Consider the following 144,179-nt stretch of genomic DNA (forward strand, 5'->3'; position numbering starts at 1 on the left):
AGAGGAGAGGTAACGATTGACTGACCACAGTTGCATATCATGTTTGTTATGTGGGTAGCACCCGTAGCTAGAGACCAGTAATCGAAATACGAGGTTGGAGAATTCGTTTTGGGTTTTTAATCCGCTGTTAGATGCAGCAGTCGACAAGAGCACAGTGCAATAGCAATTAAAGCTTCCAAACCTTTTTTTGAACGACGCACGATTTAGTATCTCCGCCTGCAGCAGCCGCTTTGCCAGCGCGTAGTAGCAGTAGTAAACAACTTTATTGAGGTCCTGAGGAGCTAGGCAGGGGACCTAATAGGTAGGTCCCTACCCAGCCGTTGGCTATAGTACCATCAGAACAGAGAGGCCACGCCTCTCCGCTCGTTCACGGGCCCTCTGGACAGCCAGGGGCTGGACGTCTTGTCTTGGGTCTGTGATGGCCTTCGTCCAGTTCTCTTCTTGGTAAAGATCTTGTAACACAGGGCACTACCAGCGCGTCAGCAATTTATTTACCTTAAGCTTTGACGTATGTTAGAAAATTCGCGATCCTTGTTAAGAATTATAGTTTTAATTGATTGGATTGCTGGGTTTATACACTCTTCTTTTGTATTCTCATGCGCATTGAAAGGCTGCCAAAATTCAGAGAAAGGCGTCCTTATTTCCTCCAGTATTAATCAACCTTTTCTTATTCGCTTTCAGAATGAAAATAGAGTTTCGAAAGAGCACCTTTCTAGCCTAGATAGATTGCGAGTTACTATTTAATTAGTTCTCCTTTAATGATGATGAGGGTTTCACTACACGCGCCATAAAAGCTTGGGCAGAAGTTAACGGTGTTTGGGAGGACCAGTTGTACTTGTGAAGACAATATACATCCTCGATACAAAGTTTTCACGTTCAATATGTTCTTATATGTATTCCTTCTGGTTGAGAAAAACTCGCTTGGGCAAACAGAAAGAACGGAATGGTTTACAGACGCTATCTTCTTGTGAATACGTACAGTGAACGCCCACTGCGCGCAGTCGCCGCGGTGGAGTTCCCCGAAAGGGCCTTGCATGAAAGGCAGGCAATCGCTGAAAGCAAACTATGTGAAATGTGTGCTTATAGTAAGCTGTCTCTGCAACCTAATGGAGCATAAAAGAAAGAAGCCTCAATGCAGTGATCCCACGGGTTCGCAGCGGCCGGCTGCGCTTCTGCATGCACGTCCGCGCACAATGGGCGCTATAACGTAAGACTATTCCAAGCTTTTCTATTCCAATTCTGCTATCAATCGTCTGCGATTGGTCAAAAACTTTATTGGACCACCCCCACTTCACCTGTCTGTCACGTGACGTCACGAAAACCGCAACACCTCCCCATCTGATATGGCGTGTACTGATTGATTATGCATGATTTGACCGAAAAAAGAAAAATAGTTATTTCTGATTCGACGTCTTTTCGCGATTAGCCCCACGCTATTGGTCAAAAGTTGTCGGGCTGCCCCCACTTTACCTGCCTTTTACGCGAAGTCACAAAACCGCGATAATCCACCGCTTCAAAGTGACGTGTACGCATTAAAGATACATTAATATGCCGAACAAAACTGAATTTTCTTCTGAATAACCGCAGGGTGCCCCGTTTCGAAAGGAATAAAAGATGGCTGCCGCCGATCCCTCAGGTGCTGGCTACTCGCACCTGCCGGAAAGCGTGGGTTTATTTCGGTATAATAAAACTTCTTGCGTAGTCGTGTAACGTTTCCGAGCACTTTTGATACGTCTACGACCTAATTCTGCCAACTCTTTTTTGCTGTGGATCCGTTTTAGCGTCATTCATAAGCTTCCGTTACATGCCGCCGCGATTTTCGACCAGCCACCGCAAGCTAGGTAAGGGCAAGCGAACCAATCGCAGACGCCGGCACCACCCTCTTCATTCGGTTATCGATTTTTAGTGCACTGGCTCTGCCCCATCGAATCCCTCTCCCCTTAAGCGCGCTCCTCGCCTCTTGTCAGCCAATTAGATAAGACAAGCCGCTCAGTGTAGGCAATGTTATTGTTTTTCAAGCAAACAAAAGTGACCTCCTATGAACGAGAAGAGCGTTTGATTGGCCTGTTCAGACAACCCTGCGAGTGACCGCACTGCGCTTGCGTTGGCGGTTACGCAAATTTGACATAAGGAGAATGGAATAAACACATATTGCAATAGTTTTACGGTATAGGGCCCAATGTTTCGCTTTCGCTGCGAGCCCATTTTCGCACTGTACCGTGAATTTAGGCCGAGGTATATGAGCATTTGACAGTACAGAAGCAACCATTGTTGCATGGACGCTATCAGCGCTGTTAAAAAATAATGTCATTATATCTATAGGGAGTTCGACACCTACGCCGACTTGTGTTGTGCCGTCGCAACGATTAAACCTTTTCTTTTTTTATATATTCTTGGACGTTTCAATATCATTATTTCTCATGTTGCGTTGCACTGTATGTTTATCGGTCTTTTGAGCGAACAATTTCCGCGCTGCTTCTTTTTCTCAATCCAGTACAATCATTGTTTGGTGCCAACAAAACCATGAACATATGCCGTGCCTTTTTGAATGTTATCCTGACCGTTCCCTTTCTATGCCAGTGAACTTGCCAGTATCCAGCATCAACAAGCCCACAGACCAGAGATTCATGACATTGGCCGGGCAGTGCGCACTTTCTGCTACTCAATGCGAGCATCGCAGCCCCGACACCGCAGCAGAAATCTTCCTCGCGGAAGTGCTTGCTGTACACCCGAGCTTGTAGCACCAGCGGCGACTTTGAATTTTCAGCATATGTATGTGATATTCGTGATAGAAAAGTTATCGGTGTGCTTTAGAAGGCTTGCAGAGTTTTAAAGGCGAAGATATTTCTTGATTGGTCTTCCAAAGGGCGCTGCAGATCGGCCGAGAAATCTGTCGACAGAGAAATCACAGACAAATGAGTCGTAGTTAACGAAAGCAAGAAAATAAAACGATGGAAGAGCGCAGTTTTTCTTCAAACATTTGTTTCCCGCTCGCTCCCGGACCGACCCGGAGCGACCGCGGCGGAGGTGAAGCAGGCGTTAAGCACGTGCGCCGATACCGAAGATAGTGCAATGCCGGGCCAACCCGCGGCGGAGGTGCAATTCGCCATTAAGGGGCCCACATGCACAGCTTCGCTGGTCATCCTTCTTCACAGAGTGGAAGGGCACTGAGATGTTTTTTTTATTGCATAGGTAAATTTTTTTTTCAATTACATGTATTTTCACGGCCAGACAAGCTGCCGTCAGGCTTTGGACTTTCTCCACGTGAATGTACAACAAATGCCCTTCCGCTAGTTTCTACACGTTCTTCAGTGTCGCCAGTCATGATGCGTGAAACCTCGCTCGAGCTACCCGCAGAGTCTGCCACGTGCGTACGATGCGAAGCGCAAATGCTTGGCCAAGATCCTGCGTCTGTCCCATACACGTGGACTGGCCGCGTACCAATTACCTCAACAATAAGCTCCCATGCAACCTTCGTCAAGACAAGCAGCAACCAAGCCAAACGTCAGCAGTCTCCCCCCTTCTCGCCGTCACGTGGCAGATGAACGCGCTAACTGCATATTTTCGTTCTAGCTGCGGATCGTTTAAGACGCTGCAACAATAACATCTTGAGCCAAGCGTCAGCTCCCCGTGGCGTACGCGTAGCGTGTTACCAACGCCACGTGCAAAACAGCGCAGACGTCGAGTACACACGTGACTCCGTAAGATGGGCCTTTCATGTATTTGCGTCCTTTCCATGCGCAATAACCTCACACAATAACCTCGCAATAACCTCTTGAGACCAATGGAAACTAATGACGCTTTTCAGTGGACGAACAGAACCGACTCAGAAGCGTTCAAGAAACTACTCTCGCCCATTCGAGGCATCTATACCTTAGTGCCACCATAATGCTTCTTCGAGAGGGTCTGAGTGCACCGATTCACCCGATGAAAATTGTCGTAAAAATATCTGTGCCCTCACGCAGATTTTAGAAAAACCGGAATCAGCGTAAAGCAACGCTGTAAGTTACCCCACAGTATCCGATCAGTTGAACAAGCATATGTCCATCTGCGCCTGAAAGCGTACCTCAATGTCGACATGGACGACGCGAGAGGATGAATGTGCGCCTTCGGCTCTTGCAACGCACGGCACGCAACTGTCTGTAAGTGATGTGATATGTGCTATGTTCTGCATCTGTCAAACTTCCCCCAAACAGTTGGAAGCTCATGTTCCGGACAGTTTGACCATTTACACCATGCAACCGGAATATATCATTGGAACCAAACAAACGGCCCATATTTTCTTTCTTTAGTTTTGCTGTTGGACAGTTATAAAAGCTTCACCGTATACACCATCAACCACCGACATTCATGACCACAGAGAGGTCCAATACATTTAAATAAAAACGCATTGGACAGTGGAATAAAATAAAAATTTAAAAAAATTGCCAAAAATAGCTTTTCGCTTCAAAGGCGCGGGACAAATTTAAGATGAATCGCGCTAGTGACAAAGAAGGCAGAGGAAGTGTTGCAAGACATTTAAAAAAAAGCGATTCCTCGTCTTCGGCACAGACGCTTCGTTCTCATTCCAGAGGCACAGACAGCCCAGAGAAGGCTGACAGCCGAGTAACCGGTTTCGTCTTACTGCCTCGCTGCTCTTACAATTTCTGCAACAGTCAACTCATCGATGCCTAGCTAACAGGCATACTCACGCTTATGCAGCTCTGACGAGTTGTCACCGTTGTAAACGGCCCTATCGCGTATCAGTTCGTTGACTCTTGCGGTTATATAGCGTGTCCCTGTGGCGTGGAGGTAACGTGGCCTGCATCCTTTCAGGTGGATGCCGAAGCCGTTTCTATGCACGAGGGTGGCAATTCAGGATATCGAACCAAAACTGAATAAAAAAAATGAAAAAAATTATGCAGAAACTTCACTGGAGTTCTCCAATTATGCGTAAGCATTGTATTCATCTCAACGCATACGACGCGACGCGTGTTGCCTAGCGCTATTGACGAAGAAGTAGACGGTTCATTAAATGTATACTTTATTGGTCTTGTTTATTTGCTTATTTATTTTGGTTTATTTATTTCACATACCCTCAAGCGCCAAGGTATTGTAGAAGAGAGTGGGGTACATGAGAAAAACAGTAACAACGATTACTACAAGTTCATATAATGCAAGCGGCATGGACAGACAGACAGACAGACAGACAGACAGACAGACAGACAGACAGACAGACAGACAGACAGACAGACAGACAGACAGACAGACAGACAGACAGACAGACAGACAGACAGACAGACAGACAGACAGACAGACAGACAGACAGACAGACAGACAGACAGACAGACAGGCGGACGGACGGACGGACGGACGGACAGACAGTGCCCTAAAGTTGGCAAAGAATGCTTCACATCAAAAGCCTAAATCACGGATATTATGCTTCGCGAGAATTATTTGCAGAATTCGAAGATCGTTTTACTGTACTTAGAGGCACCAAACGTGCGTCGGACCATGGCACGCTAAATCACATTTCCTGTTCCGTTTACAGCCGTTGTTAATGCGCAAAGAGAAGGTGACAGCATTTATTAGCGATCGCAGTGTTATTCTTACAAGAAGCCGTACTGATGAATTGGACTGTTTCGAAGTTTTCCCTTCTCGAGGACACCGTAACTCTTGCGCTCCGCATGTCCTGGCGTGTGCGTTTTTCGGTGTGTCTAATAATAGTAGCGAGCTCGCTTAACGACAGAAATGGGAGTTTGAATAGAAACAGTTATTCTGCGGTGACCTTGAAACAACTTTTCGGCGGTGGAGCACAGTTGGCACGGCCGAATTCATAAGTGCAAGCATCTCGGCTGAGGTGCCGTCTAGATATAAGCACATACGTATCGCCTTTTCCTTTTCTCCAAATAACTCAACGTGTGAGTCGTAACTAAGGAGGTTTTACAAAAATTTCTGGAGTGGCAACTCCCGCAGGTTCTTACCAGCAGAGGTGAAGCCAGCGCTTTCCCTGACTTCATCGTTAAAAGCGTGCTGAACTAGGCGGAGAATAGTGGCAGTGCAGCGGCTCTTGCTCTGTGATATTAAATTCTGGATTGATTGAAAAATAAAAGCTTGTTGTTTCGGGCTAGAATATTGCCATTGGCTTGGTAATATCGCGATCTCCCATAACAAGCTGTCAAGACGTTCAATTTTGATCCTAAAACGAGTGACACAGACAGACACATCAAGAATCATCGGCATGGCGAAATTGGCCGTTTCGAAACCGCTGAAACCGAAACGAAAACGCTTTCTCTCCTTCGCCACATCCTAAGGCTAATCGATTCCCTGAGTTAGATGGCGGCGGCCGGCTTCAATTTCAGGGCACCCATCTCCAATCCAGATATATTTTTTAAACCTCCTTGCGTAACGATGCTGTAGTGGGGGGGGGGGGGGGGCGCCGATTGAAAAGTAATTAATTCGGAGAGTCGTTCATGTATGAGAACCCGTCTGCATCCTAACTGCTGAACTGTTTTGTGCCGAACCGGTAACCGTTATTAGGCTATTTTAGTATAGGAACCCCAAAGACAGGGGACACTTAACGATAAGCGCCTCGCCACAGCGCATGCGGTATCGTTGGGTTTGGGTTTTCGCAGGCCCTTAAAGCAACATTTAAAAAAAATTTAGAGCACTTCCACTACGTGAAGATGGAAGACTAGCGAAGCTGTTTAGCGCACAACACAAGGGGACAGAATATTGAGCAAAAGTACGAACATATTTATTGTCCTAATCTATAGTCATCGTGGAGATATAGGCACGCACACACATTCGCGTATATCACCTCTGTTATTAAATGTGTCCGTCACGTAAAACAATGAATGGCTCATAGCCACTTAAGCAATGGCTCATACCCCCGTAAACGCGGCCTCCCCATTACGACGACAGAATAGGAATGAAATTCTGCGCTGTAATGATGAGCGGCAACAGAAACAGCCATGCAAGACGACGACGCTGGAGCCACTGCTGATGATGACAGTTTTTGCACAACAGAGCCATCTGTGGAAGAAGACGACGACGACGAACGCACGAGCAGTGGCACTAGCGGGTTTCCGCGGTTGGCGGCGATAATTTTTTAACCGTCCTTTTTGAAAAAGTTTTACAAAACATTTTTTTCAAAAACATCTGTTCTTATCCTTGTGCTTGGTACCTCTTTAAGTCTCACATGTGACAAGGGTAGTTCAAGGGCGCGTTCTCTTTTCTATATACTAAGAGCCAGCTCTTTGTACGTGTCACTTCAGCTTAGTACAGAATGCCTTGAACATTGCAATGCAAAATGTTCGCGTGTGCTCGAAAGCCCGACTTAGGCCCTTTAATGAGCGGATCCGAGTCCGACACGGGCCCGTGCCTTCAAGCCTGAGCCCGCGGCCTTATATCCGAGCGTGTCGAAAAACGCTTCAAAAGGCCTGGCCCTATCCGCGGGCCGGGCTGGGCCGGGGATTTCGGGTAGGCCAGGGCCCATGCAGTGCTCTACTCCGGGTGGCATAGATCATCACTACGATACACTACCGTGTACGCATATTCCTTCGGTTGTCCTCAAGGAATCCGTCCGGCACTGTTCGTGCGTGAATGGTACGACATAAGACAATGACACATGAATGCAGTATTCAATACGTGATTCTTCTTTATGTGTCTTACGTCACCGATTGCGCGCAGTAATTGGTTAATCACTCATTCCTCCGCTTGGTTCGTGCCGAATCGGCGGCTTGTCTCGCCGTGAGGCAGTGACCTGACCTCCGCGATCCGCTGGCCACTTGGAGACTTGGATGACAGCTGCGTAGCAGCAGAACATCCGTGATACGTTATATATTGGCTACTGAACGCATCCAGAGTACTCCGGAAAATAGAGCAGCACTGAACAGATTTTAGAGCGGAGCTCTCTGGCGCCTGTTCCTGCGGCGAGCGGCGGCGGCCGAGCGAACAAGAAAAGCGAAAGATGAAAGAGCGAACGCGGAGCGGGAGGTCAAAGACGTGAGCCGCGAACGGCGGAGACCAATGAGAGCGGTCCCTTCAGTGTTGTGCGCGCGGGAAATAGGTGTCATGCGGGCCCGCCCGACCGCTCGTTTCGTACTATCTTCTGCTCGCGTCAGCTCTCGCTCGCGCTTAATTGTTTGCTTTGCTTGGTTTGATATCGTTCGCGCTTGTTTCGCTTGTCATAGTTTCAGATTTTTGTAATCTGATTGTACACACGAAGCGAATTATTTAGTACTTTCTGGAAGCCACGCGGGCCCCCACGATTGCACTTGAATATTCAACGAGTCGTATAAAAGCCCACGCGCTTGAAATCGCCGTGGTTGCTCAGTGGCTATGGTGTTCGGCTGCTCAGCACGAGGTCGCAGGATCGAATCCCGGCCACAGCGGCCGCATTTCGATGGGGGCGAAAACACCCGTGTACTTAGATTTAGGTGCACGTTAAATAAACTCAGGTGGTCAAAATTTCCGCAGTCCTCCACTACGGCGTGCCTCATAATCAGAAAGTCGTTTTGGCACGTTAAACCTCATAATTTTTTTTTATTTTGACGGGCTTGACCCGCAGATCAGATTTCCGACGACCGCCGACTGTTCTCGCCGCTATGGTTGTGCTTGAGTGCTACTTGTTTTGCTGGGCACAAGTTCGCCAAATAAAGAGTCAGATTTGTAACTCACAGTTTTGACAATGTGTCGGTCTTCAATGTCACTACCACGTGACAATATACTCATATTACAAAATGGTGTCAGCCAGTTCTTTCTGAACAATGAGCAACACCGGTAGAAGTGCTTTGTCTGCCGCAGCTGCTGAACTATAGCTGCCCGACTAGAGGGTCAGCGTCACCGCCGAGAGGACCCTTCCGTTGTGTGGACAAATTCTTTGACACAATATACCGCGAATTCAAAACACTTAAACAGCTGCGCCAAGAACTCTCATCAGTGAGTATCGTAATCGTCGGTGAATTTTTTCGCCGTCTGTAGCATTCTCAAAAATTTGTAGGAAGCTTAAGCTTCGCCTTTAAGAGTGGAACGCGATAGCATTCAAAGATCCCTGACTGCTTCTCACGCTTCCCGGCAACTGGAGCGTATGTAACCTTAATGTTTACCGGGAAACGCTGACCGGAAAACGCTGACCGCGACAGCGCCAATAAACCGGGCGCGCCACTCCGTGGCCCCCGAGACACCCACCCGCCGGCGCGCGCGAACGGCAGACGCTGCGGTCGGTCTGTGAATTGTAGAAACGCTGGAAAATGGGATTCTTTGAGTTTTCGCGCAACATAATTTTTTCTCGTAGTCAAATTACAATTCGAGAGCTATCATGTTTGTAGGTTGTGTGCAAGTCATTTGCAATTTTTTCATGTATTTTAGCTGGATAAATTCAATTAGTTCGGTAAATTCTTTGCGTCACATGGAGGGCCTGGGTATGCATGGTTTGAAGATATTTTTGGCGTAAGGACGTCCGACACCAAACGCGGGACGCCGGATTTTCTGCGATACGGGCTCCTGAACGCCATCTTTTTAAAACAAATCACGCATTCTTAGTGTATGCATAAAGCAACAAGCTGATGCATCGGAGCCCTCGACCGGCATGGCTCCATTAATGACCCGCGCCGCATCAACCCGTGTAATATACCGAGTGCACCAGCTAATAAACACTTTAACATAGCCTTCTGGGCTGATGAAAAAAGCTATTGTAAGCAGCCACCTAAAGAAGCCTTTATTATCTTTGTTTTCGTTAATTAACTAGCTGTGATTACTGAACTGTAGCGCCTCATTATTAACTTTGTAGCCAATATGTAATTATGAGGTTTACAGAGCACATTTGAAAGTGCAGTTCTAGTTTGTGGCACATTATACTTAGAACGTAGGTATTTTTTTTTTTCGCTGTTGAAAGAAAGCCCGCGAAGCTTTCAAAAACCGATGTGAGCTTCCGCTTTCGCGCGACATAAGTGCTGCTCTAAAACACGCCGTGGACGAGCTAATGCCGCCCGCACGAAGGCCAGTTTCACTCGTAAATATGGCATGCAGGTTACTGCTACTGAGGGAATCGATGTTATGCGAAGCATTTCGCAGGTGTGCCTGGCTATCCAGCATCGTTTTGGAGTTCTTAAAAGAGTCACCAGATGGACCAAAGTGTTATAGAAAGCAAACAATTGTGTGCGTGACGTAACTGTGTGTGTGGTGACAGCGGTAAGATGACGGTGACGGTATGACGGCGAAGGCGAGAAGACAGTTTTTTCTTTTTTCTTACCACGATGAAGAAACGTTATAACCTGTTCCGCCACGACCTGGGCGGGACGGTTTTGAGTTTTGCATTGCAATGAAAAGTACAGGAGCCCGTTCACTTGATTCAGATACTTCGGGGCTTTGCAGACTCTAATTAACCTATATTAGTGGCTTGAATTAGGAGCTCGAAGCTCTTCCCACTGGCAGCAACAGCCACGTTGATACGCAGTGTGTGACGTAACGAGTGGCGGCGCACTGGGGCGTCGCCTGCGATGCATAGATCATCCGGTTACAGTGAGCTGCCAACTCACCACATTAACGTTCATCTCGCTTCAGTATTCCCTCCCCAGCAGCTCCCGAGTATGCCCGCACTCACGCTAAGCGAGAGCGACATTCGACAATGAAGACGCTGACGCCAGGCCGAGTGGTCGGTAGACAGAGCTGCTGATATATCAAGCCGCCTTACTAAGCCCATGACGACGGCACGATCAGTGCCAGGAGGCGCTGGCACGATCCACTAGTCGTAACAGGAGTTTAGCCGGCTTTCTTGCAAACCGTGCCAGCACAAACTGTCCTGATCGTCGTCGGACCATTCGCCCAGCTACCGCCATCGGGGAGATCGTTTGACAGGCGTACACTCCGCCAAAATAAAAACAGAACTTGTGTCTTCTTGTGCTAAGGATATGTCAACACAAGTGTCATGGAGCTCAAACGCACAAACTTTTGGACTTATAATTGCGATTTTCTATTCTTGACATACAAAAAACCACAACGTGAATCCTTTTTATTCAACATTCAATGCTTGGCTGACTACACACGCATCTCTGACTAGACAAGACAAACGGCCAAAACATGTACAAGTGTTTAAAGTATTACAGTTGACCTGATCGACAATTCGAAACAGACTAGCAGAAAACGAAACACTTGCTTGCTCACTTAATAACTGAACACTAAGTTTGACTAATTGCTTTTGCCTATTTTGACTCGATAGATTCCAGCCTGGAGTCTATAGATCACTTTGACGCGCTAAGCATCGCCGGCGGTTTGGAGTTCCCATCAACAAGCAGCAGATTTCCGTTCTCGACCGTGTGCATGTGCTTTGATCCTACACCTGTGCTGATAAGTTTCTGAAGGCACTGGACAGTACAGTGGGGGATCCAGCCACTCATTTTATGGGGGAGGGGGGGGGCGGTGGCTCGAAGTGAGACCAGGGTGGAGGGCGGGGGGTATCGTCTCTTTATTTTTTGTTTTATGAAGTTGATCACAAGACTCCACTCCCACCATAATATACTGTTAACTTTTTGTATTTGTCATACTCGGTTTTCCAGCTAAGTAAGGAATTCTGGGAATTAAAGCTTTACGGGCGACCACGCATCAGGTATCTCCATCATTTACTGCGGTAAGTCTCCAAATCACGAAGATTGGTTCTCGACGTATTATGGGGAAAACAAACACAATGACATTGTTATAATTAGTGAGTACTCATCTTGGTGGCTTAATAGATGCGATTTTAAGCTGATAATTGCGCTGGGTGGAGTACGAAATTATTACATAACAGACATAGAGTATTGCAATTATGAACATTATCTTATTTTAACATTATTTTATTTTTGCACAATAAATGAAGTTCCTAAAATTACATTCAAAGAATCACTATTCTACATTTACTGTAAAACATAATAATGACACCCAAAGTTATTCGTACATAGGTGAATAACAGTCTAAAACCTTAAGACGAAACAAAGCACGGCAACATCGTTATCGCTTGTAAAATTATACGGTGACAAAATAACATTAATCAAATCATGCCTGTCGAACGAAGACTACTGCATTAAAAAAAAAAAAACATGGTAACATTTTGATGCAAGAAAGTTGCAATTGCAAGATCGGTTCAAAGTCTCAAATTCGAAGTACGGCATGTAGCAGCCACATACTTATTGAAGATTTTTTTTTTCTGAACAGACGATCTTAGAGTGCCGGCTGATGCAGTCTTCATGGCGACGAAGGCGCTGCTGAAGTTCCTCCGGTCAAGCCACCTGTTTGAACGGTTGTGATACTCCTGAGCTCCTGTGTGTTTTTTTAAACTCCTCTCTCTTTCTATGTAAGTGCATATATTTTTTTTATGTTTCTGTCTCCCCTTACTCCTTCACCACTGCATGGCAGCAAACTGGATATCTATCTTTCGGTTAACCTCCTTGCCTTTCGCATCTCATTTATATATATCTCTCTCTCTTTTATAGAACATTCATCCCACTTTAGTACTTGATATAAATGCTAAAGATTCAACATGACGGCAGCGAGAAGAGAAAATCCCCCTAAAATCGACAACAGAACTAGAATAGTGATCATACATCTCTCTAACTGCAGCTCGGGGAACGAAACGCACGTGTAATTATAGCTACGCCATCCCACTCTGTAGCAGCAATTCGATATATATATTGAATTTGATAGAAATTTACGAAGAGTACACGAAGATGACGAAAATAATGCAAATCATCGTTGGCGCACGCTCAAAAAATATATTGATGCCCTTCCTCAAGATTGACAATCAGAGAGGGCATGCGAAAGTGCTTAGACAATGAAGCTTTATTGCAAATAAAAATAGAAAATTCTCAGTTCCTATACTAGATTGTGTAGAAACAATACTGAAACAAAATCACGACCAGACAACTAGAATGTCAGCTCGGTAGATTTAGGCAGTTCTACTAAACAGTCCGTTTTAAGAGGCGAACAGCAAGCTAGCGTTACACCACAAATTCCGACCTCCGTCGTCCACGATTTCCGCTCGGGAAGCTATTGATAACATTTTCACAGTCAACAGGATGTGTCTGTGCGTACGTAGCAAGGTCAGGCCGGTCAGGCGGGTTTCACTTATCTGTGGTCGCAGTCATGTATTTAAGCGACGGAGTGTGGAGAAAGACCTTTCGGCGCTGGCAACAGTGACATGGAGAGTGGCCAGTAGTTGCGGAATTGTCGTGGTCGAAGGGAAGGTGACACCGTCGCACATGTAGAGCATTCAACAGCAGTCGAAGGGATGTCCGCTCCTTAATTCTTCGCTTTCGCGCTTCTACTTTTCCATCCATAGCTGCAGTTCGGCTTCGATAACACTTGCAGTTATCGGGACATGACTTCCAATGAGTGAGCCATACCGCTGGGCAATCTCCATTACTACTTTTGCTTCGTATTCTGTTGTGATGGCATACAGCTAGCTGAGACGGCATGAAGACGAAGAGCCCGCAGACTCCAAAGATCTCTTTGTTAAACCTTGATTTGAGGTCTGACAACACATTATCCAGTAGTGGGATGTATACCGACACCTGGTAGAAGCTATCTGGATCGAACGCTGGAGTAGTAGACTTGTGGATTTGTCTTTTCGTGATGCTAGGAAGCCGCAGCTCTGTTTCAAGCTCATCCGCCAGCGCGACGACTTGCTCGTGAGACGTGAACAACTCGTCACAGCTTATTTTCTCCGAGCAGTTGGGACAGCTACGGTGTCTGTCAACGTATTCCTTGCTGTGTGCACACCAACGCGCTCTTTCTGCATGGTATAGACGCCACTCAATGGGAGCATGTGCGCCACTAGGTCCGAGAGGCAAACACCATCGCCAACTGCGACACGGAGCGTCCACGCTTTTGCAGCGCTTATCAGTTCTCTTCAGTCGGAGGCAGCGTCGAGAGCTTTAGCCACGCAGCCAAGTGAGTCTCGAAAGTTGATGACACTGTCGTGTCGTTCGACACCCTTCATCTCGCAAAGGCCTTTAAGTTGGTGGCCAAGTGTGCTTTTCAATACAATATTTCGTTTTGTGACGCGGTGAAGAAGGAAATTATTTCCTTCATAATCCCCATTGCGTTCCTGACGGCTTGAAGGCGCCATGACTTGGATAAAGACAAGTTGAGTGCGTGGTTAAAGCACGAGGAGTGAACTGCGCTTGGGGCACGCCGCTTCATTTCGGACATGGCACCACATAGCGCCAACACCATGACGCGGCAGCCATCTGTCGCTATGCCAACACACCTGCCGAGGTCGAGTTCTAGAACCTTCAGCCTTTTTTTAACTCGTTCACAGACTACTTCCCCTGTCAGGATGGGCTCAGTTACGTTTTGTTACGTATCAACACGGCGAACGCCAATAATTAGACGTTTACCACGAGGCTGCAGTCATCACGTAATCACAGTCACGGGGATACATTTTTCATTTCATTTCATTTTATTTCAGCATTATTTTTTTACAGCAGTCATCACATCACAGTCATCACATACAGTCATCCCATTCCCTGGTCTAGTCGTCTAGGGAAGAGGACGGTATTAAAAGCGGAGACTGCAAAGCAAAGCAAACAAGCGCAAACGAACTGCATTAACGGTTGCTAAGCATAAATTTTTGTCTACCCCTCTTCCATCAATGCTAACAAATAACGTTAAAAAATTTTTGAGAACTATCAATCTCCCATCTAGTGACCACGTCGCCTTGGACGACTCTTCGGGTTCCCGTCTTCCACGCGAGCAATGCATTCTTCAACGATACCTTCGTCAAAAACTTTTCCATCAAATGTAAAAGTGTTCTGCCTGCCACGCGTGAATATGACTATATAAAAATGCCACCAATTATTGTTGAAACGTCTGGTGTCCTAAAACTAATTAATTCTCTCGATATTAACTCTTCTCCCGGCTGTGACTCAATTAACACAAAGAGACAGACAGAGGGAAAAATTCCTAAAGAAGTACTAATGCTGTTAGTTCTCTTACAAAGCTTTTTCAGCAGTCCCTAGATACGACCACACTACCTAAAGAATGGACGATCGGGATGGTGGTTCCCCTATATAAGTCAGGTAACAAAAATTGACCAAATAACTACCGTCCCATTTCGTTGACTAGCACGTGTTGCAATCTACTTGAACATATATTTTTTTCTCCCCTTGTTAAATTCTTCGAGTATAGTCCATTTTTCCCCCCAGCTCAGCACGGCTTTCAAAAGACTTTCTCATGTGAAACACAACTGGCTTCATTTACTCACGAGCTACCTCAAATTCTGTATTGTTCTTTTTTTTGCCGAATGTATTAGATTTCTCTAGAGCGTTTGACAAGCTTTGCCACAGACTTCCCTTGTACAAATTAAATAAACTAAATCTAGATTCTAACTTTCTAGCATGGATTAAGCTCCTTATAACAAACCGCACTAGGTTTGTTAGAGTTAATGGTTTTAATCCTTTTTTCAACGATGTACATTCTGGGGTACCCGAAGGTTCAGTTCTGGGACCTCTCCTTTGTCTCCTTTATATTAACGACCTTCCTGCTGCACTGTCTTCTACCGTACACTTATTCGCTGGTGACTGTGTTATTTTTCGCGGAATAACCAATGAAACTGACGCTAACAGGTTGCAGCTCGACCTTGACGCAATATCTAACTGGTATAACTCGTGGTTAATGGAACTAAATATTAACAAATGTGAAGTACTACATGTATGCCGTGTTTTTCGCCAACAGGCCACTTACCACTTAAATAGCGTTCCTTTAGAAACAGTTAAATCTGACAAGTACTTAAGTGTCCATGTAACTACAAGCCTGGCATGATCAATTCACACCGAATACGTTATTAACAACGCTAACCGTATGTTAGGCTACTTGCGCCGTAACTTCGCTAGCTCACCTTCCAACCTAAAACACCTACTCTATAAAACCCTAATACGTCTTAAATTATAACACTCTACTTCTTTATGGGATCCTGGCCACGATAACCTGAAAACGGCCTTATAATTTCTCCAAGATAACTCAGTTCGATTTACTTTTTCTAATTATAATAGAACCGCGAGCATTTCTTCCGTGAAACATAATCTTAGTCTTCCTTTGCTGTCTGCTCGATGTAGAATTGCACGCCTAGCACTCTTTCATAGGATTTATCCTCATCCTACACTGCACACGCAGTTCTTTACAAAACCCCAATATGCATCACAACATGTTGGTCACTGCCATAAAGTTGGGACCGATATATGCCACACAAAGCATTTTTCCCAGTATTTTTCCCTCGAGCATGTAAAGATTGGAACCACCTCCCCGTTGATATCGTAAATACTATTGATAACAGCTTTTTGCCCGAAACCTTAGCTAACATTGTATAACCAGGAATTTCTTTTTTGTGACACAACAGCTAACATTATATAGAAAGAAACCTCTTGTATTCTAGCATTGTGTTTTGCTCGTATTAATCGCTGCGTTTTGTTTACTTCCTGTGTACCACATTTTCTTTTGTACAGCTCCCCTCTATAATGATAAATAAATAAATAAATAAATAAATAAATAAATAAATAAATAAATAAATTTCCGCCCTCTAGTTTCAAGCAACGAAGCACAATTTTATCTCATAGCTTGCTTCAGCATGCAATTTGTTCTGTAGCTAACGGTTAATTATTTTTATTTCGTTTTGAAATACCACATTAACAAGCGCAGCACGCAACTCCCAATTGAGCAAATCACCCAGAAAGCGCATATTTACGTATTTATTTTGCAATGCCCAGCAAAAAAAAAAAAAAAAAAAGAGAGGGTGCCATTTTTTCGTTATTTCTAACGTCACCGCTATAACAATAAACAGAGTAAATAGTTTTCATGAGATGAATATTAACACCAAAATTATGAAAATAAACCTGCACCTAACCACAGTAAATGCAAACTTTGAGCATGCAGAAATGCCCGTAGCTATACGTGTATGCACAGTGTATGCGAAGCTCTGTGCGTTGCACATTGCATACGTATATATGCAAGTATATACGCGCATGTATATACACGAATATATTATCCACATTTTAAAGTGAAGTTGCAAGAAGCACCACGGAAGAAAATTTGAAACGAGAGGAAAATGAAGACGAGCCAGAAACACCTCCTAATCCCTCGGCACAAAAAAGCCTTTCACACCAGAAAAGCTGAAGTAATTTTTACCCGATTACGTTGCCAGGGGACCTGTTGGAAGAAACTCATCTCGGTGTGATTGGTTGTTATTCACTTCTCGCGTTTCACATAGGGTTTGAGAATTTCTGCGGGCGGTAGGTGTCTGCTGTGTTCGCAAGCCCGAGCCCTACATCGAACACTGCGTACTGTAAACATGAACTGTAAGGAAGAAGTCCGACACGGACTTCTTTACCATAGAACAAGCACCAGTCATCGGACGCCGACGACCTCATCACACGTATCAGCTAACGATAAAAAGAAAGGCGGGGACCCGACTCACAAACGGAACTCTCATTTGTTTTTATCCGAAGACACAATGACCAAGTAAAGTAACAGTTTTTAGCCTCACTGCAGAATAACCGTATTTAGCGTCTGAAAGCAAGACAAACTTTACTGCCCATATATAGCGAGGTGCTATATGTGATATACTATAACACGAGTCGCAGTGCGGAGTTACCTATGAAGGTCGAAACCAGCCGAGTATCGTACCTGTACCAGTGGAGCAACGCCGCAAACAAGTGCTTCAACACTTCAACACAAGTGCTTCAACACTTCAACACAAGTGCTTCAAGTGCTTCAAACAAAGCTAGTCGGGCCCCAGCTCTCCTCACCCCCCCCCCCCCCCCGCTTGGAAAAATCAAAACTCTATGGCGGCGCCACTTTTTTAGTTGCCTGTGGCAGCTAGCTCAATTCCAACCTTGATCTTAATTACTCGATGACGCAGCCATCACTTCTACGAGAGATCTAGCTGCTTAATCGAATAAGTAACACGATTACGCAAATTATTTTAAAGCTTACTTTACGGCGCATAATTCGATCTACGAATTGTAGCTGGCGAGTTCGCAAGGCATATTGACACGTGTACTTGTCTTTATCGGGGGACACGTTTCGCCGCCTAACAAATGTTAACGCACAGCGCCGAACACGCCTGCATGTATCCGAAGTTTCTGGAAAGTTATCGATGCTTCTATCCACTGCCTGTTGTCGGCGAACCTTGTGTTATCTGATTTCATCGCGTGACGCGAATGGTGTAGAACTTTGTGGAAGACACGCGTGTCCAAGCGATTAGTCTGAAACGTTCGACGACTGCTGTATAAAAGCCGACGCGCTCGACCCGCTGATCAGATTTTCGACGATCGCCGACCGCGTTCCCCGCTATCGTTGTGCTATAAGTGTAGCCTGTTTTGTGGGCACAGGTTCGCCCAATAAAAGTTATTTTTGTCGTTCCCAGTATTGCTGCTGTGTTATTCAACGTCACCACCACGTGACAATATCAACTTGGAAGGAACTTTCAAAGTGTTTGACAAAATTCACTGACGTTCCATTTACTTTCATGCTTCAATGCATAAAACATCGTCTACTGTAAAAAGTAAGTAGAACAACAGTGCATTTTCCCTGCAACTTTTGCGGCGCATATCTCGAAACCAGTGCCATCCCCAGAACTCGTTCCAAGTCAATATGCCTTGCAAACTCACTAGCTACAATTCGTGGATTGAAACATGTGCGGTAAAGTAACTAATTAAAAGTTTAAAAAGACATGGGGTTTAACGTGCCAAAACCACTTACTGATTATGAGGCACGCCGTAGTGGAGGATTCCGGAAACTTCGACCACCTGGGGTTCTTTAACGTGCACCTAAATGTAAGCACACAGGTGTTTTCGCATTTCGCCGCCCTTGAAATGCGGCCGCCGCGGCCAGGATTCGATCCCGCGACCTCGTGTTCAGCAGCCCAACACCATAGCCACTGAGCAACCACGGCGGGTAAAGTTAATTCTTGTACTTATGTTAATTATTCAATTAAACATTTTGATTTCTCGTAGAAGTAATGGCCATCTCATTGAATAATTTAGATCAAGGGTTAGAATTGTGGTATTTGCCATACCCACTTTTTAAAAATTTGGTGCAGCAGAAAAAAAAAATTGCCCTATACGTTGTTCACCAGTTGAAGAATCCCGCTCATGGAACTTTCCCTCATTACAGGTACCCACAAGGAATATTATTGGCTTTGTTTACTAAATAGGTGTTACCTTTCCTATTAGCGGAGAGTACACACCCCTCAGTCGCTAATCCCCCCCCCCTTCTTTTTTATGTGAGAGCCTTTGTTTGCATTGATAAACAAGTTTACTACACCAACTTGACACAGAGACCATCTGCTACCACTGCCAGGTCTCAACAAAAAAAGTGTGCCAGAAGTGTGTTCAATGACCAACACCCATTGCTTCCGATAAAGATATCCACAGGGTGTCTACCAAGTTGACATATTCAAATTCACTGAGTTTTCCAGCTTTTCCATGAGTGACAATGAACTTTGTTTCATGTCAAGGCGGGCTGACAGAATGTCGTCCGATGCTGCCACTCCCTAGTAAGCATGTTAAAAAAACTACTTTATCCAGTTGGAATGGTAAGGAGTAATGTTTATTTTATTCAAAACAGAAAACTGAAGGGAGGGGTTAGTAAAAATGCACAGCGAACAAATTATCTTCGAAAAAAAGAATGGTAAATCCCATTGCAAATCGAGTCAAACATTTTGAAATATGAATGAAAAGATGCATACACAAGAAAATATTTTCGAAAATGAGCTATTTCTATCAACTGATAGCAAGCTCATCGCTATTAGACCCGAACTTTGTCACAAATGAGATTCTATCAACAACTGGAAAGTCAACTTCAACTGTCCTGACATACTCTCAACCCACGCACAACGCCCCAGTATTGCGTTTCACTGCTTTAAAGAGTTTATGTTGGTTTGGATGACGGACACCTGCATCTCGGCGTCAGCCAACACTGTATTTTGAGCTTAAGCTCCTTCGAAGAAGAGGTGGCACAGTGCCTTTTCCGACCATTCCTCAGTGCGACGGTCTTTTCTGTTCTCGTCCTCGTTCCCCACACGATTGCTCCACAGACCATTTGAAGCATCTTCTTGGTCAGTTGTACAGACAATGTCCGATTTCTCGGACTTCCTAGGGGCCGCGAAAATGTCCCAAAAAAATGAATGCATGTCTTTTACAGCCCATAAAGGCTCAAATCGCCACAGGCACGTCCGAAAAAGCTCTGAAGGCCTGCCAGTACACTTATCAGGCATATTGGTGCTCGTACTGTGACAAGACGGCGGGTGCACGCGTGTATATTTAGGGAATACGTAATGTGTCGCGTGACAATTGCCCCTTATCACGATTGTTAAGCTTCACTGCAATACTTAACGTATGCTTCACCGCGTAACATTTCTTATTTGAGGCGAAGCTCCCTTTCGAAAATTGGCATTATGCAACGCGCGGTGCTTCGTAAGCTTCGAAGCCAATCGCGAGGATTACAGAGGCGGAGTCGGTGCCATTGCTGACAGCGGCGAATTCTTTCAATGAAAAACACGGCACTGAACGGCAGGAAGCTTAATAGCGAACGTCGAAGCAGCTAGGGCTCGAGTTGCCACGGTGGTCGCTATAGCTGCCAGTGGACCTGCGTGCAAGAACGCCGGTTCGAGGCGGCAAGATAATCAAAACGGCGGTGTTGGCTTTGATTGCCGTTTCGGACCTGCGGTCGCGGCAAAACGTCCGGAAAATCGGACGGCGAAGAGCTTTTGTGTCCGAAATTTCAGACGTTCTCATACATTCACTCTGTGGGACACGTGGTGGTGCCGCGGAGCCGTCGGCATTATCGGGCATGTCCCAAAAATCGGGCGTCCGGAAAATCGGTCGCTGACTTTACACTGGCACTTCCTCCAGCCGACGACACGGCGTCAAAGACAATTCGTTACGATTCCTCTCTTTTATTCGAGCCAGCATTACCGCGACTTTCTTTCCCTTTCAATAAAATTACAGCAAATTTTCCCTGATCAATGCACAAATTCCCTGAATTTTCCCTGAGTATTTCCACACTATATTCAGAATCCTTGAGAATTCCGGGTTTTCCCGGTTGGTAGACACCCTGCATCCATTACTACTGCACGAGTACACTTTATAACTTCTCAGTGGCCATGATCGAAGCCGCATCTTTCATAAAATGTGAACCATCAGCATGGGAGCATGGAATGCGCAATTTGCTTTTCAGGAATGAACAGATCATAGCGATAGATTTATTATCAGTGTTGTAATCGCACCGCTGGTACGAGTTGTTGGAAACTCGGCGCTGACGCCCGTTGTTGCACCTGGGTCGCAAGCCCCAAGGGTAGCGTTGGCCTGGCGGCCTGGGGTACAACTGGAAGCATCCGAAGGTCCCGGCAAAGCATGAGTCGACTGGTAACAACAAAACAACTTGTTTATTCTAACATCGCAAAGAGTTGGCGGTCAGGTTGACCGAAGTAGAGAGACGGGAGTGCACTTTACTCAACAGAAGAAATCGGAGCCCTCTTTTTGCGTCCGGGGGCAGCTGCTTTTATACTCTCGCAGTTGAGGGCAAGAAGGAACCCCTCTATAGACGAGCACGTGACGGTGCCGCTCGGGAACAATGGGATAAGGTGGCGCAGCGTCGTGTCGGCGCCACTCGGACCCCCCTTGCTTCACAGTTGTTGGGAGCTCCTCTCCCCGGCTGCCGCGCTTCGACAAGCGTGGGCACAATGGGAAGAGAAGGAGGAGCAGCCGTCGTGTCGGCGCCGCTCGGACCCCCTTGCTTCACAGTTGTTGGGAGCTCCTCTCCCCGGCTGCCGCGCTTCGACAAGCGTGGGCACAATGGGAAGAGAAGGAGGAGCAGCCGTCGTGTCGGCGCCGCTCGGACCCCCTTGCTTCACAGTTGTTGGGAGCTCCTCTCCCCGGCTGCCGCGCTTCGACAAGCGTGGGCACCAATATGCACATACACTCACACACGCACATGAAGACACGTGGCATCGGAACATGCCTGGGCGCGCTTGGCAGGGAGGCGTAGCGGCGGTGCCGAACGGGCCAAAATGTCTGCCGCTTTGAACGAAGCCCTGGCGTCTGTTGTATCCTCGCCGGCTTTACCGCGCGTCGTAGGCGAAACGTAACATCAGTAGATGCAGCTCCGCTTTCGAATTTTCTACATTGCTACAGCACCTACATATCCCTAAAACCATTCAATACTCTACAAAATAAACGCTTAAGAATGGGAGTTTACTGTGCTTTATATCCATTCAACTAAGTCGAAACCGGATATATCAAACTAGGGTATATCGAATTGCTGTCTATATCCTCTAAAATCCTCTTGGAAATACCATGCAAAAGGGTAGAGCTGTACATTTATCGAACTCCCATTCACCGCCGCTGAGCCACACCCTTGCAAGGACGCTTCCCTTAACGGGAACGAAATTAAGCCGGAACCATAGATGGCTCATGGCACGAAAATTTGACCGTCCGGCGTTATGACGCCAAAATTCAATGGCACCGAAATTGGGGGTCGCACCCTCGACCTTCGGTGAGAGTAAAACCCACTTTTTTGTGTTAATTACGGCAAAGTTATTAAGGCACAGTTGATTAAGATATAGTTAATTAAGGTACTCTAACCCCTGACCTTTTGTGGGAGTCACACCCTCGACCTTTGGTGTTAATTAAGGCGAAGTTAATTTATGCACAGTTAATTAATACAGCAAATTAAGGCACTGGAACCCACGACATATGGTGGGAGAAAACAAGTAATAGGAAGAAACAACGCATTCGAAAGAGAATGCCAATGTCAAGTAATTTAATTAATGTCTCGTGAGCGCGCAGGCTTTCGCCTATATCCTCTTAGCGTATGCTAAAGTGGCAGTGAACTTTTTTTCTTGTGCAGTCCGAAATAATGTCACCCAGCTAGTACGGAATGAGGCCAGCAAAGATTTCCTCTTTGACGCCGCGCATTACGTGGCGCACCTTCTTTGTTTCAGTCACAGAAGGGTCCCCACGTCTGAAGAGCCGACTCATGTCTTCTACGCATACGCCGTCACTCGCTCATTCGGGCCTTGATTTCTCGGCTACATTGCTAACTCCGCCCTCTCCTTCCTGTCCGCCCTGGCGAGCCCCTGGAGCCCCTGGAGACGACGGCTAGCACGTACGTGCACGGGAGTAAGCTCGGCCAAACTACTCGCCGGGTTTAGGCCTAGGGTATGCTCCGGAGATCTTAACATCTACCGTACCCGCACCTCCACCAGAAATGTCGCCCAGCTAGTACAAGCTAAAATAGTTCACCAGCGACAGATTGGAGAGAGAGATTGAAAACTTTATTTGAAGCAGTGGCTTGTCAGTCGAGGTGGGAAGGTCCCTTATTCCAGGAACCCTCTGGCTTGGATCGCCCTCCGAGCCCGGGTGACGAGTTCGCGCTGGTCGACCAGGTCCGGCTTGGAGATCGCAGCCTCCCACGTTTTTGCGAGGAGGTTTGGGTCTGCGTCTGCTGCTACTAGTTGTGCCGCTGTGATGGTTTCTCGGGTTTTCTTGCATTGCAGTAGGAGGTGCACCAGGCTGTCTGGCACGTTGCAGTGTGGACAGGTGTAGATGTATAGCGTCGGGTGGAAATGATGCAGTAAGCTTCCATGGGTAAAGGTATTGCTCTGTCGTCGCCTGTAGTCGGTGCCTTCGTTTCTCGTTAGTTTTGGATGTGGTGGAGGGTATACCCTGCGTCCAAGCCGATAGTGCTGCAGTAGTGCTTGATAAGTTAGTGGTATTGTTTCCGTTTCCTCCGCTGATTTGGGTGGGTGGGACATGCCTAGAATCTCGTGCGGGGAGGCCCGGTTGACGCTTGCGCGGGCCGCGGTGTGTGCCGCTTCATTCCCCTCGAGTCCCTCGTGTCCCGGAACCCACAGGATGCAGGTGTAGGGGGGAGGAGTGTCGCCACGTTTCAGTATGTTGATCGCTTTTATGGAGATCCTGCCCTTCATGTAGTGACGTGGCGCTGTTTGAGAGTCGGTGAAGACCACTATGGCATCCTCGCTTGTATGGGTGGCGAGCGCTACAGCGGCCTCCTCAGCTGTGTCGGTGCGTTTGGCGAGAATTGTCGCCAACGTCAGTGTCGTACCCTTGTAGTCTGTGACGCTGATGGCGAAGGCATTTCGGCCCGGATACTTGGCTGCGTCCATCCACGTAGCGCGCCTGCGGGTCGTTACAGTGCTTGTGCCTGATGGCGTTTACCCTGGCGAACCGTCTGCCTCGATGGTGTTCTGGATGCATGTTTCGAGGTATCTGAAGAACTTGTAGACATTCTCGGAGCTTCAACGTGATCTTTTCCTTACGTTCGCCATCGTGTTCTAGGTTGGTTACGTATCCTGTGCGTCGGAGGACTGCTCGGCCTGTGGTTGTGAGCTTAAGTCTCTTGATCTGATTGATGAGGTGCGCTTCCGCTAGTTCTTCCCAGGAGTTGTGAACTCTCATGCGAAGCAATCGGTCAGTGGAGGCGGTTGTCGGCAGTCCTAAGGCGAGCTTCGTGGCCTTTCGTATTAGGAGGTTTAGCTTTTGTTTCTCGGCTGTCTTCAGGTTGAGGTAAGGAGTTCCGTATATAATGCGGCTGTAAAGGAAGGCTTGTACCATTTGCAGGGTGTCGTGCTCTTTGAGGCCATTGCGGCGATTGGCCACCCGTCGTATCAGATGAGTAAGCTGTGCCACGGTGTTGTGTAGCCTGGGGAGTGTGGCGGAGCCGGACCCGTCCTTGTGTATATGGACTCCGAGAATTCGAAGTGAGTCGACCTTCGGTATCGGGACTCCCTGAAAAAGGACTTGTGGGTCCGGTGCGTCGTGGCTTGGGGGCCAGCCCCGGGTGCGTGCCCCGGGTGCGTGCCCCGGGTGCGTGCCCCGAGTACTAACAGCCCGGATTTATCCGGGGGACAGTGGAGACCGCAGGTGTTGAGGTACCGTTCGATGATGTTGACCGCCTCCTGAAGACGGATCTCCTGTTCGCCCGTGCTCGCGCCTCTTGTCCACAGCGTGATATCATCTGCATATACAGCATGGAATATCCCTGGGACGGTGTCTAGGAGGCGGGATAAGTTTGAGGAGGGCCACGTTGAAGAGGAGTGGCGAGACTACCGAACCTTGTGGCGTACCCCTGTTAGGTAGGTGAAATGTCTTGCTCCGGAGGTTGGCAATCCCCACCGTGGCCGTACGGTTGGTGAGGAAAGCGCTCATGTAGGCGAATGTTTTGGCACCGCAGCCGATATCTTCTAGGTTACAGAGAATGGCTTCATGGCTCACGTTATCAAAGGCGCCCTTTACGTCTAGAGCTAGAGCATGGAAGACTTGCTGTGTTTGCTCAAATGGTCAAGAATATCTTCCTTTAGCTGGAAGACGTCCTGCGTGGAGAGCATCTGGCGGAAGTCGAACATGATGTGCGGATAGCGATCGTTTTCCTCGAGATGTGTGGTGAGCCGCTCGTTGGCCATGTGTTCAAGCAGTTTCCCGGCGCAGGATGTAAGTGACATGGGGCGGAGATTTGCGATGGAAATGGGTTTGTTTGGCTTGGGTACCATGGTTACCTTCGAGTGTTTTCAGCCTGTTGGTAGCTCGCCCTTAATCCAGCAGTCGTTATAGTACTGAAGGAGAGCCGTCAGCGCCCGAGGAGGTAGCTGTCGAAGGTGCTTGTTGGTGACTGTCTTTCCCCGGGCTCGTATTGCGTGTTAGCCTAGAGAGGGCCGCTTGTGTGAAAGGCCGATCTAGTTCTTCGTTCAGCGCTCATTGGAACTCCCTGGGGGTGGAAAGGTTGGTGGCAGTGGTTTGTGGGTTAGCTGAGCCGTGTAGCTTCGTCTGAAGTTCTTAGAATAGCTGATCCTCTGTGCCGTCATAGTTGTGGATTAGTCGGTGAATTTTATGTCTTTGTTGGGTTTTAGTGTGGGTGTCGTCGACCAGGGCTCGAAGTATATGCCAAGTCTTCTTTGTGCTGAGGGTCCCTTGAAGTTGGTCGCAGAAGGATCGCCAGTTCTGACTCGCTAGCTGTTCAGCGTACTCCTGTGTCTGCATGCTTAATAGGGCAATTCGGCGCTGTAGCTTGCGGTTGAGCTTTTGGCGTCGCCATCGTTTGAGGAGCGATCGCCGAGCCTCCCATAAGTGCAGTAGGTGATTATCAACCGCCGGATTGTCCTCGTCTAGTTGAATCGTCCTGGTGTGGCCGTCAGCGGCCCCTACGATACCGTTCAGCCAAGCTTCAATGTCTTTGTTGTCCGAATCGTTGTCAAGCTCATTCCCATACGCGTTCCAGTGAGCGAGTCGTGCCTTTCCTGTCTTGGGCGCGCGGTGAGATTGTTCAACCTTTATTTGAATTATGTGGTGATCGCACCCTAGCGTGTCCGGGAGTCGGGTCCACGTGGCCTTTCGCACGTCTCGAGAGAACGTGAGATCAGGATTGGTGTCCCTCGACACGCTGTTGCCCACTCGGGTGGGTTGGAGCAGGTCATTCCATAAAGTAAAACCGTGCTGCTGTGCGGCGTCGTGAACCCGTGCCCTTTTCTTGGTGGTATTGGGGTAGCCCCAGGCCGCGTGTGGGGCGTTAAAGTCCCCTACCACAACAAGCCGGTTGCCGTTAGCGCTCTTGCGAAGGTCCCGGACGAAGTGGTCGTAGTGGAGTAGCTGCTCCCGCGGCGGGCTGTAGAGATTGGCCAGGTATAGGCTCTGTTGATTCTTGCGAGTCGGCAACACCTCCACTATGGTGTGTTCGCCAGAATTCTTTGGGTTATTCTAACATGACAGAGTGCCGGAAAAAAGTGGTTTCTTGCAGCCTGCATTTTTTCCTGAAAAGTTTGTACCAGACGTTGAAGCTCTTTTTTGTCACCACGTTTACGAAAGCGTTTATTCTTGCGTTTTAGATCAATCAAATCACGATTCAGCCATGGGTAGTACCTGTTGATACGTTTCTCTTTAGAGGCACATAACTGCGTTGACAATGACATATCATTTCTTTAAAACATGACCGCAACTTATTGACGTCTTTTATTTCATTAAAATATGGGAACATGTATTCTATATAGGCGAGCACTGTATCTTCATCCGCATGCATGTTCGCCGCCCCCTACCGCTCTGTAGTGTACGCGGTTTCGTCGTGCTCGTCCCTATTTCTTTTTATCTCCCCCTTCCGCTCTATCTCTTTTTATCCCCCCTCCCCCTTTCCCCCGTGCAGGGTAGCCAACCGGAACTGCCTCTGGTTAACCTCCCTGCCTTTCAATGCATCCTTTTCTCTCGTCGCGATGTGTTGATCACATCGCAATCTTTGTGATATACCAAACAATATGAACGAGGTGGCGTGAATACCACTCAGCAGCACAAAATTATTAGCAAGCACTCATTATCGCGTCATACAACTTATATTATGATAACTGCACCATGATAATTGCGATAATTGCGTAACTCCAGCTTAGTGGTACGTCCCACGGCGTTCTGAGGTGTTTTTTATTGTGGTTCTGATACGAGGGCGAGTTTATTTAGCCTCGCAAGTAAATTGTGCGCTTCTGTGTTCTGACTCGCTGATATAAAAGGAAAACTAAAATAAGGTATTAGTGAGGATCATGTGTGACAGCAGTGTCTAGACGTAGGACGTCATGACACTGAGTAGAACGGCAGTTACTATAATTTCCTTTCACTCTTCAATGTGGAGTTAGCTGGGTGGAAAACAGTGGCCATTATAAGATGAAATAAATCAACCTAATCATGTTAGCTTCTCAAATAATTATAATTTTGCGCGTGACCTTGCAAGGACATCTTTGTGCCTGTTTTTAGTGTTACAGCAATAAAAAGGAATATCTTTGGCTGAAGCAACCTCACAGTCCTGCTAAAGTTCTGTCACTCACAGTGGTCTAGTTTGTTTGATTTACTCATGAACTTAATAGAACTGCTTGGGCCATTTCGGTAGGGCTTACTTAACATTGTTTTTGGCCACTGGATGGACCGCTTTTGTGTGTTGGTGTCCTTCCTTTCGTATGTCCCATCTAGAGCCCAAAAACAATATTTAGTCAAAATGATTAGATAACCGTTGGACCATTAGGGTGACAGAATGGGTACCAAGGGAAGCGCAGTAGAGGACGGCAGAAGACTAGGTGAGGCGACGAAATTAGGAAATTTGCGGGTGCTAGTTGGAATCTGTTGGCCCAGGACAGGGATAATTCGTCCTGCAGTGAACATAAAATAGGCTAATGATGATGAATTGTATGCGTCTCGCAGCCAATAAAAAAAACGGAGATATACGCCTGAAATTGGCGATGTAAATTCCGTATTACTTTGCTGCTGTAGCTTCGTTGTACAAGGACGCCGACTTACTTATAACCAGTTCAACATAACCGGCTCAAGAATCGCAGAGAATGTGGCAATACAGTTACAGAAAATTTTTCACGAAAAGCCTCACGCGCACATGGTTTGGCTGAGTGCCAGTCCCTCGCTGAATGGACAGTTTGCATTAAAAAAAAAAGTGCATAGTTCAGTGCCGCCGACGGTCCTGCCGCGTGTAGTTCGATCTTGCGGGGCGGTGACAAATAGTAACCCAGCCTGCTTGAGCTAATCAGGTATGTTATACATGCTTATCATTCTAGCATTTTGCTAACATCTTCCTAATCCTTTCCTTTCCTTGAAGTTTTCTTTTTTTATTTTCAGACTAGGATACATAGCGCAAAAATTTTGACACAGGGAAAAGCAGAACACAGGACGAGCGCTCGTCCTGTGTTCTGCTTGTCCATGTGTCAAAATTTTTGCGCTATGTATCCTAGTCTGAATGTATCCCACCAACACGCCCAAACTTCTTCCCTGCTTCTTTTTTTAGTTCTGGGGTTTTACGTACTAAAACTACAGTATGTTTATGAAGCACGCTGTAGTGCGGGACTCCGGATTAATTTGAACCAGCTGGGGTTCTTTAGCGTGCCCTCATTGCACGGTAAAGGAAAATTTTGTATTGACACGGTGGCGTTAAGGAGCCCGTGTCGCAGAAAATCCGGTGTCGGACGTCGATTTGGCGAAAAGATTTAGAACCACCCATGCCCAGACCCTCCGTTTGACGCAAGAAATTTACTGAACCAATTGAATTTCTCAAGCTAAAATACGTGGAAAACTCGTAAACTATGACTTCAACCTACAGAAATGATAGCTCTCGGACTGTAATTTGACCTATACGAGAAAACAATTCTGTTACGCGAAAACTTAAAGAAACCCTCTTTCCAGCGTTTCTACCATTAGAATGTTTTCGTTTGGCGTTCGTATACGCTTCGCTCAGCAGCTAAGCGGAGCGTAAGCGCGATGCGCCCTCAGCCGCAAGCGGGCTAGCGGAGCGACAAACACAATCCGCTTACAAGCTGCCTGAGCCATTCCTGAGCGGAGCGGGCTGCGCAGCACGTTGGCTAGCGTTGGCGTCAGAAAGTATTGGATTGGATGCAGAAAGCAAGCTCGCTGGCTATCACGTGGCGTCCCCCAAGACGGCGCTTTATTTTCCACTGGATAAAATGGGCCGGTAACGCATTACAAGCGCACGTGTAGATGCTTAATGGACAAATAATATATATATATATATATATATATACACGTTTTACTTCATAAAAGTGATCAGTGGGTATTTTTTTCTTTCATTACCCTGAATTTCGCCAGAGGGAGCTGCAACTACAAAATAAAATTTGGTTGTGGGAGTTCCCATATCGCTTTTTTTCTTTCTCTTTTACCCTAGGTAGTACATTAGGCAGTACAATTAAAACCCCTTAACCTTCGTAAAGTAGGGCCACGCTTTGAAGAACGCCGCCTCCTCCTCGCGCGCTCTGGCCGAGGCTGACGCCGCGTCGCTATTGGCCTAATAGCATCACGTGGGCCCTAGCGCCGAACATCAGCGCCATTTTTGCTCGAGAAGCGTCTACGGAGTGGCGAAGAGTGCATGTTGGCGCCATTGCTACGCTCGAGCAGTGTAGGCGGCGCCACGGTCGAGGGAGCGTGAAAGGGAGAAACGAGGAGTGAAGGCGGAGGAGGAGTGTCGCTACTTTACTAAGTTAAGGGGTTTTATAGCGGGCAACGCGCGCCGACATTTCACTCCACTGAAGCGCCGCACACCGACCGCGCCGCCAAACAGAGGGGAAAAAAGAAAGAAAATGGTGATACGTCATCGAGGCGAGGCTCCGCCCCTGCACGGATTTGTTGTGAAAACAGTCGCACCCGGGCAACTCGCAGCGGAGCGTACCGTAATGACGCTCAACTAAAGCACTCAACCAGCCGCGGATCCCGCTATTTCCGCGCGCCGGCGTCTCGGGGGCCACGGAGCGGCGCGCCCGGTTCCTCGCAATACCTCCAGCTGGCGCTCGCCTCCGTCGCATGGCGGCCCACGCAAGAGGCCGCGTTTCTACGAGAAAGCCCGCCTTCGTTCAATAGAGTTCGCGGCCAGTGGTTCCCGGTAAGCATTACGGTTACATACGCTCCAGTTGCCGGAAAGCGTGAGAAGCAGTCAGGGATCTTTGAATGCTATCGCGTTCCACGCTTAAAGGCGAAGCGTAAGCGTCCTCCAAATTTTTCATCCTCATCGAAATGCGACCGTCGCGGCCAGGATTTGATCCCGTCCCCTCGGGCTTATCAGTGCAACATCAGCCACGGAGTACGCCACCGCGACAGGTTCCTTAGGGCTTCTATATATCTTGTACATTTACCTATGCCTATAACATATCATGTCCTAGCAATATTTTCCCAGGTTTTTTCACCAATACATTAGGCGTATCTTGCTTAGTTTTACTGCTAACCGGTAATTGGTTTCGTCTGCTTTAAATCCCAGTGCTTATGGAAGATGGTCGTTACGGGTCTAGCTGGGTAAATACCTTCGCATTCCATTAGGATGTGCCGATTTGTCTCTGGATTTTAGCTGCAGCGGACACATGCCTCATGCTGTTGCGAATATTTGCTCCGGCATGTTTTTCTCCTTAGGAAACCAGCTCGAGGCTCAAATAGCAAAGGGGCCCTTTTTGTAAGTATTCGTGATCATTTTTCCTTTCCAACCTTTGCATCCAATTCACTGTGCGTCTGTCTCCCTCTCCTTTTTATGCCGGACACGCTGCGCCATCTAGCGGCGCATACGCGAAGTCCCCCTTCTTTTACGTGGCCTCCGAGAGTGCACTAGTGCATGGTGCTAACACTGATAATAATAAACTTGGGGAATCGCGTGATGTCGGTTCGATTCTGCACAGCCATTTTAAATGTCATATTTTTTTAAGGCGCAACAAGCGATTTGACGCGCGCGAGGAGCACTGCGCTCTTGCTGCCTGGCGACGTGGGGTCTGGGCGCGATCGGAGATCGTTGTTCGAAACACGCGATCAGTTTGCGTCCAGTTACACCACAGAACACCCATATATGGTTTCACCTCACGCGACTGCCCTAAGCCGCGCCTACGTCGTTAGTCGCGCCCATCGGCGCGGCATAGGCCAACCGCGTGGGAGGAAACTGAACGCAAACTTAACGCGCGTTTCGAACAACGATCTCCGATCGAGGAAAGCCTGTTGGAAGTGTAGGTAATCCATACTCTAAGAATGACAGAAACGAATAGGGACGAGATAGAAAACATCGACTGCATTTGTTCGTGTTTTCTATGTCGTCCCTATTCGTTTGTGTCATTCTTCCTCGAGTATGGATCTCCGATCGCGTCCAAGGATTAGGGCTAGCGTTCGCAGCGCATGTGATTTGCGACATTCGCGTGGAGAAAAAGAAACGCGCAAGCTTTAGTGCGTCTACAGGGCCTTGGAGTAGCAAATGTGCAATAAATCTCCGATTTTCACGATTGCGGGGAAACTGTCTCGAGACGTGCAGATGTTTGAGACAAGCTTAAAGGGAAGCTGAAACGGTTTTCAAATTCCATGAATTGCTGGGGTTGGGAAGAACCGACCTGGTAATTTACGGTTCTCAATTTTTTTTCTTCGTTTTGTTAATATAAGGAGCGGAAATTGCTTTCTAATCACCCCCCTCCCCCCGCGGACAGGGCCCCGTCGCTTCCCGGAGTGCCAGGTGAGGGAGGAGGCAGCCGGACGAGAGAACCGGCGAGAGTGACGTCATACCCGGGGAGCGTGCCGGCATGTGCTGGCGTGTTTCTTTCCGTCCTGCGCTTTACTAAACGACGTTACCAGAGATCTGCCGCCGCTGACGTTTGCTTTCTTTTGCGATTTTCGTGAACTGTGCTTCCTTTCTGTGCTGCGTGAGTGCCACAGCCAAAGGCGCCCAACATGCCCTCATTCTGTGCAGCATTCAGCTGTGCGAACACAGGCAGGCGAGACGATGTGGTGTTTCACATGTTCCCGAAAGACAAGAAGCTTGCAGCGCAGTGGGTCCGTGCGGTGAGGAGAGAGAATTTCGTGCCGACGAAATCAACAGTGCTGTGCTCGGACCATTTCCGCGACAGTGATTATCATCGGAGCTTGACAACGATGCGGGCAATCGGTATTCCAATTCCGGTGCCCACATTGATGCCCTCGAGAAATGCGAACATTTGCAGCCATGAACGTCTGGTAAAAGTTTTAGCGTAGCCAGATAGGCTTACGACCAATGCGGAAACGCGTTCTTGCTAGCGTTGCTAGGCTTGCCTAGCGACATTCGATGTACGGTTGCAGTTACCATAAAGTAACCGTGTTTACCCCGCGGCGGTGCAAAAACTGCCTAATATCTGTATGTCAACACTAGCATGCGGCACGCATACCGATTCTTGATCGAGCCACAATCGCAAACTCGTCGAACCATAGTCTGAATATTGCACATATAATCCCCCTGGCCATCTCGATCTGAATGTGTATGATAAGCAACTTCCATGACTGTACCTCGCAGAACTGTATGCGCGTTTTGAAACGCGGTACTTATGTTCGTGATCGTGTATCAACACGCAAAAAACCACCGAAATTTAGACAAGCAGCGGTAAGGTGCTTGACTTCGCGGAATTGCACCCGTGTTTACAACCTAATGAGAAGTTAGTGCTCCGACATTCTTCCAGCCGCAAGTTCCCAGTGACACTTTAGCGCGTTTTTTCTCCTGTTATTGCAACGTGCAGCTACATGAAAAAACATACGTACCAGCTAATATTTCCCATGCGCGAGAAGCTGCACACATCGTTCTCGCTGTTGGCACGCTCAACATCGTCGTTACCGCCATCGTTTTCTGTATCGGCTGTCGGTTCGAACATGTAAGGCGAAAATACAAGCTGTCCGAGACAGCGAGAACGTTCCATAATGCTTATAACTCATATGTCACGCCACACCAGAACAGCGTGCTACGCTCTGAAACGGCGGCGCCGACCGGTGATCCCCGTGAATGACGTCACAGCGGTCCTACGGGCCACAGCGGCGTTCGCGCGATGCCCTGAGGCGCTGGTGCGCGTTTTCTTGCAAAAAACAGCCGCTTGCGCTTGTTTCCGCCCTTTTTAAACTACATATTCGTGTTCAATGGACTACGAATTGTAGAATGCCGCAGAGAACTCACTTTTTTTCCAAAAGTGTTTCAGCTTCCCTTTAAGATAACTACAAATATAAATTATGCCTATCTATATGTCGAACTACTTCCGGATCTCCTTCGAGCTCTATACACTGAAATACACTGACACAATGATAGTGTTGAAACTGAATGGTGCAGCATTTTGTCAAACCAAAATTTCTGAGCCAAGATACACCGCTTTGTAGGTCAGTACAGCAAGCCTGTGAAACACAACCTGGCTCAGCATACTGAAAAAAATATACAATTTACCACCCAACTCGATTTTGAAAACCCCAACTGGAGAGTGTTTGACCATGCCAAGCAGACTTCTAGAAGCAGAGAGGCACACATGAGTAGCAGCAGTGCCTTTGACATAACGCCCACATTTAAGGGGTTGCAATTGGGTCCCCACTCTACCATACATTCCACTATACACACCACGCGCACGGGTGGTGTGTTTCTTTTAGAGCGCAGCTCTTTGGCGTCCGTTCCTGGGTTTCGCGTCGTCGTCGTCGTCGGCCTCGTAACCAGCTCCGCCCCCCTTTCATCCCCCCAGCGCTAGCAGCGACCGACTGATACCGCTGGATGCCGCTGACGCCGCTAGAGAGTCAAGATAACGTGACTGCATAGAACACCGTCGCCGCCATGCAGAAAGAGGAGGAAAGGGTCCCCCCCCCTGTTCTTGTGTGGCGGATAGGGTGCTCTTCAGTTGCCGACGCGCCGGTTATTCGTTGTCCCTGAAACCAACTCCGCAGCTGGGGTTGACTCACTATCGGCGTCAGCGGCATCAGTCAGTCGCTGCTATCTCTTCCCTCCTCCCTTTATCGTGTTGTCCGCTTGCTGCGCGCGCTTCTGCCCCCATCGTTTGCCGCTGGGTGTACACGCCGCCCCCCTCCCCCCTCTTCCTGCGAGTCTCCGGTTGTCAAAGCGCCGGCTCGAACTTCATTCCTTTCTTCGCTCCTCCTCCAATGCAACCCCTGTGCGGTGGCAATCAGAGAGCCAGATCGGTGGCGGCGGATCTGTATATGTGCACCGCCCGAGCCGAAATTGCCGCTGCCGTTCGCCCTGTGCGGTGGCAATCAGAGAGCCAGATCGGTGGCGGCTTGACATAAAGACAAACAGCAATTTCCTAACACTTATGCGGGAGAACATCCCGTTCCTCTCGCTCGTAACACGTCCCACGGCTGTGACAACCTCGCGAGGCACTTGTATAGATCTCGTCTTTGAGAATCAAGCATTGGTGTACCAAGTCGAACATATATCAGTCTATTTCTCCGACCACAAAGCTTCCTTCATGACTGTCAAGAACTGTTAGTGGAGTCTTTGTTAAAGGAATAGGTGTGAAAAATAAAAAAAAAATCTGTGATAGCGCATACATGTGTTGCTCGATTTCTTTGCCTCAATCTATCGAAAAGGTGAAACAGCTTATTTGCTGCGCTCAAATTTCGCATTAGGAAGTAACGTAATCGTCGGTAATTTTTTCTATGCCCTTTGTGTTTTTAGTGGTCAAAGTTTTTATTATAATGCATTACCAACTAGCCCACCTAACCATCCTCTTCTATATGTCACTTTCTGCTTCTGTGTAGCAGTGTGCTGCCAAAGTGATGGTCACTGCAGTAAGTGCGCTGGCTCAAAGTGTCTAAATTTGCCCGTCTGACGGGTATAACAGGTGGCAACAGAGAATATGATTTTAACATAGAGACTGAGGGTAGAGTGGGTGACTAATAAAGGCAAAGTTGTAGAAACTAATCAAAACAGCAATGCCATGCAGGAAGGAGAAACACTGAGGAGAGGCGCCAGCAATCCCATATGTACTGCAAAATGTGTGGTGGAACTCGTCGACTAATTAAAACTTCATAATGGGGCAACTGCTAAGGGAAACTGACATGACCTTGGTACAAAGACTGGAGGAGGTATGCTCGGCTTGAGAAAGGGCCAGCTTAGAGGAGGAGCTGCCTCATAAGACAGCAGCACCAGTCAGGGAGGCTTCATAAACAGTAATGTCAGGGCCCTTATTTTGCTTCCCTCCTCTACAAGTGATTCTATATAGCAATAGAAATATAGCTGAACATATGAAAACAGGAGGTTAAGTAGGTTAAAAAAAACCCCGGAGGATTTCAGATGTCAAAACCAAGATCTGATTATGAGGCACACCAACTCCAGATTAATTTTGAATTCTAGGGGTTCTTCAATGTGCACCTAAATTTAAGTACACGAGTGTTTCAGCATACTGTCCCAATCGAATTACGGCCACCATGGCCGGGATTGAATCCGTGACCTAGAACTCAGCAGCATAACACCATAGCCACTAAGGTCCTGCAGCAGATATGTAAATTAAATTGCTGGTGGCCAGTACCATATGTTTTAGAATGTTTCAATAAAGAGCTTTAGCTTGTCTGTGACTGTACCACTCTTTGAAGAATACTGGGCAGGGATGGTACAGGTTGAAAAGAAGGAAATTCAAGGAATTTCAAGCACCCCATGATGAATTTTCAAGGCCCTCCATTAGAGCGCTGTGAAGCCTATACAATATGTAGAGGTTCTTCGAAAATTGTTATTCAGTTTGAAAACACGTACGATTCATAAAGACAAAAACAAAGAAGGTGACAGGGAGAAGGGACGAAAGCTAAGGACGACAGATCGCAAAGATTTAGGTATAACAAAAACAAAGAATGGAGTATGGCAGGAAAACAAGAAAAAAATTTGCAGTTAGTGCAGGTTGCACTAAATGCAAAAGAATACTAAAAAGTTGAGATTTTTAACTCGCAAAGAAAAAGTACGCCACAAATGGGAAATGAATTTGACTGCACGATGAGCCTGATCACATTAAAAAACAATGCTGCAAGAAAGACAATCTTATTGTTGTGAAGGGGCCACACATTTGGGGCAATCATTAAAAAAAATAAATCTGAAGTTATCAGCATATGAGCCACATAACCCTTTCTTGAGTGGTACTTGTATTGCAGGCACCCTGCGGTTTGTCAATTAACTAGCTGCCCAAGTTGCGAACTTCTGAGAGCATATGCCACTTTCAAAAATGATATCAAATTATGGGGTTTAACATCCTGAAACAGTACAGTGATTTAATAGGGAGGCCATAATGAAGGGCTCCAGATAAATTATGAGAACCTGAAGTTCTTTAATGTGCACCCAAAGCATGATGCACAAGTGTTTTTGTATGCAGACCCCATTGAAATGCAGCTGCGGTGGATGGGCATTGAACCTTACCTTGTTCTCTGCAGCAGAATGATGCAGTATCACATTGGTGCGTACGCGCCACTTTCTATAGATGGCCCTGGGCACCATGTGTTGCGACACCAAGTAACCTATGTATGCATCAGTGCATTATGCTGTTCCAAGCCATGTGCCCTCTCACTCGCCATCACTTCTTACTCCCTGCACTCTGTGCATATGCCTTTGCTGCGACAGCTACCAGCTAAGACGCGATATACACCCTTATCATGAAAATTGTTTTTTCATTGTGTAAGTAGTTCTCTTTCTCTTGCAAATGGGGGAACAGGCTTTTCACACCACACACCAAATACTGGCCTTTGTTCAAAGATAATTAAGCTCACGCTTCTGGTCAACCTGACTCGAGCTTCTTCAGCTCCAAGGTCACATGTAAGGTAGCAACCTATGCCAATAGACACTTCTCAGGTCATCACATATGGCAGCAAGCTCCTGTCTTTGGAACCTGATGCCTCACCGACACCTGCTGTTACGTGCATACATAGCTTAAACTCCACTTTACCCACTTTGCCTGCCAGCGCCGCCATGCAGCTGTCCTGCTCAGTTGAAGAAACAGTCTTATTACTTTCCAGACACGCACTGCATATCTACATAAATTTTACTTGTCTATGAGTTGGATAAGAAAGCGATATGAGTGAGTTGGTCAAGGTGTATGGTGTGAATTGCAGTGCGAATGAGTGAAGTGTGGAAAGAAAATAAGGGGTTAGCAAAAGAAGGGCAAACACGAGCGTCAGACTTAGGAACTTTGGGCCCAGACTTGAGAAAAGAATGAGCAAAAAAATGTGCGGCTCTTAATGTGGATGTATGGCATCAATGAAACCCCTGGAAAAGAGCATTGTCTCATCATTCCCACTGGGACATTCTAACTAATAATAATCGATTGCATTTTATGTCCCAAAGCTGCTAACAGGCTATGAGGGAAACCCATTATGGAGGGCTCTGGATTAAAGCTCTGGGCACCCTATACACAAGTGTTTTTCCATTCTACCCTAATGAGAATGAGGCTGCTCTGGCTGGGAATTCAACTCGCAACTGTGCACTCGGCAGCAAAACACCATAGTCATTAAGGCACCACTGTATAAAGTAATACAATAACTAGAAAATGAAAAGCAGGGAACACTAATAATGACACAGTTACGAGTAAGTATACAGTACCAGAGTGCATTTATTAATTTCCCAACTACGCATAAATAACATGGTTAAATCAACAGTAAGTGTTGCATGTCATTGAACGATTTATGCTGATGGTGACATCACTGCACCACCAGCACTTCCCTCTGTACACAAGATGCAGGCTGTGCTGGCAGTCAGTACTGTCACACTACACACCTCACCACAAGTGAGAACAGACCTGTGCTGAAAACACATTTTAGCATTACACAATAAGCAGGGGATACACCATTTCTGATTTCTGGCATGTTGATGTAACAAATACATTAGCACTGCATATGAATGAACCTACATGATCAACACTGTTTTTCAGTTTGGTGGCTGCAGTCTGCTATTCCTTTAGAAAGACAGCAGTGTGACAGTTTGTCACAATATATTACCAGTGTCACCTATTCTTTTACAGCCTTAAGTAAGCACACTCACAAGACAGAAAGCAGTGCAAGAATGCCCAATCTGAGTATATTGTATTTGCATCAGTTGTCATGGCTTCTGATGGCACAGACAACTGCACTGACAACATACAGTGGCAGAAGCCGAGGCAATAACACAAGAAAGTGTTATCTCAACATTTACATGAAATTGAGAACACAACATACCTGCATTTTATATAATCTTCATGTGAAACATACCACCAGTCATTAAAATACTTAGGCTGATCAAATTTTGCAGGCAGTAAAATAAGCTGCCAAGAGGCTGTTCTTTGGGTGGGCTATGACATCGCATCTCACTGTATTGTATGATGCGACACTTCATAAGAGGTGCAACACTCTTGGTTAGCATTGCAAGACTGACTACTGTTAAACAACACTTTGGACATCAATCGCTGTACGCTACGCATGCTTTCGCCTATGGCATATAAGGCTGCAAGAGTGCAAGTGCTTAGTCAGCATCAGGACATGCCTTGTCTTGCTCTTATTTGGTTTATTCAAGTAGTGAATGTTCTGCAAGTGCTTTCATCAGAACAGAAAAAGAAACAGCAAAGCAAACAATATGTCAAAAACTATTAATCACCTCTTGCCGAACCTCTATAATGAACACCTTTGATGTTTATACTTGGGGTTCTCTTCTGAGCTGCACCTAGCATGACTAAGGCTGACAAACCCATCCAAAATATGTATATGGGAAAACTACAGATGAATGTTACCACAAAAACTATACCCTTTCAAACATATAAGAGACAAACGAAGCAATGGCTCAGGCTGCAATTCAGACAGGCCTCACACATTTATAATTCTTTGTACTTCTCTTTAATCGATGAAGAGACTGAGAAACAGTGTTTCTCATGTTTGCAAGAAGCTGAAAAATGTAAGCATTCATTTGACATGCCCATATGAATGGGTTTAACTAAAACGTCAAACATAAGGGGGGAGGGGAAGGAATAGCATAGGAAACAGCCTGACATCTTCCAAAATCAGGAAAACTAACCATTCTAGGTGAACTTAATATCAACAACACAAGCCCAAAGGCACAGAACAGCAAGAAAGGCAACGGGTACAGATGGAAAAGTGTAGCTTCCCATACATGCATAAAAGCTGGCTACCAGAAATTGGTTTCATGAAACTTTGGGAATTTCTTCTCCGGTCAAAAAAAAAAAAAAAAGGGGGGGGGGAAAGATAAAAAGCAATAAACAACTTACAATTCTCTACTTTGCAGCCATGGCGCATGGCGTACATTTTGTTCATTGAAATTTAGCGTCTGCAAGGCTCTCCTCCTCAGTGCTGGCTGCTCTCGCACTTTGGCCCAAGAAAATGACATCATCTGCCACCACCGTGCTGGTCACATGGGTTGCACCTTTGGCGTCTGTTATCTCGCCATAAACCAAACGTCCCTGGACCAGCACTCGAGAACCTTTGCGTGTGTACTGGTGCACAGAGTTGCGAAGAAACGGTTTGAACACGCTGATACGGTGCCACTGGGTCTTCTGCTGTACTTCACCAGTTTCATAGCGGTAGTTGCTGTTTGTGGCCAATGTGAACACAACAACCGGATTCGCATCAGTGCCACGTAGCTGGGGTTCTATTCCAACGCGACCCAAGAGTGTTACCTGCAGCGATGAAAAAAAAAAAAAAAACATTTCCTTAGAGGAATCACGTGGCATGTGTTCAGATCCAAATGGTGACAATTACTATAAGCGATGGCAAGGAACACGCTGCCGTGCAACATTGCAACATTGTGCACTTTACATCGCAGGTATATCAACTAAATTTACTTTGCACGGTCATTGCGAACGGTACCTTTCGCCACAACACGCGCATTGAACGGCAAAATGCATGCAAGAACTCGTGTTACTTCGTGAACAACAGTAATCTGAGCTCCGCAAATTTTTGAACCTTTGGCCACCTTGCCGGCCTTTATGTGCCAATCCTTCGTGTGTGATAGCAAGTTAGGACAGGGCAACAAAAGACCTTCAAAGGAACGAACTTGGGCAAAATGTACCTGATTGATGCTCTTTTCGAAAGTAGTTGGCCTTTCTTCACAGTACAACCGCCGCAACAGAGGCGCGCTAGGCCGACTACGCAGAAACAGCTCTGCAGACAACGTGCAGAATTTTCGCACGGCAGTGCTCATTTTCGCTCACGTGGGGACACGCACAACGACGAGTGCTTGAACGTCAAACAATCACAAAACTTGGCGTTAAGAAGGCACCAAAAGCTTGATGGGAAGACAAGTGTTTCAAATTTTTACAGTGACAATGACCGAATGAAGTGTGTCGCTACACAGAGAACACAATACGCGCCATTTCCTATTTCACATCAATCGCATGCACCATGGCATGCACCAACTTGCTAGCATTTGATGATGATAGTCATGATGATAGTGATCTAAAGTAGAAAATGGCGCGTGCAGGCTGCGCCTCTTACACATTTTACGCCGTGCCAGTTACACCATGATTAACAATACACATGCTTTAAAAAGCAACAATAACGCATTTAAAATTAAGAACTTAACAAATGCAATGGCATATCGCCCCAAAAAATACATAATAAAAGTATATTTCGAATTAAATTTTGCAAAAATAACTATTTAACGGAGCCATAGATGGCAGGCAAGTCAGTTGGGTACACGTATTTGGTACAGAACTTGAGTCATATCGAAGGTTTTGCGTTTTGATACGTAGTTTTGTAAATCATTCGCCTGATGCAAAAAGTAGAGTGACCGTAATTATATAATTATAAGCAAGACGTACCACATGAGAGCATCGTTGGGCTACAGTAGTGCTAAGCATTTTCCGTTCTATCAAGTACACGCCGCTGCATATAAAAGTGTCAGCACACGAAACTGCGCACGTAATAAAACTTATGAAACAAACAAACAGTGTAGCTTAAAAAATGAAATATAGAGTTGTTTAACTTCCTAAAGCAGTTTCACTTTTCGAAACTAAAATTCCGTTTGAAATAGCACCTGCGGAAATTTTGACGCTAGATGACTCACCGCTAGGATTGAGAAATGCGAAAGCAAGCTACGATGCGTTGATGCGGTGATATGTTGGTTGTGAAAGTCGTCTTCGTTGTCTTCTTTGCATTTCGGATGTCGTGCATGTTTTCATGCTCGCTATTGGTGTAAGCTACGTGTCATAGTATGGGTGAGCAGCGCTCATCTACTTAGAAAATTCAAAGTAGCTTAAAGGTTTCAAAGACAAGGTTTCGCAACGCTGGGCAGGTAAGCGGCTGCAACTTTCCATTATATTCCCTACCTCCCACCCTAGGTGTTAAAACTTTTTCTAGCTCCGCTTTCGTGATATGTTTCGTTTTCGTTCATCATGTTTAGGTTACTGTGGTTGAATTGCTTGCATGGCTAGCATCAGCTTTGAAAGTTCAGGGTCAGCAGCGAGGTTATTTTCGCTGACCTCTTTGCTTGCAAAGCAGAGTGACATATCTGAAAGCTCGCGGAATTCACGTTAGGTCGGATCGACAACCGCTATGCCCAACACGGTATTGCAATAGAATACTGTCACTGTGCGCGTGACCCGTTTCTTGTTATTTTTGCGGAAGCCTTAGCTCACTTGTTCTCCCGCGGTGCTCGCTGTGTCTGTGCTCAAGAACCGGGCTCGATTTGTGCCTGTCAACAGATATTACATAACGATAACGCGACTGAGCGTCAACACTGCGCACTGTGGTTAAACGCCGCGACCTTTGATTCAGTGAAGTGGGCTGTCGCTGGCTTGCATTCCCTTTGGAAGCCCTTATGGAGATTTCCTAGCTGTCAGTGACCGCGGTTTCTTACCGCCAGTGTCACGAGACCCGTGTTTACAGTGCGTATTGACTTCTTAGTTAGTTCTCCAAAGCTGATCCAAATATTTCTCCTACAAATTGAACGGCAATGCCTGCATCACTTGAAGCTAACCACATAACACAATTTCGCTGAAATTATATGGAAGCAGAGCAGACCAATTCTGTAAAAGTCGTAGCTGTCTTTTTATTTCTTTGCGCACATTACAATTCAAAGCCACCTCACAGAGGAGTCACTTCGTGGTCATTTCCTAGCTGTTGCTTTCAAACATGTCAAATGCTTGGACCTAACTCAATGTAGTGACAGTGAATGCACCACCCCTTTCTACATAAATATTGTATTGCTTTTAGTATTTTGCTACTTCGCTCTCGTGAACTGTTCATGAAATCAAGGTATTGTGACTGTGGAATAAACCTGTGGTGTTAAGGAGAAAGAAATAAACCTGTAGCTTAACTTACAAAGACTGACACCGAGAAAGCAACTGCAATTGCACTGTGCAGCAAGCATGTGCAAATTCTACTTCAAGTAGACAGACATATACATATAGAGCCATAAAAAAAAAAAAGAAAAACGATTCTATGAGTTGAACAAAGCACATGCAACACTAATATTTAATTTTTGGCTTCGTGTGTTTGACTTTCTCCCTTCTGTGCTGAGAAACAGTGACCTATATATTATACTTACCCTTCAATTTTTACATTTTTTCAAGTCTAGGAATGCAGTTTACCTTGGGCGGAATGTATAAATCCACTGTACTGAGCATTAGGTGCAAGTTAAAGAGCCCCATGTGGACTGAGTTAATTCAGCCCTCAACTACAGCATCATTTTGTAGCCTGTGTGTTGCTTTCAGATGCTAAAATCAAATTGCTTTAGACACACTTAGATGTATTGATAGTTTTCTCATCTGACTGCCAGATGCTGAGTGTGATGGAGGCTTCTTTCGGTTGGCTGCTTCCTTCTTTTTGTTCTCACTCCTCCTCATTCCTTATATACGAATCAACCCACTTATCTTTTCATTGCCCTTATGCCGTGAGTTTTCTTTCGGTGGAGTGAAACGCAAGTGCAGCTAGCATTGTAGGTCATTTTCTTGTGACCCTCTTATTATGAATTATTCTGTGCAAAATTGCATGGCCACTGGTGCCAATAGATTAGTTGCGTCTTTGATGCTACATAGTTTTGAGAATTCCTAACTTAAAAGTGTAATATGATATGCAAATGGTGTAGGTTTGGCATGCAGTGAAGGGAACATTTACTTCTACCCGCCATGGTGGCATAGTGGCTAAGGCATTGTGCTACTAAGCCCGAGGGTGTGGGATCGAATCCCGGCTACAGTTGCCGCATTTCGATGGGGGTGAAATGCAAAAACGCCCGTGTACCATGCATTAGGTGCATTTTAAAGGGCCCCAGGTGGTCAGAATGAATTTGGAGACCATCACTATGGTGTGCCTCATAATCAAATCATGATTTTGGCACGCAAAATTCCAGACTTTCACTTTTAATTTTTAACAGTTAATTGCATTTACAGCCTTTCGTATTCTATCCAAAGTGAATGTTGGCATGATGACAATACTGTTGCCTATAGTAATCTATATTTTATGTTGATTTAGTCCTGTGTTGGGGAGCATTCATCTTGCATGTTAGAGCTCGAATGTTAACTGCTTATGTTTTGGAATGGGAAATAGTGTAAATATTATGGGGCGTTAAAGTTTACCAAAGCTTGTTGTTGGGCGCGTTGTGCTTAGGTGCCCTGACATGGACAAAAACAAACATGAACAAATGCTTAATGTCTGTTTTTGTTATTTTCCTTGTCTGTGTTTTATGTGCCAGCTATGCCATAGCATTGGAATTTGCCGATTACAGAAAAAGGAAAAACATTCCTGCCAAATAATGCTATGTTTACTGTTAGCTTGTATATCTTTTTACCTTACATGATGAGAATATAAGCTTATCAATTGTGATGCACATACACGAGCACCCAGGAAAGTGGATGTGAAAATGGCTGCCGCAGTAGCTTAATTGATAAAGAACACCACGCGTAATGCGGAAGATGTGGGTTCGGCTCCTACCCGTGGCAAGTTATCTTTTCATCCACTTCATATCTCTTCTTTACTTACATGGCACATTTTTATTAAACATAACAAGTAAGTTCCCTTTTGCTTACTCTGGCTTCATTGTCCGTTTCTTCGTGTACTAGTGATTTAACAAAAATGAAGCCTCTCGGATTCCTTAATTGTACATTGCAGTCGATGTTTTAGGCAGCTAATGCTGTCGAAGTTGTCATGTTGCAGCACTTAGATGAGCTTGGAACGTGCAGTACTGTCACATTATGTGTGTTTTTTTTCCCTCTTTGGTGTCTTTTGGCTAAACGTTATGGGCTCATTCACACCGGCGACTGACAGTGGTCGCATGACCAAGTTAGTCACAAAGCGACCAGTTGCAAATGGTCACAAACGGTCACTTTTCTCGAAAAGTGACCGTTTTGAGTCAATCGCTCTCTGCGCGATTTTTCAATCGCGTGACCGTGGTCGCAAAACTGATAAACCAATCAGCGGCCCACCAGAAGTGATCTTTCATGTGTCTACATTCGGCCTCCTCCTATGTCGCGGCAGATTCCGCGTAGATTCCGAGAGTTCTCGCTGAGAACGATAATCTCTGAGATTGTGACTTGCGGGTCGCGCTCAGCCGGGCTTGCCGTGTGAACATCAGTCGCCTTCCGTCACTTTTTGATCGCGAGTCGCAAATGGTCGCACGACCTCCTCAAGTCGCCGGTGTGAATGAGCCATATTACTTTCTCTATGTGCTTGATTTGCACTGTGCATTCTAATCCCTCCTGTAGTTGTGTACTTGACTTCGCAATGGCAATGTAATTCAGCACCAGTTTTTGTTTCTGCCAATAATTACAGGACAGATCAAGATAAAAGGAAACACCTGACTTACTTATAGTCCTGTTGTCTTTATGGTGTGCTGCAAAACACAGCAAAAAAAAAAAAAACTAGTGCACAACACATTTTTCAACATCAGAACAACTTAGCAAGTGTCAAAAACTGAGAATACAACATACTGAAGAAGAGCTGAAATTCGGGCTAGTTGGTATGGATTCGTTGCGGTGTCTTGTTGCAAGAGCAACGCAGTACGAAGAGGCTGGACAATGGTGCTCCTTGAAATTGGCTGTTGTCTTTGTATTGTCTTCTGCTTGGTGCCTGCCTAAGCCACCATGAAGATTCAAATTTGTGTTTTTGTGGTAATAATTGTTTGGCAAGTGATTAGGTGTTCTCTTTCCTATTAGGTTCATGTGCACTTACAAAAAGTTCATGTGCCACAAGGCTGACATCTTAGACTTTGTCGCGAGTTTCATTCTAATAATAGTACTAGCATATTGTGGCAATGGAGACATTTTTTTTATTGCTACGTGCTTGTCATTGTGTGGTGTTAGGTCTTGTCAGGTTCATTCTGCAACTTCTTGGAATAAACAAAGCGAAAATTGTATTCGGGACCAAAAAACACCTTTGCCGGTGTATGCCAATCTGAGCAATTTATATATCAAGGACAGTGGAGCTGTATAAGCGAGTTCTCACTCCTTTTGAAAGTCCCAGGGTTCTGTTTTGCCACTGCCCTAAATCTTGACCACATTGACCAAGATTGACCACATCCTGCATAACGACACAGTATATCCTGGGAAGCAAAACAGAAACTGTCTGTAGAAAAGCTATTATACTAATATATTTAATGTGCTGTGAGGCTTGCCAATATTCCTCTGGGGTAGAGATCCAAGGCCTTCACTTAAAGCAAAAAAAAAAAAAAAAGAAAGAAAACATTACAGTGGTACAGTATTCCTTTAAAACAGCTTTGCTGTAAAGTTCCAATATTAAATAACAAGCTCAAAACATTGTTGCTTACATCACTGTTGTACTATAGAAGAGAGCGAAATGCTGTGCCCCAAGTTGACTGTTTTCGTTTTACCTTGCAGGATGCCATCTGCTAGTAGGGGCCTCGATACATATGACCCTCAGACCAAAGTGAGACTCCTGAGTGATGTAGGTAGTGCGGTTGATATTGACGAAGGCATACCTTTGAAGCGGTACTTCAGGTCTGGCAAAGAGATGGTGCGAATGGCTGAAGTTTACCATAAAGAAGGGGACCTCGAGAGCACCTATATACTTTACACCAAATATATCACGTGAGTTTTAGTCGGTCTGATAAATATCTTTTTAGTCTTGCTGGACTAATTCTGGTGTTTTTGCTCACTAATGTAGATTTAGAACTGAGGTTGAACAGCGCGAATAAAACAAGTACATGAGGAAACAAATACCACAGACATGCGCTGACTGCCAACTGGAAGCTTGGTTGTTTCCTTGTGTCCTTGTTTTATTCGCACTGTTCAATCAACCTCAGTTCTGAATATGAACCAACTAGCCCTCATCAAGATCTTACTAGTATGTTTAGAGTAACTGCTGGTTACTGTATGTGTGGAGTGTGATGGTGTATTCTCATTTGCATAAGGTGGTAATTTATTTTTGCCCACATATTGACTGTCCTTGATTATACTTCATTTGCAGCATTTTCGCCTTCTATTGGCTTGAGTTGTTGGTAGCGTAGAATTAATAGTCATTGGTTAGTGACATCTGCTATTATGCAGCATGCATTAAACAGTGTAGTAGCCAGATGAGAGCATTCATGTGCAGGGTGTTCTGCACACATGCACTGTGGACCCTATGACCTAAAGCATTTTCAAGCCCATTGTGTATGCTGTGCTAGAACTGGATTATGCAAGGTTCCTGTAAACTATAAGGAAGGCTAAGCCTTTAAAGTTGTGGTGAGATCATAATTACAAACTACAAATGACTGTCTTCCATCTGTCAGCATGCCAAATGTTTCTTGACACAAAAATTATTTGTGTGCTTTTGAAAGATGCGATTGCCTTGTGACAAGCTTTATGTATGCAGTGCTGTGCAAGTCTGTTTATGCATTAGTGCAAAAGCCGTGAACTTTGATATTTGAGCTGGATTATTGTGCTGCGATATGACCTGCGTTTTGCTTATATCATGCAATTTACTGTTGTGCTTTCCCGCTTTTTATCTAGACTGTTTGTAGAAAAGATATTTAAGCATCCTGCTATGAAGGCATCCCCTGGACCTGAATGGGACCAAACAAAGAAGGTAATAAGCTGTAATGCATGCAGCAGATGTGATCCCCATCCATTGGGCTGAGGACATCACTTCATCCCAACTGAGTCTATGTTTTCGCATACCCTTGTATACCTGGCTGGTAATTAAATGATCGGCATAATGTAGCCGAGTGATCGCAGGTTTGGTTGGCATGGTAAAAGCGTCAAGAGATATCAACACGGACAACACATGCTTCCACAATTCACTTTGTTGCCTAGCAGCTGCTACAGCATTCTTGTAAGCACAAGGTTGTGGATTCTATTCTCGGCCACAGTGGCCTCATTCTTGTAGGGAGCGAATGCAGTAATGCTTGTGCAGCACCTAGATTTAAGTGCGTAAAATAAGTTCATACGAAAAATGTGGTGAACTGAGGTCACTTTCTGTCAACTTACACTACTCATATTGAACACACGCTTACCTGTTGATCAGGTGTAAACCACCTGATCAACAAGTTGTGGTGAGATGCTGACCATCTTCCACGACTTGCTGGAATGTCATGAATTAGAAGCTCAGAGAAAAAAAAAAAGAAATACTTTACTAAACTGTCAGCAAATTCCACTCCATCCAGCAATGTTCCTTGGCAATGAACCGTGTTTTGACAGCAAATTAGTCTTAGCTTCTTAATTAAAATGATGTTCGCGTCCTGCATGTTATACGCCCAAGCAATATGTAGCACACACAGCCTCTCACCTGCGGCTGCCGCGGCATGCAACAGTAGCATTTAAAAGCACATGCTTTCTGGCCCTTGCGTTACAGGGCTTGGGTGAGGCATTAGTGCTACTCGCGAACTGTTACGTTTTTAGTTTATGATCACTTTGCAACATTTTTTTATCTTCATAGCACACCTCACTTGTCAATGTAAGATTTTTAATACATACTATATGTTTTGTGCATTTATACGGTGACTCATTTTAGGCCTCTTTACAGCCATGTTATGTCCAGAGTTCATATACCATTGTCAGCTTATTATTAGCATGTGTGTGGTGCTCTCGGGCCAGGAGGGGCCCTTGTGCCATGAAAACCTGTTAATCATCATAAGTGTTGGTCAGAGAACTTCAGTTGGTCAAAATTATTCTAGAGTTCTTCAGTGTAGCATACATCATAGCTCGCTGTGCTGCTAGTCTGTGTAAAACCCTTTGAATTGTATACGTTAGCGTACTGTTACATGCTTCCGTTATGAATTGATACTGATATACTTAGCTTGTTTTGTTAGTTGTAACATAAATAAGTCTATGACCATAAGAATTAGGCCAGTAGCATATCATAGAGAGCCTGAATAACTGACTTGTTTATACTAATGTATCGACTGAGGTATGTTCACCATAAACGTAGTTCAGCATCATTCTGGGCTATCTTAAGTTAGCATTCATCATCATCATCAGCCTAAAAAAAAATAAATTATGGGGTTTTACATGCCAAAACCACTATCTGATTATGAGGCACGCCGTAGTGGAGGACTCCGGAAATTTCGACCACCTGAGGTTCTTTAACGTGCACCTAAATCTAAGCACACTGGTGTTTTCGCACTTCGCCCCCATCGAAATGCGGCCGCCGTGGCCAGGATTCGATCCCGCGACCTCGTGCTCAGCAACCACGGTGGGTCATCATCAGCCTGTTTTATGTCCACTGCAGGACGAAGGCCTCTCCCTGCGATCTCCAATTACCCCTGTCCTGCGCCAACCGATTACAACTAGCGCCCGCGAATTTCCGTCACTCCATCTAGTCTTCTGCCATCCTCTACTGCGCTTCCCTTCTCTTGGTACCCATTCTGTTACCCTAATGGTCCAACGGTTATCTAGTCTGCGCATTACATGACCTGCCCAGCGCCATTTTTTTTCTCTTAATGTCTATTAGAATATCGTCTATGCCCGTTTGCTCTCTGATCCAAACTGCTCTCTTTCTGTCTCTTAAAGTTATGCCTAGCATTCTTCATTCCATCGCTCTTTGCGCGGTCCTTAACTTGTTCTCAAGCTTCTTTGTCCGTCTCCAAGTCTCTGCGCCGTATGTCAGCACCGGTAAAATGCACTGATTGTATACTTTCCTTTTCAATGATAACGGTAAGCTCCCATTTAGGAGCTCACGATGTCTGCCGTATGCGATCCAACCCATTTTTATTCTGTGAATTTCCTTGTCATGGTCCGGGTTCCCTGTGATTAGTTGACCTAGGTAAACATACTCCTTCACAGACTCTAGAGGCTGGCCTGCGATCTTGAAATCTTGTTCCCTAGCCAGGTTATTTATCATTATCTTTGTCTTCTGTATATTAATCTTCAGTCCCACTCTTACACTTTCCCTGTTAAGGTCCTCAATCATTTGTTGTAGCTCGTCTGCATTGTTGCTGAATAGAACAATGTCATCGGCAAACCAAAGGTTGTTGAGGTATTTGCCGTCGATCTTTACTCCTAAGCTTTCCCAGTTTAATAGCTTGAATACTTCTTCCAAGCACGCAGCGAATAACATTGGAGAGATTTTGTCTCCCTGTCTGACCCTGTCTTTCTTCATAGGTATCTTCCTGCTTCTCTTGTGTAGAATTAAGGTAGCTGTAGAACCTCTGTAGATATTTTCCAAGGTATTTACGTAAGCAGTACCAGCCTGAATTTGTCTGCTTTTACCCTCCTTTATTATGTAATGCCTCTATGACTGCTGGTATCTCTACTGAATCAAATGCCTTTTCGTAATCTATGAAAGCCATATACAGAGGCTTATTGTACTCTGCGGATTTCTCGATAACCTGATTGATGACGCGGATATGATCCATTGTAGAGTATCCCTTCCTGAAGCCAGCCTGTTCCGTTGGTTGACTAAAGTCCAGAGTTGCCCTTATTCTGTTGGAGGTTATTTTGGTAAATGTTTTATTACTGGGAGTAAGCTAATGGGTCTATAATTTTTCCACTCTTTAAGGTCTCCCTATTGGTGGATTAGTATAATGTTGGCATTCTTCCAGTTTTCTGGGACCCTTGCAGTCTGTAAACATTTCGTATAAAGAGCCGCCAGTTCAAGCATTATGTCTCTTTCATCTTAGATTAAATCGACTGTTATTCCATCTTCTCCTGCCGCCCTTCCTCGTTTCATGTCTTGCAAGGCCCTTCTGACCTCATCACTAGTTATAGGAGGAGTTCCTGTATCCTGTTCATTACTGTTTCTAACTGAGGTATCCTGACTCCTCTGGGTACTATATAGGTCAGTATAGAATTCTTCTGCTGCTTTACTGTATCTTCGAGATTGGTGATGATATTATCCTGGTTATCTTCCAGTGCATACATCTTGGTTTGTCCTATGCCACGTTTTGTTCTCACCGACATCAGCTTTCTCATGCTATAGTTTCGAATATCCCTTATTTTCGCCTTGTTGATCAGTTTTGACAGTTCTGTGAATACCATCCTATCTTTTGAGTTGGGCACTATCATTTTTTTGTCATTTCTTTATTAGGTCCTTTGTTACTTGGGAGAGTTTGCCTACTGGTTGCCTCAGTGCCTTGCCTCCCACTTCAGTTGCTGCCTCTGAAACCAGTCTAGTTATGGTTTCATTCATTACCTCTCTGTCATCTTCATCTCTCTGTGCTAAGGCTGCATATTTGTTAGCAAGTACCCGCCTGAATTTGTCTGCTTTTACCTTTACTGCCTCTAAGTTGACCTGTTTCTTCTTGGCCAATTTAGCTCTTTCTCTCTTCAAATTGAGATGAATCCTAGCCCTCACTAACCTGCCTGGCTTTTTTCTAACCTGGTTTTCTCCAAATACCCCCTATGCTGGATCAGTGGCAGAGCTGTTCTGCTGCTGAGCACAAGGTCACTGCTGCAGTTCCAAGATGCGGCAGCTACATTTAATTAATGATGCAATGCAAGAATACCAAAATCTAAATGCATGTGACTTTGTTCAGTCAAAATTAACCCTGAACCTATCTTCTGCAGCATCCATTAAAATCGCTGTGAACTTTGGCCTCCACAAATGATCTCATTTAGGGTTGAAAGTTGCAAAATATTTACTTGAAGCAACTACAAATGTGGCAGTGTAATACATGACTTGCAATATTTTTGTATTGCCATAGTTAAAGGAACCCCAAGCGGGATCTTGAAGTTTAGCTAGTTGGTAGATAATACAAGGTCCTGAATATTTCGCTGTGCATGTTCGAAAAAAAGAGTTTGCGCTCATTGCTGTGCTGTTCTTTGTCAAATTTTACAGAACGATCACATTTTGGCGTTGACTTCATTTAGTGTAACACTTGGCACAGTTAATTGCCTGGTTTTTTAAGAAAAAAAATGCAAATTTGCCTGCACTTATGAGCATGCAAGCTGCTGCCGTGATGGCGCAAGCATAAATTTGTGTCGCTGCCTGCCGTCAGCTGCAGAAAGCAGCGTTTCAGGGAGGGCAACACGCGGCAGAACACACATCCGACTGAAGCTTTACCAGCTGTCTAATCTCTTGCATTTTGAACGCCGCCTGTGCAGGCGCCCTTATTACGGTACAATATTGTGCAACACGCCACATCATTTCACAGCACCGTACCAGAACTAAACAAAGCATGTGGAGGCTCCAGCGCCAGTCAGTTGAACGCACACTAGACCACCTTGCTTGCACAGAAGAGGTAATCAGACGTAGTAATAAGTTATGAGGAGGCATCTGCATGCTCCCTAACCTGTAAACCATTTCTTCACGAGTCTAAAGAACGCAGTAAAAAACAAACCACATGCCTGCTGCAATGAGTAAAAAACAAATGCTCCCTGTACAATAAGAACTTACCTGTTTTAACATTTGCGAAGCTACTTCTTTGCCATCCCGCATAGCATGGGCATTACTATGGCTAGTATCGATGCCTACAAATATTGATAGTTTCATTGCATGATCTGACTTGCAAAAGTTGGGATCTAGGAACCAGGTGCATATTTTGTATACTTCAGAACTTCTAACTCTCAGTACTTATACTGAAAATACCAAATTATTAATTTTATTCATGTTCCTTGAGGTGCTTCATTGAAGTTCCAAATAAAAATTCTCAAAAATTGTCTTGGCAATTATTGCTGCTATACATACATTCAAAGCACCAGTGATACATTGGAACTACTACACCTTGGAATATGTGAAAACTTGAAAGTGCCAAAAATGATCACATTTCTAGCGGTAACAAAAGAGTTTAAGGGACATTAAATAGAAACACTAAATCAGTTTTGACAGGTAAAGTGATCTTTCTAAACTCTATTTTCGTTAATTTAGCCGCAAGAGATTGATTATTCGAAAAGTATATGAAGGTCCAACTTCCATTTTTGAAAATTTTGCACCAGAACCGAGAGCCTGTACATCAGTGTGACGTCACGAGTTTCAAAATATTTTCTATTATTTGGGTCATTGTGGCACATGAAAAGTTCTCTGAGCTTGCCTAGTTCAGTCTTCGGCTCCTGTCAAATACAGTGCAATGCATTGTTTTGTATAAAAAAATAACTAGGCCTGAGTGGTGCTGTCAAAATCTGTGGCGTGAGAATGAGCAGGTGTAAAAACTTCCAAGCAATGTCGCCAATCTTCTTATTTTTGTCTTTTTTGGCCTATCAAGCCTTATTAACTTATGGTAAGTGTGTCCCTTTGGTGTGATTGAATTGTAATTTCCACCTCAGGGTGCTGGATCAAATCTTGTCCGCATCTTGATACGTGCGAAATCTAAAAACGCCCATGTACCGTTCATTGGGGGCACATTAAAGAACCTCAGGTAATCAGAATTAATCTGGAGTCCCACACTTACTCATAGTTGTATTGTGGTTTTGACAGGTTAAAACCTAGAATTTAATTTTTACTAATATAGCCCAGCGTTATTTTTCTATTAGCGTCTAGAATAGGTAAATACAGAAAAGCAGCTTTGTAATTGCAGATAACGTGCAAATTTTCATGAAGTTCTGATCTAGGTGTTTTGATTGCTATAGAAATTTAGATACCAAAGTTGTTGTGGACTGTTCTAGTGCAGGGGCTAGTGTAAAGCTGACTGATGATTCAGGCTGTAACATTACATTTTCTACAACATAATGTGCCCATGAAACATCCTGCACAACCGTGCCTCTTCTCAGAAGCTTTTGTTCAGCAACACATCATTAATAGCAAAAAGTTAAAAGGGTCATAACAGGCGAACTTCAGTTTAGATAAGTTTGTAGAAATAACCATTAATAGGCAATATGCTAAGTTGGTTGAAGCATGAAAAGTCGACATGCAACAATGTTAACTGTGTTTGGTCAGCGTCTTTCGAGTGCGATTTGATCTGCAGGCTGTCACTGCTCAAATTCAGGTTATTATATGTCTTTTCAAACTACTTCAGCACTGCTGTGAATAAGGTGCCATCAGCAGAGTTATGCCTTCACATAGTATTGATCTAACATTATTGCGATTATCTCTGTTACTCTGCTTATTGTAAACCAAAGCCCAGATCCTCGATGGAATTCTTCTATGCGTCATTTTGCAAAAAAAAAAGCAAAAAAAAAAGAAAAAGGAGAAAGAGACCAGTAAACAGAAAAAGAAAAGAAAAAAAAGGAAAAAAAGAAGTCTAGTAAACAGCCAATTTCAACAAACTTACTATGGTAAGCACCAACGCCCTTTGTGGTGCCATTTATAATCCAGATACGTGACTCGAGTGCTAAGCTGAGGTCAGAGTTTGAGCACCAGCAGTTGGCATGTTATAACTTATGGAGCTGCTTTCTGGCAACCTTCTGTTTGGGTGGCGTTGCTAGTTAAGCTTATGATTGCAGCTTTGTATTCTGTGGATATGGTGGTGGCATCAATTCAGATGGTTTGAAAAATTTTGTAGTGTGGTTCTCGCACCTCCCCCAGAGCTAAGCATTTTTCTCTGCATAAGTATTGTGCACTTTGTGTGGTTCTCCTGCTGGAATGACCGAGTGCTTTACCTTGTGGCAATTCTTTTGTGTTTTTATTCTTTTCATCCTTCATCAGGGGCTTGCATGTGACAGGTAATAAAAGAATTGAAGGAAATGAATTGGTGCAATGTGCAGGCCCAGCCAGGCCTTGGTGAAAAAGACTGTGCTTGCTAAAGATTGAGGGTAAAGGGGTCTTCAACCAACACGACACTGTAACTATTTTGTCCAAAGTTCATGGATTTCATCATGAATTCATAATGTTAGAACTTTGATGTTTTAACTTTATGCCATTTGTTCATGGCCTGTAAACATTTGATACATCTAAGGCTATATTTATTTTGTCTAAAGCTACCTTGCTGACTGGAATATGTATTTGGAGGGACTTCCCTGATTATAACACTTACAATATAGTAAACTGCTTGTTTGGGCCTAATCAGTTTACTATAACATGGTTCTGCTGTATCTGTCTAAATTGCTTGAATTTATTAAGACAATAATTTTTAATTTGCTTATTCTGGTGTTGAGTGCACATTGCAGGCCTGTTATATTACTCATTCTGATTTTATGTGTGCATGTTACAGGCCAGACATGTTTACTGCTCCTTGCTCTCGATCTTTTCTTGCAGAAATTAAAAGAAGTTTTTCCTATTGCGGAAAAATTGAAAGCTGAACTCCTAGAAAAGTACACCCAAGAGTACAAAATTCTACAAAAAAACAAGGCAAGTTCCTTTTACTGAGTAAATTGAGTATGAGCTATAAGGATTTTTTTATTCCCTGTACATTGATCTGTCTTATGTAGGATTTATGTGCAAGAGAAACCTCTCTTCACTTTTGAATTGTGCTTGTGGAGCATTCAGCATTGCTATTGCAATGTTTGTTGGTTATGGTACAGTTCGTGTTCAAATGTGTAGCGGTTTAGGCGAGTTGGTGTATCATCACTTCATATATGTATTGCGCGATAAACAAGACATAAAAGAGACGACTCATTGAGCACTGGCTTTTAACTCATTGTTTACCGAGATAAATCTTGCTATACATATAGATTCACCCATTAATATTTTGTATTACCTGCCGCAGTAGCCTAGGGTTTATGGCATTGCGCTGCTGAGCTCAAGGTCTCGGGTTTAACCCTGGCTGTGGCGGCTGCATGCCGATGGGGGAGGAATGCAAGAACGCTTGTGTACCATGCATTGGGTGCACGTTAAAGAATGCCTGGTGGTCAGAATTGATACTGAGCCCTCCAATATGGCATGCCTCGTAATAAGATTGTGGCTTTCGCACATGAAACCCCAGAATTTAATTTTAAAAAATGTTTTGTATATCGGGTTCTCAAAAATTCCGAGTTCTTTTTCTGACAACGTTATTGATGATAGCCTAGCTATCAGTTCCACTTCAGTAATCTCCGATTAGCTGGTTACTGTTTTTCCTGACAATCGTGGTTTTATAAAAAAAAAAAAAAATAAACAGCAGATCCAATGAGTTCGAATCTACATACAGGGAAGCTTTCTACGAGTGCATAAAGAGTCGAAACACGACTCTGTGTACATTCTTTTCCCAGTACGGCCGCCACCGCGCAATGCCACTGCCACGGATGGGAGTGTCATGTGGTGGTGGTGCAAGGAACCCAGTGGCGGTGACATCATGCGCGTCCTTCGCTGTGAATGGTTGGCTTATTTGGCAAGAGCCACGTAGCACCCATGGTCATGAAAACTCTGCCAAAGCCTCACCCACCAACACCTCCCACACTAACACACGCATAACTACGGCCGAGCAGTGGGAGACATTGCTGCTCAGCTTGGACCCAGAGGAGCAGCTCTGGGCCGTCCGGATGGCCGAAGACGCCGCCAGAAAGCAAGGACTGGCCGCCGTCTGAGGAAGGGGGGATTGGGGGTTAGTCTCCCGACCCCCGCCACCCCTGAACCCCATCAAGGACATAACAAAGTTTTATCTCTCTCTCTGCGAGGTTTGCAAAGAAAAGTGCTTTTTTTTTTAAATATGGTCGACAGCCAACAAGAAAGGTTGAGAAAGCCTTCATTCTTGTCAACACTGTTGCAGTGCACTCCGAATATATCGTTTACTCATTTACCTGTTTGGTGAATTTATACCTGACCACGTGACAAGGGTATTCAGTAAATTACATGCTCTGCGCTGCCAACAAACTTATTCACACAAGCTTTATCACAATTTCAATGAGCAGAAAGAGAGGGCCTGTTGAGGTGGCATAACCCCTGTTGCTTATTGGGTGCAGAACATGCCACCTTCATGGGAGAGTTCATGGTAATTTTTTTTCCGGTTGTGAGCAACGCAGTGAAATTTCAGCCTATTCTTGTTTTTCCATGGCTGCAGGCAAAGTGCCACGACATTTCCCGCATCTTGTCCTCAAAAGGAGTTCTGCTACGGCAACTATAACATGGTGAGGACAGTCTGAATCTGCTAAGCATCTCATTTGCCCCCTCGAAGATTTCTTCATGCTTGGGCCAGACAAATGCAATCAAGGTTGTTAGGCACATTGATGACTATTAGCTTTTACGTGGCTGGAGTTCTCATTCCTTTAAATGTGAGACTACTACCATATTAAACGTTGTCCAAGAAGGGCTTAGCCCCATTCGAAGTAACACGTAAGGTGTCTGTTGATGGGAGCATTAACTTCCTTGATATCGGACTGTATTTACGTGATGACCGTACATGCTGGATGTATGAGCCATGTGCCAATAGGCCTCCACTACCTTATAAATCAGCCCACTCAAAAGCAGTAAAGAGCTGTTAAGTTGTGGCTCTGCATGTCCTGCAGAAGTAATGTCTCGTTGATGTTTATTTCTAAGGCAAATGTGATGCTTAGTGGGTGCACGCTATCTTCACCATGTTCCAGTTGCTGTAGCAGAGGTCTTTCTGAGGAGACAGTGTGGCAAACATTGTGATGTATTTATTGCAGCTGTAGAATAACAAAAAAATATGCTGTGAGTTTGTGTATTCACTGCGTTTCTCAGAATTTGAAAAATCATGCACCTCAACGGGAAGGTGATATGCCCTACACCTATAAACTGCAAGGACTATGCCACCTCATCAGGCTCTCTTTTCCCACTAATCAAAGTTGTGAAAAAGCACACAGGAACTAGTTTGTTGGCTGCACAGAGCATGCCATTTATTGCATACACTGGTCACGTGGTTAGGCCTATATAAGTGAAACAGATGGGCATGTAAATGATAGACTATCCAACAACGTTGACAAGAAAAATAGACGCTTTCTTTACCTTCATTGTGGAGTGTGTGGTCGTCAACCATTTTTTGATAAAGCCTTGATTGTCGGGAAGATAAGTAAGCAGCAAGTTAGAGAGATTATTAAAGTGGAACTCATAGCTAGGATTGGTGAACTTTCCCAAAACCATCAGTCATGCTATAGGAAAAATAATTTTAATTTTTGAGCACACGAAATGAGAGTATGGGGAGCGTGCATCGTGAATCTATATGTATTCAGCAAAACCTCGTTAATTCGGATTTCACAGGACCGAAAAAAATGTCCGAATTAACTGAATGTCAAATTAACGAGGGTATCAAGAAAACAATAAACGAATGCTTACCACGTCATCACACTTTTATTTACTGAATGAATTAAAAAATTCCGTTTCTATTTTGCACAAAAGCAGTGTGGAAGCTGTAGTTCTTATCACTTTGTAACTGATTAGCGCTTTTAGCGGCAAAGGCCTCGTGACTTCCTTCACAGAGCGGCCGTGGTGTGCACCTTCATCTGAGACATGCTTTTCACTACCGTGCGCACATCCCGATTATTTTTTCACCTGTACTTTTTTGCCAGTGCCGCCGGGTCGCTGCCCATCGTGATGTTGACGGTGCTCTTCATCCTCGACAGCTTTGCACTGAGTAAAAAAACTACTGTTTGCCGCAATCGCTGCAGACGAAACTGTGGCCGCTGTCGATGCGATCATGGATGGCGACTATGCAGTTATGAAGGCATGCGGCCAAGGCGCGCACTGAGTCCAAACGAAACTACTGTTTGCTGCAAAGGCTGCAGATGAAAGCACGGCCACTATCGATGCAATGTGAATGGCGACTACGCAGTCATATAAAGGTGCATAGCCGAAGCGCACACCAAGTCAAAGCGGAACTACTGCCGCAACCACTGCATACGAAACCTCGGCTGCTATCGTCACGATCATGGATGGTGACTGTGAAGTCATGAAGCCACGCAGCCGAGGCGCGTGCGGAATCAGAACGATACTGCTGTTTGCCGCTAAGGGCTGCAGACGAAACTGTGGCTGCTATCGACACAATCGTGGATGGCGATTGCGCAGTCATATAAAGGCGCACAGCCGAAGTGCGCACTGAGTCAAAATGGAGCTACTGCTGCAACCGCTGTGTATGAAACTGCAGCTGCTATCGACGCGATCATGGATGGTGACTATGCAGCCATGAAGGCACGCAGCCGAGGCACACGGGGAGTCAAAACGATACTACTATTTGCCACAAAGGGCTGCGGACGAAACCGCGGCCACTATCAACGTAATCGTGGATGGTGACTATGCAGTCATGAAGGCACGCAGCCGAAAGCTGCGCGCCTTCACGACTTCACGACTAGTGACTGCATATGTATGATAAGAAAAGGGACGCCAAAGACTTGAAAAATTATAGACCGATCAGCTTACTGTCCATTGTCTACAAAGTATTTACTAAGGTAATCGCAAATAGAATCAGGAACACCTCAGACTTCTGTCAACCAAAGGACCAGGCAGGATTCCGTAAAGGCTACTCAACAATAGACCATATTCACACAATCAATCAGGTGATAGAGAAATGTGCGGAATATAACCAACCCTTATATATAGCTTTCATTGATTACGAGAAAGCATTTGATTCTGTCGAAACCTCAGCAGTCATGGAGGCATTACGGAATCAGGGTGTAGACGAGCCGTATGTAAAAATACTGAAAGATATCTATAGCGGCTCCACAGCCACCGTAGTCCTCCATAAAGAAAGCAACAAAATCCCAATAAAGAAGGGCGTCAGGCAGGGAGATAGGATCTCTCCAATGCTATTCACAGCGTGTTTACAGGAGGTATTCAGAGCCCTGGATTGGAAAGAATTGGGGATAAAAGTTAATGGAGAATACCTTAGTAACTTGCAATTCGCTGATAATATTGCCTTGCTTAGTAACTCAAGGTACCAATTGCAATGCATGCTCACTGACCTGGATGGGCAAAGCAGAAGGGTGGGTCTAAAAATTAATTTGCAGAAAACTAAAGTAATGTTTAACAGTCTCGGAAGAGAACAGCAGTTTACGATAGGTAGCGAGGCACTGGAAGTGGTAAGGGAATACATCTACTTAGGGCAGTTAGCAACCGCGGATCTGGATCATAACACTGAAATAACCATAAGAATGGGCTGGGGTGCATTTGGCAGGCATTCTCCGATCATGAACGGCAGGCTGCCATTATCCCTCAAGAGAAAAGTGTGTAACAGCTGTCTTACCAGTACTCACCTACGGGGCAGAAGCCTGGAGGCTTACGAAAAGGGTTCTACTTAAATTGAGGACGACGCAGCGAGCTATGGAAAGAAGAATGATGGCTGTAACGTGAAGGGGATAAGAATAGAGCAGATTGGGTGAGGGAACAAACGCGAGTTAACGACATCTTAGTTGAAATCAAGAAGAAGAAATGGGCATCGGGAGGGCATGTCATGAGGAGGGAAGATAACCGGTGGTCATTAATGGTTATGGACTGGATTCCAAGGGAAGGGAAATGCAGCAAAGGGTGGCAGAAAGTTAGGTGGATGGATGAGATTAAGAAGTTTGCAGGGACAACATGGCTACAATTAACACATGACCGGGGTAGTTGGAGAAGTATGGGAGAGGCCTTTGCCCTGCAGTGGGCGTAGCCAAGCTGATGATGATGATGGTGTATGACATAGGTGCATATGACTACTACGTATGTAGCCCAGATGGCAACATAGTGGATATGGTGTTGCGCTGCTAAACTCAAGCTCACGGGTTCAAACCAGGTCATGGAATTCGATGGGAACAAAATGGAAAAACACTCGTGTACTTCTGTTTAGGTGCACATTAAATAACCCCAGGTGGTGAGAACTGCACAGGGCGCCTCATGATCATATCGCCTGACATGAAATGCCGGAACTTGTTTAATTAAAGGAAAGAAAAGGTAGCTGCATTTTTTTACTTTTTTTCAGGGTTGTAAAAAATTATTCTCGAGTATCATTTCCGAGAAAAACATGTTACGCTTGTCTTATATTTCATACCTAAATGTAATGCCGTTCCCAATTGGACGTCCGCTCAACTAAGCAGCTTCTTTATTATAAACGGCTGCTTTCAGTTAACCAATGCACTATCATAAGGATAATAATGAAGCAATTAAAGGAACAACAGGTCTAACATGTAGAGATGTGTAGACCTGATGCGTTCGTTAAAGAAGTGTGGTACCACATTGGGCACCCAGTTTAATGGGTTGCAGACGTGGTGAGACTGTCAAAAATATGTTTTCCTTGCCTGAATCAAGCTAGCAGATTTACAGGGTGCCCCAAGACGGGCCGGTTATGTTGAATGACAGCTAGGAACGTGTTCAGTAGAACCTATTAGCATCCGTGTTTTAATTCTCTTAGGAACTGGTCTCAGGAAATCTCCAGCAGCACAATCATTCGGAATAAGAATCCTCACTTGGGTCGGCCCCTTATCTTCGAGACTTCGAACGTGCTGTTATGCATTATATTCCAACGAAAACGGCTATTCGATAATTTTTAATAGTGAATTCTGAAGTCGAATATGATCTGAAATGGAAATACCATTCAATTAGATTATGTTTCTACTTCATTTCGCCTGCTGGCACGTTGAAGGAGATCGCCAGACAAACCACGGAGCTTACGTTGGTGAAGGCTTCCTGGTCTCCCCGATTCACTCTGTGTACATAGGCAATATCTTTTCCCCAGCACTGTTGTTCATATTAACCTCCATTAATTGCCTTGATTCCTTTTCTCGGAAACTCGATTGGTTCACCTGGGGCTGGTGCAGCTTTTAAAAGAAACATGCTTATTCCGGTCGGGAGCTTTAACTTTTTCAATCAGTGTACTTAGAATATTTGCTAATATTTTTTTTACATATATGTTGTGGATATGTCTATGTACCCTTAGATTTACCTAGAAGTGCATTGGTCATCTTGATAATCTGCATCTCTTCGTGCCTCACACTTAATAAACCTGGTTTATTTCACTATAATAGTGCTTTCTTTGATAATTGTCTCTGATCAATATTCCACCGACAAGAAGCGTGCGTAAAATGACACAATATCAACAAAATTTTCTTATGTAGCTTCATGTTGCAGATAGATGGCTTCCTTGGCAAAAATTACGTGTTACTTTTAGAAAAAAGTTTTAAATATAGTAGTTCACCTGGCTAAAACTACAATTGGTAATGGCCGACAAGAGTCATGAGCATACCAAAGCAAGTAAAACCATAAAAAATTTTACTGCACAAACTTTCTGCTACAAAAACTGGGCATCTGGCAGCGTCTGTGCAACGAACGTCTTGCTTGCAGACGGTGCACTTGATAACATCAAAATTGAAGATGTCATGTTGTATCACTCATGTCTCAGATATGTACGTAGCAAAAAGGCATCAATATAAATTTGCAGTTCAAATAAAGCACTGTTATAAGAGTATGTGCGCAATTGGTCTCAGCGCCCGCAGCAAAATTGCGTTGAATATTCTGCGAAATGCATCTCCGCCCCAATCGAGTTCGGCTGCAGCGCCCTCGCAAAATTTTTCCACATGTGGCGCCTCAGCGGGAGAGTGCCGTTTGGCCCACTCGACCATTGTCTAGTACACTCTAGCCAAAGCGCACACAGAGTCAAAGCAAAACTATTGCCGCAACCGCTACAGACGAAACCACAGCCACTATCGACGTGATTGTGGATGGTGAATACACAGTCATGGAGGCACGCGGCCAACGCGGTGCTATGTACAGCGGTAAATGCAAGAATAAAGGATTCAAAGGCACAAAGTGTTCTGGCCAGTGGTGCTAAATGTCGGCGAGCAAAAGTAGCTAGATAGCAATGTGAAAGTAGCTCAAAGTAGCAAAAAGCACCAGCAAGGAGCTAAAAGTAGCTAAATGTTTTTTCAAGCACTTTTTTCATGTATTCTGGGTATGTAACGCATTTATTGTGTATTATCTTGAAGGATTAAACACGGCTATCAAGTCATGTTTTCTTGCAGGCAACTACGCGAAATGTGTATGAACAAATAATAAATGTGCTCCCGTTTTGATTCCAACAATTTAGGGCAGGCTTAGTTTTCGCAAAGCATCAAGGCTTACGTGCCTACAAAAGAGGAGCTGCAAATGCATCATTTCTCTGTAAACATGTAAAAAATGAACTACATATACTTTATGGGCGTATCCAAAGGCTTATGAAATGAAACTGGAATTGTTAGCAAAATGTGCAACTGTAAAAAAAAAAAAAATTGCCTCATCGACACTGAGAAGAAAATATAGGAATTTTGGTGCCTATTCTGTAGCCCTATGCCAAGATTTTCTATATTGTATTTTATTGTCATGTTTGCAAACCACATTTAATTACCATGCAGTGGCATGGAGGATGGCCAGTGGTCTGATTGATTCATTAGATGCAAAAATTACATTTCTAAAAGATACCTTAACCAAAAGGCTGACATTAGTAAACTAACATCAACTTCAGGCTTATGAACACACAGTTATCACAGAAACACTTGAAAGATTTTTGGATGTTAATTCTATTTAAAAAAATAATTTTGATGAAGCTATACACATGCAGACATGTGAAAGCCATGAATGCCTGGTAAGAAAGTTCATAAGAGTACACGATCATTAAGAACATTGATTAAACAAAACCCAACAACAGACTAGCAGAAAAAAAACATGAGCAATACATATTTCACTGTGTCATGTGTTGATAAGCAAAATACAGTACAATAGAAAAATGAAGCAGAGTGCACTCTTCCACATCACGCAAACAAAACAGTGACATAGACTAAAGCCGTGCGGTTTGTACGGAGTGCAAAACTTTTCCGTGCACATAAATTGCAATGTGCCATTAAATGTTTGAACATATCTCAACGAAATTGCATGTTTGCAATGAATGAAACAATGTAGAATAGCATTTGTTACACATGTCCTATAATAGAGATTTTAGCGTACTTCTAAGCATACAATCAACCACATTGGTGAACAAAGAAAACAATAAATAAAGGGAAAATCAGACATCCACCTGTTCGTAGCAATTGCTACAAAGGAAACCCATGAGGAAACCTCATCAACTATGAGGCTTTTCTTTCGAGGAATCCGTAGGGGTTTCCTTTGTAGCAATTGCTACGAACGGGTGGATGTCTGATTTTCCCTTTATTCATTACTTCTCTCCACCTTGCGGGTTTCCGCAGAACTTCTATGTAAAAAACTTGCCTTTAATTGCTTCATGTTGTCGACAAATTCGACTTCGCCCTGCCATCTGCTAGCCGTCTGGTTAGCTCAGATGGTAGAGCGGCTGCCCCGGAAAGGCGGTGGTCCCGGGTTCGAGTCCCGGACCAGGACGAATTTTTCTTCAACTATGAGGCTTTTCTTTCGAGGAATCCGTATGGGTTTCCTTTGTAGCAATTGCTACGAACGGGTGGATGTCTGATTTTCCCTTTATTCATTACTTCTCTCCACCTTGCGGGTTTCCGCAGAACTTCTATGTAAAAGAAAACAATATATTACGTAACAGTAGCCCATAACACATGGCAAGGCTGAGTGATAAAAATCTGTTTGCGAACTTGAGAAGAGCAAAGCAATTGTACCAGATGAGTACAGTATGCACAGCACAATAAACAGGAAACTTACAATATGCACTATTATAATTTTAAACAAACATAGGAAGGGCTTGGCCTCAATATTCCTAATTATACAGCCTCACAGGCAGTACAAGTATCCTGGAAGATATGGCATTACATAAAGGCAATCAGTCCTGCAGTACACACAATTCTTGGATAACATCTGCAGCTTGCCGGGCATCATCCTCTGCCATTGAGTATGTGCCATCGTGCTGATTTTTGCCACCACTGGTAAACTGTATTCATGGCGTTTTTTTTGTGCTTCCACACTTGTTAGTGAATTTACTGTGTCAATGTCCAACCTATTAAAGCGAACCTTTCTTTGCCTCTTCCTTCGACTTTCCCACTGCTGCTGCTGCTGCTGCTATGGGCTGCTGTCGTGCACACTGCGTCCGTAGGGGCGTGGTTCAGAGCATGTATATAGATGACAGCGCCAGTAAGAGAGAAAAGGCCACAGGAGAAACTCGTTTTCACCCCACCACGTCGAATGGGCACAATGCCCTCTGGAGCTCCCTGGCCATCGCCACATTAGCCGCTTGACAGCTATAATTATCTGTGACTCCCATCAGAAGCATTGCAGAAACTTCAGCACTTCCTTTCTACTAACGTGCGAGGTCAGAGGGGACGTAGATAGAACTTCAGAGAGGAGAAGGAAAGGGAGAAGAGGCAGTTCCAAGATAAGAGAGGGGGAGGTGATGTGAGAAGGCAAGGAAACCCCACTACTATTTGACAGCTGTTGCGGGGAAACAGGATAAGCTTAAGTTCAAGATACGGTACAGTACATTGCTGCTATTTCTGAAAAATAAACGCCATGCAAATATGTCAAGCGGGCAACTTACGCAGGGTGTGCAGAAGCAGAGCCGCATTAATTAAAGCGCACTGCAGGGTCCAGGAGGTCTACGGAAGCGGTCGACCGTGAAATCAACACTTCTGTAGCTGCCGCATTAGCTTTGTGGCTATGGCATTGCTAGAGGTCGTGGATTTGATCCTAATCGCGGCAGCCGCATTTCGACAGGGACAAAATAGAAAACGCATATGCACTTAGATTTTCGGACACATTAAAGAACATCACGGTGTCAAAATTAATCTGGAGTCCGCCACTACAGCTTGCCTCATAATCCGAGTGTGGTTTTAGAACGTACAGCCCCACAATCCAATTCAAGTTTAATACTTAATAAAGGGAAAATCGGACATCCACCTGTTCGTAGCAATTGTTACAAAGGAAATCCATACGGGTTCCTCGAAAGACAAGCCTCACAGTTGAAGAAAAATTCGTCCTGGTCCGGGACTCAAACCCAGTACCACTGCCTTTTCGGGGCAGCCGCTCTACCATCCGAGCTAACCAGACGGCCAGCAGATCGCAGGGCGAAGTCTAATTTGTCGACAATTCAAAGCAAAGCAAGAGTTTGACGTAATTGTTCTGCGGGAACCCGCAAGGTGGAGAGAAGTAATTAATAAAGGGAAAATCGGACATCCACTTATTCGTAGCAACTGCTACAAAGGAAACCCATACAGGTTCCTCGGAAGAAAATCCTCATAGTTGAAGAAAAATTCATCCTGGTCCAGGACTCGAACCCGAGACCACCGCCTTTCCGGGGCGGCCACTCTACCATCTGAGCTAACCAGGCAGCCAGCAGATGGCAGGGCGAAGTCAAATTTGTCAACAACTCGAAGCAAAGGCAAGAGTTATATGTAATAGTTCTGCGGAAACCCGTAAGGTGGAGAGAAGTAATTAATAAAGAAAAAATCTGACATCTACCCGATCGTAACAATTGCTACAAAGGAAACCCATACTGGTTGGATGGAAACTGAATTAAGGCGGATGGCACTGCTTGTGGCTGCAAGCATCACACATATCCTAAAGACCGGCGGCCCCTCTTCCATCTGCTTGGCACTCGGCGTGAGTGATCTATGGAGAGAGTCGGATGCGGGAGTGCAGAATGCCTTGCGGTCTGGTCGCCATGCAGAAACATTAAGTGTCTGAGGCTCATGTTGCGTTCACGTAGGGTTTGAGTAATAGGAATGCTGATGCATGCATTTTGTACAATATTGTACCATGAGTGCCAATTCGATGCTCATCGGGGCCCCCGTGTGATAAGCGACACCCATCAGAAGCTGTGCCGCTGCGTCGCGTCTCTTTTGTTCACATGCTGTTTTCTTTTCCCCAGTGACGCAGCGAGGCAGACCCCTTCGCTGTCTTCTTTATATTGCCTCTTTCTCTCTCTTTTCAATGGTTTTCTTCTTTCTCTCGAGATGCAATATATCTTGGTCTGTTTTTTATATTTTTGAAAAGCTGCTAGATGGTGCTATGTGCCTAACGTCAGTTCTATCATGTGTAGCATATGTGTAGCAAGCATTTTTTCACACCAGAATACTTATTCCGAAATGTCACTAGACTAAAGCTAGACTTAGCCAAAATAGCTAGATTAGGAGCTAGATTTCGAAAAAGAAGCTAAGACAGTAGTAGCTAAATTAAAATTTTACAGCTAGTTGAGGCCTAAAGTAGATAGGTCTAGCTACAAAACAGCTAAATTGGCGACATTGGTTCTAGCATTGCTGTCAATCACTTACTATTTCCACTGATGACTATGGCAATGCAAACTCCGTCACTTCAATTCGGTGGACACCGTTTTTGCTCTTTTGCGTTGCACATTTGTGGGGCTCGCCGAGCTCCGAGAATTCTCTGAATTAACCGGTGAGTGGCCAAATATGTCCGAATTAACAAGTTTCATTGCATTAAATAATGTATACGCCTGCCGGGACCATAGGGCAAGTTCGAATTATTTGATTTTTAGAATTAATGAGGGTCGAATTAATGAGGTTTTATTATTTGTACTAGCAATCTTTATGTCAGTAAACGATCAGTTGAAAGTTAGCACCACATGTGTCCCTGTCTCTCTTGTTTGTCCTTGTTTATGGGCACTACGTATATGCATTCATGTTTTTGTCTCTTTAAGGAGTACTTGCCACAAAACATACTGAATTGCATGTAAAGAATTTGTGTGCACATGGCAGCTAACTTTGCTTGTTTAATTACCAGAGTTCTCAATTTCTAGGAAAGGCAAGCTGCAGAAGAAGCGCTCCAGGAAGAGCGTAGAAAGAAAGACCAGTTGGAGCGGCTTATGTATGAGCAGCAGAAGCTGTTTGCACTGCAGCAGCGACAGCAGCAGGCAAAAGTGGTGCAGCCTGAGAGGCCAGGAACACCAACGCCTCCTTCTGGTGGTATATCGCCTTCCGATGTTTACCCAATGCTGCTGGAGCTGGAGAATGGTGTCCGCAGCACTCCTCGGGCTAAGACGCCACCTTTCCCAACACTGAGCGACTTTGAAGTGCCAGACATTCCTCCTAGGGCTTCGAAGCCCTCTGCTCCTCCTTTGGCACCTGTGGAGTGAGTTGAATGTTTACCCTAGTGCTCCATTTGGGTAATTTGGTTCATGATGCTAACTAAAGTGGCTTGTTGGGCTTTCATCACCATAACATTGCAGTGTTGAAAGACAGGGTGAAAGGAAGATGCCACTCGGGCATGAACACTGTGCTGTTCGTGATTATACAGATTATACATGACATACCAGTTGTTGCTGTTGGTACAGTTATGTGATCACTACCACTCAAAAGAATTTGCCTCTTCACAGTTATTGTACTTTTCCCGGTTTTCCATTGTTTTATCTTATGTGGAACTTAGCTGGTGCCTTATTTCAGTGCGAGCAGCACCAGTTATACCAAAATTGCTGCGATACTTGGTTTCTGCTTTTACAGCTGCTTCTGTGTATTTATGCATTGCATAAGCAGCTGTAACGTGATCTAGATGCTCTACTTGAATCGGGCTAGCTGTGTCCTTTTCTTAATGTTCGTCTTTTTCATTGCTGTGGACATTAACCCTTTGAGGGTCAATGACGTAAATATACGGTGCCGCGAACGAACTCCAAAATGGTCGCTGCCATATATTTACGGCGCCATCTGTATATTTAAAAGCGCGCTAATTTCCTAAATTTTTGTTTTCTGTCATGTGCTGCCACTATGTGGGAATATAGGGTATTTTTTTTTGCGTGCCTCCCTCTCTCACTTTTCGTTACATGGTTTGTTTTAGCGCTAGTTGGCTCCCGCACGTCTATATAGTACCGCTTGTGCATTGACGCGCACGCGGGCGGGCGGCGGCTTGGGTTTTGTTCCATGGGCGGTTTTGGCTTCTTGCGCTTGCAAAACTGATGGCTATCTCGTTACTAATCGCTCAAAGGGCGACAGCTTGTTTCTCACTCGTTTAGTGCTCACAGGGGTGCGCATAGGAAGGATGCTGCCGTGCATGCGTTTCCGTTGCTTATTATTATTACTTTTTTTTTTAGACTCGTGAAAACTAGTTGCCTCTGGTTGGCAATAAGATGAAGATTAGCAGAAGTTTGTCACACGTTTTGCTTTTTTGACGGGCACACAACCACACAGTTTTGTTGAGTGCGCGCACCTACACAGTTCGATTACGCTATGGATGTACATATTATTGTAAGAGCAAGAACTGAGTAATACTTGTTGGGGGGCTAGTTGGTGCATGTTTCCAGAAGAGGGTTGTAGCACCGAAAAAGACAACAGCAAGCGAGACGGCACCCTCGTGCGCATGTGTGGTTCTTGCTACCCATCTATGCGCCTGTCCCGTCTCGCTTGCTATGTGTTGTCTTTTTCGGCGCTACAACCCTCTTCTGGAAAGAGCAGGAACATTTGAGTTTTGTGAAATTCTCTCGTGTGCACATTTTCAATGCCTTGAACTATAACAATGCATAAAATTTTCAATTCTTATAAATATATTTCATTTTTATTGTTGTCATTCTTAATTGAAGAGTACATATATACCAACGCAAAATATTTGTTTCTCACTTTACGGTCACCCTAGAAAAGTTGCAGTTCATTTTTTTCGAAATAACTCCCTAAGAAGATTCAGTAAAGTGGAAAGTTGGGCTAGTTGGTGAGTGATCATCATACCTTGCTGGTGAAGCAGCGAGTGTCGTCTTTTCCTGTTTGTCTTCACTGTGTCCGTGTCAGTGCGCTGCTTCACCAGCAAGGTATGATGATCGCTAAGAAGAATTGGAATCTGCAATAAAAAAATCGACCCTGGGTGGCCGCACCTGGCGAAAAAAATTTACCTTCAAAGGGTTAATGAGACACAGATGAGAGATTATGGCCATGGAATAGACTGATCTTGCCATGCATGCCACGCATGTGCGTGCTTTCCGTAAGTTTTCTTACTGCCATATTACCCATATTACCTGTAGTTCTTGGGTGATATTCAAACACAGAGCTGCCCTGTCAGGTGGTTATCCATTTCGCCTGTTTGTAAGTCAATTTTGTGGGAGCAGGGGTGGACACCATGTAAATGGGCACATTCTGCGACTAAACTTTCACCCATTCGAGGGGCTGGAGTTGTGAAAAAGTTTATTCTTGAACGGCATGTTTTTCAAAGCTTGTATTTTTTAATATGCTCAAGCAATGTTAATCGCTGTAATGCATATGTTATCTGTACATGGTGGACAACATGCAAGACCCTATATTGTTTCTTCCCAAAGGTGTTTTGCATTAATATTCGAGCTTGACATTCTCAAATTCAGCAGTGGTTCAATCGAGGAAGTAGTCTGTGGGTGTATGCCAATACGGTATACCGGTGGCGATTGAAATTTTCTTGCCTATGTTTATTTGCTTGAAGGAAGATGTTTTTAGAATAATGAATATTGCACACGCTACACAGCATTTGGAAGCAGTAAGCTTTATGGTAATATATTTGACTGATTTCCGAGTGCTGATAATCACGTGAAGCAATGAAGTTGTGTTACATGGTTTCTGTTACAGCATGCTTATTGTTGTGAGAAAGCTTAGTAGATTTGTTAAACGTCCCTGAAGCTTTGCAGGAATGCTCAGAAACGACGACTCAAGTGTGTGATTTATAGTGATGTTTGATTTATGCGCTTGTGCTGACCATGTGAAGCACTAGTTATGCTCTCATCCGTGCTTTTCTTTCGCTGCAGAAAGCGTGAAAATGCTGCATTGTTTCATTCGTTAATGTACGAGCGCAAAGTTCGTTATTTCTTGCATCAGAGCATTTCCGATTTGTTTGTTCTGCGAGACACACCTGCCGTCCTGCAGGCAAAGTTCTGTCAAACAACGCTAGAATTTCAAGAAAACCATCTTGTCTAGCCATTAAGACTATTTTGGTATGCTTTCTACAGCCGGAGATGTACCTAGCACAGGCTGCCCGTCTGAGCAATCCGTATTTACAACAACCGAGACTGGCCGTGGGAGCAGCACTTCAGATTGAGTGCTCACATATCTTAAATATCTGAATATTATCTTGAGCAAAACAAGAACGAGTGAAAGCCAGAGCCAACATTTCGACAAGTGGACTTGTCTTTTTCAAGGCAATATATACCTTCCTCGGCATGTTATATATAGGTATGTTTCTTCTAAAGGGGAGAGGGGATAAGGGCGGGTGGGCAAGGCAACAACCTAGGGTGTGTTAGCGGCGAGGGTGTAGAATTGAAAACAAAGATGTGCTATTCAATGTCGGTGGAGAAATGTGAGGTAGCATTGGTGTTTCAGCCAGGTGAAGTGTCAATGTAGGTTCCTTTTTTCATGGAAGGGGCCTGGACAACGAAGGTGAGAGGGGGATTATTTGCTCTATTGGAGGTCAGTGACTATCCATAAGTTCCTCTCAACAAGGCTTCTGACTTTGTGTCAGTACTGGAGAGGCAGTTCGAATTAGCTAAGAAACAGCCTACGCCAGAATCGGAGAGATCACCAGCCTTTATAACAAAATATTCTAATGCCCTCCCAAACATAAACAACATTCTACGAAAATACCACCTAATATTATCGAGTAACAAGCATCTGAGAAAAGTGTTCCCGGTGGTACCAAGGGTGACCTATTGCCGCGACAGAAACTTTAGACATGGTAGTGCACACTAAAATCAGCCAGCATCATTCCCCTGTAATAAAACCATATTCTTGCCCCAGGTGCAAAACCTGCAGGCACAAAACCTGGAGGCACCTTCAAAGGGACCTTAAAATTAAAAGCACCGCAAATAGCTATAGTATACACGAAATGAAAACTAGCTTTACTTGCATGAGTTCCGATCTAATTTATATGCTTGAATGTTCCTTCTGTAAGAAACAATATATCTGTGAAACTGGTTAATCAATGAACATCAGGTTAAGCTGACATTGTGTGGACACAGCTAAAAAGCTTCCCAAAACTGTCGCCAAGTGTTTCAACCAACAAGGTCATAACTTTGATGAACTTAAACTCTAAATCTTGCAGTCAAATTTCCATTCTGTGCGAGGCAGAAAATACAGACAATCCTACCTCATCCATAATTTCAAGACATTGCAACCAATAGGCATAAATGTTTCAAAGTGAGCTTTAGAATCTATTTGCTATGCTAAATTTCAAACTAAGACAACAGCACCTAGCTATTTTTATTTCTAATTGGGTTGCTTAGTTTTTTTCTCTTCCTTTCTTTTTTTATTTATATATTTATCCTTTTTTTCCCCTCAACCACCATTTTCTGCTGCTGAATTTTGTTCTCTCTTTCAGAGAGATGGTAATTCGCTGACCTCCAACGGAGCAGATAATTCTTCTCCCCCCCCTCTCGTCATCCAGGCACCTTCCACGAAAAAAGGAACCTACATTGACACATCAACCGGCTGACACACGATGCTACCTCACATTCCTCCACCAATGTTGAATAGCACACTTTTATTTCGTTTCTACACACTTGCCGCTAACACACCCTCGGTCATTGCCTCACCCACCTGCCTTATCCCCCTCTCCCTTCTAGAAGCGTACCTATATATATTGTCCCGAGGAAAGCATGTATGATCTTGAATTTCGATCTCCCGCCTTCCCCATGGTTTCTCTGAATAACCATCATCATCATTAGTCTATTTTATGTCCACTGCAGGACGAAGGCCTCTCTCTGCGATCTCCAATTAGCCCTGTTTTGTGCCAACCGATTCCAACAAGCACCCGTGAATTTCCCAATTTCATCGCTCCACCTAGTCTTCTGCCGTCTTCGACTTCGTTTCCCTTCTCTTGGTATCCATTCTGTAACCCTAATGGTCCAATGGTTGTCCAACCTGCACATTACATGACCTGCCCAGCTCCATTTTTTTCTCTTAATGTCAAATAGAATATTGGCTATAGCTGTTTGCTCTCTGATCCAAACCACTCTCTTTCTATCTCTTAACGCTATGCCTAGCATTCTTCGTTCCATCGCTCTTTGTGCGGCCCTTAACTTTTTCTCAAGCTTCTTTGTCAGTCTCCAAGTCTCCGCCCCATATGTCAGCACCGGTAAAATGCACTGATTGTACACTTTCATTTTCAATCATAATGGCAAGCTTCCAGTCGGGAGCTAACAATGTCTGCCATATGTGATCCAACCCATTTTTATTCTTCTATGAATTTCCTTCTCGTGATCAGGGTTTCCTGGGACTAATTGACCTAGGTAAGTGTACTCCTTCACCAACTCTAGAGGCTGACTGGCGATCCTGAATTCTTGTTCTCTTTCCCGGCTATTCCTCATTATCTTTGTCTTCTGCATATTAATCTTCAACCCCACTCTTATGCTCTCTCTGTTAAGGTCCTCTATCATTTGTTGCAACTCATCTGCATTGTTGCTGAATAGAACAATGTCATCGGCAAACCGAAGGTTGCTGAGATATTCGCCGTCGATCCTTACTCCTAAACCTTCCCAGTTTAATAGCTTGAATACTTCTTCCAAGCACGCAGTGAATAGCATTTGAGAGGTTGTGTCTCCGTGTCTGACCCCTTTCTTTATAGGTATCTTCCTACTTGTGTAGAATTAAGGTGGCTGTGGAATCTTTGTAGATATTTTCCAGGGTATTTGCGTAAGCGGTCTGTACTCCTTGATTATGCAAGGCCTCTATGACTACTGGTATCTCTACTGAATCAAATGCTTTTTCGTAATCTATGAAAGCCATATAGAGAGGCTGATTGTGCTCTGCAGATTCCTCTATTACCTGATTAGTGGCATGAATGTGATCCATTGTAGACTATCCCTTCCTGAAGCCAGCCTGTTCGCTTGTTTGATTAAAGTCCAGTGTTGCCCTTATTCTATTCGAGATTATTTTGGTGAATATTTTATATAATACTGGGAGTAAGCTAATAGCCCCATAGTATTTCAATTCTTTAACGTCTCCCTTTTTGTGGATTAGTATAATGTTTGCATTCTTCCAGTTCTCTGGGACCCTGGCAGTCTATAGACACTTTGTGTGGAGAGCTGCAGTTTTCCAAGCATTGTGTCTCCTCCATCTTTGATTAAATCTACTGTTATTTCATCTTCTCCTGCTGATTTTCCCTGTTTCATGTCTTGCAAGGCTCTTCTGACCTCATCGCTAGTTATAGGAGTCTCTGCAACCTGTTCATTACTGCTTCGAATGGTGGTATCGTGGCTCCTCTGGGACCTGTACAGGTTAGCATAGAATCTAGGTCAGTAGGTCAGTACTTTCGAGATTGCTGATGATATTACGCTGCTTATCTTTCAGCGCATACATCTTGGTTTGTTTTATGCCAAGTTTCCTTCTCACTGATTTCAACCTGCGTCCATTTTTTATGGCTTCAGTCTTTCTCACGTTATACTTTCGAATCTCGCCTATTTTCGCCTTTTTGATCAGTTTTGACAGTTCCGCATATTCTATCTTATCTCTTGAGTTGGATACTTTCATTCTTTGTCGTTTCTTTAGTAGGCCCTTTGTTACTTGGGAAAGTTTGCCTACTGGTTGCCTTGGTGCCTTGCCTCGCACTTCAATTTCTGCCTCTGAAACCAGTCTAGTTATGGTTTAATTCATTACCTCTCTGTCATGTTCATCTCTCTGTTCTAAGGCTGCATATTTGTTGGCAATTACCAGCCTGTATTTGTCTGCTTTTACCCTTATTGCCTCTAGGTTGACCTGTTTCTTCTTGACCAATTTTACCCTTTCTCTGTTTGAATTGAGGTGAATCCTAGCCCTCACTAACTTACCATCACTGCACTTTACCCTACCTATTACTTATATATTCTACACTATGCTGGGATCGGTACAAAATATGAAATCTGTTTCATTTCTGGTTTCACCATTGGGGCTTTTCCAGGTCCACTTTCTTTTGCTACGCTTCCTGAAGAAGGTATTCATTATTTGAAGCTTATTTCTTTCTGTGAATTCTATCTACATCTCTCCTCTAGCCTTCCTAGAATCGACGCCATAGTTGCCAATTGCTTGTTCCCCAGCCTGCTTTTTCCCCACTTTTGCATTGAAGTCTCCCATTACTACAGTATACTGAGTTTGCACTTTTCTCATCGCTAATTCAACATCTTCATAAAATTGATCTGCTTTATCATCACCGGGACTGGATGTTGGAGCCTAGGCTGGAACTATCTTTAATCTATAGCTCTTAATAAGTTTGATTATGACTACTGCTACCCTCTCATTAATGCTATGGAATTCGTCAATCTTGCCTGCTGTGTCCTTATGGATTAGTAGTCCTGCCCCGTATTGCTTCTTATCTGGGAGACCGCTATAGCAAAAGACATGGCCATTAGTCAGCACTGTATAAGCCTCGTCAGTTCTTCTAATCTTGCTAAGGCCAATGATACCCCAAAAAATGTCTGATAGTTCCTCAAAGAGTCCTGCTAAGCTAGCCTCACTTGACAGAGTTCGGGCGTTAAAGGTTGATAGGGCCAGTTTCCATTGGCGGCCTGTCCGGACCCAGAGATTCTTAGCACCTTCTGCTGCGTTTCAGGTCTGACCGCCGCCTTGGTCAGGTGCTCCGCAGCTGCTGGGGACTGAGGGCCATGGTTTAGTTGTTGGAGTCATTTGGGAGGGGGTGGCCGTATACTGCACCAGTAAGGCCAATTCCTGTTCTGGTGAGGGAGTGTCTTTCTTGAAGCTTATTAGGCCTTCCTAATTTGGTTGCACCTGGATTACTATATCCCCACTCGCTCTCGGCATCTTTTGCCGGTGTCTGGCATCGCTCCAAGCCTGTAGATGTAGTGTACTGGAGGAGGTGAAATTCATGCTCACCGCCGTCAAATAAAAAAAAAAAAGAGAGAGGATTCGAACTTTCGACTAAAGCAACTGAGCATTCGACATAGCTCAGTCAGATAATCCTGTTGATGGCGAGGCTATCTTCTCGTTGATAAGTACAACCCAGAGGGCCCTCCATGCCTAAAAACTTCTTTGATTTGTCTGCTGTAGATGGGGTGTTTTGCTGATCGTGATGATGATTATCATAAAACTATGGATAATTATTTTGAGGCTAAAACTAAGTTATTTAAGTTTAAAAGCCTAAAAAAAGCTGTAATAAATATAGATGATTTTATAGAAATAACAATCTTATATAAGTTATAATAACTATATTATAAGTTTTAAAAGATAGAGTTGTGATTTTAACCTCCAACTTTAACACAAATTTAATATGATTTTATCTAGAAAATTTGGTGCATACCATGATAATGAAGTATCACCTTATGTAGTGTGGCCTCTTATTGGTCCAGGTACATTAGAGGATATTACTACAGGGGTCCTGTCTCACCTGGGAATCCAACTATAAATGTACTACGAATAGTTATATCTGGACAGATATCACGCCATTTATTGATTCTATCAAGTGGTTTTTGCGTATGTGCTGGACGCTTCATTCGCTTTAGAATCTCTGGTGACGAATGGGTAACTCGATATAAAACGATTTCTAAACGGTACTGGCCTCATAATTCCGCAATCACACATGCGCAGGCGGCCGTGAATTCGGCTAGGCAAAAACTATACAGCTGACTCCGACTCGCATTAAGAATAATAATACTGTGCACGATGCGCTCGCTTTGAGTCAGTTGAAGTCAATTTCGTATATCTCAAATGCTTGAAAACATGCTTGAATTATCCGCGCAATAGGGGCTTTACTGATCGCAGCAGGTGATACGACATAGTATTCCTCAATGATTCTAACATTGTTGTTTCGGTGTCACCTGTATGCATGCGGCAGTGAACGCGGCTAGATATACGATACATTTTCGGTGATCTTGAACAATACTTAAATGTAGTGTGGAAAAAGAAAAAAAAAGAAAATGAGAAAAACAAAAGCTTTCAGCGCTTACTGGGAATTTACTAGTTGCGTATTGACGGGGGTACACCAAACAGCTCACGGTCTCGGCTGCCAGTCTCACGCATCTGGGAAGTCATTCCTAGCGAGGTGGAACTGATACTGAAGTGCCGCCCAAGACTGTATTGCTACGTTTGTATTGCTACATTTTGTCACCGCCTCTTTCACTAAGACTCCACTACACACTACTCAACCAGAGCAGTAGGCATATCACTGAAACCACTCTTTCCTGTCTTATTGCTTCTTCGTATCATTTGGTCTCTTTTTGCAGCATAAGTGCATGCACAGTTGCAGAAATGCTTCAGTGTTGTGTTCCAGACCTTCTTACCTTTCGCAAAATTTTTACAAGATGCATTAGGAACAGCAGAAGTTTTTCAAGAAATTTAATAAACCTACAAAACAATAATTTCTTACCTTATTTTTATCCGGCTCAGTTAGTAATCCTTAATCATGCGTTCCTGTGGCCAGCTGTTGTTTTTTGGAAAGGTGTCAACGTTTACAGGTTTTTCTCTTAGCAGCAGCCAGGCACAGAACAGTTCGATCCTGTCGATACAGTAATGGTGCACCAATAAGAAAATGTTGCAAACACTAAAAGAATTCTTGGAAACAATAAGGCTTGATGCGTTCTGCGTGCTCTTAGTGTGCCTATGCAGCTGGAGAACAATTAACACCAGCATGCACCATGGCAGCAATGGCGTGGTTCAACTTGCAGCTTTGAGTGTATCAAACATCTTTTGGTTGTTTAGTGGTTTTGGTGAAATTTGTCCCAAGTAGCTTTGATGACAATTAGCTGTCTGCAGCCTGCGCAGTGGACTTTGCAGCTGGTATCACCTTCTGCTACCACAAAAATGTATGGAAAAGCTTTCCTTATGCATTGCTTAGCCTCACGCCTGATACCATACCATACCATATTGTACCATACCAGAGCACTTTTTCAATCATGAGAATCATTTCAAAGGCCACGTGCTGATCAGCAAAAGTACCACATTTATTCGGGTATAAGGTGAGGGTACAGTTGGAAGACCTAAGATAAAGAACTTAAATGTGCACACTAGTATAAGGTGATATAAAGTAGCCACCGGATTATTGAGAGTTGGCAGGGATTGCCCGAAATAATGGATAATCAGAAGTCCACCTCCCATCCCTAGGAGGTAAAAAAAACTGGATTAGCGAAAACATTTTTTTAACCCTTTGATGGTCATTTTTTTTTTTGCAATTTATTAGTTTACAGTAGTAGGAAATGATTGAAAACTCATGAATTGAAAAGAAGAAATTTATTGCAAGCAATATTTTGTCTCAAGAATGCTTTACTTGCACCAACAGTATACAAGCAAGTATGCTATGCTGCAAGAGTGTCTATCATAGTTTAATGGTTATCAGTTTGTTGTCCCGGAAGCATGTTTTAATCGGAAAAAGAAACGCACCAGAAGCAAGTCAGAAGAACAAATGCTTGGGCAGTTGCCACAAGAAGAGGCACCACATGTGGCCACCGCAAAATTACAACTGCGCACACCCCAGTATACTGGAATTTTCGAACTGCAACTGAAGGCAAAGAAAATGAAACATAGTAGTGCTATCTCTGAACTTCGACTGTGCAGGGCTGTATCTAAGCTGCTGGAAACACAATAGCGATGGCCGTAAAAAATTATCACATCTCCTTTTCGCACACCTCGGAGGTAGCAGAAGATGCGTGTGCGACCACGTGAGTGAGCGCTTAGAGGTAAAAAAGTTGAGTCGTGCACTCCGGTGAGTAAAAACGCAATATCAAATGACTCCACAGAGATTGCAGCACCTCTCAACAGCCAGTGGCATCGAATACACACAAAATGTCAAACTTAAGATTGGTGTCCTACATGTATGTCAAAAACCATGTGGGGAACGGATCAGTGGTGCCATACATGTACGGCATAAACCTTCGAAAGGGTTAAAGTGTGGCTTTACAGTAGTTAGCCATGCTGCCGTGAAGCAACACTATAAGGTGAAATTCATGCTGCTGTGAAGTCGCACCAAGGTGAAATTGGCATATAACCCGCACCCCAGCTTTACTGCTAAATTAAAAAAAAAATTCTCAGTGAGGCTTATACACATAAAAATAAGGTACTGTCAATGTTTATTAGTAGCTACAATTTGCGCTGTCATCTAGAATCTGGAGTGCATATTGAAACATTAACTGAATCTGTCAGCCTCGCATGTAAGGCAGTGACTAACTTCGAGGCTAAGCATTTGGGAAAAAAAACATCACTTTATATTCGAATAAGTATGGTAGTTGGGATGGCTGTAATGCGCGAGTGTCTGGTACACTGAGTGCACCCGTGCCTCTGTACAGAGTGTTATGAGGCTCTAAAAGGTGTCTTCAGAAACGCTGTGGCGTTGACACGGGTAAACAGCTTTACTGCCACCATTTATTCCTGCATGGGGCTTCAAATGGAGTTATACGGGTGTCACATGGCACGCTTTTGATCGCGATCAAGCCCTATCCAGATCGAATTTCACAGTCATGATTGGCGCCTTTGCGCATGCTGCGCGAGGGAGCCAATCTCAGTTGTGAATTCCGATCCAGATCGAGCTTGATCGCGGTCAAAAGTGGTCGTGTGACACCGGTATTAGTCATTCTTCTTGTTTGGTGTTTTCACAGGTGAAGCTGTTTGAATTGGCCTTGCTTTGCAAGAACCTATTGAATACAGTGGCATGTTACAGTGAACAAACTGCATACTGTTCAGTAATAACATCCTTGTTGTCTTTGTTGGGGAGTAGTTCACTGATTGCTGCATGGTGTTGCAGATAAGTTTGCATAGGTTGCATAATGAGAGTACATATGACAATTTTGTCTTCTTGTTGTTTTGTCTAGTGTCGTAAGAAGGGCAATTCCAGCTGTGGATCGGAGCACAAAGCCTTTGCCATTGCTCAGCCCAGAGCCCTACTATCTTGGCATTCAGGGGCTACGAACTGTTGTGGTGCCAGGAGGCCTTTTTTCCAAGTTTCTTCACTTGTCTCGACAAAACACTGAGAAGAATATTGAGACATGTGCTATTCTGGCAGGAAAGCTTGTAAGTATTATGTGTCAAGACATTTCCAAATGCTTATTAATTTTGCAGAAGGGTTGACATCCTGGTCCCCCCAGTTGGTGCATAGTTGAAGAAAAAAAACCAGTCGCAAGCGACAAAGGGAAAGAAGCGTTGTTAGCATCATAACGATTGAGCTATCAACTGTTGATAGCCCAGTCGTTGTGGTGTGAACATCTCTTCTTGTCCTTTGTCGCTTGTCGCTTGTGACTGGTTTTTTCCTTCAGCTTATTAACTATACAATTGATGAAAATGTGTTAATAAGATTATGATGGCAATGAAAAGATATATGCTTGATATCGATAGAATTGAACAAGATATTAGTGCTATAATGCGGAATTCCTATTTTGAATTGTCACAAGAGAGCCTCATAATATTTCATGAACCACACTGTTGTGAAACTGGCACAACTGTTAAAGCCTCCCTCCCTTGCTCGCACATGATCATAAATTAGTATGCAGTACAATGACCTGTATTTTTGCCTTCACATAATCGGAAAAAAAAATATTGTGGTTACTGCTGCTCTAATATTGCTCAAGCTTCATATCAAGATTGCATTTTATAGTCCAGATTGCTCAGTGTAACACTCGACACTGTTACTTGCCTGGATTTTTAAGAAAGAAGTGCAAAGTTGCCTTTGTCTGCCCCCTGGTATGGCCACACTAGCAGAAAAATGTGCACTGAAAAGCCACTCCTGAAAAATGAACCAAGTCTGGCATGGCCACACTGGCTGGCATTTCTGCTGTCATCATACTCGTGTGCTAGTGTCGCTCTCTACTAAAATCACTTCATCTGGTATCCGAAATGATTCCTGCCAGAGCCGAGAGAAGGTGGTAGTTCCTCGTACCACTAGTTCCACATGAATGCATTGGCCATTTGTTATTGATCCACTCAATCGGTGGGGGCGGCAGGCCACAGAAACTGGTTCTGGATTCCATCATTTGTTCAGCGCTAGAATGCAGCACTTGTGTTGCTGGTGGTAGCGCGCTGCATATTTTTTCACTTGTGTGGTTATGTCTTGAGGGTAGCTACTGAGTGGCAAATAAATGATTTCTTTTGAAACATTGTTGCTTATGAGGAGCACCACATTCTTCATTGACAGCAGTAATTAGCTTGAAAGTGGGCTTGCTGTGTCCGTCTGCCTGTCCTTTTCTTCACGCTGCCATCATCATGCCGACTCTATTGTTGTCATTAATGTTGTCGGCAGACCATTACCCACTGCACCGTGGCTGCGGGTTTGCGCTGCTAAGCACAAGGTCACAGGATCACACCCCGGCCACGGCGGCCAGATTTCAATGGGGACGAAATGCGAAAATGCCTATGTCCTTTGCATTGGGGGGAACATTAAAGATGAAAGATTAAAGGTCAAAATTACTCTGGAGTCCCCCACTACGACGTGCCATATAATGAAATTGTGGTTTTGGCATGTAAAACCCCATAATTCAATTCAGCAGATCATTCCATCACCTCATGATTTTCTCAACCACAACTTCTCCAACAGCATGAGGTGAATAAAATAGAACTATGCCTGATACCGCCACTGCAGATTGAACTTGTGCCTCTGCAGTTGGGAGCCAGATGCATTAGCCACTGAACTATCACACAACTTTCACACTTGGAGGCTTGTGTTGGGTTTCGTGTGCATTGCTGGGTCAGAGTGTGGGGCCATCATTACAGGTGTGTTGGAGGCAACAGCAGTGCAGTGCACTCCTGCACCATGGCTGGTGCATGATCCAGCAGTCATTTTCAGTGTTCATTTTAAAAAGATGACTTTTCACTGTCTTGGATGCCAGTAAGAAAAATTGCCTTACCGCCATTGTCTTGCTGCCGCCAGCATCATCATCATCACCTTCATCATCATCATCACCACACCACCACCACCATCATCATCATCATCATCGTGTCACCACTGCCATCTTTTAATACAGTTCGAAGAATTTCTGCAGGACTTCAGGAGTTCTGCACAAAGTTAGGGGCAACTAAGGTAGTTGGGTGAGTAACTGCTGTTGCGCTAAACGAGTTCAGAGATGGAGGGAGCACTTGCTAAGTCTGCCATTTTTTGTCTGCGCTATTACTTCCTTTAAATTATTTTTATTATCCATTAAAACACGGTAGTTGGTTTACAGTATTTTGTTTTCTGACTAACCACAATGGGAGCTCTATTAATGACAGTTTCTTCCAGCAGCTGTGCTGTAGCATCCTGTCATTAATACAGCTTTAGCAAAGTACAGTGGGCTCTCATTAAACAGAACCTCAAGGAAGCAGGGAAATAAGTTCCATTCATTGAGAGTTTCATTTACCGAGAGATTGAGCTCAAGGATACACAAGGCGCTTTTTTGAAAGGCGCAGATAGTTTAATGTCAACAGCAGATAATAGGTGTGGCAAATCTGATTAGAAAGCTTCTTCCAACAAATATTCTACTTTTACACAGCCGTGGACTAGAGCTATCAGCTCAAAATTTAAAGAAATTATAAAAAGTGAAGAAAGTAAACTAGTCTAAAAGGTTGCCATTTTAGTGAAGGAACCACTCTTAAAGTCATAGATAACTGACTTCCGTCTCCAGTGTGAGCCCATTGTGCAAGCGTTTTTGTGCTGCTATTGGCAACGCTAAGCAAACTCGCAGCTTACCGACATTGCCACCACCAAGAATCCAGAGCAAGCCACGACCACACTAGAGCCGCACTAACCACCACACCAACAAAAACCAGCAGAAGCAGCCTTGGCAATAATGTAGAACTGGAAAGAAAACCCGAAAAAGAAAGGCGCTGACAGCAATGCCCATAGCGATGCTGCTGAGATTGGCCACTCAGTTTCATTTTCGGTAATAATTTTAGCTTCATTTACCTGGCATTAGAAAAAAAATGTGCTTCTGTTAAGTAAGCTCTTCTTTGCATTCCCTTAATGCAAAACCAACCATTGTAAGGCTTTTGTTTTGCTTAAGTAACAATTTCGTTTAAGCAATTCTCGTTGACCGATATTCTGCTTTATACCACTTGCACGGTGCTGATACAATTCTAAGCTGGGTTCTGAAGAGCCCAAGGGTTGTATGGACAATGTATTTGCTACCTGTGGGCAGCTAAGTAGGTGCTCACATCTTTTCCTCCTTTTTCACACCACTGAAGTTCCACTAATCTCTCACTTGCCCTGCTCTTAATTCTTAGTATTGTGCAGTTTCCTCCTTAGTTTTATTTATTTGTGTTTGTGTTTGTGTTTGTGTTTGTGTGTGTGTTTGTGTTTGTGTGCGTGTGTGTGTGCGTGCGTGCGCGCGCGCGCCGAAGGTTCTTGCGTGGCCATCTGAGTGTTTAAGATAAAACCAGCCAAAAAAAGACTCACACAGGAAACATACAAGAAGACAGGAAAGAGGCTGGTCTTGTATGTTTCCTGTGTGTGTCTTTTTTTTTTGCTAGTTTTTTCTTAAATACAATGCACCAACTAGCCCAACGTGTTTTACTAGAATACCATCTGAGTGATTGAATGTGAATGTTTGCAGAAGGTCCATGCACTGATAATTTCACTGCATGTACTATAGAAGGGAGGTGCAAAAATGTTTTGGTGCCCTCAACAATTTTAGGGAATCCATGCTCTTCTAATTATTGCAGCAGTTTTGTTTGGGTACACTTGAGCTCTATTGGCCTTTGGTTTGTTGTGTGACTGCAAGTGATGTGGTACTTTCTGTCTTGCAGTCAAGGAATCAGCTGAATATCAGCCATCTCTTGGTACCAAAGCAGTCTGGAAATGCAGATTCTTGCTTCACGGAAAGTGAAGAAGAAGTGCTTGAATATCAAGACCAGCTGGGCCTTGACACGGTCGGATGGGTGCACGTATGTTCCATTTTAAAAAAAATTGTTACTTTATCGCGTCAAGTTTCTCTTAATTTAGGCTGCTGTTATTCTTTTGTTTTGTAGGGACATTTTCAGGGACATAGGCTATTTTGGGAAAAAGGCTGTGAAGGCTGATCTTAGTGGCAAAATTAAATGAAGCTGCTGAGGTGGAAGTGGCAAGGCACGAGAGGTCTAGTTGTTTGGAGATTATACATAGCTGATAAGTGAACTGATTAATGACAGATTCTTACTATACGAGACATTTCTGTGCATTGAAACAAATATAAGCTTTTGTTGTTTCTCACATTTTGTTTGGCTAAGGAATGCTATGTGCATTAGGACTCTGGGAATCTTCCCCCTCTTTTCACGACTGAAGTCCAGCCTCTTTAGTGTTTTACTAAGCACCATTATGTTCTTGAAACAGACGTGAGGAAAACTGCTAAAAAGAGACAGCATTTGGTGCATGGCTTGGGACTTCTACGAGTCACTCAGACTCGTACTCGCCAAGACTGACTCAGCCAGGTTCACTTAGACAGAATCGCCATAACCTGACCCAGCCTGGCTCATTCAGACTCAACTCACGAAAAATCAGACTCGGTCAGGTTCACTCTGTCAGACTGGCCAAAATCAGACCCCATCAAACTCGCTTGGACTTGTACTTGAGAAAATCAGTCTCGGGCGGGCTCACTCAAACTCATGGTATCACAGCCTCATAATGACTACATTGGGCTCACTCAGCTTCAGGGAATCGCCTACTCACTGAAAAAGAGATTCCTGATTCCGGGGATCAGACTCCGAACAACTTGTAAAACCACAGACTTGCTCGTACTTGCAAACTCAGAGCCATACGACTCAAATTTGCAAGCTCGCATATCACCTGTTAGTGAGGTGAAAGATGTGAATGTGGTAAAGATTTGGGATTTGGCTGTTACTAGGCCACTGCATTCATGTGGGAGAGGGAGGTGTGAAGGGGAAGGATAACGCTGGCGATTCTGCCTATGATGAGCGAGTGTGTGTGTGTATATTGAGCCTCTCAAGTACACCCGAGGGGCTCGATATACATAGTGCACTTTGTCTTGATTAGACAGCTCTTACAACAACAGTGTTGTCATTTTAGCAATTTTGTCGCTAGATTTGGTGACTTGTCTGTTTAGCGACAAATATTTCTATTTAGCAATCGGCAACTTTCTTTTTGTAATGTCACAGAACAATGCGTGACATTTTAGTGACTGGAAAATAGGAAAGTTGCTTTGAAAATGGCCTTCTAGAATGCACTTTATTATTGAAAAGCTACATGTAAGCTGCCTAAATTGGATGTATGGCATGTACGCTCTGTGACCATGATGAGAAAATCGTTGCCTTCACCGGATCCACAGTGCACTCACAAAATTATATATTTTTAAAAATCTTTGCGAAACCAATTTGAATGGGTCTTAACGGGCCTTTAAAGTAGCTCTGATATTTCTTAAACATTTCAAGTAAACATGCACATCGAGTTTAGAATGCTGTCACGATCAACAATGCCAAACGCAGTAGTGCTACGTGCCGCGGGCATGCCACAAAATCAAAAAACAATCCCATGCTCCTCTGCGGGCCTTTCCTGTATCCTGAGCGCTCATCGCGACTTCACCAGAAGCAGACGCTGCCGATTGGTTGAACAAGAACCTATGACTTCCGGTTAGTTTGCTAGCAGGTACGCTTGCTCCCAGCTCTTGCTCATTGTGTTCGTCATTTGCGTGCACTTGCGGATCCGTAACTACGGCCCGCAACGCAAGTACCAAATGGCTCGCATTCGAAATAGTCATGCTTGGTGGTCTGATTAGCTGCATGAACAGAGTCCAACAGTGTTTTGCGATGGCTGGAAGGCATCCATGTGCAGTGCTTGGCTGTTAGATTGCTGACTGGAAAAACGGAACGATGTGACACTGGCTGCCTCATGATGACGCCCTGTGCAATGCCCGGCTTGAGGGCATTGGAGTTGTTTCGATGAGTTAACCTAGTAATTTTGGAATGAATGCATACTTTGCTCACTTGTGTAACTATCCTTCTATTTGCATGCCGAGCTCCCGGGAATGGTAGTATGCCGCCGCGAGGACACCAGGATTCAGGCATATGCTGGGGAAATATGGGTGTTGATATAACCTCGACCAGGTGAGGTGGGCCTTCACCGCATAAATTGGGAAATGACGAAGCCGGGCATAGTGAGGATGAAAAAGAGTAGAAAAGGTTGTATTCACTTCATTGGCACATGAATGGGACTCTCATCTGAGTCTCGAGCGGTCGTACACATGGGCCAGCATGGCCTTAACCCTTTTAGGGTCAATCACATAAATATACGGCGCCGCGAACAAGTCCAAAATGGTCGATGCCGTATATTTATGGCGCTGTCTGTACGTTTAAAAGGCACGCCAATTTCCTAACTTTTTCTTTCCTGGCATGTGCGGCCACTATGTGGGAATAGTATTCCAAAATGCCTACATTACCTAAAATTTACTTGAAAGTTTTAGCGATCATAGCAGTGGTAATTTTAGCGACATTGTGAGAACATTTAGCAGAAATTTAGCGACTTTCCTGTCTCACTCTAGCAACATGCTTAAAAAAATTATGGCAACACTGTATTGCTTGGTCGGCAAGTACCCTAGCAGCTGCATGAGCGCAGTCATTACCATGGAGAGCGGCGTGCCCAGGTACACAGATGGCATGTCTACCTTCTATCATGCCATGTGGAATGTCCATGATCTCCCCTTCACCTACCTATCCCTAGGCCTGCACTCACCTAGTGGAAGACTGCATTGTCCAAACCAGTCCTGCTGGCCCAGCAACAACTGTTACAGCAGGCCTTCAACATCGCGCAAACCAATGGAGGGGCCCCACTCACTTATCTCGGGACCTCGCCCACTTATCCTCATACTTAAATAGTTTTTCTTCCTCACCTAGATTTAAAGTCACCAGCCTATATTGTGGGGATCAAGGTGCCTTCCCACACCTCGCCTCCCAGCTCGCGCATTGTGCTTAGCTCGATCTCCAGGAACCGCCGCCGTAATGACAACTTGGCGGACACGGTTAGCGTGTTGGAGCTAATTTCCCACGCAAACCATGCTTCTCCCTCTCGGGGTCGAATCACCGGGACGAACAAGTGTTACTGGGACGAGCAAGTGTCACCGGAAGCCCTCTCCAGCCGAGCTCTCTTCCGCTGAGTGCTTTGCCGCCACGGCAGATGCTCACAGGCCCGCAACAAGGTGGTTACATGGGACGTTTGCTCCTGCGGCTTCTCGTTGTTGCGCTTGGTGGACCGCTTCCCACTTAGCCCTAGCGCAGCGGGCGCATGTACTCTATCTGTCTTTTGGTGAGCCTTTGCCCATAAGCGCCATGACTGTCGCACCGTGCTGTAACTTGGGTGGATAAACTTGTGCTTGTTGGCGATCTGACTCTGAAGCCTTCTCTGCGCCATGTCGGAGAGTTGACGAACCATGCTGTAGCGCCTTTGTGCATTGCAGAGTGGAGGAGTGTCGTGCCCTTTCCTGATTGTTGTTCGTAGTGTGAGCCTTGTGCGTACCCATCTCCACAATATTAAGTGTATTTGCTTCATTAAGATAGATCTGTGTGTAATGGAGTCATAACTGGCACTTTTCCTTGGCTTACTTCAGGTGCAGCAGTTTTATGCGTTTTAGGATTACCGGGAAAGGGTGCATTAAATGTGGTGAGACTGGTGGCACACACTGTTTAGTACTATAAAAATCATATATACTATAAAAATGTTTGTCGTGGTGGATGGTCTTTACATACTGAGATGCTTATGTAGTTTGCTGAATAACCTGGCACATTAGATCTGTAAGATTTCCATCAATTGGGTACAACTCCTTTATTAAATGGTTCCAATGTACTTTGTTCGTAATCTGCGGCAGTGGTTCAGTGGCTGTGGTGTTCTGCTGCTGGGCAGAAGATTGCAAATTCGATTTCTGACCCCGGCCGCTGCATTTTGATAAGGGCTAAATTCAAATTTTCTCATATTAATCTTTGGAAGCATGTTAAAGAAACCCAGCAGTAAAAATCCATAGCGCTCCACAACAGCCTCTCTTGGCCCTTGTGCTGCTTTAGGATGTTAAATCTTAAGATTTTATTTGATTTGATTTTGGATCTTGTTTGGTGATACATGGTCAGGTTGACTTTAGGTTCACATGAAATCAACAATTGGTTCCTTTAAGGGCCCTGTGAAACCTTTTCTTCAAATCTAAGAAACACACTGTAATAAGTGCAACACCATTCAATGAACAGTATTGCGAAATAAATTTTAAAAGGACGTTATAAGAATGGACATATAAAGAGAGCAGTGCTTACCTCGCCCATTCTCCCTCAACACAATTCCTCTAAGGTGGGTCTCTGGCTGTGCCTTGCCTATTGCACCTTTCTTTCATTTTCTTCTTTACATAGTGCATTGATATTAACTCTTCAAGGTTGGCTTCTGACAAATGTGCCAGAGAGTAAGAAAGGAGTAGTGACAAGACGAATGAAACGTGTTAAATTAACAGCTGCTGCTTTGTTTGCCAGAGGTCTGTGTGCTTCTGCAGTAACTTGTGTGGCCCTAGAAATTGAAACTCAAGATGTTGAAATCCATGCTGCTAGTCAGATGCTTATGTACAGGTTGTTTCTCTGTTATCCACTGGTAATTACTGTGAATGCCTACTTTGTAATGCTCCACCTCTCTTACTTTCAGACCCACCCGACACAGACTGCTTTCATGTCCAGTGTAGATCTGCACACCCACTGCAGTTACCAGCTCATGTTGCCTGAAGCTGTGGCAATAGTGTGTTCTCCAAAGTACGACGAGTATGTATCACATTTATAGAGTTTTCTTTTTTTTACGTGAAACATCTTTAATTTCAGTCAGCATAGGGAGGTCACTTGCTAAAGCCACATGTAATGTTACATCTATGTAACGAAGACATGTAGTACTACTAATATACAGCTTATATCTATGTTACCGTGCTGTAGAGGAAAAATTGTGTAGAGGAAAAAAACATTACTCGATCATGCATGTGTATCTCGTAACAGCTGGCTCAATTGGGAGCAAATCATATCAGTGCCGGTAACAATCGGCTCCAGGAAACTGTTTCGCTTGTGTATTATTTTAGGAGAAAAAAGCATGTTTAAAAGTGTTTATTCGGCACACGTGTTCGTGCACTTTCAAGGATGGTCCTTTTGGGAGGAATGTAGCTTGGCTGCCCTCTACAGTTGATTTTTTTTTTACCCTTGTTCGGTCATTTAAGATGTAAAATAGGTATAATCTTAGGTATTTACGCCTTGATGAAAGTAAGGACCACCTCAATGCTCTAAGAATAGCTCTTGATCTTCAGGTACAGTTGAAGTCACCTGTCGCAAACCAGGTGGCACATTTCTGGATGCACTCCAATTTGTCATTATTTAATTTAACATATATACTCACATAATGAACGCACTTTTTTGCTGAAAATATCGTCGCAAAGATGAAAGACACCTTTATTATGCCGGGTAAATTTTATGGGAACCTTTTCGAAACAGCAAAAATGGAAAAATTGAGCCAGTAATGATTTGAAACATGGATTAGATAACTTACCTTTGCAGTAAAAATACACATATACTATTTGCAAACTCCAACAGCGTCTTTATTGCAATTCACTCCGCATTGAAACCACTAGACCTGTCGTCCAGGTAGCTGGCCGCTTCAGCCACATCGTGGATCTGCAACAGCCTTTCCTCGCAACACTGCTTCTGGCCATCTGCTGTTATCACAAACATCATTTTGAAACGCTGCTTTTCGGTACCTGTTTTGACAACCACACTTCGTGCGTCCATTTCCTCGACCGTCCTGCTCATCAACATGTCAAAAGTTTATCGATGTCCAATCACCTTTTCTGTTTTGTGAGCAGATAAGCTTGACTTAGGACCCATTACACACAGTGAAACCAAAGACAACCAGAAAAGCGAACAGACATGCTAATTCGACACTACGTTTGACTATGCTCACTATGTCGACCAAGTACTAGCTGCTCGGTCAGCTCTTCTTCGCTTGGACTCTCCCACGCACCGTGCCCGGCCACGCATCGGGTACACATGCTCTGCTTTAAGTCAGGGAAAGTCTGTAAACTGTGTAAAGAGTCTGTTGCAGAAACCCAATTGTGATTTTTTTTCTCTCTCGAGTCTGCGAGGTGTCTTTGCGGCGGCACTGGCAGCAAGCCTGTGGTAAGAACAGGCTGAGCGTTATCACAGTCGCTCTTTCGGTCAGGTCCCAAGGCACAGCCTGTTAATGCACGCTTGACGCCAGTGTTCGCTCGTCATGGCTTTGCCATCAGCTTCTCAGTCCTTAAACCGATCACCCTTGCTAGAGTGCCGCTACGGAATGTTTGCTGCTAGTGTGGATGTGCAGCCTACACAAGTTAGCTGCAGAATTTTTGTTAAAGTGATCTTGGCGTTTCTCACGTGGCATCATTGTTAAGTATTTTAAACACAGTGATGGGCTGCGTTTGCTTTAAACACATGTGCGAGAGTAAAGGATTATAGTCTCTCTGAAAAACTACAGCACGGCTGTTCAATTGTGGGACTGCACAGTAGCAGAGTTCGGAGTGCGATTATTATGCGGGGGAAAACAAAAATCAAAATTTTCACGAGCAAAGTTGGGGTGCACTTATTATGTGAGTGCATTCATCATTAAGCAAGTACAGTGAAACCTCATTAAACTGTAGTTGGCCGGAGCTTGGAAAAAGTAAGTGCTAAACAGTAGTACTGCTTAACCGGAACATTGGTAGATCACCCGCTTACCTGTCAAAAGCAGAACTCTGAGAGAGTGCGATGAAAGGGCAAAAAACATGCATTATTTATTCACTTTGTGCGACAAAAGTTCTATTTCCATTTGATGCCACAGCGGCCTAGCAGCGACGACAGTGGCCTCAAACTCACTTAAGCTGCAAGCCAGCTTTTCCGCTAGCCCCCTCTTCTCCGCAAACACCCATATGAGGCTGATACAACGCGCAGCTTCTGCCACTGCCGGGCCTGAATCACCTGTGCTGTCGCTTTCCGTGACGTCCTCGTCGCTGTTGTTGGGTGACACGTGGGCAATAACAGGGGCAACGATGGCAAAAAGTCGAACCTTGAAAAGTCGACCCTTGTAGCTGACATCTTTTAGCTGTCACAGCAGCACTGCCGAGCAACTTCTCCTTTGCATTCCAAATGCCACACACCGTAGTCAACGTAGTCAGTGCCGACTACTTCCTGCCACGTTCGATAGCTTGAACGGTGTCCAATTTTTTCTTCTGCACCTAGTTTTTGACCAAGCTTCGGCATGACTCGAGTCCTAGCTTGCACGACGTTGCAACACAGGTCACAACGCTCTCTGGCACAACGCTGAAGCGATGATGTCCCTTCACCCTTGCAAGCACCTCTGCGTTTGCACTTGGTGGCCGTTCTTATCTCTGAGGCTTGTTGTTCTTAGCCACGCTGACCTACTGCAGTCATTGCACGACAAAAAGTGGAAACACTACATGTTAACCGATAGGTACGCAGTGTCATATGTACAAGAAGTACATATGACACCTCTGCTCCTGGACAGAGTTATAAATGTTAAGAAAAAAAGAAAAAAAAGTCAGCCCTTAGCAATGCACATCTACAATCTACAAGATCGAAAAGAAAGCATCATTTGATTCAACTCTCACAACATCGCTCGGCAGTCATTTCCATTCCCTAATGGTTTTAGGAAAGAAAGACATTCTAAACAATTCAGTTTTTGCCTTGAATTCACGGACCTTAAAATCATGGTCAGCACGGTTAGATCTATAAAAAGGCTCTTGCACAAACTTTTCGCGATCAACCTGAACAGCTGAATAATAAATAGCATGAAAAAACTTAACTCGTCTTCATTCGGCACGTGTCAAGCAATTACCAGTTGAGTGCTTTCTTCGTACGGAATGTACTGTACCGAGCCCCACGTGTGCCAGATACGAAACAAGAGGCAATGTTCTGCACCCGCTCCAACTTATCTATATCTCTACCAGTAGGCAGGTCCCAAACCACACACACGTATTCCAGAATCGACCCGGCATAACTCTTGTGCAACATGTTCCGACATGATTGTGGAAAAGTGTTTGCATTTCTGCGAAGAAATCTCAAGGTTTTGCATGCTTTAGCAGCGACATAATCGACGTGACAGTGCCAATTTAATTCAGGAGTAAAATAAACACCTAAATATTCAAATTCGAATACCTGTTCCAACATTACGTTCCTAATGACATATGGTTGCACATCAGGGTTTTTCTTTCTTGTAAATTTCATGTGAACAGTTTTAGACAAATTCAAATTCATGTTCCATTTGATGCACCACTCTGACATTCTGTTCAAGTGTTCCTGAAACATTTCAACATCATGGTCAAAAGTGACCACTCTATAGAGAATGCAGTGATCCGCAAATAACCGCATTTGAGACACTATTCCGTCACTAATGTCATTGACGTACAGCAAGAACAATAGTGGCCTTGGTAGTGACGGTTGAGGGCACAGCAAGAAAACTGTGAATGGCGAAACTAACTTTATTGGGCGAACCTGTGCCCAGAAAAACAGGCTACACTCAATGATCAACGAAAACGGCGAACACAGTCGGCGATCGTTGAAAATCTGATCAGCCGGTCAAGCGCGTCGGCTTTTATACATTAGTCATTGAATGTTCCAGGTTAATTGCTGGGACCCGCGTGCCTTTCACAAAGTTCTACACTATTCGCGTTGCACATACATGCAATCAGATTATACAAGGTTCGGCGACGACAGACAGCGGATAGAAGCATCGATAACATTCTAGAAACTTCTGATACATGTTGGCGCGTCCTTTTTCTTCACCAGGACTACAGGAGATGCCCACGGACTTTTCGATGGCTGGATGATGTTGTCGCGCAGCATTTCGTCGACTTGATGCCTAATAGCTTCACGTTCTCGTGTCGAAACTCGGTAAGGGCTCTGGCGGAGTGGTCGAGCGCACTCTTCGATTATTATGCGATGCTTCGCAACTGGTGTTTGTCGAATCCTCGATGACGTCGAAAAGCAGTCTTTGTATTGTCGGCGAAGGCTTCTGAGCTGTTGCTGCTTACTCATGGCGAGACCTGGATTTACGTCGAAGTCTGGTTCGGGAACTATGGTCGTCGGGGTAGATACTGCAGAATCCGAGAGGACAAACGAATTGCTGGTTTCCAGAAGTTCCTCGATGCGCACGATCGTTGTGCCCTTGTTGATGTGCTTGAACTCCTGGCTGAAGTTTGTCAGCAACACTTTCATTTTTCCTCCGTACAGTTGAGCGATCCCTCTTGCGACGCAAATTTCACGGTTTAGCAGTAGGCGTTGGTCACCCTCGATAATGCCTTCTACGTCGGCAGGTGTTTTGGTGCCGACGGAAAAGACAATGCTGGAGCGGGGGCGGGATGCTGACTTGACTTTCGAGCACGCTCAAGGCATGGTTGCTACGAGAGCTCTCCGGTGGTATTGCTTGATCTTCCGACAGGGTTATCGACTTCGACTTCAGGTCGATGACTGCACCGTGTTGGTTTAGGAAGTCCATGCCGAGAATGACGTCGCGTGAACATTGTTGGAGGATAACGAAGGTGGCAGGGTAAGTCCGGTCATGAACTGTAATTCTTGCCATGCAGATTCCAGTTGGCGTGATGAGGTGTCCTCCAGTGGTCTGAATTTGAGGGCCTTCCCATGCACTCTTAACTTTCTTCAACTGGGCGGCGATGGGTCCACTCATGACGGAGTAATCGGCTCCTGTGTCTACTAAGGCGGTGACTGCGTGGCTGCGAGAAGCACATCGAGGTCGGTGGTTCTTTGTCTTGCGTTACAGTTAGGTCTTGGCGTCGGATCACGGCTGCGTCATGTTGAACTGAAGTTGGAACGTCGCGTCGTCAAGTTGTCTTTCGTCGGTGTAGTCTTGGCTTCCTGATTTCGTCTGGACGGTGGCGTGTCGTTATTATGTCGTCTAGATAGTCTCTTCGTCGTCTTCGTCGGTGGCGGAGGATCTTCGTCAGTTCGACGAACAGCAACCGCACCTCCATCGGTTGCTGCTTTTAGTTTTCCGGATATGGGCTGACGGACCGGCCCCGGACTGGGCCAGTGTATGGTCGGCGCTGCGGCGACAGGTAGCGGCCTGGTGACGGCGAACGGTAAGGTCGTCGAGGGCTCCATTGAGTGGCGGCGAGGTAGTCGGCGATATCGCGAGGTCGTTCGCCAGTCTGTGGCCGCGGCGCGTTAACGGCGAAACCTCGCAGTCCCATCTCCTGGTATGGGCATCGACGGTACACATGGCCGGCTTCTCCGCAGTGGTAGCAGAGCGGGCGGTGGTCGGGGGCGCGCCAAACGTCAGTCTTCCTTGGAATGCCGCATGGGTTGACGGGTTGGCGTGCTGGCGGCGGGGGTGGTGGTGGACGACGGAACTGTGTCATCACTGGGCCCGGCCGTCGGCGCGGAGGGGGAATGTGATGGCGGGCTACAGCGGCGTATGTCATCGCTTGCGGCTGAGGCTGCGGCGATTCAGGGGCTACTCCGAGTTGTTGTTGGAGCTCCTCACGTACGGCGTCGGCAATGGAAGTCACTTGAGGCATGACGGGAACAGCTTCTGTAGCTCCTCCCGCACGACCGCTCGCATAGTCTCGCGCAAGTCGTCGGTGGCCAGTGACGGAACTCTGGCGTAGTTTGTCGAGTTCGTGCGGCGGTTGAATTGCCGATTTGGCATTTCCAGTGTGTTCTTGATGCTGGTGGCCTCGCGAAGAAACTCGTTGACGGTCTTCGGTGGGCTCCGCACCGTTACGGCGAAAAGTTGCTCCTTTACACCACGCATCAGTAGGCGGACTTTCTTGTCCTCGGACATTTTTGGGCTCGGCGTGGCGGAATAGGTGGCTCATTTCTTCTGTAAAAATTGCGATAATCTCATTACGCAGCTGCACTCAGGTTTCTAGAAGTTCTTGGGCTCGTTCTCGGCGTACGACACTTGTGAATGTCTGCAGGAAGCTGCTTTGGAACAGGTCCCATGTCGTTAAGGCAGCTTCTCGGTTCTCGAACCACGTCCTGGTGGCATCTTCCGATGCGAAAAAGACATGTCGAAGTTTGTCGTCGCTGTTCCAGCTGTTAAATGCAGCGACCCTCTCGTACGTCTTAAGCCAGGTTTCTGGGTCCTCGAATGTTGAACCGCGAAATGTCAGAGGCTCCCTGGGCTGCTGCAGCACGATGGGGCTGCTGGGGCTGCCATTGGGGTTGACTGGGCGACGATCTTCCTGGTCGTCTCAGGCAAAAGACCCAGCACCTCCACCAGATGTCACGTGGTAGTGACGGAAGAGGACACAACAAGAAAACTGTGAATGGCGAAACTAACTTTATTGGGCGAACCTGTGCCCAGAAAAACGGGCTACACTCAATGATCAGTGAAAACGGCGAACACAGTCGGCGATCGTCGAAAATCTGATCAGCGGGTCGAGCGTGTCGGCTTTTATACATCAGTCATCGAATGTTCCAGAGTAATTGCTGGGACCTGCGTGCCTTCCACAAAGTTCTACACTATTTGTGTCGCACATACATGCAATCAGATTATACAAGGTTTGGCGACAACAGACAGCAGATAGAAGCATCGATAACATTCCAGAAACTTCCGATACATGTAGACGCGTCCTGCGCTGAGCGATAACATTTCTTAGACGGTAAAACGGTAAAAGCGCTCGCCCGTAAAAGATAAACGAGTTCACGTGTCAATATCGCTTGAGGACTAGTATTGTAAAAGGTCATTTTTTAAATTAGTAAACAGTGTGTCACGGTATCAAATGCCTTTTTGAAATCCAGAATCATAATGTCCATGCTAACACGCCTGTCCAGCACCCCTGCCAGGTCGTGCACAAATTCAGTCAACTGCGTAGTACAAGATAGGCCCCTTTGAAAACCATGCTGACGAGGATTAAACAATGAATGTGCCTCCATATGTGCTACTATACTAGTATACAAAATATGTTTAAGTGTCTTGGATGCAACTGAAGTCAGTGATACTGGTCTATAACTTGACACGGTGTCACGAGGACCAGACTTGTGAATTGGCACAATGCTTGCAATTTTCCAGTCATCTGGAAGGCAGGAATTGTCAAGCGATTTTTCGAAGATAATCTTCAAGTACAGTGCAACCGACTGAGCACAAAGTTTATAAAATTTGTTTGGCAAGTCATCAGGACACCCAGCCTTAGCAATTCTCAGATTCTGCAACAGAGACTCTATACCATTGATGCTAATAACAACATCATCCATAACACTCATCACTGGCTGGAAATTCAAGGTATTCGTAAAATCATGTCCAATTGCTCGGCTCAAAACACCTAAAATACGTATTAAAGAACTCAAATGCGTAATTATTTGGGTACAAGCAGAGGCCATATGAAAAGCAGAAGCAGTTTGCAAAGATTGAACCCTGATAGCATTGCCAATTACTTCACATGTCAAGGAAATGCAAAAAAAAAAAAAAAACTTTTTGAAAACTTTGCATGCGCACCAGTGCATGAGTGTGTTGAAAGCGTGAATGCTCCAGCAGCTTTCCGTTCTGACAGCAACCTATAATGAACTACTGGATGCCGGTAACGTCACTGGAGAGTAACATTAAAAAGATAACATTAAAAAAAAAACATGGCTGCCTGAGGGATCGGTATGAATTTTGTATGATGCGAGCGCCAGTCATTGTCATTATCATCATCAGCCTAGTTTTATTTGCACTGTTGGACTAAGGCCACTCCCAGCGATCTTCATTTACCCCTGTCTTGTACTAGCTAGTTCCAAATTGTGCCTGCAAATTTCTTAATTTCATCACTCCACCTAATTTTCTGCCGCCCTCGACTGCACTTTCCTTTCCTTTCCTTGGAACTCATTCTGCAACTCTAATGTCCCACTGGTTATCTGCTCTACACATTACATGACCTGCCCAGCCCTATGAGTAATTGACCTAGATAAACATACCCTTGCACACATTCTAGAGGCTGACTGGAGATCATAAATTGCCTGGAGTTGCCAGACCATGATATTACTGAGTCTTTCTGCAGTTCGGAATCTGTTGTGCACTTAATTTGCACAGTCGATTTAATCAAAGATGGAGGAGACATAATGCTAGGAAAACTGGTAGCTCTCTACACGAAGTGTCTATCGACTGCCAGGGTCCCAGAAAACTGGGAAGAACGCAAACATTATACTAATCCACAAAAAGGGCGACGTTAAAGAATTGAAAAACTATAGGCCCATTAGCTTACTCCTAGTATTATATAAAATATTCACCAAAATAATCTCGAATAGAATAAGCACAAAACTGGACTTTAATCAACCAAGCGAACAGGCTGGCTGTAGGAAGGGATAGTCTACAATGGATCACATCCATGCCATTAATCGGGTAATAAAGGAATCCGCGGAGTACAATCAGCCTCTCTACATGGCTTTCATAGATTACGAAAAAGCTTTTGATTCAGTAGAGATACCAGCAGTCATAGAGGCACTGCATAATCAAGGAGTACAGACTGCTTACGCAAATACCCTGAAAAATATCTACACAGATTCCACAGCCACCTTAATTCTACACAAGAAAAGTATGAAGATACCTATAAAGAAAGTGGTCAGACAAGGAGACACAATCTCTGCAATGGTTTTCACTGCGTGCATGGAAGAAGTATTCAAGCTATTAAACTGGGAAGGTTTAGGAGTAAAGATAGACGGCGAATAGTTCAGCAACCGTTGGTTTGCCGAGGACATTGTTCTATTCAGCAACACTGCAGACGAGATACAACATATGATTGAGGACCTTAACAGGGAGAGTGTAAGAGTGGGGTTGAAGATTATTATGCAGAAGACAAAGATAATGATAAATAACCGGGCAAGGGAACAAGAGTTCAAGATGGCAAGTCAGCTTCTAGAGTCGGTGAAGGAGTACGTTACCTAGGTCAACTAACCACAGGGGACCCCGACCATGGGAAGGAAATTCACAGAAGAATAAAAATGGGTTGGATCGCATACAGCAGACATTGTGAGCTCCTGACTGGGCGCTTACCGTTATCTTTGAAAAGGAAAGTATACAATCAATGCATTTTACCGGTGCTGACATATGGGGCAGAGACTTGGAGACTGACAAAGAAGCTTTAGAACAAGTTAAGGACCACGCAAAGAGCGATGGAATGAAGAATGCTAGGCATAACTTTAAGAGACAGAAAGAGAGCGGCTTGGATCAAAGAGCAAACGGGTATAGATGATATTCTAATAGACATTAAGAGAAAGAAATGGCGCATGGGGAGGTCATGTAATGCGCAGGTTGGACAACCGTTGGACCATTAGGGTTACAGAATGGATACCAAGAGAAGGGAAACGCAGTCGTAGACGGCAGAAGACTAGGTGGTGCATCGAAATTGGGAAATTAGTGGGTGCTACTTGAAATTGGTTGGCACAGGACAGGAGGAGAACGCAGGGAGAGGCCTTCGTTCTGCAGTGGACATAAAATAGGCTGATAAGGGTGATGATGATGATAACTACTGTCGTGTCAGTGCAATGCATGCACTCAAAAGGTACTTGGTTTGAGACCACTTGTCTTATGCTTCCTGCATTTCTGCTTGGCATTCAATTCAAGTGTGTTTGCATAGTCCACTGATTCTTAGAAAACTTACTTTCAAGGAACAAGATCTTCAACTTGACTGCTGATCATGGTTTGCCATTTATCTCTGGATGCCGTGCTACCGGTTTCCATCCACATCCCAATGATCCACCCCTTTATGAGGTACGTTCTCCCCATTTTATTCAGTAGATGAAACCCTATTTATGTTCACATGCTTGGCATATTTCAGAGATTTATGTATGTGAATGTAAGTTGAAAATGCTTCACATGGCAAATCATCTTGTCATTAATATTTGTGGGTGAAGGAAAATTTCCACGAACAGGAGCCTGGCTTCTAGATAGAAGCACTTTACTAAAATCAGAACTATGCCAGGTGCCTGCAGTTGCATCTTGTGCACAGTGTTGTGTTCTGCACAATTTTGTCTGTCAAGGTATCAATTCGCTTTTATGTATCATTGCTGTAATTGTTCACAAGGCCTTTGTTGCATCTGCTGACCTTTACTATTTACAGTTTATCACAGCCAACAGTGTTGCATCATAACCAATAATGCTGAAAAAAATAATTGGTAAATAGACGGACACACTTGACATTTACATTACTTTGCTTATGGCAGCTATTTTGCAGGCAAAAGTGATACATCTTACCTTTGAGCCGTACCCTACCAGTCTAAACTAACAACATTTTTGTGCTTATAGTCCTGTTAACTTTGACGGCATAGATATGTGGACAAGTGTGTTATGAGGAGTAGCAGGTTTTTGGGTTCTTTTTTTTTTTTAATGAAAGTTTGAAAAATGTTGAGGTTGGTTACCCTATCTAAACTTCAATGACACCTCCCACATGAGCATGTCAAAATATTGTTACGGAAGGAGGAAAGAAGTGAGAGGAAGAAGATTGCGAGTCGCTGGCTGCTGCGTGTTGTTGGTGGTGAGCCATCTTAACTACTTTGACTCATTTTGTATATACAGTCGCCGACCGTTTATTCGGACCTCACGGGGACTGCGGAAATGTCAGAATAAACAGGTGTCCGAAAAAGCAGATTAAGAAAAAAAAAATTAAACCCTTTATTTCCACGCACTTATTCGGGCTCGGCATTAGGCTTGAAGAAATCGTGAATGCGCCATTGCAAGCTGTTCCGTTTACGCGCAATCAGATAAACCTGAATCTCGGAGAGGGTCGTACGGTCACTATAGGTGGCTGAAAGCACAGTCACTGCTTGTACATGCTCCGCATGTGACGGCAGTGTAGCACATGGTGCATCATCTTCTGACTCAGAGTCATCATCCGGCGGTGCAGCAGAAACCTAACGAATGATCTTGCCGTCGTCGAGTTCTGCGCATATCAGTACAGCAGTGTCAGCACCTGTGAAACTGTCAAATGAGACGGTGTGCGGAATCGCAATGCTACCACTGCACAGGTCTCGGCAGAACATTTTCCGCGTCAGTAGGGAGCACATCGGAAGGCGGCAAATCTTAGGCCTCCCGGCACCCACTTGCCGGCATTCTCTAGTGCAGTCTGCGCGGGCACTGTCGGCGCCATTAGACACTTGACACAATGTTTTCGTATGCCGCGTTGGATCACCAGAACCTCAACACAGCACACAAAGCAAACACCACCATGCCGACACCAGTCGCACAAACGAAAAACGTGGCCTACTCGCAGCGTCGTGCGCGAAGAAACAAATCTGCTGCTGGATTGTCTTGACATGGCTTACTAAGCTGAAACCGGAACTGCTGTAGAGCCACTCTATCGAACCAGGCAACGATGATGATGAGCGGGGATTTGCAGTAGCGCCACTTCGTGGGGCAGCAAGGAGGCTCCTTTCAAAACAAAAATGGCGTTCAGCAAGTCGAACCATGCACTGGTCAGAGTCGGTGCATGGAGCTCTCGATCGAGTTGGCTCAAGGAGTGTCAGAAAAATCCGACAAGAGGTTGCAAGGGGTCCGAACTTTCGGCAGTTATACATTATGGTCTATGGGGAGAATGGCGGTGCCGCGAAGCAGACCGAATAATTGAGCATGTCCGAATTTTTGGAGTCCGGAAGATCTATCGGCAACTGTATATTGTAAATAGAATCTTCTGTACTGCCAACATCCCTGTAACATATTGGAGAGAGGTGCAGGGTACCACGGCTGGAAACTGAGCTTCGCAGTGGACGTCGCGTCACCATCCACACCATGAACGACGGTGAGCACTCGGGATCAACGTCGTTGCCGCCTCCTAGGTCACCTTCGCATGCTACGTCACTGTCACCTTCGGTTGTCGTTGCGCAACCCAAGGATTCTGGAACTTTGTGTGGGACCAATGGCGCCGACATTAAAGAGAGGGTGGCCATGTACGAACACGTGAGTGGAGTCAACAGATGGGACCCTACGCTTATGCTAGCTAACCTGTTGTTCTACCTAAGAGGCACGGCAAAGGTGTGGTACGAAAACCACGAAGAGGAGCTAACCAGCTGGGACCAATGCAAAGAGAAATTGAGAGTTGCTTGGCAAACCAGCCAGCTGTAAAATTGCCGCAAAGCAGGAACTGGCCTCTCTTGCCCAATCCCCCACAGAGTCCTATGTCTCGTACATCCAGGACGTGCTGGCACTTTGTCATAAAGCTGATCACAGCATGACAGAAGCTGAGAAGGTCGGGCACGTGCTTAAGGGCATTGGTGACAACGCGTTTAATCTGCTCACGTGCAAAATCTGCTCTACAGTTGATGCAATCATTAAAGAGTGGCGACAATTCGAGCAGGCCAAAAGCCGACGCATCATGCAACCATTCGTCAGACTTCCCAATACTGCTGCAACATCGACGTGTGAAGATCAACCCGCACAGCAGCATGCGTCGCCATCAGAGGACGTGGTGCGAATGGTTAGACGTGAGCTGGATGCGATGGTGCCCGCAGCTTTCTGTTGGTGTAGCCCTGATGCTACCACATCTTCAGTTCCCCTCGTACAAGCCATCGTACACCAGGAACTTGAAAACATTGGTTTACATTTTGTGTGTGCTGTCGCCAATCCCAGAGCTAACGAATGCTTTTCTACTATTTTTGCTCCACCCCAACGGTTCTCTCCGCGTTATCGCAACCTGACTGAACGGAGAACTGCGAACGACCAGCCAATATGTTTCACCTGTCGCTGCATTGATCACGTCGCCCGATACTGTCGCAACTCATGGCCCTCAACACCTTGCATGCCGACCAACCTGAGCCGTTCTGATGGAAATGCCCGCAATGTTTCGCCCATTGCCGAGTCGAAGAGCGCCGACAACTCGTGCTAGGAACACATGGTACAGCCGCTCACCATCGCCGCACACCAGTCTCGTTCACCGCAAACACGTTGCCCATCTTCCCGTTCACCGTAGCCCCGTCGCCTTTCGTCCCTTGTGGATTTTGGCTGCACCCTTTTGGAAAACTAGGAAATCCAGCACTCGGAGGTGGTGCTTCATTGCCAACTGTAATTGACGTTAAAATAGATGGCGCACCTGTCCAACCACTCGCGGACACTGGAGCCCACGTATCTGTACTGAGTGCTAGCCTTTAAAAAAGGTCGTCACACCAGCAGCTGCCCGAGTGCTTCGTGTGGCCGACGGTGGCGTGCTGGTTGTTCTTGGAATGTGTACTGCGCGTTTAAGTATAGCCGGCCGCCCTACTTCTGTTCTCTTCGCTGTGATCGACAACTGCCCTTACAACATTATCCTTGGATTGGACTTTTTATCCATGCATTGTGCTCTCATCGACTGTGTGACCGGCGTTCTTCAGTTAGAACTGCCTCAGCTTGCCGATGCTCCGAGGACCGCCCCACCGCACTTGTGCTCGCTTCACGATGTGCATCTGTCACCCGAGGCGGTTACTTACATCACTTTGACCGCCCAGCCACAGGCTCCTGATGGTGAATATGTGCTTCACCCTATCATCGACGTACTTTTGAACCGGAATGTTGCTGTTCCGCATACGCTGGTCACGGTTACTAATAACAACGTCGTTCTACCGCTTCTAAATTTCAGCCTGTTCCCTCAAGTGATTCCGGCCGGCATGTTCTTGGCCAGCGTTTCTAGTGGTTCCGAATTTGGCATAGTGAGTCCGAATGCCGAGAGTGGTTTATTAGCGCCAATTGCAGCTCACAGCTCTGGTTCCTGAACGGATGACCTCGCGAAAATGATTGCACCTGAGCTCACCTCTGTACAGGCCACGGACATGCGTCTCCTACTTGAATCATACAGTGACACCTTTGATTTCGGCATCAAACCTTTAGGCCAAGCATCTGTTGTTCAGCACCGTATAAACACTGGAGACAGGAATTCGATTCGTCAGCGTCCCTATCGTGTATCGCATGCTGAATGTCGAGTCATCCAATCAGAAGTGGACAAAATGCTCTGCAAAGGGTCATCGAGCCGTCAGCCAGTCCTTGGGCTTCGCCTGTCATCCTTGTGAAAAAGAAAGATGGTACCTGGCGTTTTTGCATCGGTTATCGGCACTTAAACAAGATCACATGAAAAGACATCTACCCACTACCACACATCGATGATGCCTTGGACTACTTGCACGGAGCTAAATACTTCTCGTCCATCGATCTTCGATCCGGCTACTGGCAAATTTCAGTTGATGAAATGGACCACGAGAAGACTGCCTTCATCACGCCGAATGGTTTATATCAGTTCAAAGTCATGCCCTTTGGCCTATGCAATGCTCCTGCAACATTTGAACGTATGATGGACTCTCTTCTGCGAGGCTACAAATGGGCCACCTGTCTCAGTTACCTTGACGACGTTTCTTCTCCCACGTTCAGCAGCCACCTTACCCGACTCGCTGCCATTCTTGCGGTCTTTCGAAAAGCCGGCTTCCAACTGAACTCCACAAAGTGTCAATTCGGGCACTGTCAGATTACGGTGTTGGGACATTTTGTTGACGCATCCGGTGTCCAACCAGATCCGGAAAAAGTTCGCGCCTTACACAGTTTCCCTGTGCGACGTTCTGCTTCTGACGTGTGCTGCTTCGTCAGCCTGTGTTCTAACTTTCACCGTTTCGTCAAAAACATTGCCTACGTTGCTCGGCCTTTGACAGATTTTCTAAAGAAGAACACGCCATTATTATGGGGCCCAGAGCAGGCTCATGCGTTCGCCGCTCTCATCAGATTTCTGACTACCCCTCCCATACTTGCCCACTTTGATCCATCTGCACTGACCGAAGTCCACACTGATGCAAGCAGGCATGGCATCGGTGCTGTTCTCGCCCAACAACAGAATGGTACCGCGTGCGTGATAGCTTACGCCAGCCGCCTGCTGTCACCTGCCGAGAGAAATTACTCCATCACCGAGCGGGAGTGCTTGGCTTTAGTTTGGGCTGTCCCCAAGTTCCGGCCATATTTGTACGGCCGTACGTTTTTCGTCGTTACAGACCACCACGCACTCTGCTGGCTGTCTTCCCTCCAGGACCCGACAGGACAGCTTGGTCGCTGGGCTTTGCGGCTTCAGGAATTTTCGTTTGTTGTCAACTATAAGTCTGGACGTCTGCACAAGGACGCTGACTGCCTTTCTTGTCACCCTGTGGATCCCTCTGATCCTGCTGTGCATGATCCGGTCACCTACGTGATGGCTTTTACTGACATGACCGACGTGCATGCTGAACAACAGCGCGACGAATCCTTACAGTCCATCATCGCCGGAGTGCAATCTGGCAGCATTGACGCCACGTGCCGCATGTTCGTGCTGCACGATGGCATCCTCTACCACCGCAATATCAACCCTGGCGACCCTGAGTTGCTCCTTGTCCTTCCTCATGATCTGCGATCCGTCGCTCTCGAACAACTTTACAGTGCACCGACGGCGGGACACCTTGGTATTTTGCATACATACGACCGCGTACGGTGCCGGTTCTTCTGGTTGGGTCTCTACCACTCCGTGCATGGTTATGTTACAACTTGCAAATTGTGTCAGCGCCGGAAGAAACCTCCCCTGCCACCTGCCGGACGACTCCATCCAATTGAAGTTCCCTCTGAACCATTCTTTCGGTTAGGCCTTGACCTGATTGGCCCTTTTCTGACGACGACTAGAGGGAATAAGTGGATCGCCGTCGCTACCGATTACGCGACGCGCTACGCGATACCAAAGGCGTTGCCGACAAGTCGTGCAACAGACTTCGCCGATTTTCTCCTCCACGACGTCATTCTCCACCACGGGCCACTTCGACAGTTACTTATAGACTGCGGCCGCTCGTTCTTGCCTTGAGTTGTCAGCGACCTCCTCCTCTCTTGTGTTACTGAGCACAAGCTGTCCATCGCCTACCACTCACAAACGAACGGTCTTACGGAATGTCTCAACTGAACAATCACAGAGATGCTGGCGATGTACGTCTCCAACGATCACTGAGACTGGGACGCCACGCCGGCCTATGCGACATTCGCATATAACTCGTCCCGACATGAGACCACAGGATATTCACCCTTTTATCTTTTGTATGGTCGTGACCCCACATTGCCGTCAGACACCATCCTCCCTTCTGTGCCACGTGTTGCAACTGAGCACGCTCGTGAAGTCGTCGATCGCGCTCACGTGGCACGTCAAGTCGGCCGATCTCGTTATCTCATTTATTAACCTTGCAGCATATACAAAAAGGACGTTACGACCGGTGTCATAACGATTTTAAGTTCGTGCCAGGTGCTTGGGTGCTCCGTTGGTCACCATGTCATCACGTTGGCATCTCCCAGAAGCTTCTCTCTCGCTACACAGGGCCTTATGAAATCCTACATCAAGTTAACGATGTAAATTAAGGGATTTCGCCGCTGCTATTTCATGCATCCTCAAGTCCGATGCCTGTTGATGTTGTCCACGTTTCGCGACTGAAGCCATACTTTGCTCACAATTCTTTGCCTATCATGCGCCGAGACGGCACTTCACCACCCTGGGGTCCTGTTACGGAAGAATGAAAGAAGAGAGAGCAAGAAGAAGAAGGATCGTGGAGATGCTGGCTGCTGCGTGTCGTTGGTGGTCGGCCATCTTAACTACTCTGACTCATTTTGTATATATATATTGTAAATACAATCTTCTATACTCCCAACATCCCCGTAACAATATTTTTGCAAGTAAATTGTGATAGGTGCTGTCAAAAACTGGTCTGTTATGTTGGCAACTAATAGCATCATGGGGGGAAGTTCTTAGACGCAGTGAAATTGTATGTCCACTCAGAATGTTTCTTGCATCACACGTCTCACTCTTTCAAAGCCTCTGATTTTTCTGCAGTGCAGAGAGTTTTCTGTTCTTTCAAAACAATTCTGTTAATTGTAACACATTAATTGTTAATGTTAATTGTAACACATGTAGCACATTGTAAGAATATTTCGTACAGTACTTCTCTCAAGAATTTCAATTATAGCTGTGCAGTTAAATTGCTTGAAATATGTGGTTACGCAAGCGATTCATGGTAGAGCACAGATCTGTGAAATATTTACTTTTGGATCACCTTCATCATACACTGCTTGGCATAGCAGAATGCTGACCTTGGATGCCTGCTATGCTCATAGCTGCCATCAGGTGATGCAGTCTCTATTTTTTTATTTCATTGTTTTTATTCATTTTCTTTCAAGCTTTCAATCATCTGTCACTGCCAGATTGGCTATGAAAAGTAAGTTACCTAAATGCCACGTGCACCTCTTAGCTCAGGGAAAAGAAGCTTGTAATACCTCTTCCTGCTGACGTGATGCTGAATATCTCTGCAAACACATAGGGAACATGCCCTGCGGAGGCTCGGACATGGCGATTTATGAACATGCAGAAATACACTATGCTTAAGTGTTGCTTCATTATGTAATCAATCAGAATTTTTCTTTAGTCCGTCTAATTGGATGAAAACAAGGTGGTGAAAGACAAGGAAGAAGAAGAATGTGTCATTCTTCATTGTGTCAAACATTGCTCTATTGAGGTTCACTTGGCAGCACAACATTTGAGCGTGTGAATTGAGGGCCCAGAGTTCCATATTTTGATTCAAATGTTTGTTTTTTCTTGACACTGTTGCAGGAATGTAGACATGTCAAGGTGGACGAGAAGGCACCAGTTACAGTGGTAGATCTTCGAGCATAAAAAATAACATTTGGGTGAACTTGAAAGCATGTATTTGATGTAAAAGAACAAGAATACACAAAACTGTACATTTTTGTATATTTTGTGTCCCGGAAAAGCGGGATTGGTTAGGACACTCGGTGTTTGCTCTCAGTGCTAGTCATAACTGCATACATGTTGTGCCTGGACTGCATTGTTACTGACTTCAGCATCAGTTGCATATGAGAAGCTTTGTACAGAAGCTATAGCCTAGGAATTAACAGAAGTCTTAGGAGCTGCCAGTGATATTAACTACTCTAAAGTGGTGCCGTATTCTGTACTGATCATTTTCAGCGATGTTACTTCCAGCATGTGCCAGTTGGTGGTAGGAGCAGCTGTGACAATTGAAGACAGCAAGCATGTACACCTCCCATCAGCATTGTTTTTGCAGTCATATGCTTCAGTGCATCAAAAAGGGGTTAATTAATTGAGCGCACTAGCACAAGCTTATTTCTAAATTGGCCAAGAGTTGCCTTATTTGTGAACCATATATACCTGATTTTCCCGTATCAAGTTGTACCCAGACTGGTAGGCAGGCTTTTGATGAAAAAGTTCGTTATGTAGGTTGCTTTTTTGTATATGACATACATCTCTACTTGGCTGGGACATTGAGATGTTACTGCCTATGCTTGTACAATGAACCTGATAATTCAAAATCGCTTCATTCAAACTGATGCTTAAATTGAACAGAATATCAGGTCTAGTCGGAGCCGTATCTAACCCAATGGAGAAACACCCTTGGTTATTCAAATCCCATGTTTGCGAGAACTTACTTGGCTATTTGCACCCAATGCTTTTTGCTGAAATCTGGTGCTCAAATGCAAATCTCGGGTGGTGTCAGCACTACATTGTGCCATTGAATGTCCTAGTGCACATTAGCAGATGTTCCTCATGCCTATAATAGTGCCAGCCAATGCAGTGGTGTTCTGGTAAATGCTTTAGTGGGTTTTCTGTACCTCGCACATGTAGCAGGCAACATGAAGCAGGTGGTGCTAGTTCTGCCCTTCATGCATATGTGGTGCACTGAAACTGGCTCCGGGTAGTGCTTGTGCCTCACATGGTGCACAGCACAAGCCATGCATTTCACGTTAGTGCTGACATTGGGCTGCCCTGAACGGGGTACGCTATCAAAGCAATCAGGTTTCCAATGTGGATGCCCCAGTATGTACAGCTTTTGCACCATTTTAGAAATTGCTGGCATACATTAGGGTATACACCGCTCTGTACGCCATACCACTGTGCACCAGATGCTGAAACAGAGCCTGTATATATGCTTGTGGAGGCTGTTGAAAGAAATTCGATATAAGAGCAGCATCACTTGTGCACCTTCTTTAAAAAGCTTTCATTGGCTCTTTCGCCAGTTTTCATGGTCGGTGGCAGTCGCACTTTCACCATCGATACAAGGGGCCTTGTTCTCGCGCAACCGAGTTCCGGGGTACAACATATGTTGCCAAATGCCAATATACTTCTTTGAGATGCACGCGCTATCACACTAGAACTTTGGGCCATCTGAAGGTTTAGATGCTGTGGTGGAGAGCTTGGGAAGGACAGCCCTCCTCTTCTCCGGCCACCCTCTCCCCCTGCAGTGACTGTGGGAGAGAAGAATCGCAGTCACCTTCCACACCAGTGCTCACACTCCAGGAGACAATACACATAGGACGAATGGGCTAGTGTATATATCCACCTATATTACTGCTACAGATGTGCGTCAACCAATATTCACCCTGAAGCGTGCTATTCTCTTAATTTGACAATCATTGTCGATTGTTTCTGTAGTCTTTAGTTGTACATCTGAAAACCAAGAAAACCTAGCAGTGCATACATTCTAGTTGATGTTACTAACACATGAGAAAAGTGACTCATCACTTCAGCAGGAGAGGCTGAGACGTTACTGCTGCCCAAAGCTGGCCAGAGGGCGTTACTCCTCATGAGGGGCTTCTTGATCAAAATTACTTGCAAAAATACCAATATCCAGCTTTTGCCTAGGGTCAGTAGTTTTTCTTTTTGTCTGTAGTGGCTTTGTACATTGCAACTGTCAAGCTGCTGAAACAAGAGCTTTGTTTCCTTGGGTGCACCAAGCCATGACAGCCAACAGATGCTTCGACGATTACGTCACACAGTGGCAGACCAACCACATATACAATGAAGGTGCCAGTAAGATGACGTGCAGCGGAGTGGTGTATTTTTTGATAAATTTTACCTTTCTTGGCAGATCTGACCATTTATAGTTCAGTATAAGAGTTCTGGAGTCTAGAAACTAAAAAAATGTACTTTAAACCCAAGTTCTTAAGAAACTACTTCAGCTTTCCTTTAATTGACAGCACAACACTAATCCACTTTTAAACTACAGTACACTACCTTTAAATGAAGCCCAACGGGGACAAGGAGATATGTTTCAATTATTGGTAGTTTCATTTAAGGGTCGTGACCTCTGAAGAAGCTGTGCAACGTGGTTTGCTTCAGCTTGGTGTTGTACTGCTTCACTAAGTAGGCATTCGTCCTGTTTAGGCTGCACACATGCTCCAAGCAGCTCTCTTTTCTGGAAGTACTGCTGGAGTACTTCTACTGCCTGGCTTGCCTCTTTAGTCAACAGTGGGAAGCTCTGGTTGCCGTCACAGTCGATCTCCTCGTCACTCTCATTAAAGGTGGCTTCTTCAACTTCCTTCACTATGTCAGCTGAAGTGTCCTCACGGCAGGTGACAATGTCGTAATCAATAGCTTTGCAATCATCCATTGTCACAGTGCCAGTGCCGCACCTCTGAGCCACCAGACCAAAAACAGGTTGTGCTTCAGCACCATTGGCGACAGATTCCTGTTGGTCTGTGGCCATTTCCTTAGAGAAGCCTGCATGACAGAAGCATCTTTGAATTGTAGTAGCTACAACTTATGGGAACTCCGGCATCAGAGCCAACAGTCGAAGAAGTGTAGGACAGAGTGACTTGTGAGCACGAGCGGTTCTTCGAGGTTTGGCTGGGCGCTCTTGGGCGTGGCCGGCCAGGATTGGGGCCTGCTGGCGTGGACTGAGGGACTGCACTGTTTCCACATTGTTGCCTGTAACGTGAGGCCCCGGCTACGTTCCGGGAGGGGCCATGATCGTGGGGAATGCGGCCGGCGCCTGTTCCACGGCCAGTAGCAACACCTGTCTGGCCTGGTGTGTGACCATCTCCGCGGTGCGAGCTGAAGCTCTGGCGTTCACTGAGGGGCGTTTTCGCCAGCTCCTCCTCTGTCACAGTCATTGGCTCTGGCATGGGACACGGGGGTGGAGCGGTCTCCTATGCACTGCTGAAGCTCCCAGTGCCACCATTGGAGAAGGCACTTGCCGGCACGGTTACTGCATCAACGTGACAAGTTGTTGAAGCATGGAGACGCAGGGCTCCAAACCCGGTGGCGCAGCCACATCCAACGACTCGGAGACGTTGGAGAGCGATGACGACTGGACCGTTAACAGTAAGGGAGCTGCCAAGGCACACGAAGGCAAGCTGTCGAAGAAAACGGCTCGGATGAACCACTCGTCGCGTAGTGAAGTCTAGAACAAAAGCGGCGTGTCGTCCTCGTCTGAGCCAGAGGAGGGCGAAGTCTCGAACTCTGGTGGCAGTTCCTCGGCACTGGCTGGTGACAGCAACAGCGAAGACAACAATGACGACGATTCCGAAGAAGAGTTCAACGGTGGCTACGACGAGAACCTCAAGGGCGCTTGAGGTCAGTTGCCAACGATAGTGGAAGCGGCACTGTTCGAGTGACAATCATCTTCATCTGCGATCTTTCCCTCCTGGTAACTGCATGGTGTGGGGCCGTGTGGTCTCTGTGCTCTGTGCGGTGGAACAGCAGCGAGCGGGCAGCTGCTAGTTCCGGTGACCTGCTGCGTGCACTCGTCAGAATGAGGTTGAGGAGGAAGACCGGACCAGGTGTGCCTCCAGGAATGGTTTAGGGCCTTCTGGTTCCTGCAAGACCTCGACAACTCAGAGGCTCCACCACCTCGTCTGCCGCATCTTCGCGAAGCGTCCGTCCTGGAGGCCAGCCAGGCTTAGGGCCTTTGGGTTCCTGGAAGACTTTGGTGACTCGGATGTTGCCTGCTCCGCCGATCCTTGTTCAGTGCAGCAGTCTGCAAGGTTTGCCCACCGCCGGGGGTGCGGTGCCATCGCTGCAAGCCACCATGGGCAAGTGCCATCATCGCCTTCACATAGGGAGGGGCAGTATGGGAACTCCAGTATCGGAGCCAGCAGTAAAAAAAGTGGAGGTCAAAAGTGACTCGTGAGCGCAAGCAGTGGTTCAAGGCTCGGCTGGGTGCTCTTGGGTGCGACCGGCCAAGACGGGGGCCTGCTGGCGTAGACTGAGGGACCGCACTGTTCCCACAAACTTCATCCCACGAGTGGGCCAAGATTAAATGGCAGAGAGGAGGTCTGTGGTGTACCGTTCATCCCTGTCCATACACAGCAGCATCCTTCTCGGGACGTGGCGACATTAGAACACCTTTAAATTTTGAATGACACCCTAATCCATTGGGTGGAGTATGGCTGTTGTGTTCGCAGGGAAGAACTCCAACTGAATAGAATTCAGGTCTCACACTTCACCATGTGCTGAGCAATTGTCCACAATAAACACAAGCTTCCTGCCTTTTCTAGTGAACTTAATGTCCCTCTGCCTCAACTTTGTTTCAGAAATGGCCTGCTTGGTATTTGCTTCATACAATACCGGCAGTGCTTTGACACCCTTAAAAGCTCGCGGTCTCTGCTTTCCCGATAACAAGAAGCTTCAACTTTTCAGACCCGTCCATGTTGGCCCCAACGAGAACAGTGACGCGGTCCTTGTTGTGCTTTCCTCCTGTGCACTTCTCACCTTTAAATCTGAGAGACTTGTTGGGAAGAAGCTTATAAAAAAGCGACATTTTGTCCCTGTTGAAAATGTCACAGAGCTCATAATTTGTGAGGAAGTCTTCGAGCCTCTGCTGCTGCGAGTCAGTGCAAACATTTCTATCTACCGTGGCACTTTCACCTACTATGGTGTGGAAAATAAGGCTGTGGCGCTTCCTGAAATGGCTTAACCAGACGTCTCTGAATATGAAGTCTTCAATTCCCATCTGGAGTGCAATGTCTCACTTTCTGCTCCAAAATGGCCTGGTCACTGAAGGCCGAAGCTTTGGGCACGCTTGAACCACAGAGTAATTGCCTTCTCGAGGTCCTAGTGGTCAGCTACACTTTTCCTATTGGGGGTGAAAGTGCCGCTGTTGTATGCCATCTCAATCTTGTCACGATCCTTCAGAACCTCGAACGAGTGCACTTTGGGATGCCATGCCTTGTCACGATAGGTGTCTTCGACTCTAGGCATGCTTCACGTCTTCACAAGCTTTCATCATGGTGTTCAAAGACAACACATTATGGAGGTGCTCTTTAGCAGTTCCTTCCATATTGCACGCATGTAGAGCCATGCAAGTAAAAAGCAACTAACAAAGCATAAAACGGCATCCACACAAGGAAGTGAGCAACCACATACCGGATTGGATTAGATTCTCGATATGGACATCAGCAAAGCCTGTGCCAATGTCAGTACGACGTATACTCAGTTTCGGTTTCATTTAAAGGGACACTAAAGGTTACTATGAAGTCAAGTTAAAGTGATAAAGCAATGCTCTAGAACGTCTAAGGTGTCAATATAATCGCGAACTGAGAAACTGAGAAATTGAGGTAAATGCACGACACGATTTGAGACCCCCCAGCGACATTCCGTTACTAGCCCAATGACGAAGGCACTCCTCATCAAAAATTATGTCACTAGTACTCAACTACTCGTATTAGAAATCATTTCATTAGGTTATAAGATGGAAGAAAACGCTACTTGTCTGCTTCTCTTCATTTCTAAGAAAAAATAACATTTTGACGTTACCCTCGAGTAGTATGGGTGATTGAAAGGTTTCATTGTCGCTCGACTCTGCGCGCTCTGGAGTTTCAGTTGTTTCGTTGTCGCGTCGTGCTGCGCTGGTTCTGCTGGCTCGGGAAACTTGCATTTGGAACAAGCAGCAAGAATGCCACGTCTATGTAATGTCGTGGGATGTGCGGTCCGCGGAACTTGGCCAAGGGCAGTTGCAGCGGCGAATCCGTTATTTATCACAGTGTGCAAACAAGTGAACCTCTCCGTTCGAAGTGGTTAAGGGCCATACCTCTGCCACAACTCGTTGGCAAAGAGCCGAAAAATCGCATAGTGTGCTCACTGCACTTTCGTCCAGAGGTTTACAAGTTCAATGCCAACTTACTGAAGTCGTGTGGAGCGCCTTTCAAAGCAATACTTTCCCGTAGCGCTGTTCCGTCGGTCTTGCCTGCATTCTCCGAAGCACAAGAACAACTGCAGGTCAAAGATGGGGCGGTGAATGCGGCATTTGGTTTTCACGAAGGAAAAGCTACAAATGTGCGAATATGTATAGCCATGACATACAGTTGCCGTCATAGTAGTACGCAACAACGCCGGCAGCGCGAGCCCTCAGCAGTAGGTCACGTTCATCAGTGCTTCAATCGCTGAATTCGAGCCCAGCATAGCGAGCCAATGTGTCGTTGTCAGGGTCGTCCATTGCAACAAGCGTCAAAGTTGGCATCATAAAATAAAGAACCAGCTTATCGTCGCATGCTTTCCCTTCCGCTAGCCACCATAGCCCTGTTTTCGCGCTGCTGTCGGCTCTGTTTCTGGCCACGCGTTTGGCGCAGAAAAGCCATAGCGCCGTCTGCGGGTGCCGTTTTACTCACCGACGGCACAACGTCCCTATGAGACCCTGACTTCGCCACTCCTCGATCAGAGGGCGGGCGATTTGAACTGCGCTAGAGGTAGGCGGACGCTTCAGAACGCATTTTCCTTTAAAATAAGTCTCTTCTTCGCATGACACAAGCATTTCGAGGTTTCTGGGATGCTATTTCAACAGTCCACGTTGACTTCATATTAACCTTTAGTGTTCCTTTAACCATGTTGCTTGCAAAATGGTATACAAATTGTCGAGCACGACTCAGCACCGATTTTATAGGAAACCATTTACTTGTTTTAAAATTGTTTCATTTAAGAGGCGATTTTGTTTGTGCGAGTTTCATTTAGCCCGCATTCACTGTGCCTTTGTTTTGAAAGGACAATGCCTTGCAAATCCTTTTGCATAAAATTTTCTGAACCATTTCATATCAGCAGGCTAACTAAGAGCCATAAGTTGATCACTTGTTATTGCTTCTGTAGCTTCCCGTCTGCTTCTGCGATTCATAGCACACTCAAAGCAGCTTTCTTCTGGCAAGGCATTCTGCTTTTATATGGTCTCCTCGTATGTATTATGGCCAATTTTAAATGCACAAATTGCCTGGCATGCCGGGCTTTTCTAAAATACCACATGGCTGCCCTTTAGTTGCTTTCTCGTTTGTTTGTTTGCTTGCTTTCGTGAGATGGCACTGATTGGTTTTGGCCACAAAAGAAATCTGGCTCATTCAACTGATGCAGTGTTGTCTTGCACCTAGCATGAAAAGTGAACACTAAGTGTTCCAAGGTTTCAGATAAACACAGAGAACGGCATGTGGTCTTTTGAGCTGACTTGTAGATTTCCTCCCACCTGTGAGAAGCAGTATTTTGACTCGGGCATTTACAAGAGCATTGACTGATCACTGAACAGGTTCGTTTACTACTTTTCCCTTTCAGTGATTGTGATCCTTTTCAGGTTTTTATTACTTTCTCACCGATTGTACGCTCAAAAGTGTACGGTCCCGTTTTCCTGCAGGTAGTAAAAATGCTGTGCATGACCAGCAAGGGTTGCTCTTTATTGTGCCGATCTGCGAGATGAAAGTCTCTCTTGCTTTCAATTGGACTAGTGTGCGAATTACTAATGCACCAGGGACTGATCATGCCTAGAAGCCACAGTTTTTTCTTCTTTTAGCTCTCTCTGAGTGTACAAAAAGCACTTTAGTGCCTCTGATATCTATGCTACATGGGTGTGTTTGATGCTTCCATATCTTAGAGGCATCAAAGAGTTAATGGCAGGAACGTGTCAATGTATTTGCTTAGCAGCCTCTATATCATATGGGGGTGTACGGGCAGCTGCTTGTTGCCCCATAGTTGGCAGTAATACTTGTAGAACTTCTGTCCTTGCCCAAAAGAAACTTGAGCAGCACTTTTATGACAAAAAAAACCTCTAAAGTACCACTCTCATATCGCTGAAAGTGATTGTTTCAGAGTACGGCCTGTGTTGTGTGACTTTTTAGCTTCTGTTTAAGGAAAGTAAACAACGCCTGTTCAAAGATGGTCTGCATCTCGTGGGAGGTTTTATGAAGTGAGTATTTATTAAATATTTCACGTTGTTTGATTTTTGTGAAACTATCTTTAAAGTTGTACAATAACGAGAAGTAAGGCACCACTTGGGCAATGAGGTTGGCAACCAGCAATGTTCACAATAAACTATCCGTTTTCAAGGCCATCTTTCTCTGCCTTTATGCCACCTTTGGGACAAGCAGAGTTGTGCTGCACATGTGTATTTCAAGGTTGCATGAAATAAAATCTGAACAAGTTCACTTCGGGAAATAAATGGTTCATGAGCACTTAGAGACCAAGAGTGCTGAGAATAATTTTTTAACTACATATTTTATTTATTTGAAAATACTCGCAGAGCACCGCGTTTATATGTGACAGTGTTGTGCTGTGTTTAACTTATGGTGTGAAGACTGCATTGGGAGTACATTGGCAGAAGTGCCAGTATTGTGTATTAAAATATTCAGTAAAGAACTGCTAGCAGCCAGAACATTCTTGTCTTATAGATGGTGCAATTTGGGTTTTCCTTGAGTAGCACATAATGCAGCATTAGTCTTCTGAATCTGCTTTTTACAGCACCCTTATTTACTGGCACGACGTAAATTAACATTATTTCTGGCTGAGGTATAATCATTGTGGAGTTGGATGCACTTGTGAGGTACCAGAATGGAGCAAAATTTTTGTTTGTGGATGTGTGTGTGCTTGAGTGAGTGCGAGTGGGTGACTGAATTTATAGATTTTTTTTTGAGGAAGAGATCCTGAGGGAAGAGCTGTTTCTTTTAAGATGAGACATCTTTATGGGACAGTTTGACATGTATCTTTAGAAGTGTTTGTTCAGAAAGTATGGGGTTGGCTCTTGAAGTATATTTTAATTATTTGCAGTAACATCCCCCAAAAATGATTTGTGTATTCTGCAACTTAGGAACAAGTTATTGATAGGAAGACTGCTTGCTGCTTGTTGGCAAACCAGTCTAGCCTGAATTTTGATATGGTGTTGGGCTGCTGAGCACGAGGCCACGGGATCGAATCCCGGCCACGGCGGCCGCATTTTGGTGTGGGTGAAATGCGAAAACACCAGTGTACTTAGATTTAGCTGCACGTTAAAGAACCCCAGATGGTCGAAATTTCCGGAGTCCTCCACTACGGCGTGCCTCATAATCAGAAAGTGGTTTTGGCACGTAAAACCCCATAATTAAATTTTTTAAATTTTAATTTTCAAAAATATTTGATTTGTGTGGATGTGCTCATCACAGGTTTCCTCGGATTTTCTGCCATGTGTGCTTAATAAAGGTGAATGTTTAAGCAGAAAAAGTGATTTGGGTGCTGCAATTTGAGACTTAACTGTTCCTTAGGCTCGTGGAATGTAGGTGCCGTAGGTTTCTATGAATGTTGATCTATACTTGTTCTATGAAATGCAATAAAGCTGGAAGAGGACTAATTTGATGCTGTGAACAGTGGTGCAAATTGTGTAAAGGAGCCATAATAAACAGCCTACCATGTAACGGGTAATACCAGGGAGTGCCACACTGTCCTTTGATGATTTGAGCTTTGTCAATCACTTCACCGTATGTTACCAAAGTTGAGTGTAATATAAGCAGTAAATTTCTTTTGTAATATTGGAAGTGGATGTTTTTCTGCACCTTGCTTTTAAGAAATTGGTGCATCTCAATGTGTTCCCATAGAAATGTTGAGACTGCTACTTAGGGGTGAGAAAAAAAAGGCATCATGTACAGAGAAAAACAGTTCAATGTGATCATTCTCTTGGTGACTCTTAGTGCAGAATTTGTGTCAATACATTTTTGTCGACCATTGTCATAATAAACACTTACTTGGACGAATTTCTCATTATTTTATTCCTGATGCCACTTTTGTGTGTTGATCAGTGTGCTAAAGCATACTTCCAGTGTTGGCAAGTAGTGTCGTGCAGAGCATTGTGAGAAAACACTTGTGAACCACTGGTGTAGCAGTACATTGTACATGCTTGCATTTGACAGCAAGACGTGCATTCACACATATGCATTCACACACACTGTCAGTCCCACTACTCCTTGAGTTTCCCAGGCCGGGTGCAGCTACTTGGTGGCACAGAGCTCAACCACACACGGTAGCGGTAACGAAATGGATTCTTTGCTGCTGGCGTAAATTTTTCGCAGGAGTGTAATCGTTAACACGTTGTTTTTGTAAATTCTTAGTGTTTTACACTTGGTTAGAACAATATTAGCGCTTTGTTTGTCTGGTTAAGCTCTGCGCCAACAGGTGGCTGGACCGTGCAGACTGATCAGGCCGCTCACGTACGTCTACGCTAAAGTTCCTTCATCAGCGTAAGCGAATTTTAGCGTGTCCGCTATTCCGGCAAACGGGGACGGTTTGGCCGGATTGGTGGATGTGCGGAGGTGTTTACGACCGGAGCGGTGCAGCCGCCTGGTGGCGTAGAATTCAAACCGACAAACGCAGAGGTGGGATTGCGGTAACGCATTATATCCTGCTTCGCTGCTCGTGCAAATTTTCGGCAGCGGCGTAATTGTGAACGCGATTACACCGCTGTCGAAAATTTACGCCAGCAGCTACGCAGAATATAGTAATTGGCTTTGCGTTTGTGTGGTTGAGCTCTGCACCACCAGCTGGCGCCACGAATCTGGCCGCTCGCGTTTACGCCCCCGCTCAACCGGCAAACCGCCTGCGCTTGCCGGATTACCGGACGTACTACAATTTTAGTACGTATTAGAGAATGCCGCAGTATTCGAGAATGCCTCCAGCCACCCATCGAAACGCCCAGCTCGCCTGTCGTTACCGGAATACCACACACATTCGGCGCTGCGACAGAATGCTCGCAACGCATGCTGCTTCGATAGTTCTCGCTTGGGGTTAAATGGTGCGTTGCCGGTGGGCCCCCTCTCTGGACCAGGTCTTCTGAGCCACTCACTACCGTCTCCAGAGCAGCAGCTGGACACGCGTCCGCATTTGTTCTTCCCTAGTGAAATGGCGCAACCCACTCTGGGGCATCGACCACGAATCGGGCGGTAAAAAAACTTATCAAAAAAATTAAGGTGAAATATTAAAGTAATTATATTGCAAATGGGATTTAAAGTGTCTACTATTATATACATGAATAATCAATGATCTAAGTATTACATAAAAAATGTGAGCATACTAAGTATTAAGAAGAATTCCAGCATGTAATTATTTTTGTCTCGCGCAGATAGATACAGAGGGCTTCACAAACGTTCCTATGGCTGTAACGCAGTACGGTAGCCTCAAAGAATTGCAGGAAAAGTCAAATTCAAGCCAAGCTTTTCGAAAGGTTCTTCTAAATATCCTTTCCGTTGAATAATGAAATGGCGGCATGTCAAAAAGAATTAAGTGTTGCAGAGGGATCAAATACATGAATAATAACTGCATTGCCATTGCCAGAGATGCTGCAAACGAATTCTTGAACGCTACGCACTGTCAAGATAAGTAAAATATAGATTTTTTCATTGAAGAATATACTGGTATGTCCTAAAAATTGCGCCCGAAATAACTGATATCAATGCTTCCATGTTTTTTGTCTATTTAGTAAGTAAAGAAAATATCACACGGACTTTAGAAATATATCAGTTCGAAGCCAACAAAGCAGTGCATGCCGCTGATATGAAAAAATGTAAAGGTCATGAAATGAACAAGTTGAAGACATATTTTAATGAAACTTCGTCATTCAAGAACCTTTTTTAAAGTTTCGTACGTATGTAACGGCCAGGCAAAAATCTCAATGACGCTGTCCTTTGTTCCAATGTATTGCGCAGAATCGCAGTTGTCACCGGTTGTGTACTGTGAGTAATTGCACCGAAATTACAGTAGCAACAGAGAGCACATGCATATAAAAAACAAGAGTTCTGTAAAATATACGAGGCTGAGTCAAATTAAATTGAGCCAATGCGAATATAAGACAGACGGGGTACATTATTTAAAAGTAGCCTCCATGAGCTATTTGCGCCGCTACATTTGCACCGCTGACTAGCGAGTCGCGTGATTCCCGTCTAATGTTGAATTCCAATGGCGGAGTCGGAGCAGCCGACGGACTCCGCGAGCGAGCACGCGACTCTGGCGCAGAGCTACGCCTCCAAATCCGCGAATGGAACACAACCTGAGCCACCGGAGCAAGGCGGAAACGGAAGTTGTATCGCCGAGTTACCCAGGATACCTTGCGTGTTGTCACTTCCTTCCGCTGTTTGTTCCCACCACCGCCGCACCGGTCACTTGTCTCTTCAGCGCCGTTCACTTGTGGTTTTTTTTTTAAAGTGCGGTATGGATATCTCGCCAAGCGTGCAGCAGCTTTTGCTTCCTCGCGAGTCGTGACCGGTGGCGCCTCCCAGCAGACAAACGTGGTAAAGGAAATACGTCACGCAGAGTTCCGGTCCACTCCGCTGATTTTGGCGGAGCATCTTTTTCTGCTCCACGGAGTGACTCCCTCTCTGAATCCACTCCTACTCTCTCATTGGAACACCTTACTCCCGCTCTCACTCCGTCATTGGAACAAACTTGCTCCGAAACGAGCAGAAAAACTTGCTCCATCTCCGCCATTGGAATTCGACATAATAAAGCTCCTTGGGTTGCTGCTTAAAAAATCTGTATCTGACTCTTTCACGTCACCGCTTGACACGAATCTGGTTCCCTTGAGCTGTTTCTTCAATTGCCCCAAAGTGCGGAAGTCGCAAGGCGACAGGCCTAAGCTGTATGGCGGATGTTGCAGCGTTTCCCGCTTAAAGATTGCCAGTTTTGTGTTATAACCATATCAGTGTCGTGGGGACAGGCATTGTCGTGGAGCAAGATGACCCCGTTCGCCTATTTTCCACGTCGTTTGTTCCTGCTTGCGACACGCAGCCAATCCGGTGTTTCACAATATCGGAAACGATTGATAGTCTCTCCAGGTTTAGCAAATTCGATCAGTATGGGCATGTTGCAAGTGCTAGGCGGCGCCCTGTCTTTCGGACCCCTAGCGCCATCTGACGAATAATTTCTAGAATTCGGTAGGATTACTCAGTGCGTCAGCGGCTGGCGCTGTGTGTTTGGCGCCCTGTGAAACGGTAGTGATGGCACGAAACAGCATGCCGATATAAATTTTAGCCGGGTTTCGTGAATTACAAGATCTTGACAGCTTTTTTCGTAGAATCAGAATCAAAATTTATTGTTAGAATTTGGGTCAAATTACATGTATTTAGTATGCAGGAGGAGGTCCCATAGTCAAAGACTGTATCGGGACCTCTAAAGAATTTAGAGAAAGGAAGTCGTCTATTTGAAGCGGGGCGGGACATGACGGAACTGCCCAACTCGCACTGATCAGAAGTGACTGCTAGGCGTATTCCGCATACGAAAATCAGCGCACCAGCGAGATGCGTGAAGCTCAGCGTAATTTACTTCGTTATCTACGGTGTGGACGCATGAAATTACAGGTGACATTGATTCTTACAGACCGGCGACAGCAGATAAATCCTAGCGGGGAGCTGCGATTGCCGTGCTGGCATCGGCGTGAAAGCACGCCGCGGTACTTGCGCTGTACATACAGGACGGCAAATGCGAATCGAAAACATCTAATCCAAGAACGTGGGGCGTACGAACGCCTCGTAAGACCTACCGCGAGGTATGCTAACGTTGCTCTCCCCAAACACAAAAAAGTGAGGAACGTACCAGTTGCGTAAGACTACGCTGGGAAAATATTTTCGCCCAAGTTGCTGGAAGTTCGAGACTTTCTATGTTGCGATTTTTCAGTGCGTGCAAAGGAGGTTCCAATAAACCACGTCGTCAAATATTTTGGTGATCTCAACTGCCCCTTAGTTGATATGCTGGGTGCAGAAGGGTGTATGCCAGCTGAGCCAGCTGCAACCCCTCCTCGTAGCTCTCAGCAAGCCCTGACGTTGTTTGAATGGGATAGGATTGGGAAAGAGCTACACAGCTTTACTGTGGTACAGTGTGGAAACAAACTACTTTGTTTTCTACATATCCTGGTACGCAGTGCAGGTGTCCCGTTGCTGCCATCATTGCTGTAAAAGCAACGAATTCAGCGCTAACGTATACATATATATACTTGGCATAACGCCGGAACATAAAGCAGCTTGCTTCTGCCTTCGTACAAGCGCGATCCAGTGTTGACGCCGTTCTACTTCCTACGGTCGGCTCGGAAACCTGTAAAACTTTGTTCCTCGTGAGTTGATGTACGTGCTGTTGCAGCCCACAGTGCACAGACAGGCTTTCCGAACGCAAGCGGGCCGGTCGTATCCTGCCGGTTCCGCGCTCGCCGCCGCGAGGGGCGCCCTAGTAGGCGCGGGAACTACGTTCGCAACCTGCCTATAATGGCCCCTAACAATGTACAAAAAAAGTCAACACCTTTCCGGCAGAAATGACGGCCTTTGCTTTCTTTGGGGGTGGCGAATTCCAATGTTCCCACTGTAATCTTTGCCATCGTGTTCCAGGCTCGTAGTAGTGGCACCATGATTCGTCCCTGGTCGCAATTGCAGATAAGAAGTCTTCACCCTCATTGTGATACAGGATTAGATGAGCCAAGGCAGCGGCGAACCTCTCCATCTTCTGGTGGTGGTTCATATAATATTGGCATCCATTATGTACACAAGGGCTGACAACCAAGATGTTCATGAATTATAGTGTGAACCGAACCGTGATTGATGTTCACACGCTCTGCCAGTTTATCGATGCTTGTCCTCCGTTCTTGTCTAATCAGCTCATCAAAATTTGTTGGGAGCTCCTTTTGTGTTGGGAGTGATTGCACGGTGGCTTTGGCCCGGTCTTGAATCGTCTTTGCAACTTCAAGTCCTTCTCTGAACCGTTTGCTCCAAGCTTCACAGTGGCCAATGAAATGCAATGTTCAACGTAGACGGCAGCCATACGGCAACTAATTTCTTTTTGGGAAACACCTTCAGCTGTTAAAATCCTCACGACACCCCGCTGTTCAACTTTTGGAGCGTCTGTTATGTCACGCAACCATGTTCAACCGAGTGTATGAGAGCATTAAAGAACATTTATCCTCACACCTGCATGTTACTTTTGTAAATGAGAGATGCCTGTGTGCTTCGCGCATGCTTCGAAGATAATGAACAGAACCATTATTGCGCGAGGTGGGTTAGCTCACTTTCATTCCACTCACTCGCGTACATCCGGAATGCGAAGATACAGCTTGTTAAAGGCAAAAACGTGCCATTGGAAACAAAATTCACTGCAAGTATACACAAAACCTCGCAACAAGATATTTAAATATACGTATAAGTCTCCGATAATTAAATCTACGTGTCTAAGAAAAACAGAGAGAGAGAATACAGAGAAAGGCAGGGAGGTTAACCAGAGGTAGTTCCGGTTGGCTACCCTGCACGAGGGGAAGGGTTAAGGGAGATAAAAAGAGAAAGAGAGTGGAAGGGGGGATAGACAGAAATCGAGACGAGCACTAACAAAGCGCGTACACTATAGAGCGGTAGGGGGCGGCGTTCTTAAAGGGAAGCTGAAACACTTTTCGAAAAAAATGAGTTCTCTGCGGCATTGTACAGTTTTGAGTCCCCTGAACACGAATATCTGGTTCAAAAAGGGCTGAAACAAACGCAAGCGGCTGTTTTTTCATGAAAACGCGCACCAGCGCCTCAGGGCATCGCGCGAACGCCGCTGTTGCCCGTGATTGGTCGGGGCCGCTGTGACGTCATTCGCGACAGTCGCCGGTCGGCGCCGCCGTTTCAGAGCGTAGCACGCTGTTCTGTTCTGGCTTCACAGCTGAGTTGTAAGCATTATGGAACGTTCTCGCTGTCTCGGACAGCTTGTATTTTCGCCGTACATGTTCGAACCGACAGCCGATACGGAAAACGATGGCGGCAACGGCGGCAACGACGATGTTGAGTGTGCCAACAGCGAGAGCGATGTGTGCAGCTTCTCGCGCGTTGGAAATCTTAGCTGGTACGTATGTTGGTTTTTTTTCTTGTAGCTGCACGTTCCAATGACGGGAGAAAAAATGCGCTAAAGTGTCACTGGGAACATGCTGCTGGAAGAATGCCGAAGCACTAACTTCTCATTAGATTGTAAACACGGGTGCAATTCCGCGATGTCAAGCACCTTGCCTCTGCTTGTCTAAAGTCCCGTGGTTTTTTGAGTGTTGATACACGATCGCGAACATAAGTGCCGCGTTTCAAAGAGCGCACATGCAGTGCTCCGAGGTAGAGTCATGGAAGTTGCTTATCATACACATCCAGAGATAGCCAGAGGTATTATATATGCAATATTCATACTATGGTTCGACGACTTTGCGATTGTGGCTCGATCAAGAATCGGTATGCGTGCTCCATGCTAGTGTTTACATAAAGATATTAGGCAGTTTTAGCACCGCCGCGTGGTAAACACGATAACTGCAACCGCACGTCGACTGTCACTAGGCAAGCCTATACTCCATTTCATACCTCAGGTGCAACGCTGTGGAAGCTACGCACGAAGTCCGGTCACCAAAATTTATTACAGCACGCGTTTCCGTCTATACTTCGCAGTGTGCCAGCGGCGTTTGCTCGCGCGAGCATGCACGTGAAGCTGCCGCGACGGGCTGCAATTAAAAAAATGCCGAAAAGAAAATTGGTTTAAAAGAACGTGTTAGCAGCCGTATAAGTACACGGATTGTTTCCATGGGTAAATTCTTTTTAGAGCGCAGCTCTTTGGCGTCCGTTCCTGGGTTTCGCGTCGTCGTCGTCGTCGGCCTCGTAACCAGCTCCGCCCCCCTTTCATCCCCCCAGCGCTAGCAGCGACCGACTGATACCGCTGGATGCCGCTGACGCCGCTAGAGAGTCAAGATAACGTGACTGCATAGAACACCGTCGCCGCCATGCAGAAAGAGGAGGAAAGGGTCCCCCCCCCTGTTCTTGTGTGGCGGATAGGGTGCTCTTCAGTTGCCGACGCGCCGGTTATTCGTTGTCCCTGAAACCAACTCCGCAGCTGGGGTTGACTCACTATCGGCGTCAGCGGCATCAGTCAGTCGCTGCTATCTCTTCCCTCCTCCCTTTATCGTGTTGTCCGCTTGCTGCGCGCGCTTCTGCCCCCATCGTTTGCCGCTGGGTGTACACGCCGCCCCCCTCCCCCCTCTTCCTGCGAGTCTCCGGTTGTCAAAGCGCCGGCTCGAACTTCATTCCTTTCTTCGCTCCTCCTCCAATGCAACCCCTGTGCGGTGGCAATCAGAGAGCCAGATCGGTGGCGGCGGATCTGTATATGTGCACCGCCCGAGCCGAAATTGCCGCTGCCGTTCGCCCTGTGCGGTGGCAATCAGAGAGCCAGATCGGTGGCGGCTTGACATAAAGACAAACAGCAATTTCCTAACACTTATGCGGGAGAACATCCCGTTCCTCTCGCTCGTAACACGTCCCACGGCTGTGACAACCTCGCGAGGCACTTGTATAGATCTCGTCTTTGAGAATCAAGCATTGGTGTACCAAGTCGAACATATATCAGTCTATTTCTCCGACCACAAAGCTTCCTTCATGACTGTCAAGAACTGTTAGTGGAGTCTTTGTTAAAGGAATACGTGTGAAAAATAAAAAAAAAATCTGTGATAGCGCATACATGTGTTGCTCGATTTCTTTGCCTCAATCTATCGAAAAGGTGAAACAGCTTATTTGCTGCGCTCAAATTTCGCATTAGGAAGTAACGTAATCGTCGGTAATTTTTTTTTATTCAGAACTGAGCTTATATATGGAAATTTTTCTCAAAAATCGGGTCAAGAAACACCGAACTTTTTCTAAGTGCGAACGCAGCCACTGCAAGAAGTATCTCAAGCCTCCACAGCGTTGCACCTGATGTATGAAACGGAGTGTAGCAACGCTAGCAACAACGCGTTTCCGCATTTGTCGTAAGGCTATCCGGCTATCGCGGAAATGGTCCGAGCACAGTTGATTTCGTCGGCACGAACTTATCTCTCCTCACCGCACGGACCCACTGCGCTGCAAGCTTCTTGTCCTTCGGGAACCTGTGAAACACCACATCATCTCGCCCGCCTGTGTTCGCGCAGCCGAATGCTGCACAGAACGAGGGCATGTTGGGCGCCCTTGGCTGTAGGCACTCACGCAGCACAGAATGAAAGAACAGTTTACGAAAATCGCAAAAGAAAACAAACGTGAGCGGCGGCGGCAGATCTCTCGTAGCGTCTCGTAAAGCGCAGGACGGAAAGAGGCATGCCAGTACATGCCAGCACGCCGGTCCGGCAGCTCGGTCCCCGCGATCGACGTCACTCTCGCCGGTTCTCTCCTCTGGCAACCACCTCACCTGGCGCTCCGGGAAGCGATGGGGCGTGTCCGCGGGGGTGATTTAGAAAGCGATTTCCGGCCCTTATATTAACAAAACGAAGAAAATATTTTCGGAACAGTAAATTATTAGGTCTGTTCTTCCCAATCCCAGCCATTCATGGAAATTGAAAACCGTTTCAGCTTCCCTTCAAAGCCCCGTAGACCACAGGAACCTTAATAACGCGAGTAAGGCCTTCAACGCGGACGTTCTTTCAGAGCACTGACCTAAAGCTTTCAGTTCTGATAGTGGACGATTGCCCAACTGGTTCAGTACTCTGCACATCACTTGTCTCTGGGCACTATATCGCGGGCAAACACAGATAATGTGTGTGAGCGTCTCATCGCTGTTGCATGTGTCGCACGTGGGGCTGTTGGCCATTCCAATAAGGAAAGCATATGAGTTCGTAAAGGCAACGCCTAGCCACAGACGGTACAGCATGGTCTGTTCACGTCGGGGTAACCCAGGCGGGACGTGTATTCGTGTGTCAGGAGACAACGAACGCAAACTACACATGGTGAACAGGTTCGAGTCCCACAGGGGCAAAGTAAAATCACGGGGCACCAATCGCAGCCCAGCCACAGCGTCTGTTCGCGAAAGCGGAATGAAGACTCGACCACTTTCATGCGCAGATCAGTCACTGTATATAATGCGTCAAACAAGGCAAATAAACATGTTGCGCAATCACAGATCACAGAAACCTAAGGCCCACTCCGCCTCCATTCACTCCCCCCGATGTATCGCGTGCGACGGAAGGCGGCGCGCTTCCTCCCCACTTTTCCCCCTTGCGCACCCAAGACAGCCACCATCGTCGGCTCATCGATGCCACCCCTCTGCCCTACGCTTTCACTCACACACAGCATGCGGAGCGCGGTCACGATTTGATCCCCCTTGGACCTTACACGGAACGTGAGGGCGAGGGCGACGGCAGGAATGCGCCTGTAGTGTCCATATACTTGTTATAGTAATAACATTATTCGGCTACTGAAGCGTCCCGTGGCCCATTACTTTCCGCAAAAGAAGAAGTAACAAAATCGAACTTTCACAATGCGACAATTCGCTGCGACGCAACAATGTCTTTTTTTTTTCTTTTGTGAAGCGGAGGCACCGAAATGAAAAAAAAAAAACTCAAAGGAAGGCGTGTTGGCCACAATCGAATGCCTACTTTGGACACTTAAGAGGAAGCTTTAGCTCGGGACAAACTCCGACGCGGCCTATTGAAATACAAGTAAAACGCAGAGACGTTTTTCTGAGATAACTATTGGACCGATTTTAATTAAATTTGCTACATTTGAGAAAGTTAAATTCTAGTGACTGTCGGAAGCGAAATTTCGAGTTAGGGCCTGAATTTTGTTGAAAGACTTTTCAAAAATTTGTAAGTTCGAAAAACATAGAAGCGCAAAGTTTACAAATAATAGCTCTCCGTCAAGAACAGATATCACGGTTCTTTAAACGGCATCCATTAGATCATTCAAAGTGGACAAATCCTATATGTCAATTGATATGTTACATGCATTTGTTACGTTGTGCACAAGGGTTCTGCAAAAGCTGTGTTTACACATTATTAATTTTTTTTTCACATTCGTCTGTAACATGTCAGTTTTGTTCGCTTTAGATGTGCTATGACATGGGATTCACAGAATTGTGATATCATTTTTTATTGCTAAGTTACCCAGTTGTAAACTTGATAGTTTAGTTTTCTGAAAATTTGCAATTTTTGCCAATCTTTTGTGAAAAGTTAATGACCTAAATAAAAATTTTGAAACCAACAGTCACTAGATTTTAAGTTTTTATTTTTGATGCAACAAACCTCATCAAGTTTGGTGCAGTGGTTGCCGAGAAAAACGAATTCTCCTTTTACATGTGTTTAGATAGGAGCATCCGAGCTAAAGCTTCCTCTTAATGTGACTACTGAAGAAATATCGAAGAAAACCTGAGACGCTTGGTCCACAGAGAACCATACGCATACTGCTCGGTATCCTACGCCGGCGAGACAAGACTTTCCGGAGAGGTTGCCTTCAAGCGAACGCTTCGCAATCCGTCGAGTCCCCACAGTGATGGCGGTGAGTGACCATTGTTTCTTTTTCTCGTCTGCTAGTCAGAAAGCATCCAAAACTCTGCCAGGGGAAAATCCACTGCGCCAGACGAAAACGAACACGCACCGAAATGCGCCGCGCGATGTTCGGGGCAACACGTGAAAAACGCAAGCTGGCTCTGGCAGCCCGCGGGTAGCGAAGCAAGAAAATTGAAGAGGCTCAATGTGGTCCTCCCGAATAAAAGTAAAAGTAGCAAAATAAATAAGAACGTACTTACCTTTGCTGTCTTTAGTGTCTTGACATGGATGCTTTGGCGCACGTGAAAAAAATGTTGATATTCTTTTCTGCGACATGATGGCACAACTGAACTACCACAACACTTCATCTTATCGGACCTCGCTGCGTGCTTTGTCAACTTGTCTGATAGTGTCTTGATTTGACTTGTCTCGTTGTATGGTGCGATGTACGACTTTAGAAAAGTCACTGTACCTTTGGCGTCAAATGTTTAGAGGAGCATTGAACCCACAAACTTCCGGAATTGAAAATCTAACGCACGACTTTGGAAAGGTCAATGCACCTTTCGCATCAAAAGTTTGAGTATTTTATACCCATAAGGTTTGGAAATTGAAATCCATGCTCTTCGTAGATTCCGCGAGATACCACCATAAAAACGCCCTTGATACGCTTTGTGCTCGGATGGGGCTCCTTGCATTATGTGACTCCCGGTGCATGGGCGTTGCTCGGAAATCCAGCCCGAGTTCTCAATGCTCGTGCCGAAATTTCCTTTCGAGCGCGAAAAAAAATGACATTCTAGACAAAATCCAGAAAGATTTCAGGCGCTGGGGGTTGTTTGGGTCGGCGGTGCATGACAGCACGAAAAAATTTCGGGGGGGGGCTGAAGCTTCATAAGCCCCCCCCCTCTGGCTACGTCCCCCCCCCCCACACACCGTGTTTCGTTCACAATAAATCCGAAGTGCACGTCGTCTGCTGCGACCTTATAAAAATATGTAAGTTTTGCTGCAATGGAACGGTGGCCCCATCTGTTACCACTACCGTCACTGGCGCGTTTCACCATGGAGGTAACATATGGCGCCGCCATTTTATTGCAACAAAAAAAGTCGCAGTTTCGTCCGAAAGGCGGAGAATAGATTGCGATAGCAAATTATTAGATAGCTAGACTAAGTAGGGATAGTGGAGTTATCGGCTGCATAAACTTGTAAACATTCGCTAACTAAATTAACAAGCATGGTGTCACGCGCACAGGAAAACATGAACACATCTCGCTCGGTGACCGCGGACGCTCGTTGGCAAAACGCTGGCGTGAGCAAGAGCGGCTCGACCAGCGAGCGACCTGACCTGTGTGCTGTCTATTGCTTAAACGCGAACTAAGCGGCGAGAACAGCGCACACGAAGCTATCAGTCCTCGGCGCGTCTCTGTACTCATCGCAGATCGCTTTCAAGATATGGCCGGCGTGGCCATGCTAAGTCGCTCCATACGCAACCGCCACCGTTGTAGAACGTCCCACCGCCGCTGCCTTGGGCGCGATGGAAGACGGCGTACTTGCTCCCGGCCATTCTCCCTCGCGTGCGCGAGGTCGAGCCACCACCCTCGGCTTACTCTCGCACGCCTTCACCGCAACCGCAGCATACGGTGTGCGGCCACGAAGTTATGGCACTTGAACTCTATGCGGAACATTACGGCGATGGTGACAATGACTGTGTAAGTGCGCCTTCAGTGTCCACATAATTGTTATCGCAATAACAATTAACGTTTTTTAATGCAGTAGTCGCTGATGACGCGCATTTCGACTTTATTGTAGACGGGACGGGCAAGTAATGTTCGAAAACTTCATATTAAATTGAACCCACTGCAAATGCTACTTCTGTGCTAAATTTGAGCAATAGTCCGTGAGTGGTTTGGAGCCTCATGTAGACCTCGCGCTACAATTTTTGTCACCACTTAGTATATTGACAGCAGAGCTGTCCCCCACCGCGACAATGTTACGAGAAAGAGTGTGCCCGAAATAACGACTTTATGAAAACATTGCTGAATCGCGGAAACTCACCACTTTAATTTCTACGCCGGGGATTTCTATATGCTTAAGAAGCTGATAGTGCCAGCGCATGGTCGTTGATAGCATACACAAAACCTAGAGGTGTGTGCGACGCACTCAGCTTATTAATGTCGAAACACAAACAGGAGAATGCAGAATTGGTTTATATTCGCATTTATTTCTTCGTACTTTTTATTCTTCCAAGGAGGGAAATGCTCTTTGTGTAGGTAATTCTCATAGACGCACTGGGCCTACGGATAATACTGCAAGAGTGAGGGGTTTTCGCGATTACACATGAAACACTGGATACGAGAGTCTCTCCTCGGATTTCATTCACAGCGCGACGCTTTTTGTGTACTTTGATGACTAGCGGAAGGGTTTGACTGGCCGACTAGATGAAACCGAAAAGAGAAGCAAAAGAAGGCAAAATGAAGGAATGGCAAAAAGTCTTATGCTCAAAGACTTAGCAGTCATCAGAACATAGTTCTATAGTGACCTTTTTACGTTTGTTTTTCATCAATGGCCAAATATCTTCGTTGGTATTTTTCTTTTGTCCGAATAGAAGCTACCCAGTAGTCCCCTGCACGAAGCCCAAATATCCGTCTTCATTTTTCAACCTTGTTATCACCACATGGATAAAGCCTGTCTTCGCTTTTCCGATGTCCCGGGCTTACGGCATCCAAACATATGTTACTTTTGTTCCGTGAACACCATGAACAACTTTTTATCCACTCTAGCGTGATTCCCTTTGAGGAAGACAAATGTTACCCTCACCGGTGCTCATTTTTTTGGGTTGAATTGGCTTCACAGATCATTAAATTCAACGCGCAGAGGATAGTAATCTGTCTTCGGGATAAGAAAAAAAAAAAAAAAGCTCGCTGGCAAAGTTTCTGTAACAAGAGAAACAGACGAAGGAACTCTCTACGAAAAAAAAAAAAAGATTTTAGACCACATAAGGAATGAGCGAGCGAAATACAAAAACTAAGTTAGCTATCGCGTGGGTTTCGTGCAAAGTTATTTCCATTGCTTTTCCGCCTGGTACTTGTGATGTCGCTACAACGTGTTGTGACTGTGTAGCTTTTTTTGAGCTTTTGTTTCGTTTTGTGGTGGCGGATGCAGACAATTGTAATGGGTCCTTTCGTCCGTTACCTTTTAAAGCGAAGCTTTCTTTTCCTCTTCCTTCGACTTCGATGACGTGAGAAGGCAAGGAAACAGCGAATGCGGGCAAACTGAAGGCACGGTACGCTTCTGCTATTTCTGAAAAATAAACACCATGCACATTTGTCAAGTGGACAATTGACGCAGGGCGTGCAGACACAAAGCCGTATTAAGCATCGTAGGGTCTAGGTGACACTACGGAATTGGTCGCACGTCAAATCGACACTTTTGTGCCCGCCGCGGTAGCTTGACGGCTATATCATTGCTCGAGACCGTGGGCTCAATCCTGACCGTGGCAGCCGCATTTCGACGAGAGCGAAATCCAAAAACGTTAGTGTACTCATATTTAGGTGCACGTTAAAAAACACCAGGGTGTCAAAATTAATCCGGAGTCCGCCACTTTGACGTGCCTCATAATTCGATCATGGTTGTGGCACATACGGCCCCATAATTCAATTAAAGTTTAACACTTTCGCCACGAGGCGATGTGCCATGTCAGGCAATGATAATGCTCAACCCTCTCAGAGATTATGAACAATGCGTACAACAACGCCTCAAGCAAACACGTCTCCCTGTGTACTACGCAGACAAACAGCAGTGGTGCACGCAAAGTAACGTTTAACATCAACTCACCACTCTCGTGTTGGACCAAGCGCTGCAGAAATTACACATTCGCCGTCAACATCACCGCTAATTATCGTCAATTAATTAATTACGTCAATTATCGTCGCTAATTATCGCAACCGCAATTATCGTCAGAAAACAGCATAGAAAGCTTCGCTTACATCGATGCCCACAGTGCGTGGGACTCACATATATTTTCTTCCCCCCTTTGTATTCGTTTCAGTCATCTCGGATGGCAATCATCAGTAATACCGAAACATAGATGACACATATTTATTGCAAAAAACCTTGAGGCTGAATTCACAAAGCTTTTCGTTCGTATGTGTTCTTTGCCATTGGTCGGCCGCCTTCGCTAATTATATGTCCAGCATCAGGGTTCGATAAAATTCTCTTACTAACAATTCTGGCGTAAGAGCTTTTTGTGAATACGGGCCCTTGTTCGTAACATCGTGTTCAGTGTGGCCTAGTAATGAGACAAACTAGACTAACGTGAAAACGAGTAGCCGGTGCCGCATAAAGGCGCCGACATCCTAACATCATATATTACAAAAAGAAAAATCGAATTGAGAACAGAATATCCCAATGGCTCTAGTATATACACTTGTATAAGACGCGCATATTCAACTTAAGATCCCCACGGTATTTAAAAAAATAACGCCTAACAGAATTTCAGTCAACAACAACATCGAAGCCGCTCCACGACAGTCATGCCAAAATGAGAAATAATTTTAAATAAAGGTTTTCAAGTGAAAGTCGTATTAGATTTAGATAAGATACTTAGATTCAGGTGCACGTTAAAGAACCACAGGTGGTCTAAATTTTCGGAGTCCCCCACTACGCCGTGCCTCATAATCAAAAAGTGGTTTTGGCACGTAAAACTACATAATCTAAGTGTAAGTCATCAGCGGTTAGATAGTCGGTGTAGCAATCGCGGCGTGAGAAGCAGTGTCAGGACAACATAGGGGAAATTACTTGTACTTGCTGATTGAATTAAAGAAATGATAAATTAATGGACAGGGAAATGGATGAAAAAAGGAAAGCCAGTTCCACGCAGTGAAAGGTGTCAAAACAGCGAAGAAAGTGGTCATTTTCTCAAGTTTGAACTCGTGTTTAGCGCGATTTTGAAGAAAGTCTTTTGTCCCATTGTCGTCGTTTGCTAGATTCGAGCTTCGGTTTCGGATTGCGCACACTCTTCATTTGCGTGAGGTTGTGATCAAACCACAGTCTATCACACACTTTGCAGCTGTGGCCGCACTCACGGTCGAGGAATTCTCTCTTGAACCGTCCATCGGCACCCTCCATGTGAACTATCCCTCTGTGTCGATGTCTCTTCTCGGCCTCCTACTCTCGAAGTTGGGGGTTAGCTTGCCTCTGCTGGCGCTTTGCTTGCGCTTCTCGCTTTCGAAGCTCGGGATTTGCGCGACGTCGGAGCTGCCGCTCTCATGCGAGCTCCCGCTGCCGTTCGCGCCGAGCGGAATCCATGGGGCGAAAGGGCGCGCGCCGCCGAAACGCCTGCTCCTATAACCCTCTCCCCCCCCGGCGGGCCCCCTGATTGGTCCGCTCCTTTCTCGGCGGGGCTCCGCTCCTTAAAACCACTCGATAATTCGAAAGTAGGCGTGCGTCTATTTGTCGTACAAAAATCCCTCACGTGACCTGATCCTAGGTGCCTAGGGACTGCATCGTTTAGGGATTTTTGAGAAGGCGCGATGCTGGCGCCGAGCGACGCCGTGGCGTGTTCGTCCTCGGCGTGATCGTTCTCTGGACCCCGCGTTGTTCAACATTGCTCATGTGATTGTACGTGCGTTGCTTGTGTGTTGGTTGTAGGTTCTGCGTTACTTGGCGGAAAGCCGCGAGTAGTGGTGGTGCGGCAGTGCGGCTTTCGCCTCGGTGAGCTCTGGCAGTAGAGAATCTGCGTTGTGTGACCCGTGCTTGCTTGACAATTGAAATGTCGAAGTGGCCTAGCGCATCGGCAGCGAAGTTCTGCGAACCGCGATGTGGCGTCGCCGTGTCCGACTTTGCTTAACGGACATCGAGGGATGTGCTGCTCGCTACAAGTCATGTAAATGCGACTGCGTCGACCGCCCACTGTTCAGTGCTGAATGTGTGTTAGGTGTGCTGTGCTTGAAACGAGTGGTTCAGCCGTGCAGCGGGGGGTGGTGGAGGAGCAGAGTGGCTTGTCTCCAGTTGCACGTTCACAGATATGTACTCCCGTTTCGGTCTCATTAGCGGCTGTCGCGGGATTGTGGTGTGCTCCTTGCCTAGTATGAAGTTTACGATGCTAACACACAGCATGTTCATGTTTTTCCGTGCTATATGTCATTTGCATGACGACCGAGTTGAAAACAAGGCATATGTATCTGTTGTTTTCGTTTGTGTGTTGTAAATTACTACCTGTTGTGGAAGTTCTGGAAGTCTTATTACGCAAGGAGTACGAACGTAAACATATAAACATATTTCTGTGTGTGTGAAATTATGAATTACCCAGAATAGCCTTTACGACTGATAAGTGGGCTACACAGCCTGTGTGAATCAGCTACCTTTTGTTGCGACGCTCTTCCATGTGGTAGACTGATGCATGGTGCGCGTTTATTTCTGTACTGTTGTAAAAAGCATTTGTTTATTTACTCAATACAAATGTACTGCTTCTTCGCCGCAGTGCATTTTAGTTACGCGGTAAAGGATACTAAAAGTGGGAGGGGGCCGCTATCACCCAGCATAGTATGTCCACTCAGGCGACCTGAGAGGCGGCGGTTGCGCGAGTGTATAATCATAGGGTATAATTAAAGAACTCTTTTTATGTCCAGTGACAGTGGCCCATTTCCACTTTTAGTATGCTTCAACGCAGTACATTGCTTAGGCTTCACCGCAGAACATAGGTGTATTGCAAAAAAGTTAATCTTAAAAAGCTCAATTATGCAACGTTTCTTTCGTAGCTTGCTACACCGCAATACAGAGGTGGAAATAAGCATTGTGCAGTAAAGCATACTAATAGTGGAAAGGGCACATAGGTTTGCTCATTATTTTAAATTGTGATATAATTTGCAAGTGCATCTGTGCTCTTGGTAAGCTTAATTGACAATTCTTTGTACATTACAAATTCATATTGCAGGGAAGCTTACTAAGGCACATTCGTCATTTTGTAACGCAGTATTTTTTCACCTTCAATGCAGGAGCACAATGCGGATTCATACCTATGCTTCTGGCTGGACTGCACATGCTCTTTGAGAATTGATTCGTTTTGCATAAGTGCACTGGTACTTTACTCTAAACTGGAGGGCTGAAGTTTATACAAGATGTTGCCAAGATGGTTGCAGCACAGCTTTTTTTTCTTCCAGGCACCTTTTCTATTAGAAGCTTCCATTGCAGTGTTTCGAGCCTCTTTGAGGCAGCATATAGTGTATATAAAAATCGGACACCGATTGGGAACATCACCTATGCTCTCTGCAATAAGCTGTGCACAGGATAAGTTCATGCCTATATATAGAAAAAAATGTAGCATGACCAGACAAAATAAAAGGGGGTGGGCTGCAGCAATACTAGGTGTTAAGTGGTGCCTTATCCTTTCCCTTCAGTTTTCTGTTTTGTGCTTTCTATTATGGATCCTCCACAGTAACTACACGAGTGCTGAACTTGAGCTTGTTGGTTTCAGATCTGATGGTTGTTACTAACAGAACAGTGTGATACACGAACAAGGGCTTGGAGGCATCCGGTCACCTTGCTTGTCTCATGGTGTCGCTTTGTGAGCACCATGAGCCTCCAGACCAACTCGGAAGAAAGGTTTCTTGCAATCGCTTCTGAACTGTATTGCCACCAAACCAACAGTGCTCTCAATGACAACTTTTGGACAGTAGAATGCTTGCACCCAGCAAAGTCTAAGAAGGAAGCATTCAGGATGTGCCAAGTGGGCCTTTTGAAGCTGGCCGCATTGCTGAAGGGGCTTTGCCTATCCGCCCTCTTTAAGGATGCACAAGGATGATTTCTTCTTTCAGAAGGATTGTTTCAGAGGTGTCACATGGCAACAGTGTTGGGTGTTTAGTAGCAGATAAGCTTGCCTTTGGCCACTGTCAATAATCTGTTTTTTCTCCAATGCCCCTGTGAAGTGCCTACTTTTTGGACACAACGTGCTCTCCATGCATGCATGCATTTTTAGCTTGTAAAGATGTCTATTACCCCTTGCCTCAAGCTGGTCCTTGCTGATGTCAACCAAGAAGGCAGTGGGGAGTATGGCGATGCATACTTACAAAGCACTGCTAATACCAGTGAAACCAGATTAGTGGAGCTGCCGTTTTTTTTGTCCACTCCATCTTCATCAGTTACAATGAGCAGTTCTTTGTCCAAACAGAAGGCATATGTAGTTGGTCATGCATAGCCTGCGCACTAAGATTTGTTGGCGTGTTACAAGAGACGTGCCTGAGAACCTTAGCAGTGTCTATACACAAAAACCTTCTGATGTGTTGATGACTTCCTTCTCTTTATCACAGTTTGCCTGATGAAGCCAGCAACTTGGTCAATTAGATGTTCAACAGGCTTCCCACTAGTTTTCCCAGCGTCTCCTTTACCAGTGTGCTGCTCATAGATATCTGTTTTCTTGACCTTGCACTGCACTTCAACCATGGCCACACCTGCTGAACCTATAGTATGCGATCAGAAAAGTGCTATACATCACGTTGCTCCAAACTCATGACAAGCTAGAAGGCCTTGAGGAACACCTTCATTAATTTCCGTCCTCATCATACTGTAGGAAGCTTCGCATGACAAGTGCAACAATTAACATCTGCTGGTTTTTCAGTGCTATTCCTGTCCAGCTTGCTGAAAGCTATCCTGAGTGTTTCAAAAGCAAAACTGCTGCCGGACAAGAAGTGCATAAAGCAAGGGTAGCTATAACCATATATGTCACACAAAATGAAGAAGGCCACCGAGTGTACAGGCGGTTTAATTCATATCCAACAAGCTTGGTTCTCTCTTTGCAAGTGAGTAAACCCAACTTGCCCCAAAAACATGGCCTGTGACAAACTATGTGCCAGATGCTGTGTCCCCTGCAAAGCTGAAGATGTGTACAAGATCCTGACACCCGCAGTGGCTTCTACACTGCGCAAACAGTTTACTATAAGAACGACTGCCTCAACTAATATGCTAATAACATGAAAACGGGCAGAAATTTGGCTATTCATTGGGCCCCACTGCAGGTGCAAGCCACTCTTCCGCCAGATGCGTGTTGTTCACAGGAACTGGAGCTATACAAATGCAGATAAAAACAATGATGTTTGAAAGTAGTAGAGTTGAACTATATTCTGCACAAACAGTGCTACTTGCAGTGCTGGTAACTTATAGCTACAATTCATGGCTGCCCCACCATGCAAAGGCACTATTCTTGAATTAACTTCTATTTATGGTGGCCATATATTGCAAGTACATATCATCCACATTGTGTGCAATATGATTAAATGATGTCAACTTTGATAGCCATTCCTAATCTGAGATACAACAAAAGAACTAATATAGGCAACAAATCGTAATTCAAAAAGACAACCAGTGCACAGGATAAGTGACAGACTTCCTTTTATTGAACAAAAGTCACATGTCAACAACAGTGGGTAGCAAGCTTGGGTGACAGAGGCAAAACTTAGCGAAATGCTACACTCATACTCAAATGTAAAACAGCCTATGACACAAAAAACACTATATTTTACTGAATGAAAGGGCAAGACTCCATCCAAGAATGCACTATGGCACCACATAATTGACATGGTGTAAAAGATGTTAACATGCCCTCTCCATAAAAAAAAAAGAAACACTTAAAACATGCCTTAAAAGGCAATGTGCAGAGTCTGAAAGCAAGGAAAAACAACCCAAAAAAGGTTTCGCTAAGTCTTTCAATGATTAAAATTGTCAAACTGTCTTGTCACTTCTTAATGAATCTGCACAGCGGAAAAGGATGAGAAGAAAGCCCAATAGCAGGGCCACAGAAAATGTCACCAAATAAATAAACCTTGCTTACCAAGGATACTGGTTTAGTTGTCTGACTCTGCAAAATAATTGTCTATGAGCTTTTCTTGTTTAGAACGGTTTAGCAGATAGCGGAAAAAATGGACATGAGAGCACCAGGTGCATGCATAGTCGATGCACGAAGAGCCACTGTTTTCTTACTTTTTTTCTCTACTACTATTCACGAATATGTAAGTGCCTTAATAGCACTGCTAAAATCCTACTGCAAAACACAAGATTGGGCAAGTTGTGGCATAACGAAAATTGGAGTTCCACTCATACTGTGAAAGTGATGCAATAAATGGTGAAATATGCGCAGGAAGCTTGCTTCATTCGGTGTTTGTTGAAGTGAACACTTGCCAGCGCAAGTCAGTAATCTCCTTTAAAGAAGTAAAATAAGTGGGAGTTGTGCCTCCCAGTGTTGAAGTGGAAAGACTAGTTTTCTTCCTCCTCTTTCACATCCAGACTTGGTCTCTGGTCTCCAGAAAAACAACCCTTTAGCTTCTTACTGCTGAATTAATTTGGTTTTCTCAAAGCTATATTTGAGCTACCCATTGCTAGGTCTCGCGCTCTGCCCCATCAACCAGCCCCATCCAGCAAATCTGAGAAGCCAAGCACTAGAATATTAATAAAGCAGATGCACCCAATCACTGTCATTACATGTAAGAAGAAAAATTAACATAGTACTGCCTTCACAAGTGGGGAAAGTGATGAGTAAGAATTTGAAGGCGTGGACGCCAGCTCTATATACAGCACGCAGACATCGAAGAGGTGTTAGCCAATCATGGCACCTGTTGGCTAGATCGCACTCTCCAGGATCGGTATTCGCCACGACTGTACCTTCAGCAGAGTGGCTGAAATGTAGAATTGTGGACTGCCAATCTTTTGATCATATGTTTGAATGAATCACAATGAGAACTTTATCTGCAATATTCTAGCAATAAATTTGGGAATTAGAGCGACAACACCAGTAGACATCAGAACCAGGGGAGTTGGCCCATAGCAGCTATTGGTGTAAAAAAGAAGACTGGCATAAGAAGAATTGAGATGTGCACGCTACATGCCTTTGTTCTGGTAGTGTTCCACTACTTTGGTGCTACAGTTAATGATCTCGAATGAGTTCAAGGAGCAAGAATTTAGTCCAGAAAAAAATATTACGCATAACAGCTGTATCTAGTTGTATCATTTGCCTATGCCGCTGTATATAACCCTGTCCACACTGCTAGGAAGGGAAGCGTAGCAGAGGGCGGCAGAAAGTTGGGTGGGCGGATGAGGTTAAGAAATTTGCAGGGACAACATGGCCACAATTAGTATATGACCGGGGTAGTTGGAGAAGTATGGGAGAGGCCTTTGCGCTGCAGTGGGTGTAACCAGACTGATGATGATGATGTCCACACTTACCTAAAGCACATGAGTGGCATCCTAAACAAAATTGAGCTTTTGATATTGCTTTGGAGAAAATTAATCTGTTTCAGCCTAACAGTATGTATACATATTGCGCATACCTGCATTCGGTGTACCTTATCACCAACTGTTAAGTCACCTTGTTACCTCATCAGCAAATCGCTCCTGCAACCAAGTGTGCTGGTCCGGGTTTTACCTGCATTTCCACCTGTGCAGTTGGTAAAAGTCTTTGCCTGTTTACTATAACTTCATATTCAAACATATGGTTGCATTAGAGGCTTTCACACCACTAATGACTGGGCAGGCTTCACGAAAGGCCACCAGTACCTCCTCATTGCAGACTGTGCTCAACATCCTTCTTGGTTGGACTGTGACTAAGAACCCATACATCTTTCCTCCAAAGCGGCTGGCATTGACGATGGTTTGATGCAGAAAGAGGCTATTGTCTTTCCCAGATGCTGGTTCAGCCTCGCGAGGCACATTCCTTCAGTCAATATGCACACTGTCAATGTGAGTGAGACTGATCAAAGGTTGTCTATGGTGTCAGGTTTCTTGCCTGGTTTCGGTAGTGGCATCATGACCAAGTGTTTTCACTCTGTGGGGAATTCCAATATTCCAGATTTCATTGATTACAAGCAATAGTGCTTGCTTCCTTGTTTCGGCAAGATTCCTCAACATCTGAAAAATGACTCCATCTTTGCCATGTGCACTCTGTGGTGTCTGCTTCGTCAAGGTGGCATCCTCTTGGCCGTATGTCTTTGCATCCCCAGTGCGGGTGATGTGCATTGAGCTCACCTCGACTGAGTATTACGTGCTTGTGAAAGCGAACTTGAAGCTGTCAAAGACAAGTGAAGTCGCCTTGGCTGTGGTGCCTGGTTTTGGGACAGAGGTAGACCATTGCCAAAACGGCTTTTAGCCTGCAGCACACCACTGCAACTTTCTGATGAGACATATGTTTATTCAAGCCGTTTCTTCCTTGCCCTAATTCAATAATAGCCAATTTTAGCAGCTGCAAATCAAGCTGACTTCAGAAGACTGCTGATTTTTTAGCCACTTCTAGTAGATTATTGCATGGTTAATTTTCTAGTTGGGCATGACATGCTTTGTGCTTAAAAAATGAACTGTTTAAAGAATTATTGGAGTAATATTAGGACAGGCAACTCTGATTGAATCATCACTGCTTTTGTCGCAAAATGTGGCAATGAGCTAGGCAGATGCCGTCACAAAACCATAGGTTGTACAAGTACAGAAGAAACAAAATTGGAGTTCTGAAATTTAAAGCCATATTTTTACAGCCTCTCTTTATACTGCTGACATTAGAGAGCTTTAGATTAGTGGACGCAAGCAGCGTGCGTAAACAAGCACCATGTTTGGGTATTTCTGGCACCCATGTAGTTTGCATAACCAAGCAGCACACGAGTCGTTTGCGTCCTCTTATGCAGTACTATTATTTTCATTGTAAAACAACCAATATCAAAGTAAGTCTGATCAGCCTGCATCAATATGCTAGAAATTTTTAAGCACTTAAGGTGTGTTGGTTGAATGTTTAAAGCACTTCACCACACCCTTGGTCACTAGACTTGAACTTTCCAGTATTACTTGCTAATCAACTCTTGAGGTGTTTACGTTGCTTTTCTGTGCTGTAAGATTAGTTTGACAGTCCTAATAGAATTGTTAAAGTGAAGGTATGAGCTGTTGTATTGGCCATGTCATTCTATAACTGTTAGATCTGACACTGTCAAAGCACTTGGCAACATTAATCAGCTTCACCTCACTATATATATGTATTGCGGTAGGACCATTCAGCACGTGAAAATAAAAATACCGGCAAATAGAGAGTTCGAGAGCACCTGAGATTATAGTAAAGCGGGCGGGGCAGTATGTTCAAGGTAACAAATGTGTTGCGGTGAAGTTATTGCAGACGTATATACACATTCATTCGTCCCAACTTTGCACCGAACCCTGCGTCCCGTTGCTAAAACTAAGAGCGCGAAAAACGGGCACAAATGCAGCTGAAGATTACAGGGCACAGTATTAGGCTCCACCTCACTGTGCTTATCGCGCCCTTAGTACGAATAATATTAAACATCTACTCTGCATTTCGTGGAATTCTGGCAGATCATGTGACATCACTAAAGCTCCGTTATGTTCACAGCACTACGCGATAATTGTCGTAAAGCCCACGATAAAAGTAAATCACATGAAGTGACGGATAGTGCACTAGCGCTGAACACGATTGAAAACATGCGCTGCCCTATTTCAAGGACGCGTGAACAGTTGTGAGCAAACACCACCTTATGCATTATATTACTTACGTAAGTCGTGGCGAAAAACACGTGCAATACCTCCGCCTACGAGTCCCGTCAAGTAAAAGTGCATGTGCGATGTGATGACGCTGCCGAAAAGGGGCGAACACGACGACGCTGCTGCACAGCGCCGGTTCGCAAATTGCATTGCCGTGGCGCTACGCCACTTGAATATTTCAATCGTCAGCACCAATGAATTCTTCAGAAATACGGATCTCACACCACCAGAGTTCACCGAGACTTAAAGCCGACAGGCCACACCACTACTACTGCGCGACTTTTAGCCAACAAGTACTGATCCCGCTGCGGAGACACACGACCAGCGGTCGGCGTGAGCCGGAGATTCAACGCACGCCACGGCATCGCGGTTCGCAGAACTTCGCTGCCGAGGCGCTAGGCCACTTCGACATTTCAATTGTCAAGGAAGCACGGGTCACACAACGCAGATTCTGTACTGCCAGAGCTCACCGAGGCGAAAGCACAGATGGCGAAAGCCGCACTGTCGCATCACCACTACTCGCGGCTTTCCCGCTAAGTACGTACAACCAACACACAAGCAACGCAAGCACAATCACATAAGCAACGTTGAACAACGCGCGGTCCGCGCGAGCCGGTGAACGATCACGCCGAGAACGAACACGCCACGGCGTCGCTCGGCGCAACCATCATGCCTTCTCAAAAGTCCCTAAACGATCCTGTCCCTAGGCACCTAGGATCAGGTCACGTGAGGGATTTTTGTACGACAATTAGACGCACGCCGAAAGTAGCGACACTCTCCTCCCCGCGGCGCTTTCTTCCTCAATTCTCCTCGCGCGCCAGCTACGTGCTCTGCGCACGGCACGCTCTTTCTGCTTGGCTCCCGCGGACGGGCCGCAGTATTCGATGGAGGCGCATGATTTTGGACCAGTTGCGCGCCCCAGTGGTGTAGAAAATTTTGAAAAATTGCGATAACAGCATCGAGAATGCTGGAGGTAACGTTTATGAGGAGGTTGGTTTCTTCTTAAAGCCGTATGAATGGGGCATACTGATGTAAAATGAGCTTTGAGGCGAGTTCTATACTCCAAGCATTTTTTTCTGCCTCATGATAAGATGCTTTACTTTGTGCATCTGATCTAGGATTGTTTGCGGCACATCCCTCTGTGTTTGGCCTTTCTTTCTTGCCTCTGCACGCATGTGCACCGTAGGTATTATATTCAGCATGCCTTCGTATAATGAATTAGACGCGAGTGCATCGTCCGTCCATGTGTTTTTCTTATCAATGTGAAAATAGCTATGTGAAAGTAGCTACGTAGCTCAATGTGAGACTGAATAGGACGGTTGTGAAATTTCAGTGAGTAAGCATGTGCGATCATGCATACAACCCCTGCACATTGCCTGTATCCGTGAGAAAACCCAGTAATAATGGTCACCCACTCATGCGTTCGTTGCAGCCCACTTCAAAGCAAATTCAAGAACTGAAAAATAATGCAGAACTCTACTGGAGTTGTCTCAGTATGCCTAAGCGTACCCCCAAATTTAAGTTGGGCCATCCCGAAATTTAAGTTGGCCCACTCCAAAATTTCAAGGTGGCCAACCCACAAGTTGAGGTTGCCCCACCTCCAAATTACAAGCTGACCCAACCTCAAACTTCAGGGCACCCCTCCCCCACCTACTATAAGCTTCCCCGTGCATTTACTAAGGAGCCCTATGTATCTCTGTGAGTATTCTCCTATTATTAATTTTTGGGGGTTAAAATTGATCCTTATCGCTTATAAAGCTATGAATAATCTACATTTACACTATTATAATAATTAAAGGGACACTAAAGGTTACTATTAAGTGAACGTGGACTGTTGAAATACCATCCCAGAAACCTCGAAAGCTTGTTTCGTGCCAAGGAGAGACTTATTTTAAGAGAAAATGCGTTCTGAAGCGTCCGCGTACGTCTAGCGCAGTTCAAATCGCCCGCCCTCCGATCGAGGAGTACTGACATCATGGTCTCATAGTGACGTTGCGCCATCGGTGAGTAGAACGGCGTCCGCAGACGGCGCTACGGCTTTTCTGCGCAAAACGCAAACGCGCGGCCAGAAGCAGAGCCAAGACAGAGCCGACAGCAGAGCGAAAGCGGGAGGATGGAGGCTAGCGGAAGGAGAAACGCGCGACCATAAGCTGGTACTTTACTCTATGACGCAAATTTCGACGCTCGTCACAATGGACCCTGACAACGACAGATTGGCTCGCGATGCTGGGCTCAACTTCAGCGATTTGAGCACTGACGAGCGCGACCTGCTGCTGAGGGCTCGCGCTGCCGGCGTCGTTGCGTACTACGACGGCGGCCTCGACACCGGCTCTCCGGAGCGGGAAAGCAACGAGGGCTTCCCACGACATCACAAGGACGTGGCATTCGCACTGTTTGTTCGAAATGAAAGTTTCGCGAGCCAGCAGAACCCGCACAGCACGACGCGATAACGAAACTACTGAAACTCCAAAGCGTGCGCGGCGCAGAGTCGAGCGCGCAGAGTCGAGCGAAAACGAAACCTTTCGACCACCCATACTACTGAAGGGTAACGTCAAAATGTTTTTTCTTAGAATCGAATAGACGCAGACAAGTAGCATTTTCTTCCGTCTTATAATCGAATGAAATGATATTTTTAATACGAGTAGTTGAGTATTAGTAACACAAATTATGAGGAGTGCTTTCGTCATCGGGCTAGTACCGGAATGTCGCTGGGGGGTCTCAAATCGTGTCATGCATTTACCTCAATTTCTCGGTTACTAAAGCTCTGTTCGCGATTAGATTGATGCCTTAGACGTTCTAGAACATTGCTCTACCACTTTAACTTGACTTTCTGGTAACCTTTAGTGTCCCTTTAAATATGTCAAGTTTGCAAATCACGCATTTGTGTGCAGATACAAGGCATTCGACTTTTCGTGTGATGGGGCTTGGGTACTCGCCGCAGAATGCTTAGGCATTAAAAACGCACTTAATTATTAAATTATGGGGTTTTACGTGCCAAATCCACGATCTGATTATGAGGCACGCCGTAGTGGGGGACTCCTGAAATTTGTGCAACGTGCACCTAAGTCTGAATACACGGGTGTTTTGGCATATCGCCCCCATCGAAATGTGGCCGCCGTGGCAGGGATTTGATCCCGCGACTCCATGCTTATCAGCTCAACACCATATCCACTAAGTAACCACGGCGGCTTAAAACGCAATGTAGACTGGTTAGCGCTCATCACCCTCAATGCCACGGGTATACTTGACGTTAATTTTTTCATGGCTTGAAATAATTGTGTCTAAGTGACTGACGCACACATCGAAGTAAGGTGGAAAGAAAGCTCCTCTACAAACAGCTATTTCGATTTTCAGTAAAACAGGCGACGGATATTAACGCTCACGAAAAGTGCGATCGAGAGGCTGTACTTCGCACATAATTGTTCACAGCGGAAAGCAGAAGCTATAGTGTTGCATTTACGATTGAATAACAGTTCATGACATGCGAGTTGATGAGTCCCAGCGGAATATTCAGCATAATGTGTATACCCCCATTTTTATGCAACGTACGAATTGTCGCAGCAAAAACGCTGATGAGCCGGCCGGTGGAATTAAAAAGAAAATGAAGCATTAGGGGATGCTTTGATACGAGCAATAAGAAAGGCACCTTACGTTGTGTTTGGATCGGACCGCTAGTACGATCTGTTGGGAACCCGGCGCTGACGCCCGTGGTTGTACCTGGGTCGCAAGCCCCAAGGGTAGCGTTGGCCTGGCGGCCTGGGGTACAACTGGAAGCATCCGAAGGTCCCGGCAAAGCATGAGTCGACTGGTAACAACGAAACAACTTGTTTATTTTAACATCGCAAAGAGTTGGCGGTCAGGTTTGACCGAAGTAGAGAGACGGGAGAGCACTTCACTCAACAGAAGAAATCGGAGCCCTCCTTTTGGCGTCCGGGGGCAGCTGTTTTTATACTCTCGCAGTTGAGGGCAAGAAGGAACCCCTCAAAAGACGAGCACGTGAATGTACAATGGGCTAATGGTGACGCACACTGTCGTAGCGATGCCGTAGCACCATGTCGTGGCGCTGCGCACGATCTCGTAGCACCTTGTCGTGGCGCTGCGCACGATCTCGTAGTACCCTGTCGTGGCGCTGCCGGTCGGACACAATGACTGTAACGAGAAGATGGTCCCTGCTTTGGCATCGCCTGTTTCGGGCATAATGACTGGAACGAGATCCCTGCTTTGGCATCGCCTGTTTCGGGCCCAATAACTGGAATGAGATCCCTGCTTTGGCATCGCCTGTTTCGGGCACAATGACTGGAATGCGAGGAGGATCCCTAGGCGGTCGCATCGCCGCAGACGCGCCTGGAAACACCTGGCGATGAGTATTGCGGCGACGACGATCGGGCCAAAATGTCTGCCGCCCCGCCGC

The 144,179-nt window shown here is 45.4% G+C and overlaps 1 protein-coding gene across 2 annotated transcripts; it reads left to right on the forward strand.

The window, feature by feature from the left end:
• Nucleotides 1-41,181: 41,181 nt before the first annotated feature.
• Nucleotides 41,182-115,761, forward strand: LOC142584431 (STAM-binding protein-like). Of its 2 annotated transcripts, XM_075694586.1 has the most exons (10): nt 41,194-41,514; nt 46,052-46,261; nt 47,165-47,240; nt 54,720-54,812; nt 67,006-67,337; nt 78,928-79,126; nt 82,826-82,963; nt 87,678-87,790; nt 97,643-97,745; nt 105,583-115,761. In XM_075694586.1, exons 2-10 carry the CDS (start codon nt 46,053-46,055, stop codon nt 105,643-105,645), a joined length of 1,326 nt encoding a protein of 441 aa, XP_075550701.1. In that variant the 5' UTR covers nt 41,194-41,514; nt 46,052; the 3' UTR covers nt 105,646-115,761. The 2 variants fall into 2 exon arrangements, 1 of the variants encoding a protein (XP_075550701.1); XR_012828787.1 differs by lacking the exons at nt 97,643-97,745; nt 105,583-115,761 and adding an exon at nt 80,976-81,133 and having other exon boundaries at nt 41,182-41,514.
• Nucleotides 115,762-144,179: the final 28,418 nt, after the last annotated feature.

This window comes from Dermacentor variabilis, chromosome 1 (genome assembly GCF_050947875.1).
Source record: "Dermacentor variabilis isolate Ectoservices chromosome 1, ASM5094787v1, whole genome shotgun sequence".
In the NCBI taxonomy this organism is placed as follows: Eukaryota; Metazoa; Arthropoda; class Arachnida; order Ixodida; family Ixodidae; genus Dermacentor; species Dermacentor variabilis.

Excerpts from the sequence above, each read along its gene's own strand:
- LOC142584431 (XM_075694586.1), top strand. The coding sequence starts at position 46,053 with ATGCCATCTGCTAGTAGGGGCCTCGATACATATGACCCTCAGACCAAA. Across the intron at positions 47,241-54,719 it reads AATGGGACCAAACAAAGAAG|AAATTAAAAGAAGTTTTTCC; the intron begins GTAATAAGCTGT and ends CTTTTCTTGCAG. Across the intron at positions 54,813-67,005 it reads AAATTCTACAAAAAAACAAG|GAAAGGCAAGCTGCAGAAGA; the intron begins GCAAGTTCCTTT and ends CTCAATTTCTAG.